Below are 142,358 nucleotides of genomic sequence, written 5' to 3'. Positions count from 1 at the left end.
CTATTTTAGTGGGGAGGGGAAGCCACACCAAAATGCTACCAGTAGTTCTTTGTGAGGCCATGAGGGACTAAACATTTTTTCCTACTATTTAGTGTTTTCCAAATTATCTTTAATGAGCACATATTAATTTGGGTAATGAAGGAAAAACTTATTTTCCCTAAAAGATGCCTGGGTTGTAATTCCATATTTTACTAAACTACATCAAATAAGCAAATCCTGCATGACTATGGACACAAACTTTGCCTCTCTGGGGCTCAAGCCTTTCATCTGTCAATTGTTTCCCTCCTCTCCCAGGGTTGTTCCAGGATCAACCCCCTAATAGCTGTGAAAGTACTATACTTTGAAGAGTCTGATATCCATATGATTTAGGATCAATAATTTATTTTGTCTACAGGTTCTCTCCAATCTTATCCATATTCCTGATTTCCTGCCTGGGATCAATCCCTCACCCTTGGCAAAATAATAATTTCTAATCTTGGTTCAACGGCACTGCTCTCCACTCAGTAATCCAAGTGGTATGGGTGCCTTCCTTGAGCTCTTGATTTGGCCTAATCGTCTCCCATTTGATCTCCCTGTTGGGTTTCTCTTCCTCCACTCCTTTGCTTATACTACTGCCTGCCAGAGTGATCATTCTAAAATGCAAAGTTGGTCAAGCCCTTCCCCAGCTCAGAATACTGCAATGGCTCCCACTGCCTAATGGGATTAAGTTCAAACTCTTAGATAGATAAATTTCATCTTTCTAAAACATTGCTTTTTAAGCAATCAAAATACTCACCTGTTCCTACTCAGGCTTTCTAACTTCTAGTTTCTCTGCAAAGTTCCTGGGGATTTGTTAAGGCTTTCCTTTGAGATCCTGAAGGCAGGAAGGTGGCTGTAAAAGGCTATGGTCAAGGGTACAGTCAGCTATTTCTGAATTTTCCCACCTCTTCAATTCTTAGGACACATACTTGGGGCAGGACTGGGCTGTGGAAACACACACACACACACACACACACACACACACACATGTTTTTTAAAAATGTATGAGCTCAGTGGATAGAGCGTCGGCCTGAGGACTGGAGGGTCCCAGGTTCGATTCTGGCCAAGGGCACATGCCTGGGTTGCGGGCTCAATCCCCAGTGGGGGGTGTGCAGGAGGCAGCCGATCAATAATTCTCTCTCATCATTGATGTTTCTATCTCTCTCTCCCTCTTCCTTCTTCTCTGAAATCAATAAAGAAATATATTTTAAAAATAAATAAATAAAATAAATAAAAAATATATGAGTTTGTGGCTTTTCCCCCCTCAATTCATAGCTTCACTTTAGAAAGTTTGTCACATATTGAAAAAGCACAAAGAAAAGACGCATTGTCCATATTTTGTTTCTATCATTTTAGGTGTTTTTTTTATACATATAGCATTTAAAAATAAATTGATCTTATATTCTACTTAAACACTTGTTTTTTAAAAGACATTATATTATGAATACTTCCCCATGTTCTTAATAATTTTCCCAAATGAAATTGTATTCATGTCTGTATATCATCACATATTATAGTATAATACATACCATTGTATATTGTACTATATGCATTTGCTACCTCATTGGTGTAATTTAAGTTGGACCAATTTCTCACCAATAAAAAGGCACTGTGGGATGACCTGGCCAGTGGTGGCTCAGTTCATTGGAGCGTCGTCCTGTACACTAAGGGGTGACAGGTTTGACTCCTGGTCAGGGCACATATCCGAGTTGCAGGTTTGATCCCCAGCTGGGGTGCATATGGGAGGCACATTGCTCATATCTCTCTCTCACTCTCCTTCCCTCTCTCTTCCTCTCTCTAAAATCAATAAAAAACTATATTTTAAAAACTAAAACTTATGTTCTTCAAATAAAATGACAAGTCACAAGTTGGAAGAAAATACTCACAATACATATATCTGACAAAGATCTTGTATCCAGAATATACAAATAATTCTTTACAATCTATAAGATAAATAACCCAATTTTAAAGTGGGGCAAAAGGTTGGAACAGACAGAAGAATATACAGGAATAGCCAATAAGCACATGAAAAGATATTCAGTATTATTAGTTATTAAAGAAATGCAAATTAAAACCACGAAGGGAAACCACTTTACACCCACTAGAATGACTAGTTTAAAAGAATAATACCAGAGATTGGCAAGGATACAAAGCAACTGGAACTCCCATGTACTGTACTGTGGGAAACAGTTTAGTAATTTTTATATAGTTAAACATACACCCATCCTGTGATGCAGAAATGCCACTTCCATGTATTTACCCAAGAGAAATAAAAACATATGTCCACACAAAGATCCTATATGAATATTTATATTAGCCAAAACTGGAAAAAATGTCCATGAATGGATAAATAGATTAAACAAATTGTGGCATATTTACCCAATAAATACCACTCAGCAACAAAAAGGGATGAACATGCAAGAGCATGGATGAAGCTTTACAGACATTATGTTGAACAAAAGAAGTCAGACAGGAAAGAGAACACACTGTATGATTACATTTATACCATTTCTAAAACAGGCAACACTAATTTATGGTGACAAAAATCAGGATAGTGAATAGTAGTTGCCTCTGACATTGGGGGAGATTGAGAAAGGGACATGAGGGAATTCCCTAGGTAATGAAAATATATATCTTGAGAGTGGTATGGGTTTCACAGGTGTATGAGTTTGTCAAAACTCATCCAATTGTACTTAAAAGTCTATGCATTTTACTGTATGTAAATGAAACCTCAATATAGTTGATATAAATATACATGTGGAATTCCCTCATGGTCTGTGGCCTGTGTAAGAGTTTAGGAAGGGGAACCCCCTCCCTGAGTAAACTCAGAATAGAACCAGCCATAGACTATGACCTGCCACCTGCAGGCAAGACATCAGCACACCCAGTTGGTGTGCTGGCAGCTCCAATCTGGCTCCTTCGATGTGACCTCAGGGCCTTGCTTATGGAATGCTCATCCTGTTAGTCTTCATTGACCAGAGGGAGCTTGGACCTTAGAGGGCCCCTCTGAGATATAAAGTGGCCAGCTTTGCAGTCAGAGATCTGGGGTGCCAATCCCAACAGCCAGCTTCCTTCAGAAGTAGGTGACTTTGGTGAAATCACTTTGTCTCTCTGAAGCTCAGTGCTATGGAGGGGCAAGGAGCATTCGTCTTTGTATCTCCAGTGCCTGGAACATACATGTCTACTGAATGAGCAGCACAGTGCTGAGACAGGAAGGCTAGTCTACATACTTGTAAAGTAAAAGTTTTAGCCCTAGCTGGTTTGGCTCAGTGGATAGAGCATCAGCCTGCAGACTGAAGGGTCCCAGGTTCCATTCTGGTCAAGAGCATATGCCCGGGATTGTGGGGTCGATCCCCAGTAGGAGGCACGCAGGAGGCAGATGATCAATGATTCTCTCTCATCATTGATGTTTCTATCTCTCTCTCCCTTCCTCTCTGAAATCAATAAAAATATATTTTAAAAAACAAAAATAGCCCAGCCAGCATGGCTCAGTGGTTGAGCATTGACCTATGAACCAGGAGATCAAGGTTCGATTCCCTGTCAGGGCACATGCCTGGGTTGTGGGCTTGATCCCCAGTAGGGGGTGTGCAGGAGGCATCTGATCAATGATTCTCTCTCATCATTGATGTTTCTATCTCTCTCTTCCTCTTTGAAATCAATAAAAATGTATTTTTTTAAAAAAAAGAATATGATGAAAACTTTATAACCTCTATTTCCAGAAAAATACACATATACCAGTATACACCATTTTACATCCCTAAGGCTGGAGGGATCCCATGTTAAGATCCCCTGGTTCTGGAGGCCTTACTCAGCTCTGAAGGTTCTGCCAAGCATTCTTGCAACTCAGCTACTATTTGTTCTGCACCTAATCTCTGCTAGAGCCTTTGCTCTCATAACCCCCTGAGGATGGTTTGCAGATGAGGAATATGAAGCTCAGAGAGGCCAAGTGACTTGCCCAAGATCTCACAGCTGGTCATGGCTAGTATTGAGATTTGGCTTCAATCTCATGCCTCTGATTCCAACCCTCTAACTTATTCCTTCACGTGAGAATTTAATTCCCTTCAGGTACTTTTGGAATCCTATGCAAAGGGGCTGGGAACTATAAAGCTCTATAGTGACAGCAGGAATGACTGCCCAAATCCAGCCTGGTAAGAACATTCTGCAATGGGTGAGTGACTCCAGGCTCATCCAGGAACAGGCCTCATGCCCAGCTCAAACATGTGTCATCTACCCCTCGATTTCTCAATTCAGCCCACAGCTTGGGGGGTGGGGGTGGAGCAGAAGAGGGAAGAGAAACGGAGGAAATTACTTATAAAAAGAAGTTTCAGATTGAGTCATGAACATGACTTATAACTCAGAAAAAGGCTCTGGAGTAGGAGGGGGAAAAAGAAGGTCCTTGTGAGAGGGCTCCCTCCTTTCTCCACGGGGTGAAGATGCTCAGGTGAATTAAGCATCTCTTCAGGCTCTCGAGGGGGCTCCCTCTATTATTAAACAGGAGAGAGAGAGAGAGAGAGAGAGAGAGAGAGAGAGAGAGAGAGAGAGAGAGAGAAACTGTGCTCTGATGCATTACCTTGTTTTACCTTCACCAAAGAGTAGATAATACTATTAAGCCCATTTTAAAAATGGAGAAATTGAGGCAGTGAGGTTAAATGGTTTGCCCAAGGTCACATGGGCAAATGGTCAAAATTGGATTCTAACCCAGGACTGCTTATACTTCAAGAAAAAAGTTAAACAATAAAACCAGGACAGCCTAACCCCAGAGTCTGCAGTTAACCACAACTCTAAATAGCTTCCTACATCCTGGTTGCTGTTTGCTTATAACTGAGCAGCTCTATAGAAGCTTCACCCACCCTCTCCTTTAATGCTCACAGTAGCCCTGTTTGACAGTTGAGAAAACCTCAAAGCAGTGAAATGACTTGCCCAAAGTCACCCAGAAGGTCAGCGTTGGGGTTGGGATGCCTGACTCCACATCCAGCGCTGTTCCCACTACCCACTCACTGTTGCCTTCCCAGGCAAGCTGGGCAGGAGTTGAGGCCGGAAGAAATAGTGGGGGCCACCTGAAGGTTTCTGGGGAAAACGGATGGCCCAAGAGGCCCTCCTGCTCCCTTGTCAGCATAGCCTTAGCACCTTTGCCTGCCTGCCAGTACCTCCACAGGGGTGGTGGGGGGATTAGAGTGCTGGTGGGAGTGCTCATTTAGGTTTCCCTCCTGTTACTGTTGAGTCATTTCTCTGTTGAGTTCTTTGGAGTTAGTGGGAACCCCCCAAGAAATGGAAGCTACTCAGAAGACCTCAGTTCAAAGCAGAGGAACTTTCCAACCGTGCGGGGGACTGCTTTGTGATGTGGTGGAGTCTCCGTTGCAGGCAGTACTTGAGCAGAAACCGGATAACCATCTATGGGAGATTCCTGTACTGGGTGGAGATCCGCCTTTAGGGCTGATCTTCTGACTGTGAGGTTTTATGAGTCACTGTGGGATAACGGTGATATAGTATGAGCTTTGGGGCCAGATAGATTCGGGTTCAAAACTTAGCTCAGCCACGTCCTTGCTGGGAGACTGTAGGCAAGATTCTTCTCTTAGCCTCAATTTCCTTGTATAAGATGGAAATTATAGGATCTACCTATAGATTGCTTTGAGCATTGGGGATGATGTATATATTGTGCCCAATGTAAAGCAGGAACTCAATAAAGCATGCCTACTACTATAGGCATTAAATGAATGGTGGCCTTTTATTACAGGTCTGTGTGAGAGAATTAAATCCATGTGCTAACCAAAAAACAAATGTTTACATACTTAACATATGTAGGAAACCCGCTTTTCTCTGAGAGTGCCTGTCTCAGAAATCATCTTGGAAAACACAATACATAAATGGGTAAAATGCAAGGAACGCTGAGGGGCTTTAATGCCTGTGCTGACAACTGAGAATCTGAGTCTTTGACAAGGCCATCTAAACAATCCCAGACGGGGAATAGGAATCTCCAAGACTTGACAAATCTCTTTAGTTCTCTGCGTGTGTAGCCCAGGTGATGGGGAACTCACTACCTTCTGAGACTGTCCATAGGAAACTCCCCAGTTTCCCCAGCTTATTCTCCACTGTTTGCCATCTGGGAAATGTAACTTTCTAACAATGTAACCCCTAAATGAGACCAGACCCCAGTGTTATAGGAACATTTATGACCACATGGCTGGCTGAGGGGAAGAGTGATAACCAGCCAGGTGTGTGGAACACTGAAGTAGACCTTGGGCATTCTCAGAAGCAGAGAGGTGGGGCAGCACCCTGGTTAAGAGTGAGTTTCAGAATCACACAGGTATCGTTCTGAGTTCTGTTCTGCCATTTAGCAGTGTCCTTGGGCAAAACACGTAATCTCCAAGCCTCACATAAGGACCAAATGAAATAAGCACAGAAAACACTCGGTGTCTAGCATCTCCACATAGTATTTGTGTAATAGACGCGCCAATATTCCTTGGGAAGGGGCATCCTCGGGGGCTGGGGGAGCTCAGGGATGATTATTTGAGCATTAAAGGGAACAGTGACCCTGGAACTTGGGGCTATCTGAATTGGCAATTTGTTTCCCTAAGCTGGCTTACTGCTATTGGTGGGTTTTGCCCAGGGAGTTGGTCCACAGAGAGGAAAGTTCCCGTCTGACATGCTGGCTGCTGGGGACTGTTTCTGGAGTCTATTGAGTTCTTGAGCGACTGCCCCGACCTTGTGAAAATTAGAACAAGCTTAACTATACAAGTAGCACTTAGTTTCCGAAACTTGTTCATTTGATTTTCACTGGGAGATGACACTAGGAGATGGGTGTGGGTTATGATCCCAGTTAGCAAATGGGGAAACTGAGGCTCAGAGAAGGTAGGTATTTGGGTTTTGAGGTTGAGTTGCTAAGAAAGCACCTGTGGACTCCCACTCCACCCATCACTGTTTCCTGGTTCTTGAGTCCTCCCTCTGGTGCCTGGGCCAAGACACTAACTGCTCTGGGCCTCAGAGCGCCAGGTTCCCTTCCTACTCTGAGGTGTAGTGTCTATGCTTCCCACAGCACCATCAAGTCCATGGGTCCTGCATTCTCTCTTCCCCATTCAACAAGCACTAGCTGAGGATCAAAATATTGTGTGCCAGGCCCGGTGCTAGGTGCTGGGGTTCCAGAAATGAACGAAACACAGCCTCCAGTTCACAGACTGGTGGGGAGAAAACACATCCTCAGCTGTTTCTAAAACAGTGTGATGTACAAAGAGATGGAGACTGAGAGTGAGTGCCTGGGACTCCAAAGGAGGGCTGCCAAACCCTGTGGGGGGTGTCCTGGTTGGCTTCCTAAGATGTCATTTGAACTTTTCTAAAGGATGAGTAGAAGTTAGCCAGGACATGCAGCAGCAGAATCCAGTGCAGGGAGGAGCATGGCAAGTTCAGGTCTGTGAGCAGTTTGGAGACAAGCTATGAGAGCTGATACTGGGGCTCAGCAGGGGCCAGATCACACGGGACACTGATTGTCAGGCTAGGATGGTTGGGCTCTGTCTGATAGACAATGAGGAGCCACTGCAGGCAGATGTTGGGTCAGACTTGATTCTAAATGGAGGACGTTGGGGACCCAAAAGATGAGGGAGTCAGAAGGCTGTGGCAAAAAACACAACTATGACAAGGAGGAAGGAGAGGAGGGGACGAGTGCCAAACATATTTAGGAGACAAAAATTGACGGGGCCAGGATGCAGAATGAATGTGGGAAGTACCGGAAAGAGTTCAGGATGACGCTCAGGATTCCAGCTGGGGTCCAGAGTAGACAACCTTGGGTGGTGGGTGGGACAGGAAATGTTGGTTTCACTGCACAGAGGGGTAAACTGAGCCTCAAAGAAGTATAATACACCCAAGTCAGGGGCTCAGTACTGTGTATATCAGTGGGTGTTCAGCACCTGGGGATACAATACAGCTTTCCCTGACCCCATGGGGGTCACTGGCACACAATCTTCACACCTATGTAGCTCTGAAGTTGAGCTGCTAGTGTCAGGATCTCCTTCCCTTATAACAGGACAGATTTACCTCTCAGGCCCTGGCTTTCTAAGCTGCACAGGAGAGTCTGAGAAATAACAGGAGCAAAGAACCTGGGCCTTAAGATTTTGAATCTTCCCAGATTGGTTCCCCACTCTCACAGCGCAGTCTCCTGCTAGCTCTCCTTCCTGGAGTGCTGTCTTTATTTTTGTATTTTTAATATTGATTTTGGAAGAATGGAGAGACAGAGACACAGAGAGGGAGCGATAAGCCTGGATTTGTTGTTTCATTTATCTATGCATTCATTAGTTGAGTCTTATATGTGCCCTAACTGGGGATCGAACCTGCAACATTGGAGTATAGGGATGATGCGCCAACCAACTGAGCTACCTGGCCAGGGCCCCTGGGGTGCTGTCTTCTTTGTTGTTAATCCTCACTGGAGGATATTTTTTCCCTTTGGTTCTTAGAGAATGGGAGGGAGGGGGAGAGGGAGAGAGAGAAGCATTGATATTAGAGCGACACATTGATTGGTTGCCTTCCATATGCGCCACGACCAGGGCCAGGGATCAAATCTGCAACCGAGATACATGCCCTTGACCAAGAATTGAACCCAAGACCTTTCAGTGCATGGGGCAATGCTCTAACCACTGAGCCACCAGCCAGGGCTGGGGTACTGCCTTTAAATGCTAATATGCTCCAGGACTCAACCACTGTTCCCTTTTCTTCTCTGTTCTCAGTCCCTACAATAGCACTTCTCAACTTTCATGTACACACAAATGCAGATTTTGTTAAAATATAGATTCTACCTATAGTCGGATCTGAGAATGGGCCTGAGATTCTGCATTCTAATAAGCTCCCAGATAACAGTAATGCTGCTGGCCCTCTGACCACACTTTGAAAAGCACAGCCTCTTGTTTCTCCAAACTAATGATTCCTAAATTTACCCTTCCAATCCAGCTTTCTCTCCAGAACTCCAACTTCTCATTACTCTTAGTTGGAAGCTCTATTTAGATTTTTAAAAGCATCTCCCGTCCTGGCCAGTGTTGTTCAATGGTTAGAGCGCCAGCCCTTGCACTGAAGGGTCACAGGTTCGATTCCCAGTGAAGGGCATGTACCTGGGTTGCAGGTTCTGTCCCCACCCTGGTCAGGGTGCGTGCAGGATGCAACCAATTGATGTGTCTCCCTCACATTGATGTTTCTCTCCTCTGTCTCCCCCCGCCCCCTCCTTTCCACTATCTCTGAAAAGCAATGGAAAAAGTATCCTTGGGTGAGGATTAACAAAAAATAAGAAGACATCTCCCACAGAGTTTTCAAACCTGCTTTCCCCAACTTCTCCCTCAGTACTTACCTGCTCAAGCCCAAAATCTAGAAGTTAAAAAAAAAAATCTAGAATATATCCATTAACCTCCTTTTTCTCTTAGCCTCTAAACCAGTGGTTCTCAACCTTCTGGCCCTTTAAATACAGTTCTTCATGTTGTGACCCAACCATAAAATTATTTTCGTTGCTACTTCATAACTGTAATATTGCTACTGTTATGAATCGTAATGTAAATATCTGATATGCAGGATGGTCTTAAGCGACCCCTGTGAACGGGTCGTTCAACCGCCAAAGGGGTCGCGACCACAGGTTGAGAATCGCTGCTCTAAAACCAAACTGCCAGCAAGTGCTCTCTGCTGGACTTCCAAACACTGTCTGAGCTACTGCAGTAGCCACCGACCTGGTCTTCCTGCCCACCGCCTTCATCCCCATCAATTCTCTACACATTAGTTAGAGCGATCTTTTAAAAATGTAAATCAAATCATGTCACTCTCCTGCTTACTTAAGTTCTTTTAGGCCTTGCATCTCAATTAGAATTAAACCCTACCTCCTTACCCTGGTCTGAGAAGCCTAGAATGACTGCCCTCCTTCCTAACTTCGTCTTGTGCAATCTCCTGAACCTGACATCACAGCCACATCAGCTCCTCTGTTTCCTGAGCAAGCCCAGCCTGTTTCCCCTGGGAGCCTTTGTCCTGACTCGGCCCTCTGCCTTGTGGTCTTGGCTGGCCTCTTCTCATCATTCAGATCTTAGCTTCTGGGTCATGTCCTCCGAGAGGCCTTCCCTGATCACCCCAATTTAACTCTACCTAACTGCAGGGGACCCACTGGGGGGGCTGATGTGGATGCTGGTGCCTGGAACTGGGCGCCACGGGGCCTTGGTCCTCTCCTCTAGCAGGAAGTGGTTCCAGACTCCCCGGCAGAACATATGTCTTACCAGTAGTTGACCTTGGTTTATTAATTGTCCATTTTTCACTAATAGGTTTCCTCACCAGAGGTAAGACCCATAAAAACAATGACCTTGCCGGACCAGTTTGGCTCAGTGGATAGAGCGTCGGCCTTTGGACTGAAGGGTCCCAGGTTCGATTCTGGTCAAGGGCATGTACCTTGGTTGTGGGCACGTCCCCAGTGGGGGGCGTGCAGGAGGCAGCTGATCGATCTCTCTCATCGATGTTTCTGGCTATCACTCTCCCTTTTTCTCTGTAAAAAATCAATAAAATATTTTAAAAAACCAAAGAAACAATGACCTTGTTTTCTACTTGGTTCACCAGCACCTGAAGCAGGGCAGAGAGATCCTCAGAAAAAGTTTATCATGCAAGGCAATGTCATTCCCTCTCTGAGCCTCAGATTTTCCATCTATAAACAGGGATAAAAATAGCATCTACCTCACAGGGTTAAGATTAAATGAGATATAGCCCTAGCTGGTTTGGCTCAGCAGATAGCGTGTCAGCCTGCGGACTGAAGTGTCCCAAGTTCAATTCCAGTCAAGGGCACATGCCCGGGGTTGTGGGCTCAGTCCTCAGTATGGGGCGTACAGAAGGCAGCTAATCAATGATTCTCATTATTGATGTTTCTATCGCTCTCTCCCTCTCTCTTCCTCTCTGAAATCAATAAAAACATTTAATTTTAAAAAAAGATTAAATGAGATATACATGTAAGACCCAGGCACAGTGCCTGGCACTTGGCCACCAACCCATGGCTAATAATTCCATTACTGTTATCAATAGCATAATGGAATCCCCCTGGCAGGAATGTGAGGGCAGGGCCGGCAGGACTCCCACATGCTCTCCAAATGACCTGAGCTCCAACTAGCTGGGCTAATCAGCCCTAGTCCATTACTCGTCCGTCACTGCCAAAGTCCTCACCTCCTGACAGCAGAGAGGGGGCAAATTCAGGGATGAAAAGTGGAGGCAAGCATGCTTCAACTCAACTGTAAGTTTATTAGAAAGGCCATGGACAGATGAACCCTGAGTTACCAGCTGAGGAAGAAATGAAAAAAAGCCCCTGCCCGCCTGGCCCGCCCCACAGGCCTCCTGTGTGCTCTGTCCTGTGGCAGATGCCAACAGAAGTCAGTCAAAAGTGCATTCCGGATCCTCCTCGGAGAGCGGCCACCCTAACTGCAGGGGACCCACTGGTGGGGCTGATGTGGATGCTGGTGCCTGGAACTGGGCGCCACGGGGCCTTGGTCCTCTCCTCTAGCAGGAAGTGGTTCCAGACTCCCCGGCAGAACATATGGAAAAGGAGCTGACTGGGGATAGAGCAAGTTCTGCTAAACAGCCAAGGGCTCTGGAAGTTGCTGCCTGGGAGGTGGGTGCAGATGGCTGCAGAAGGCCAATCGTGGGGTCCCCAGGGTAGGACTGCAAAACTGCTCTAAGGAGTCTCAGCCACAGAGAGCCCTAGTGTGACTCAGTGCCCCTCCTGGGGCTGCACGGGGCTATTTCTGCTCCCAGAAAGGCAAATGAATCTCGTAAAAATCCATGGTGGCTGATGTCATTTTTCCTTAAAAAAAAGATAAGAGTTTGTACAGTGAATCGATTTCAACCAGCAGAGCCTGAGCCGAGAAGAGTCCGTCCTCAGGAAGGAGAAGGCACTTCTCACACCCTCACTGGGGTGATCTGGGCTGGCTGCTTCCGGGGCCCCTCGGGGCTCTGCTGCCTCTGGCCCTGTGGCTCAGGCCCGCTCTCTCCGGGAAAGAGGCGCCTCCATCGAGCTAGCACTGCCCTGCAGCCTGGATGCCCTGGCCCCTCACAGGGTGGTGGACGGCAGCTTCCTCACCCGCCGCTGCGCCAGGATAGATGACTCGATGGGCTTCAACTGAGGGGTGGGCTTGGAGCTGTTGAGTGCAGAGTATGTAGCTGCCATGGCTCCCTGGGAGAGAAGGTAGTAGGTTAGTTCACGATGATGGGGAGGTACAGGCGGGAGGAGGGACATGTGCTCCAGGGTCAGGCCAGCTCCTCCCAGTGTTCCACAGCCCGCCCAGCCCCGTTAATCCAGCCTTGGTCAGTAGTCCTGCCTCCTGCCTCAGATGTAAGGGGCTGTGACCCCCGGAGGCCTGGGATGTACTGTTGACACCTCTGCATGTTAGACCTGGGCTCCAGGACAGACAGACATGGCATCTCCTGACCCTGCCACCCCAAGTCCTTGCCCAGGAAAACTTGCCTTGGGCCCCTGGATGCCCAGTAGCTGGGATGGCCATACCTTCACAAGTTGCAAGTCCTGATGGGATAGCTGGCTCTGAGGAAGCTTGTCCTTCTGGGTGATCCATGGGTGCTGCAGGACCTGCTTAGCTGTGAGGCGCTGGTGGGGGTCCACGTGTAGCATTTTAGACACCAAGTCCTGGGGACAGAGTGGGCAAGGGGGTTGGTGGGAGGGGCCGGCAGGGGCACATACAGCTGTGTCCCACTGATGGGGAATGGGCAAGGCAACCATTTCCCACCCTCTGCTGCCAAAACCCTGCAGTAGCCCCTCCCTGCGATCCATTCCCCACACTGCTCCAGGGCCCCAATGAGCACAGGCCCTTCTTTGGGACTTCTTCCCTTTCCTTTCTCTTTCATCTTCTAGAAGCCACGCAGGAAGGTGGGAAGAACCTAAGGTTGGGGTTGAGCAGATTCAGGTTCAAAATGTAACTCTTCTGCTCGAGTATCCTGGGCGATTTACTTCAACTCTCTGAGCCTCAGTGTCCCCTCTGAGAAACAGGAATTACAACAATACCTGCCTCATAAGGCTGATGTGAGGTGTACAGCTCATTAAGGGCTCAACCCAGTGTCCAGCACACAGGTGCCATAACTGCAAACTTGCTCACATTGAAAGCCCAAACGTTCCCTCCTCTGAGAAGGCCTCTCTGCTTGGCATGGTCAGTAGCTCTGCTCCGTGCCTCCACGGCCTGTACCCCTGGCCAGGAAGACCCACTTCTCTCCACTGCCTGGCATCTCTGTTCCTTATACGCAAGCCTGTATCTCCCCCCACAGCAAGTTCCCATAAGGCATCATCACAGCTCTCTGTCCCCTGTGGGTCCAGAACACGGGAAGAGCCACTGAATGATTACCCAGTTAACCAAACAAGGTGTGTGTGTGTGTGTGTAGGCAGGCTGCCTCTGTGTGTGTGTGTGTGTGTGTGTGTATGTGTAGGCAGGCTGCCTCTGTGTGTGTGTGTGTGTGTGTGTATGTGTAGGCAGGCTGCCTGTGTGTGTGTGTGTGTGTGTGTGTGTAGGCAGGCTGCCTCTGTGTGTGTGTGTGTGTGTGTGTGTGTGTAGGCAGGCTGCCTGGGAATCTTCCACTTGGAAAACCGAGGCTTCAGGTCACCTGCTCGTGACCTGCTGAAAAGCCCTGGGACGGTCCCTGCCTCCCCACCCCAAATAGGCTGGGTCCAGCCTCAGACTCACCTTGGCTGTCTCTGATACTGTGTCCCAGTTTCCCCCACTGAGGGTGAACTTCCCACTGCCGATCCGGGTCAGAATTTCCTCGGGTGTGTCACTGGGTCCATTGGCGAATGGAGTGTATCTGGAGAAAAGCCCACCCAGTCTGTGTATTGCCTCTGGACTCCATCCTGGGGTTCAGGGTGGAGGGCTGTGTCTCCCCCTTCTGACTGGGTATCCCCAAGAGCAGCATCTTTCTCCTCAAGGTGAAGCGTCCAAAGCTAGGGCCATGTCCCTATCTTCAGACCTTCCTGAGGCAGGGCTGAGTTTCGCCCCTCAGACAAGCACCACCCCAGCCTGTACTCTAGGGCTGGGTAGTGGGAGGGGGCCAGGCCAACGGTGCACTCACCCCGCCAGCATGGTGTACAGCAGAATGCCCAGGCTCCAGATGTCACAGCCTTCATCGTAGCCCTGGCGCTTCAGCACCTGGCAGGAAGGAGGGCAGGGGAGTGTGGTCAGTCTGAGGGGCAGTGACAAGTGCTTGCCTGCTACTCCCCAAAGGGGAGGTTCCCATGGCTGGACCCTCCCTTGGTCCTAGGTCAGTGATGGCGAACCTTTTGAGCTCGGCGTGTCAGCATTTTGAAAAACCCTAACTCAACTCTGGTGCCGTGTCACATATAGAAATTTTTTGATATTTGCAACCATAGTAAAACAAAGACTTATACTTTTGATATTTATTTTATCTACTTAAATGCCATTTAACAAAGAAAAGTCAACCAAAAAAATGAGTTCGCGTGTCACCTCTGACACACGTGTAGTTTTGCCATCACTGTCCTAGGCCAAGGCCACAGAGACTGCGTCCTCACTGGCAGCTGAGGAGGTCAGCCACTCACCTCAGGTGCCACGAAGTTGGCAGTGTAGCAAGGTGTCATGAGGAGCCCATTCTCAGCCCGCAGCTGCTTGGCGAAGCCAAAGTCACAGATGCGCAGGCACTCGGGGTTCCCAGACTCGTCTACGTAGAGGATGTTGCTGGGCTTGAGGTCCCTATGCACAACCTGGGGGCAGAGGGCGGTCAGTTCTCAGTGTGGGCAGGTGGCTGTGGCTCAGATCCACTGCTGGGGAGGGAGAGTTCGGAAGATGGGCCCCGAGAGAGGGACTGACTGAGGGAAGCAGAATCTGAAAGGAGGGGAAGGGGCTGAAATGAGGCCTTTCATGCTGCTGGTACTGCCCACCTGGAATCTCTATGTCCATGATTACAGGGCAGCTCTGATGTCACCTATCCACACTCAACTCCCCTTTTCTCCCCTCAATTCTGCCCTTCACATAATCTTACCTAATGGCCACTCCATCTTTCCAATTGCTTGGGTCAAAATCTGAAGAGGCATTCTCATTTTCTCATATGCCTCAATCAATCCTTCGCAAGCTCCATTGGCTCTACCATTGAAATATACCCAGAGCCCAACCACTTCTCAGCCCCTCTACCAGGAGCTCTGCTTCCAGCCACCGTCATGCCACTGCTGGATTACAGCAACCACCTTGTAACTGGCCTTCCTGAGTCACCCTCACCTCCTACAGTCTGTTCTAAACACAGCAGCCAGGGGAATACTGTTAAATGTACGTCAGATCATGTCATCCCAGCCAGAAACCTTTGAAGGCTTCCCCTCTCAAGAGGAAAGTCCTTACAATGGCCTACGTGGCCCCACCTGATGTCTCCCCTCCCCGTCACCCACATCCCTTGCACTCTCTGGTCTTCTAGCCACACCAGCTTCTTTGCTCTTCCTTCCACATGCCAAGCACACTCCTGCCTCCGGGCATCTGCCTGGCTCATTCTCTTTTTCTTTTAGGTCTCAGCTCAGATGTCACTGTATCAGTGAGGCCTGGACGACTCCATATAAAATAGCCATCACCGAGAAGTGCTCCTGGTTTCCCTCTTCTGCTTTACTTTCATCCAGAGCATTTACTACCATTTGACATATTTACTTAGTTGTTTTCGGAATCCACCTACAGGAATGTAAGCTCCAATAGTATTTTGCTCACTGCTATATCCCAGACTTTTAAAAAGTTCTAACACATAGTAGGTATTCAATAAATATCTGTTGAATGAATGGATGAATAACACTTATTACTGAGACCTTACGCAAATGACTTTCCTCTGGTCCCCATTGGCTCATTTGTAACCTGAGAGGGCTGAGCCACTCCACTTTTCATCTTCCCCACCCCTCTACATGGTTCTACTCTGTCACTCCTTTATCACCTAATTACTGACAACTCAGATCTCTGATCCTAGCCCGGAACTTTCCTGAGTGCAAGTCTTATAGCTGTTTACCAGGTGGCAACCACTGAATACTCCACAGACCCTCACACCCAACACAATCCAGATTAAGCTCATTCTCACCCTCCTGCTCCTCCTCGCATGAGCTAATGGTACCTCCCTAGGCATTGTCAAACAACTTCAATGGCTCTTTGCTACCTGCAAGATAAAGCTAAAGTCCTCATCCTGTTCCAGGCTCATCATCCACTGCATCCCTCAAGCACCCTGAGCTCGGGCCAGTGGGGCTCCTTTGGTCACAAACAGCTCTGTCTGTCAGTGCAACGCCTGCTCACCTCGAGCACCCAGCACAGGGCCTAGCACAGACCAAATGCTAAATGAATTCTATTCCATGAATGAACAAATCTTACCTCTGAAACATGTAAGACCTTTCGGGTTAGATCCACTGCATCTCATTGATTAGCTGCCTTTATGAGATGGTCCTTTTATAGTCCCAGTTGAGCCCTGAACCCTCTAGCAGGTGCCACGAGGTGGGCAGGTTGGAGGGTAGACATGACCCAGGCTAGTCCAGCTCCACAGGGGGAAGTGTCAGATAGATGAGGAGGAAAGGGCTACACTGGCAGAGTGGTCCCAGCTACACTATGAATTGCATCCAGGCCATGGGGAAGCCTCTTCCTGGGCAGTCTCTGCCCAGCCCCTGGGGCCCTCTCCTTCCTAACACTATCATAGGGATAAGCCCAGGCCCTCAGAATGTAGGCTCTTCTCTTCTCCCTGCAGAGAGCCCTGCTGAGCTTCCCAGATGTCAGGGATGCACAGCTTGGTTGCGGACACCAACTCTGCCGGACAAGTGATCTTCCTGGTTTACAAAGTACTTTCCCAGCCATGCTCTCCGTGGGGCCCACTGTACTTGGTAAGTGTGCAGGGCAGGGACCGTAGGCTCATTTTACAGAGAAGGAAACCAAGGCAATGAGAGGAGAATCGACTTGCTCGTCTAAGTAAGAAGCAGAGATAAGACTTGATCCCAGTTCTGACCTTAATTCCAGTTTTTCTAGTTTAGTGTAGCACCGATGACACTTTTGGGAAACAGGGATATGGAAGTTTTTAATCTTTATTCCCTAATACAACATAGAGAAACAACAAACTCCTACAGGGAACTGGCTCGCCATGGCAGGTAGTCCCATAAGTAATTACGATACCTGTCCCCAGGTCCTATGTGGGGAGAGGGGGGAGCATAGGCTCACATCTCACTATATTGAAAAGCACAATAGGCTGGACAAGCAATGAGCGAAGCCAGGCTGAGTGGGAGCCATGTCAACCAGTCTAAGGGGCATCTGCTACTTACTCCAGCCGACAGTCACCGCGTAACAACTCAGGCCCTGGCTCCAAAAGCAGCCAAATTACCAAACCAAAGCAAACCCCAAACAAAAAAACATCCCACATCTTGTAGGCCAAACTAAATGTCTGTAAGCCAAATGTAGCCACTGAGTCAATAGGCAGAGTTGTGGTTTCAGTCAAGAGTCAGGCAGGCCGTGGTGAGAATCCTGGCTTTACCAGAGGTGATCTTGGGATGTCACTTAACCTCTCTAGCGCTTGGTTTTCTCACTTGTAAAATGGGGCTGGTAATAATGCCGAGCCCTCAGGGCTCCAAGAAGGAGCATTTGAGTTGTTTACCAGGAATACTCAGCACAGAACTTGAGAAATGGCAGCTGCTGTCATAGTCACCCCAGCACTCCCTGGGGCTGAGCCCTACCATCATGCTTGATGTTAAGATACAGTGACTGCTTGCCAAGTACACTTAAAAATTAGGGGACAATCCTGGCCAGAGTGGCTCAGTTGGTTGAATGTTGTCCTGGGCAATGGAAGGTTGCTGGTTTGATTCCTGCTCGGGGCACATACCTGGGTTGTGGGTTCGATCCCTGGTTGGGACGTGTATGGAAGGCAGCTGATGGATGTTTCTCACATCAAGGTTTCTCTCTTTCCCTCTGTCTTCCTCTATCTCTATTTCTCCAATCAATAAAAATATATTTATTTTGAAAATTACAGGACAAGAAGGACAGAACAATTAAAAGACAGGTGCCATTCACAGCAGCATTTGATCCACACAGACAGGAGCAGAAACTCTGGAGCCAGATTAGCTATGAGACTTTTACTTAAGCTCCCAGAGCCTCAGGACCCTCGCTTATCAAATGGACGTAATGATAATACCTGCTTCATAGGTCCATGGGAACACTTAAATGAGTTTGTATGTAAGTGCTTAGAACTCTGTCTGGCCTGTGGCAAGTGCTATGTAGTGGCAGCTGTCATTAGCAGCAATAGCATCTCTGTTATCATCAGCATCCCTGGAGGATGTTCAGTTAGGTGCCCGTGACTAGCCAGAAAATAAAAAGTGGCATTCTTTTATGTAAATTATCTGTTACACAGAGAAGCCAAAGTGTGACTTTCTACTAAGTTCTCAAACAGGCTGTCCCTGGCACGCTGGGGCCCTTACAGAAACAATATAAGGGAAGCTAGAGACTTAAAAGGGATTCATGTATTAAACAAAGAACTCTTGCAAAAGAGGATAAAAAAGGCAGACAACCCAATTTTTAAAGGTGAACAAAAAATTTAGCCCTAACCAGTTTGGCTCAGTGGATAGAGCGACGGCCTGCGGACTGAAGGGTCCCGGGTTCGATTCCAGTCAAGGGCATGTACCTTGGTTGCGGGCACATCCCCAGTGGGAGGTGTGCAGGAGGCAGCTTATCGATGTTTCTCTCTCATCGATGTTTCTAACTCTCTATCCCTCTCCCTTCCTCTCTGTAAAAAATCAATAAAATATATTTTTTTAGAGAAACCAAGATGGTGGCATAGGTAAACACCGGAGATTACTGCCTCGAACAACCACTTCAAAAATACAACTAAAAGACGGAACGGACATCATCCAGAACCACAGGAAGGCTGGCTGAGTGGAAATTCTACAACTAGAAGGAAAGAGAAAAACATACCGAGACTCAGAGGAGGCGCAGTGTGGAGGTGAAATACTAAGGTGCGGAGGTGCGTGCGGAGCGGGCTGGCGGCTGAGGGTACGGTTGTCGTTTTCAATCGGGAGGGAGTCTCAGGCTCTGAGCTCTAGTTCCGGGCGAGTCTCTAGGGACCCAGACTCATACTGTCTGGCATCGGTCAGAACCCGAGGGCAGCTTTCTCTCCAAGGGGCTTGCAGCGATTAATGGGACACTGAGAAGCAGAGTCTCTGAGGGCAAGACTGAGAGCAGCCATAATTGCTAACCCCACCCTGTTGATCCGTGGGACCCACCCTGCCCAAACCCCCGCAGGGAGACTTTCGCTGGATAGCCTCAGGCAAAGGCTAGATTAGCACCTCCCTAGAGATCCAGGAGCCAGGAAGCCCAGAGGTCAGAGTGGGACCATCCAGTTTGCAGCTCCCTGGAAACATAAAGGACACACTCAGGGGGCAGATTCAGTGAGCACCAAAGCCCTATTGAAGCAAGTCTTGCCCCAGAGGGGTGTCTCCAGCACAGAAGTTCTCCCACTGCAGACACAGCTGATTCTCACAGCCAAATGGCCTGGAGGTCAATTCCTCCCAGTGATAACTACAACAATCAAGGCTTAACTACAAGACTGTGCACAAAGCCCACAAGGGGGTGCACCAAGAGTGTCTACCTCAGGTAATTGGGACACTTAGCACAGAAAGGCACTCTATCGACACAGCGAAGCATAAAAAATGCCGAGACAAAGAAACAGGACACAAACGACAGAATTGGAGGAAAACAAACTGCTGGATATAGAGTTCAAAACCACACTTTTAAGGTCTTTAAAGAACTGTCTAGAAGCCGCCGATAAATGTAGTGAGATCTTCAAGAAGACTGGTGAGACCGCCGATAAATGTAGTGAGGTCTTCAAGAAGACTGGTGAGACTGCCGATAAAGATAGTGAGATCTACAAGAAGACTGGTGAAACCCTCGATGTGATAAAGAACCAACTAGAAATTAAGCATACACTGACTGAAATAAAGAATATTATACAGACTCCCAACAGCAGACTAGAGGATCGCAAGAATCAAGTCAAAGATTTGAAATACGAAGAAGCAAAAAACACCCAACCGGGAAAGCAAAATGAAAAAAGAATCCGAAAATACGAAGATAGTGTAAGGAGCCTCTGGGACAGCTTCAAGCATACCAACATCCGAATTATAGGGGTGCCAGAAGAAGAGAGAGAGCAAGATATTGAAAACCTGTTTGAAGAAATAATGACAGAAAACTTGCCCTACCTGGTGAAAGAAATAGACTTCCAAGTCCAGGAAGCACATAGAACCCCAAACAAAAGGAATCCAAAGAGGACCACACCAAGACACATCATAATTAAAATGCCAAGAGCAAAAGACAAAGAGAGAATCCTAAAAGCAGCAAGAGAAAGAAAATCAGTTACCTACAAGAGAGTACCCATACGACTGTCAGCTGATTTCTCAACAGAAACTTTGCAGGCCAGAAGGGAGTGGCAAGAAATATTCAAAGTGATGAATACCAAGAACCTACAACCAAGACTACTTTATCCAGCAAAGCTATCATTCAGAAGTGAAGGCCAGATAAAGAGCTTCACAGATAAGAAAAAGCTAAAGGAGTTCATTACCACCAAACCAGTATTATATGAAATGCTGAAAGGTATCCTTTAAGAAAAGGAAGATGAAGAAAAAGGTAAAGATACAAATTATGAACAACAAATACACATCTATCAACAAGTGAATCTAAAAATCAAGTGAATAAATAATTTGATGAACAGTATGAACTGGTGATTGTAATAGAATCAGGGACATAGAATGGGAATGGACTGACTATTCTTGCGGGGGAGGGGAAAGGGATGTGGGAGGTGAGGGAAGAGATTGGACAATAATCGTGATCCTATGGATTAGGACAGTGGGTGGGGAGTGAGGGCGGTGGGTGGGGTGGGAACTGGGTGGAGGGGAGTTATGGTGGGGAAAAAAGAGTAACTAATGTAATAATCTGAACAATAAAGATTTAATTAAAAAAAGATTTGAACAGGCATCTCATAAAACGCAATAAACACATGAAGAAGTGCTCAATTTCACTAGTTATCAGGGAAATGCACATTAAAACCACTATGAGATACCACCCCACACCTACCAGAATGGCTATGATTAAAAAGATGGTTACCAAAAGACAAGTACTAGAATGTCACAGCAACAGTATTTGTCACAGTCAAAAACTGGAAAGATAACAACCCCATGGCCACTAACAGACTGCACAATTAAATCGTGGTCTGTTCACACAGTAGAAACTACACATGAGTAAACTGCAGCCACACAACAATGTGGATGAATCTCAGACAGACTGTTGAGTGGCAGAAGCCAGAAAGATATAAAAGAGCATGTTTGTCTAAAATTCCAAAGACGGGCAAAACTAATCAAAGCTCCTATAAGTTAGCTTAGAATGCTTATCTTTGGAGAGGGGGCAGCGACTGGAAGGGGAACCGGTTACAAGGATGTATTCACTTTTTGAAGAAAATGTACTGACTAGTACATAATGTGTGTTTATGTGATATTTCAATAAAGATGTAAGAGATCCCAGTGGACCCTGCTCCCGGTTACTCCCTTCCCATCCTTCCGTTCGTATGAGATTCCCAGCTTCTAGACCACAGATGCTGCCAATATGTAATCAGCCAAGAGAATCTCCCTCCATATTTAGACTCAACAAGAACTTCCCATTTCCTTAGCATCTGCCCTGGTTTTCGGAAAGGGCCAGAAGCTTTGGAGACACACCCAGCCAAGTGGTGGTCTGTACTTGGAGCCCGTGGAGAGGCTCACTACTTTGAAAACAGCTCTCCCTCTGAAAGACCTTCCTTATTCTGGCCCCACTGGAAACTCACTGCTTCGGCCCTGTCTTCTAAATCTTCTTGAGGGTAACTTTAACAAAGTAGGAAAAGGAAACACATTTACTGTCTGACCTGACATATTTAAATATTAGTCTGTGGAAACTGGCCATTTCAAAAACCAAAACCTGCCCTAACTGGTTTGGCTCAGTGGATAGAACGTCGGCCTGCAGACTGAAGGGTCCCAGGTTCGATTCCGGTCAAGGGCATGTACCTTGGTTGCGGGCACATCCCCAGTGGGGAGTGTGCAGGAGGCAACTGAATCGATGTTTCTCTCTCATCGATGTTTCTAACTCTCTATCCCTCCCCCTTCCTCTCTGTAAAAAATCAATAAAAAATATATTTTTAAAAAAATAAAAAATCAATAAAATATATTTAAAAAAACAAAAAAAAACCCACTTCGAACATGACCATAACACAGTGGTTCTCAACCTTGGCTGCACATTAGAATCACCTGGGAATCTTTTTAAAATCTTAATTTCTGGGCCTCATCCTCCGGAAATTCTGTTTCTTTGTTATGGGGTGGAGCCACAACATTAGTAACAAAGAAAGAGAATTTCTGGAGGATGAGGCCCAGAAATCAGGATTTTATTTTATTTTATTTTTTTCCCCCACCCCCTCTACCTCCAGGAATCAGGATTTTAAAAAGATTCCCAGGTGATTCTAATGTGCAGCCAAGGTTGAGAACCACTGCCATAACAGTACATGTGGTAACTAAACTGAAGCTCTGGTTACGAGGTAAAGTTCTTTTTTTACAAAATAACCCGCCCTAATACATTAGACAGAACCAGACATTGCCTTTTTTGCAAACCCTAATCACTGATTCAGGCAGAGGTCCTGAAAGGACGGAACCATTCTGGGAGAGGTTGCTGAGGATCTTTATCGTCAGCCCCACCCACTGCCGCCACCTGTCCACCATTCCTAGGCTGTTACCACCTGACATGATTAATGACTAATGGGGGCAACATGACATGCTGCTCAGGAAGTGATGCCACACTACACCTCCCATGAAGTGTGTTTTAGCTCCTTGCTCCCAAAAAGAAGCTGGAGCTGAATCTAAGTAAGATATTTGAGCACTTGAAATTTATAGAAAATGCAGACAACAGAGAAACAGTTAAAACGATGCCATGAGGAAGCAAATAGGCACATTCCACATAAGAATGACCTCTTCAACAAGACAGTGGCATAAGCAAGGGGGTTTTTATTGTGGAGGTTATATGGATGCCTACATTTAACAAAACTCATCAAATTGTAGACTTAAGATCTACTGTGTGCAGGCCCTGGCCGGGTAGCTCAGTTGGCTGAGTGTCACCCCAATACACCAAGTTGTGGATTCAATCCCCAGTCAGGGCACATACAAGAATAAACCAATGATTGCATAAATAAGTGGAACAACAAATTGGTATTTCTCTCTCTCTCTCTCAAATCAATAAATAAAAAAAATAAAAGATCTACTGTGTGCAAATTTTATTGTAGTTTTAGAAAAGAGACTTTAGGGATATAATAAGTGAATAAAAAGTGTGGATCTTGCAGAGACTGATTCCAATAAACCAATCACAAACAGATATATTTAGAAGGACAATCAATAGGGAACACATATCTATTGATGGGGTACTATGTGAGAACAAGTAACCAACCATTCATTTTATTAGCTGTTGTGAAAGAAAATATTTGCCTTTTTTAGAGTTATAGATACATAACAAAGATGATGTGATATGCTTTATTTTTATCTTATTTTTTAAAATCCTCAACCAAGGATATGTGTGTGTTTTTTCATTGATTCTACAGAGAGAATAGGGAGAGGGAGAGAGAGAGAGAGGGAGAAACATCAATCAGTTGCCTCCCCTACGCACCCTGATGGGATCAAATTTGCGACCCTTTCGTGCATGGGACAACACTCATGCACAGAATACTTTAATTACAGGTATTTATGGGTTAAGTGTCATAAAGTTGGCAACTTCCTTTCAAATGCACTCTTCAAAAAAAAATGCATTTATATAGAGAGATAGAGACAGAGACAGAGAGAAAGAAAATGTAGCAAACTGTTAAGATCTGGTGAAGCCAAAACCGGTTTGGCTCAGTGGATAGAGCGTCGGCCTGCGGACTGAAAGGTCCCAGGTTCGATTCCGGTCAAGGGCATGTACCTGGGTTGCGGGCACATCCCCAGTGGGAGATGTGCAGGAGGCAGCTGATCGATGTTTCTCTCTCATCGATGTTTCTAACTCTCTATCTCTCTCCCTTCCTCTCTGTAAAAAATCAATAAAATATATTTAAAAAAAAAAAATCAATAAAATATATTAAAAAGAAAAGATCTGGTGAAACTAGAAGGGAAATGGTTTTCATTATGCTATTTTTTAAATTTTTCTATAGGTTTGAGCTTTTTCCTCAATAAGAGTTGGGAAAAATACATCAGTAACAACAAAAAAGAAAGGAAGAACAAAAGAAAGAAAAGGGAGAGAAGGAAGGGAGGAAAGGAGATAGGAAGGAAGGGAAGGAGGCGAGAAAAATCTTGATAATTCTTGAATCTGGATGATGGGTATCTGGGGTTCATGATCTATTCTTCTAGTTTTGTATAGCCTTGGGATAGCCTTGAAAACTTCTATAATAAAAAGTTAATTTTAAAAAAGGCATAGCAACGATCTGGTCCTATTTCCCTCTAATGTTTATGTGGCCTCTTCCACTAGCCTGCACTGGACCATGGTACTTTGAGTGCAGTGCACTTCACGTCACCTGCACCCTGTGGGGTGGATGTCTTGTTATTGGAAGTTTGCAGCTGAGAGGTGAGAGAGGATCAGAGAGGTGAGACTTTCCCAACCTCACACACAGGACTTGAACACAGCCAGTTGGATTCCAGAGCCTGCATTCTTTTTTGTTGTTGTTAATCCTTACCCGAGGATATTTTTCCACTGATTTTTAGAGAGAGTGGAAGAGAGAGGTTAAGACACAGAGAGAGAAACATCAATGTGGTTAAGACACAGAGAAACATTGATGTGAGATATCACATGAGGTGGTTGCCTCCTGCAGGAGCCCTGACCTATTTAGGGCCCAGGCTGGGGAGGAGCCTGCAACCAAGGTACATGCCCTTGACCAGAATCGAACCCAGGACCCTTTGGTCCGCAGGCCAATGCTCTATCCACTGAGCCAAACCGGCTAGAGCCAGAGCCTGCATTCTTAACCCCCACACTGTCTGACTGGAAGCACCTAAAACATCATCTCCTCCAGAAACTCATGCTAACTCTGTTTTGACTTCAATATACTACAGGAACTTTTCTATCTTCGCCTTGTGCAGTGATAAAGGCCAAGTTCTACTATTTGGACATCCACCTCTTCAGTAGCTCCTGCTGTGTTTCCAGTAGCATTTCCTCCTGCATCCACTTCCTCTGTCCTAGCAGCCGAAACCACAGCCAGATACACCTCCCTGAAGCCTTGAGTGCCCCCATAGTGACCCTGCTGCTTCCTAACTCAAAAAACCATTCCCTGTCTGCAACTCCCCATCCAAATTCTTCCGCCAGACATACTAGCTCCATTCTTCCCTGGCTGTATGACCTTAGGCAAGTAAGTTCACATCTTTGAGCCTAAGTCTTTTTACCTGTAAAGTGGACCAATAACAGCACCATAGGGTTTTGTGAAAATCAAAAGGAAAGAGCATAGTGGGTACTGAATAAATGTTCCTTTTCACAATTTGGCCTTGTCTCTCCCTCCCTCCCTCCCTCCCTTCCTTCCTTTCATCCATCCACTCACCCACCACATCTGTCTGGCTGTTGAAGACTGCCATTGCCTGGGCCAAGTCCATAGGTCATGTACTCTGCTGATGGTATGCCCCCCGACTCGGTGCTCCCTACCACAGACTTACCCCCTGGGAGTGCAGATACTCCACGGTTTTGCTAATGGTGTGCAGGACGAAGCTGGCCTCCCGCTCGGAGAAGAATTTCTGCCGTAGGATCTTGTCCAGCAGCTCCCCACCCCGCATCAGCTCTGTCACCAGGTACACATGTTTGCCATCATCGTACACCTGCCAAAAACTGTGCCATCAGGCCCCTCCCCTCAATGCCAGGACTGGACCCCTTGGTCACCGTTCACCAGGCCAGGAAAGAACTACATGAGCGGGGGCATGTGTTCTGCTCAGGGCCTTCAGATATTTGGGCCTCTGTTCTCCCTGGACAAGAAGATGCTGGTACTTGTCTCCTGATGGACAGGAAACTCTCAAACAATGCCCAAGTCTGAAGTGAAGGGTTCCTGGGGTGCAGGCAGACCAGAGGAACCAAGGGTCCCCCCTCTCCCATGAACAGAGGAGGATCAGAAGTCAAAGGAATGGCAGACCTGAGACATCCTAGAGTCGAGTGCCTCAGTCCTCACCCATTTCAAGGACCCCCACTCACATCTTTTAGAGTGATGATATTGGGGTGCTGCCCATACCGCAGAAGAATCTCAATCTCTTCCGAGGGATCCCGCTTGCTCTTGTCGATGACCTGAGGAAAAAGGGTGCATGTAGCAGCATTTCCTCCTGCATCCACTGCAGGGCCTAGCGTCCAGCCGCACACCTTTCCCCCATCCAGAGCCCCAGGCACCAACCCTCCTTGCTAAAGGGCAAAGGCTACATTGGCCTCCGCACCACTCCCCGCCCCCACCCTCACCCCCGCCCAGATACATGGTTGGAGGCCCACCTTGACAGCATACTCCATGTTGGTGGCCTTGTGGACACAGCGCTTGCACACGGAGTAGGAGCCCACGCCAATCGTCTCCTTTACCATGTAGCCATCGCTGAAAACCAGGTTCTTCCCATGCAGCTGCTGTAGGAGACCAAGAGATGGGCTGGCCTTCTGCTTTAGAATGCAGGGGAGGTTTCCCAGCACCCGAGGTCCGGGCTCTGTGGAGATGGCACCAGGCAGCAGCCAGAACTGGGGTAGAGTGCTGGATATGTGACCCTGGGCAAGAATTTGCCCCTCCCTGGACCTATATGATGGGCACACTCGCTGGCTCCCACGCTGCTGTCAGAGAGTAGTGAAGTGGGTAGGCTTGAAAGGCACGCAGGAGCCCTGAGCTGGGTCCCAGCTCTGCCACTTCCGTGGCCTTGGGCGAGTTGCCTTCCCTTTCTGGGGTGTCACAGCCCACCTCATAAGGTATCCCAAGGTTCCAAGACATTAATAATAGCAAATGCTTCGATAATGCTTAGCGTGTGGCAGATACCATTCTAGGCACTTTCTATCCGGTGACCACACGGCCCATGGACAGCCCTGGTTTATGCCTGCTGTTCTCACATCCAGTCTGGTTTAACATTCGTCTTGGACAAAGATGTCAAGTTGGATAATAAATTACATAGTCATGTTAACTTTACACATATCAACTTATATAATCCTCACAACCCTATGGAAAGTTTTTTATCATCATCCTCATTTACAGATGAGGAAACTGAGGCATCAGGAGGGTAAGTGTCTCAATCAAGTCCCTCACCTTGGAAGTTCTCAACCCAGACAATGAGTTCCAGGGTCTACATTCTTGCCTCTCAATTCTAAATTTTCCACGGAGCCGGGAAAGTGTACAAATGGGGAACAAGTAAGAGGAGACAGGAGCCCCCTGCGACCCATCCCTGTTGGGGACTTCACAGCCACCTCCCAGCACCACCAGCCTGGGCACCCCCTTGCACTTATTCAGGTTCTACAATGTCCCTGGCTGTGCCAGAAAATTTATATCCATGTTGTCATCCTTGTTTTTACAAATGGGGAAACTGAGGCACAAGGAGTTTTGGAAGCTCAATGACTACACAGTGGCAATCGGGGTTTGAACCCAGGCCTGTCCAACTCCAGAGCCTGTGTTCTCGGTCATTTTGCCTGTGGCTTTGAGGTGGAAAAGAACAACTGGGCAACAGCCTCCTGGCCCCTCACCTGTACCACTGAGTGCAGTGGTGTCTGTGTGGCCCAAGTCTTGCCGTCATCCTCCATCAGGCCGGTGGCCACGAAGCTGAAGCCACGGAACAGCTGATGGGCGCCAGCGCTGGGGGGGATGCCAGGGGAGTCTACAGGGGTAGGAAGGGAATGTGAGCCTGAGGAGGTGCCCTTGATCCCAAGGCAGACCAGCAAAGGGTGACTACGGGGCTCCCAGGCTTGCCTCAGCAGCTGGCCATGGATGGTGGGAGCTTGGGCAGGACAGAACTCCTTATCCCAGCCCCTAGCCAGCCATCTGTTCATGTGCGTTTAGACCAGCCCAGCCCTGATACACAAGGATGAAAGACCCCCCACATCCAGTGTCCAGTGCAGGCCAAGACCCTTCACCCTTCCTGGATGCCTCCTCTGGCCTCCCTGCTCCCTGTGCAGCAGCCAGAAAGATGGTTCCGACCACAAATCCATCCCTGTACCCTTCCCTTCAAACGTTCCCCTCTGCCCGCAAGAAAAAGTCCAACTCCTCAGGTTCTTGTGATCTTAGCCTCCTCTCCCTCACTCCTCAGCTCAGCAGGTCAGACTTCTCAGATCCTTAAAGGAGACTCTGAGCCACTGCACATGCTGTTCCCTCTCACTACATAATTCACTCTTTGTCTATCCTTCGAGGCTCAGCTCATCCACTCTCTCCTCGGAAAAGCCTTGCTTGAGGTTGATCCTCTAGCCCTTCACCCCTATTAAGCTGCACTTGTCACACTGCCCAGTAGCTGTTTTCACGTCTCTCCCCCCTGATGGGCCATATAAAGGCAGGGCCTGAATCTGTCTTGTTCACCATCAATACCCCCGTGGCTGGCACACAGTAGAGACTAGGTACATATTTGTCAAATAAATGAAGAAAGAGGGACGAAATGCTCAGAGAAATGCTAAGCTCCCTATCATCAGAGATGTACAAGCACAGTGAGAAAAGCACCCCTTCTGCTAAAACCGCCTTCCAGAACATTCCCCCCGCCCCAATAACTGGACAAAATGTTAGGGTTTACCAAACTTCCTCCCAGAAGCCCTTGGCTTCTTACAAGGAAAGACGGGACTCAATGGACCTATGGCTAAACCCATGTTCCAGATGAATACACTGAGGCCTGGCGGTCAGAGTAGCCAAAGCAGATTCCCACATTTGCCCCTGACCTGTGGGCGCTGTCACCTCTGCTCTGCCAGACCATCTCCACCTTGTTTTTATTGGGTCAGATTCTTTACCCCTGACGTGAGTGTGAGCCTGATGTGTTTGGTCTTCCCAGTGGGCTGGCAGATGCCCGGGGCAGGGGTCCTGACTTTTCTATTGTGGCCTTAACCACCCACTCTCCCCCACCCCCTCGCCCAGACACAAAGAGCCCACAGAGCCCTGGAGTGGGAGAGTCAGGCAGAACAAGACGGGGACAGAGAGTCAGAGACCCACCCGCCGGTCCGCCCACACACCTGCGCCTGCCAGAGTCCTACCACCCCCGCCTCCCTCCTGTACCAGTCCAAGACAAATCAGGCAAGGGACGCACCCTTGGGTGTGCGGGATGTGAACTCAGTGTCAAAGTAAAAGGTGTCATCAGGTTGGGCCACGGCCGGCTTGAAGGGTGGCTTGATCTCACGACGGTACAGCTTCTGAAAAGTGGGGTGGGCATTCTGGTCACCATAACACCCCCACAGCCTGCTGGGAGCCCCATGCAGGAGGTGATAGGCCCAGAGCACAGGCTATGCAGTCAGGGGCACAATTGCTTGCCCTTGGAAGGCCAGCCCTTGCCACCCAGTCCATGCTGTCACCCCTGCTCCACATTTAAGGCCTTTATCAGTAGAAGCTCCTCCCCCCAACAGTTGAAGCCCTGATGGGGTGAAAGACACACTCACATTCCAGTCAATGGTGGAGTAGAAGACATGTCGCTTGATTTCCTCTGCCCCATCAGGGCCGGAGCCTGAAAGAGCCCAGATGAGGGGTCTGCAGGTGGTTCAACCTCCAGACACCACCAAGTAGCCTCACTGGTCTGGAACCAGCAGCTGGAGCAGTCCACTGGCAGCATTGGGAAGAATGGGCTCACCCTGCCCCAAATCTACCCAGCCATCACAAGGCCTATTGCCTGCTCAGCATTTTCCACTTTCTGGGGCCCCTTATGATCAAGCTCTAATGTGACTGCTAAAAGAAGGAAGGCCCAGAGAAGTTAAGCAACTTGCCCAAGGCCACACAGGACAGAGGCTGGACTTGTTCCAAGATCTGCAGAGGGCCTCTACCTCCCTCCCACGCCAGGCATCATCTCTGTTGTTCTAATCCCATTGTCCTTGTCAGTTACCAGACAGGCTCTCGTTCCACTCAATCCCAAGGACCTGGTTCATGGTTCAGGTGAACCCAAAAGCCAAGATATATTGAGCAACTAGCACACAACAGACACGTTCATGTGACTTCATTTAATCAACAGAGCTTGAGGTCACCCTCAATCGAAAGATGAGGACCTGGGGCACTGGGAGGTGAAGTCAACTACCTTGGTCACATAGCTCATAAATGGCACTCATTTGTTCACAACAAATATTTATGGAGGGACCACTGCACACCAGGCAGTGGGGACGTGGCATGGGGCTGGGATTGGGACCTGAGCCTTCTGATGCCTGAGCTCATGTTCTTTCTCTTGTGCCAGCAGCCTTGGCGAGGAGCTGTGTGGGGGCCTCTGTCCTTGTCCCAGGGGGAGTGGGGATGACTCAGTTCCTGCCTTCCCCTACACACAGGTCACCCCGCTGCCCCGAATACCACACATGGAGCCAAAAAGGAGGGTGGCCAGCAGCATTGTCTGCCTACACAAAGGACAACGGTCCCTTTCAGCACCAGATATGGCCCCGTGGCCTAGGCCGCAGCTGTACCCGCTCCCCTCCCCTGAGCTGGGGCTGCTTACCGAGCCGGTTGGCAGGATTCCGCTTGAACAGCGCCCGCAGGAGGCTCTGGGCTTCCGTGCTCAGAAACTGGGGCATGCCTAGCTTCGCCCTGAAACAGCCCCCGGGTCTCATCAGGGCTGAGCCCCACCCCAGAGGCCCCATCTCCCCTCCCACTTTTGTCCAGGTCTAGTTTCCAGCTCATGCCAGACAAGCCATCCACTAGCTCACCTCCCAGAGAATTCTGGGATTCGCCTCCCACAGGCCCTGGTGGATGAACAAGAGGCCCTGGAAAGCACAATGCTTCACCCAGAGGAGTGTCTCTTTAATGGGGAAATCTGAGGCAGGTTTAGGGTATTATTCTGGCCCCAAAACTGGGGCCAGGCGTGAGGAGACCCTGAGGGGTCAGGAAGGAGCTGGTGCTTACTTCAGAATCAGTGTCATGGTCTCCTTCCGGTCCTTCCCCTGGAAGGGCAGGGAGCCCGTCAGCATCTCAAACTGCAGAAGACAAGGGTCCATTCAGGTTCTGGTCCCCATCTCTCATGCCCCCCACCTCCTTCCACGCAAGCCACTCAGCTCCATTCCCAGGATTCTTGCTGGCTTGCTGGAGGTTCACCAGGATCAAAACTGTGTCTGTCCCTCTCCCCTCTGTCAGTCAGAACACCAAGAGCAGTATTAGGGACCCGAAGTTGGGGAGAGGCCCAGCCCGGGCTGGGGCACCCAGGTGAGGACAAACCTGGAATCCTTCCAAGGATTCTGCAGCTGGGTGAAGGGCAAGGCCAGTTTGGCTATGAGGACAGAAGAGCCTTAAAGACCATCAATCCCCTGACTGTACAGATGAGGAAACTGAGGCCTGAGGCCTGGGTTGGATACTTTACCACGGCCTGGTACTCACCATCAACACCCCATAGGACCACCAATCTGCACTGTGGGTGTGACCCTGGCGGTTGACGACCTCGGGGGCCATGTACTCCACCGTCCCACAGAAGGAATAGGCCTTCTTCTCATGGTCAATGGCTTCCTTGCTCAGGCCGAAGTCTGTGGCAAGGAGGGCAAGAGGACACATCTTCAGGGCACCCTGCCTTCTTCGCCATCACCCCCTGCACCCCCTGCACCCCCAATGTCCCTGACCAGAGGCCTTAGGACATCACCCTCAGGACATTCAAGAATAAGCTGAGGGCCCTGGTCGGGGTGGTTACAGGAGGAAAGCAATTGATGTTTCTCTCTCTCTCTCCCCCTCTCCCTTCTCTCTCTAAAATCAATAAAAATTTATTTTTTAAAAAAGAGTAAGCTAAGTCCCAGAGAGGATGGGAGACTTGCACAATGTTGCACAGTGGGGAGCTACGGTTCAAACCCAGGCCATTCCAAGTCTGGGACCTGGGCTTCTAACCACATCTTGGTGCCTCTGGTCACATAGGAAGAACAGATCCTCAGCACTCAGCCCAAGCCCAGTAAGAGCCCATCCTGCCCTCCCCTGGGACCTGAGGAGGCAGGTGCCCTCCACTCACCGGTGAGTTTGATGTGGCCCTCCTCATCCAGAAGGATGCTGTAATGAAGAGAGAAGAGTCAGGGCCCCTCAGCTGTGGCTCCTTATGGTTCTGATGACACCACGGGGGCTGTCGGGGTTGGCCCAGAGATGATCCACCCAGATGCATCTGAGGAATGGGTGGGTGGGGCGGGTGCTGGCAGTGCTATGCAGGTGCGTTGCCTACCTTCTTTGCTAACCCTTGAAACACTGTGTGAGGTAGGTACTATTACTGCCCCATTTTAACAAAGGGGAGACTAAGGCCTAAGGAGGCTAAGGAACTCCCCATGGTCACAGAACGTGGTGGAGACAAGGTTTGAATGTGGGTCTGACTAACTCTAAAGCCAGAGCTCATTCCACCTTAGCACCTGCTCCTGGCTCCCAAGTTACCATTCGAGGATATTTATATGTTAAGGAAAATTCTAGAGAAGCCATATCGAGGAATGACCTTTAATGGTAGCATCTTAGATGTCACACTGGATTAGAAAAAAGACAGGCAACGTACTTTCATGGAGGTGCCTGGCCCTTGGTAACGGCAACACTAGTGATTAGACAGCCCCCCAAGGTAAGCCTGCTGCCACTACCACTCCACTCTACCCACCCATTCACGGAACAGCTCGTGGGACAGGAACTTCCTTGGGGAGAGTCACACCCACGCCCATTGGGGTGGCCCTGTCCTAGGAGAGGCCCCAGGGCCTGCCTCGGCACTCCCCAGGGAGGCCAAGGTGAGGCTGGAGCTGCACTCACTTCTCAGGCTTGAGGTCTCGGTAAATGATGCCCAGGCTATGCAGGTGGTCCAGGCCCAAAGCCAGCTCAGCCAGATAAAACTTCACATCCTCCTCCGTGAACATAACCTGCAACAGGAGGGAGGGGATTTCAGCTGGGATCGCCTTTTCTTCAGGAGCTGGGGCACTGGTCAGCAGCTTCCTGGTCCTGAGGGTCCACCTTGAGGAGGACCCTTAAGAGACCCCAATACCATCCACCCTGCTCTTTCTAAAGGGGTTCGAGGTGTGAAATTACTAACATATATGTCACTCATGTGGCATTGCTTGGAAATAGCAAAAGGTTGGAAACAGCCCAAGGGTCAAGCAGTAGACGGGAGTGATGCCTCTCCCTGCAGATCCAGTGCTGTGCAGCCATGAACTACAAAAAGAAGCTTCCCCATGTTTTAATACAGATCAATCTCTCAGATATACTGTCTTGAATAAAAGCAAGGTACAGAACAGTATCACAGAATAGTTCCTTTTTTTTTTTTAATCCTCGTTGAGGATATGTTTATTGATTTTAGAGAGAAGAAGGGAAAGGGAGAGAGAGAAACATCGATCGGTTGTCTCTCGTACGCATCCTAACCGGGGACCAAACCCACAACCTAGGTATGTACCCTGACTGGGAATCTAACCTGTGACTTTCGGTGTACTGGATGACACTCCAACCAACTGAACCACACCAGCCAGGGCCAGAATAGTACTTTTTATGTAAAAATGTGGGGGTTGGGATTCAGAACATATATCAGAATGGTGTGTATTTCCAAAGAGACATGGAAAGCTTAAACAAGAAACCAATAAAAATGTTTACTTATTGCCCTAGCTGGTTTGGCTCAGTGGATAGAGCGTCAGCCTGCGGACTGAAGGGTCCCAGGTTCGATTCCGGTCAAGGGCACATGCCTGGGTTGCAGGCTTGATCCCCACTAGGGGGCGTGCAGGAGGCAGCCATCAATGATTCTCTCTCATCATTGATGTTTCTATCTCTCCATCCTTCTTCCTTCCTCTCTAAAATCAATAAAAAAATATATATATATTTTTAAAAAGTTTACCTATGTGGGGTGAAAAGGGGTGGGATGGGCTGAAGATTTCTCAATATTTTTTCTTTTCAATCATATAAATGTATCATCTATTCAAACATTAAAACAACATTTAAAAAATTAAGTCAGCTTCACAGATAAGGAAAAGCTAAAGGAGTTCATCACCACCAAACCAGTATTATATGAAATGCTGAAAGGTATCCTTTAAGAAGAGGAAGAAGAAGAAAAAGGTAAAGATACAAATTATGAACAACAAATACGCATCTATCAACAAGTGAATCTAAGAATCAAGTGAATAAATAATCTGATGAACAGAATGAACTGGTGATTATAATAGAATCAGGGACATAGAAAGGGAATGGACTGACTGTGCTTGCGGGGGGAAGGGGTGTGGGAAATGCGGGAAGAGACTGGACAAAAATCATGCACCTATGGATGAGGACAGTGGGTGGGGAGTGAGGGCGGAGGGTGGGGTGGGAACTGGGAGGAGGGGAGTTATGGGGGGGAAAAAGAGGAACAAATGTAATAATCTGAACAATAAAGATTTAATTATTAAAAAAATAAAATAAAATAAAATAAAAAATTAAGTCTGGCCCTAACTGGTTTGGCTCAGTGGATAAAGCGTCGGCCTGCGGACTCAAGGGTCCCAGGTTCGATTCGGGTCAAGGGCATGTACCTTGGTTTTGGGCACATCCCCAGTAGGGAGTGTGCAGGAGGCAGCTGATCGATGTTTCTCTCTCATCGATGTTTCTAACTCTCTATCCCTCTCCCTTCCTCTCTAAAAACTCAATAAAATATATTTTTTTAAAAAAATTAAGTCTGGTTCTCTTCTACAGTTTGAATTGTACTAATGGCCATTTTTTTTCCTGGCTACAATTGTTTTAGGTCAGTTAAAAATCCTTTTGATTGACACGTGGTATGTAACATTACAGTATCTAGCTTTCTGGGTGAATTTGGGCTTCTCCCGTTCTCAATGCCCAGCCCAAGGCAGCCCTGGAAGAATGAAGGGGAACAGATGATAGCCACACTGAGCTCCCCAGCATCGCGGTGACATCAGATCCAAGGCCTGACCCTCCTCAACCCACCAAAACTCTCAGAGGCTTTGAGAGTGTGAACTCTATCCCAGGGTAGGTTCCTGGGTCAGAGACTGCTACACAGGCCTGGGTGGTCCCAGGTTCAGGCCACACAGAGCCCTGGGATGGGAGGCCTTGTTGTACCTCCAAACCCATCCTGGGGCCCTCTAGTAGTGGGGTGCAAGCTCACCTCTTTGGAGAGCCGTGTGAAGAGGTCCCCGCCACGCAGGAAGTCCAGAATAAGATAGAGCTTGCCCTCAGTCTGGAAGGCTGGGGAGAGGGGAAAAGGTCATGGTGGAGCCAGCTGGGCCCGGCTGCTCTGCCCCCTGCGCCCTTGGCCTGCCAGGTGGCAGGTTGGCAATGTACAGGGAAGACAGCAGCCCATAGGCCAGGGCAAAGGCGGGCAGGTAGGGTGGCACTCAGGAAGGTCTGCAGTCTCACCATAGTGCAGCTTCACCACAAATGGGTGGTTCACATCGGCCAGGATGTCTCTCTCCATCTTGGTCCGAACACGGTCACGCACTGGCCAGAGGAGAAAGGAGGTCATCAAGTCTAGCCACTCCCAGCCCCTGGCAAAGAAGGGCTCTCTTTTCCTCCTGTTCCTCACATTTCATGGCAGTGCCCAGGGCTGGGCCCTTGGTGCCCTGCCCAACACTCTGGCCCCATCTCCAACCATGCTCCATCAGGGCGAGTCAACCCAGCCAGTCTGAGCAACCCGTTCCTCTGTGTGCCCTCCGCCTTTGCCCCTAGGGCTCCGCCAGGGTATCTTCGCTAGCCCCCTCTCTGCATAAAAATCCCCAATTCCAGTCCAGGGGCTGGTGAGAATAGTCACTTAGGGAGCTACTTATAAAGGCAGATTCCTGGGGCCTCAAATTCAGACTCATGGGTCTGAGCAGACAGCCCCCACATACTTTTTTTTTTTATGACTAAATGTTCCGCCCGGCTGGTGTGGTTCAGTGGTTGAGCGTTGACCTATGAACCAGGTCACAGTTCAATTCCTGGTCAGGGCATATGCCCAGGTTGCGGGCTCAATCCCTGGTGTGGGGTGTGCAGAAGGCAGCCAATGATTCTCTCTCATCATTGATGTTTCTATCTCTCTCTCCCTCTCTCTTCCTCTCTGAAAGCAATAAAAATATATTTTTTAAAAAGTCCCTAGGCAATTCTGATCAACAGTTTCTTCTTTGACTCATTTTAGGCCTCACCTCCTCCAGGAAGTCTTCCTGAACTTGCCTCACTGAGTTAGCAGTGCTCTGCTTCCCCCTCAGAGCACCTCTCACCCTCTGTTTTAATGTTTTTGTTTCCCTCACCAGACATGACAGGTACCATGCTGGACTAAACTATTCCAGTCACCGTTTCCCAAATACGCCTTACATTTTCAAACCGCCCCTACAATTTAGCTCTGGCAAACAGTTCCTCTTTCCTGGGGTCCCATTCCTTTCCCATTTTCAGTCTGGAGAACTCCCAACTCATCCTGCAAGGCACAGTTCAAATGGCTACTCTTTATGTGAGCTTACCCCCGCCCCCAGGAGGCTGCAACCCCCATTCCCTGAGATCCCCGGTCACAGCAATGAGTGCACCCCACTGCAGGGGCTGCTCAGCCTCTCCAGCCCCTTCAAAGCAGGAACCAAGTCTTGTCATCTTTCTCTTCCCATGTGGCCCCCACCATCCCTCCTGGGGAATGACTCCCACCCGAGCAGGCTGGCCTTGGGGCACCAAAACTACATCACCCCATAGACAGCCCTTCATGGGCCACAAGACCCCTAATGTCCCCAAGGCTAACATTTCCAAACCCCCTCCCCCCCATATCCCAGGCCCACTCCATCTGGTCGGTGGCTACACTGGCTCCCAGGCTGGTCAAAGAGTCACTGCCCAGCCCAAAGCCCGTACCAACTGTCCTCGTGCCCTTCCTAAGTTCTGGAATTCTAGCCCTGCCTCAGGCTCCCTTCTGAACCTCTCTGCCATCCATCTCTATGCCATTCTTTGACTCAGCCTATCCTATCCACTAGCAGCTTCACACCCTTCTCCACCCGAGAGGTCTCCCTCAGACTCTCCTAACACCATGAAGTAACTATGCGGGCAGAAGGGCTCTGCCCAAGCAACCTGACGCGGATATCTGAAGGCCCCCACCACAGATGCACTGCACACCCCACCTGCCTCCTTCCAGACATTCGCCTTCAGTTACGGTCATTGGCACTTGGTGTGGGGCATGGGGGTGGGGATGCAGTTAACCCCAGAAGTCCTTTCTTTTGAATGGACCCTGTCTTTTCCATAAGGTGTGGTGTTAGGTAAGGAGTGGCTGACCTCCTCCATCGGACGCAAGGCCCTGGAGAGCTGGTCTGTCTCCCTTGATCCTGTGCCCAGGCTGGATAAATAATTTTTATTTATTAATTTGAGAGAGAGAGGAAGGGAGGGGGGAGAAACATCGATCAGATGCTCCACCATTCACGCACCCTCTGACTCCCACATGCGCCTTGACCAGGGATGGAACCCGCAACCCTGGCACATCAGGATGATGCTCCAACCGAGCTCCCCGGCCAGGCCCTCCACTCACCTTTCAGTGTTGCCTTCTTTAGTACCTTCATGGCATACAGGTGTCCACTGTCAGGCCGGGTGATCTTCCGCACCAGGAAGACCTGAGACGGCAGTTGTGGGAAAAGCAGAGGAGCAGCTGGGGGTGGCCCAGCCCCCATCCTCCAGGTCCCAGGCTGACTTCTCATTTCCCTGAGCCCCATGTTGACCTTTTGCCCTCCCTGGGTCCTAAGGTGACCTCTCGTCCTCCCTCAGACCCATCCACCCTTGCCCTCTGGTCCTCAGAGCCCCAAGGTGAGCTCTCATCCCCACCCCTGACATGACCAGTGCTGCCCTCCCAGGTGTGGGCTCAGGACTCACTTTGCCAAAGGATCCCTGGCCCAGAACCTTGAGCAGCTCGAAATGGGACGGGTCAGCCTTCTCAGAGCCAGCCTTGACGTGGTGCGTGATGGAGATCTCTTTGAGGACGCCCTCATCCTGACGGAGGGATAGAGTTGGTGGGCACGGTGGGCCCCATCTGGGCAAGCACAGGGCATGGCCCCCTTCCAAGTCCACTCCCAGCAGACAGAGCTCTGCAGGCCCAGACAGACAACCGCCCCGACGAGACCAGCCTCCAGACTCATCAATACCAAAGGGCTTCAAAGGCCACGGAGGGTCAAACTCTCAAGGTGCAGGTCAGATGAGGCACTGCTCCTACTGCTCCTGATGCTCAGGCCCAAACGGATGCCCAGGCATGGCCACGCTGAGCCAATCCCCGGTTCTGGCTGAGGCCCAGAGACCTGCCTCAGGTCCTCCCCTCCCCCTGCCGTAAAGGTTTTGGTTTTGCCACAATAGGAAGTAGGGTTTGTTCTCTTATTGGGTTGGCAGAACTGGGTTTTTGTTCCTAGACAGGAGGGATGACAGGATTCCACTGGCCGGAGGGACAAGGCTGAGATACATAGGGACCCACAAGTCACCAGAGACCAACCCAGTAAATGCCCATTTGGGTGGGCAGGAGCTAAGGCCAGAGACTCCATGCCCCACCCTCCCCAAGCTCCTTCATACAAATCTACCAGAAACCCCTCGCCAGGCGGCAGTTGTTCTAGGACCCTCTGCCGTCCCTCCAATCTTCCGGTGTCACCCTGGAGCCCTGAAGTGCCTCCTCACTTCCCCAGGAAGCAAGTCTGGGCAGAGTCCAGTCACCCAGCAGGGCCAGGCCTGGGCTAGGAGAGCTCAGCTGAGGCCAAACTGGCTGCCTGGGCACCTGCTCCAAGGGCCTCAGCCAGGACAACTCATCCGGCCACACTCACCGAGTCCCGCCTGGGGCCAGAGCCAGGGCCAGGGGCAGGCAGAGAGGTCTGGCTGATCCTGGGCCGCTGCTTCCTGGGCATCCAGGGGAGCAGGGCCCAGAGCCGCAGACGGGGCGGCTTGGGATCCTGCTCCATCCGCCCAGCAGGGCCAAGGCACCATGGCAGGAGCAGGCAGCCTCCGGGGCTGCCTCGGAGGTGGCCAGGCCCAAGGCGGATGTGCTGGGTGAGGGCGGGGGCTGGGGCTGGGCCTGGGCCGCCAATCACTCAGGGCCTGTGGTTTCCTAGTTCCAGGCCTACACCCTCCACCGAGTTCCCTTCCTCTCTCTCCCCCACTGCCTGAGGGCTGCCCTCTGGCCCTCCACCCTATTCTCCCTGTGGGCCTGCAAAGGGAAAGCCCCAGGCCAACCCAATTACTGAGGAGCAGATAGGTACCCAACAGGCAGAGCCAGATAAAGAAGGACACCCAACCAGCGGAGGCAGGCACCCAACATGCAGAGGCAGATAAAGAGGGGCACCCGGCAGGCAGAGACCGGCACCCAACAGGTGAAGATGAATGAATGTGGGCATCCAACAGGCAGAGACCAGAGGGCACACATGCCCAGCAGGCAGGGATGGATAGGCAGAGGTAGGAAGAACACATATCCAACAGGCAGAGGCAGGAGGGGACTCACACCTAACAGACAGAGGTGGACAGAGACTCATACCTCACAGGCGGAGGTGGTCAGAGATTCACACTAACAGGTGGAGGCAGGTGGGGACCCATCCAAGAGGCAAAGATGGATGGGGACATGAACCCAACAGGCAGAGACAGATGGGGACCCAATAGGCAGAGACAGATGGGGACGTACAGCCAACAGGTGGAGACAGATGGGGACACGTACTCAACAGGCAGAAACAGAAGAGGACCTGATCCAACAGTCATCTAACACGTGACATGTGCCCAACAGGTAAAGCCAGGCCCCCGCCAAGCAGTGACAGAGACAGGAGCCCAACAACAGAGGCAAGTGGGCAGCAGACAGAGACAGCCCGTCAGTGAGGCCCAAGTAGACAGAGAGGTACCCAGGGCAGACATAGAGGCAGCAAAGACACCCAGGCACTCAGAACGTCAGACCCTGGACTCAAAAGGCAGAGCTCTGGTTCTTGCTGGTCTGCCTGGGGGAGGATGTCACCTGCAAACCCCTAGCACTTGGGAGGACAGTCCAGTATTTGTGGCAGACCCATCTCTGAGGTCCTCCACGTCTGAGGGGGGACCAGGACTAAGACGGTGGGCTGAGAGGAGCCTCTGAGTGCAATCTGATGACTTTGATTCTGATCCAAATATCCCAAAAGCTGTTCTGCCCATTTAGGAACAGGAAACTGAGGCCTAGAGGACAGTGACTCACCCAGGCTCAAAGTGAAGTGGTGGCAGAACCCAAGTCCTTCCCCTGGTTACTGCTGCGCCTGCGGTTGGCAGGCCCCAAGTGCCAGGAAAGGGTGGGTAGGTAAGTCACCCAGAGCCATGTCCTCTCATCCAAGCCCGCCCCTCCCTCCGTACTAGGGTCAGTCCGGGAACTTCCCATTCCAGGTCTTGACCCTCAGAGGCCAGCCCCATGGTCATGGTGCACTGAACAGTCACAAAAAGCCGCAAGCTAATCAGGTCCGCGTATAGCCCTGGGTGGGACAGGCAGAGCCACACAGCAAACCCTGCCCACCCCACCCTGAGCCTCCACTTCTGTCTGTGACTGAGAACACTCCCTGAAGGCAGAGGCAGTCACCCGGAAACCCCAGGGGACAGAGCTACCCCGAGCCCATTCCCTGCCCAGAGCTATGGTGACAGACACTGCTGGAGGAAGGCCAACCCTCTGCTCACCTTTCTGGGACAGGAGAGTGAGTCTCTCTCAACTCTGGAGAAATCTGCCGGGGTCTGCATGGTGGGGCTCACGCTGGTAGCCAGAGGGCCCCATTACTCCCCTTACTTCTGCTTTTTCAGCCTTCCTAGTGCAGAAGGCAGGGTCCCTGACCCCCTCCTTCTCACTTCCCCCTCTGCAGGGAGGAGGGACAGAAGATGGGTCAGACTCCCTTGCTGAGGAGGTAACACTGTAGACCCCAAGCCCATGACTATGGGGAGAGGGGGCAGGGACACACCCCTACTTGTCTCCTCTAATCCTAAAGAGGGGAGACTGGAACACAGAGTCACAGGTGATAAGGCACCGACACAGTGGGCATCTAGGACCCACAAACATTCCTTGAGAGAATGAGGGGCAAAAGTCAGCAAGCCATGGGCTCTAACTGCCCCAGCTTACAGCACAGACACCCCTTCCCCCATAGTGACCGTTCCATGGCTAGGCCCACCCAAAATGACAGCCCACAGAGCAGGCACCACCATACTCAGCCCGGCCCTAAAGAGCCTGACAGTCCAGGGCCCTGGGATGGGCAAGGGGGCCGAAGGCCCTGGCAAGGACCCACAGAGGTCTGAGAAGAGGAGCAGGTAGCCTGGGGCAGAGGTTGACCAGCCCAGCCCCCTTCCACGTGTCCCTGCCACATCACTCACCCCAGTACACCCACAGGAACTGACACACACACACAAATACACACAGGCCGATGATCGGAAACCATTTCCACAGACATCCCCTATGTGGAAACACCCCCACGTACACACCGACTTCCCCTTCCAGTCCTCACAGGGCCTCCAATAAAGCAATCTGATGATGCCTGCTGGGCTTGTGAAAGATACCTCCTAGAGCAGTGGTTCTCAACCTTCTGGCCCTTTAAATACAGTTCCTCATGCTGTGACCCCAATCATAAAATTATTTTCGTTGCTACTTCATAACTGTAATGTTGCTACTGTTATGAATCGTCATGTAAATACCTGATATGCAGGATGGTCTTAGGCGACCCCTGTGAAAAGGTCGTTCGACCGCCAAAGGGGTCGCGACCCACAGGTTGAGAACCGCTGTCCTAGAGGCTTCTCACTGCACCCAGCTTCTTCAGGCAGTTTAGAGGTTCGGACAGCCCTCAGCCACCCCAACCCTTGAGTCCCTGAGAAGCAAAGGAAGATGATCTGTGGCGAGCAGTGTACAAGAAGGGGCAACAGGAAGGAAACAGTCTCAGAAGTGCCTTTGCCGAAGGCTATGTGCAGGGCCCGTGAGGCCTCGGGATGGCAGAAGGGGTAGGACAGGCACCAGACCACATCCCTTGGTTCCTGCCCCATTCCCCCCTATAGATATTTCCTCTTATTTACTTCCTCCCACAAGGCAGCTGGGAGAGAAGACCAGAGACCCTGCCTGATCCCTGGTTCCTAGGGTCCTCACCCTGGGCCTCCCTCCACCAGCTACAGCCCAAGCCTACCTGCCAACCCCTGGCTCTAACGCATATCAACAGCACCTTCCCCAGTGGGCAGCATCAGCAGGGCTTCCCAGGCACTGCCCCTCCTGTAGGACAGATGTCCCCCGACTTGTCTCCCAGCATGCCTCTGGGCAGGTGAGGAGGGTTCCACAGTTTCCAGGCATCCTTGATGGGGGAGCTGGCCTCGGGTACTAGGCCAGGACTGGCATGGAGTGACAATGAGAACTGTGCCTCCAATAATTTACTGGAGTAAGACTGTTCTTTCCTTCAGTCATTGCGGTGTGGATTCTGCCACGCCCTGCATCTCAGTCTCATTTCAGAGATGAGGAAACTAAACTCAGAAAGTGACTTGGCCAAGGCCACACGGTTAGAAAGGGGGAGAGCTAACAGCAAAATCAAAGCCTACACTCCTCAGCATTTCATCACTGCCCTCCCTGCAAGGCCGGCCAGCGGCCTCCCATGTGGACATCACCCACAGCTCCATCACCCTGGCCCCCTGCTCCATCCCCATGTGAGGAGCCACACACGAGGAAGCAGACAGATGGAGGCAGATGCGCGCCTTGATCTCAGGTAGCTCCAAAAAATAAATACATGATAACAAAACACAACTGCCGGCGACAGAGCTACAGTTAGGTGCTGTGGATGCCCAGAGGCGGTGACTATCTGCCTAGGGCAGTAATGGCGAACCTTTTAGCTCGGCGTGTCAGCATTTTGAAAAACCCTAACTTAACCCTGGTGCCGTGTCACATATAGAAATGTTTTGATATTTGCAACCATAGTAAAACAAAGATTTATATTTTTTATATTTATGTTATATATTTAAATGCCATTTAACAAAGAAAAATCAACCAAAAAAAATGAGTTCGCGTGTCACCTCTGACACGCGTGTCAGAGGTTCGCCATCACTGGCCTAGGGTGAGGTCTGAAAACCGTCCGGAGTGGGGGCAGTCCAGCAGGACCCTGAGGAGGAACAGGAGTTGGCCAGACAGGAAGGAGGGAAAAAAGGCACGTCATGTAGAGAGACCGGGGCGAAAAGAGGCTTGAGGCCAGGAGTGCAGGGAGGAAAGTTAAGAACTGCTCACTCACTAGCTGAGCGCCCCCAGGCAAACTCTCTCTCTAGCTGAGCCTCAGTTTCCTCCTCTGTAAAACAGAGGTTAAAATTAGATGTTGTTTCTAGAAGCAAAATGGGCCACAGAGGCAGAGGAACACAGTCAACAGAACTTCTGCCTGGATTACAGGGCAGTCTTCCTGCTGCAGTGTCTCCTCTGGGCAGGTAGAAGGGACAGAGCCCCGCCACAGGGTCCCAGGTGCTGGGAGGGTGGGCTACCTGCCCTAGCCAATCTAAGGGAAGTTTCCCCCAACACCTGAGGCTCCCCAGGCTCCCCGAAGTCCACAGTCACATCCTGCCTGAGCTCCAGCCAGGGGCGCCAGAGGGATCCGGAGGGATCAGGGTTTCATAAACAGGAAGAGAGGAGGGGAGGGGGGAGATGCTCAGCTCTCAAAATAGACCCACAGGCACTTCAAAGGGGTCCAGCTCCGGAGATAGCCAGGGGAGGGGGCCTGGGGTGCCCAGTCTACCCCCAGGAAGGAAGGGAGGGTGAATGGAACCCCAGTGTGCCTGAGGACACCAGGTGCACCCTGGGTACTGAAAAGATCCAGGGAGCTCTCACCCTAGATTTTTGTCTACACTATGGCTGCTAAACCCCAAATCTCCCTTTCTGCTCAAAACTAATAAAATAAAACAAGTATTGAACACCAACATTGTGCCTCACACTTTGTTAGATTTTTTTAACATATACACATCCCATGCCCTCCTCTGGATAGCCTTGTACAGGAAAAGCATCTGCGCCTCAGAGGAGCAAACCCCTCACCCAAGGTTATGAGGCAAACAGGAAAGAGGGGCAGGATTCTGAACTCAGAATGCCTGACTCCCAAGTCCCCCTCCCACCTCTTCTCCAGCTGGAAGACCCAGTTTTCTCTCCAAGTGCCCACATCCTGCCTTTTGAGGCCCAGCCAAATGCCAGCTCTACAGGGAAGATGGCCTGGTCCTCTACAGCCCACCCAGTGTTTCTTCCTCTGCCATCCCTGGCCGTGATTGTCCATCTGGTCCATGCTCAGTCCTAAGCTCAGATGCCACTGACATGCTCACATCACCCTGCCACTGAGAGAAATGTGGGCACTGGGAGGTGGTGCATCGCTCTGCCCATTATGGGGCCTGGCACAGAATGGAAGTTCTGCATGCCTACAATCGTGTTCTTCCCCATCACAGTGCCCATCACACAGCTTTGCTGTCTCCACCTGCCCCCCTGAGAGCTCCCTGAGGGTGAGGATGTTGATTTCATTTTGGGTTTCCCCCAGGGGCACAGCAGGGTGCCCTGAAAGTCTGATGAAGCAAATGATACACCAGCTCTTTGCCAGCTCATTCCATTACACAAAGTGATGAGGTCCTGAACACAGACTCAGCGCCCCTTGGTGTTTGAGCCCAGAAGTGGGCACTGGGGGTACTGTGACGTTCTGGGGCAACAGAGAAGATGGGTGAGGAGGTTGCTAGGAATAATGGAACTTGGGGGTCATGGGGGACCCAATGTTCTTCCTCTACAGCACCGAGTGTTCCCTGCGCTGGGAGGAGTGTGGTCAAGCAAGATCTGACTACATTGCCCACCACCTATGTGACCTTGGGCCTCAATTTTCTGATCTGTAAAATGGGAATAGTAACAATATCTACCTCCAGGGCTGTTGTGAAAACTAAAGGGAACGTTCCTAGTGTGTTGCCAGGTGTGTATTAAGCTCTTTCTCTTCCTTAAAGTGGCATTCGAGGCTCTCCCCACCCTCTCCATCTCCAGCCTCATCATCCCACCCCAGAATTTACTTCTCTAGAGCAGGAGTCATAGGCTTGGGATTAAATGTAGGTTACCTGACTGGGTAAGCGTCTGTCCTCTCCCTACCAGTCACTCTAGCTCTTGGGATGAGAAGCTGTATTTACCACCAACATCCCCAAAGATGCAACCCCAGAATCTTAGCTCCAAGATATGTACATCCTGGTTCTTCACTGGGCAGCTACTTTGTGGGAGGAGACTGTGCAGACATGGCGCTGAGCAAACCAAGGAGCCCAGTCCACACAACCTGCTTGGCTTCTGGTGGCCCAAGGTTGCCATAGTAACCACCAGACGAGGAGGTAAGAGCCTATTTCTCTCACCCAGCCCTACCTCAAGCAGCTCAGCAACCTTATCTTAGGAGGCTGAGTCAAGACAAACATGGGGACCAGCCCTGGGTGTATCTCAAAGGTCGAGCCTATGGCAGGTCTGGTGCCCAGGCAGACCCAGGCTGGAGGGTGTGGCCACTAGTAACAAGTGGACTGAGCAAGGCATTGGGGCATTCATACTGCTGGTGCTGAAGTCACTGTGTCCCAGGTAGTTACTATCTCATGTTCTTCACATCACACCTATGGGTAGGCACTGTTATCCCCAGTTTACAATGAGGAAATTGAGACTCAGAAGGGAGAAGAAGAGCCCTGGCCAGGGTGGCTCAGTTGATTGAGTGCTATCCCATGCACCAAAGGGTCGCCAGTTCGATTCCTGGTCAGAGCACATGCCCAGGTTGTGGGATCGATCCGCAGAGGGGGGCGTGCAGGAGGCAGCCGATCAATATTTCTCTCTCTCCCTTTCCCTTCCTCTCTCTCTAAAATAAGTAAAAACATTAAGGAAAAATGGGGAGGGGGCCCCTCGGCTGGCATAGCTCAGTGGTTGAGCGTTGTCCTATGAACCAGGAGGTTACGGTTTGATTCCCAGTCAGGATATATGCCTGGGTTTTGGACTCAATCCCCAGTGTGGGGCGTGCAGGAGGCAGCCAATCAGTGATTCTCTCTGATCACTGATGTTTCTATTATCTCTCTCTCTCTCTCCCTCTCCCTTCCTCTTTAAAATCAATAAAATATATATAAAAAGGGGGAGAACACAGCTCTGTGACCCCGCACAATTGGGTATGGGAGGACCCAGGGGAAGCAGAGACAGCAGGGGTGAGGGAACAGCCTCATGCTGGGAGTTGGGAGCCCTGAGAAATGGTCTGTGTGCCCATTTCTCGAGCATCACATGCCCAGATGATTCCAGGCCCTTGTCAGGCCTACCTGACCTGAGCCTCTCCCCACACCCCTTCAGCCCTCTCATCAGTCAGCCCAGATGCCAAGAGTAAATAAACTAAGGAAGTGCCCTAGCCTGGGTGATGGGTAACCAGAGTTCTAGCATGGATTCTGCTCTGGCCCTGTCTGGGCCACTGTCCTCTCACCTAAGAAACAGGAAGGTTGGAGCAACTGATCTCCATGCACAGGCTTGCCTCGAGGATTAACTGGGACCAGAGAAGAAAGGCTGAGCTGGGAAAGAGGGGAGAGGCCAGGACTCTCACACCCAGGTGGGATGCGGGCAGGCCTCCCTCCCTCCTCCTCCAGGGCCAGGCACACAGTGGACCCCTCACAGAACTTGGCCCAGGGTGCTAGCCCTGGCCCTCACCTTGGATGACTGAAGGCCAGCTTCTTCCCCAGGTGCCTGTCCATTCTGGAAAAGAGAAGAGAGATTACGGAACATTGTCAGGGTTTACCAGCGTGGGACAGAGCAAAGATAGACCCGTGGGTCCCCCATCCTTGGCTGTATCCAATAGCTAGGGAGGACTTGGAGGTGGGGCAGGAGTTCTGAATGGGTCTCCCAACTCCACTTGCACGGTGAGAGCACAGGTGCCAAGCCCTCCTGCAACAGCCTCTCACCATCCAGGTAATGCATTTCTCGAAACTCCCTCCCTCAACTCTCTGCCCAGCCAACATCTATCTTTGAAGGCCCAGATTAGATGTCATCTCCTCCCAATGCCAGTTCTGCCAGAGACAAACTGTATAACTTTGTACCAATTGCAAGCAGCCTTGGTTTCCTGATCTGTAACATGGGGGTAGTTATAGCCATTTCCCAGAGGTGCTGCAAGGTAGAAAGAAACGAAGTCTGGGAAATATCCAGCCCAGAGACAGCGGCTACCCTGGCCTTGCTCCCTCTGAGACCCCTGCCAGGCAGAACCACTACTGGCCTACTCTGCCCCCGCATTCCTTCATTGTACCACTTGTCACATTGCAAAAACTATTTTTAAAAAAATATTGTTATTGATTTCAAAGAGGAAGGGAGAGGGAGAAAGAGATAGACACATCAGTGATGACAGAGAATCATCGATCGACTGCCTCCTGCATGCCCCCCACTGGGGACGGGGCCCACAACCCAGGCATGTGCCCTGACGGGGAATCGAAGCATGGCCTCATGGTTCAGAGGTTGATGCTCAACTACTGAGCCACACCAGCTGGGCTGCAAAGACTATTTACACACAGGCCTGCCCTTCCGAATAAATGGGAGTGCCAGGAGGGCAGCGATTAGGGCTCCGTGCTAACAGCTGCTCTCTTCCGAGCCCCTCCCACATGTCAGGCACTGGGCTCAGTGCCTCACACCTGTGGCATCATTAAATCCTCATGACCTGGGAGGGAAGCCCTAGCCCCATTTGGCAGAGGAAAAAACTGAGGCCAAGGGGCCTAGTAATGACACCTAAGGTCACACAACTCGTAAGTGGGGATTCAAATTCTGGTCTCTGACACCCAGGAGATGCTCAAAAGAGGTCTATTAAAGAGCAGCCCACATCCCAGGCAGGGAACTTCCTGCAGAGGGGTGGACACTGGAGTCAATCTCTGAGCAGTCCTGCCTGCTTTTTCCAGTCCCCAGACTTCACACTCAGGTGGGCATTATTCACCCTAGGGCAAGCATGTCAAACTCGTGGCCAACGGGCTGCATGCCTCGTTTATTTAAATAAACGAGTTTGACATGCTTGCCAGGCCTAGAGTATACCAAACCCAGCCCAGTCCTGTGATACAAGGTGATTACTTTTATCTGGAATTTGGGGAGCTGAATGGAGCTGTCCCCACTCTTCCTTGCACAGCAAGAGTGTGGTGAGGCAGACAGAGGCTCCTAATAGCTAGGAAGACCCAGCCGAGGGCAGGTCAGGACTTTGGAGCCAGTGGCTGGGTCCACAGGGCAGCTGTGGCTTTGCTTGGCAGCAGCAGGCACAGCTGTGTTCTGCCCATTACATAATCTCCCTGCCCCTGGAACAGCTTCCCTCCGCCGCTTCCAGGACATCCTGCCCCCTGAGCCCCTTTAATGCCCCTAATCCTCCCCAGGGCCAGTGTTCTGCAGGCCCCTCCACACGCACATACACATACATGCTGTCATCTCTCAGCAGCCTGGGGAGAAAGGCCAGGTTGATCAGGGCCCAGAGGGAGGCAGGATGCATCTGTAGCTTGAGCTCCACTTCACCCAACAGTCTAGACCAGTGATGGCGAACCTATGACACACGTGTCAGAAGTGACAAGCGAACTCATTTTTTTGGTTGATTTTTCTTTGTTAAATGGCATTTAAATATATAAAATAAATATCAAAAATATAAATCTTTGTTTTACTATGGTTGCAAATACCAAAAAATTTCTATATGTGACACGGCACCAGAGTTAAGTTAGGGTTTTTCAAAATGCTGACATGCCGACCTCAAAAGGTTCGCCATCACTGGTCTAGACTCTTGATAGAATTCCCACAGATGTCTCAACAGCCTACACACAGCTCCTTGCCCAACCTTCCCCCATTCAAACCTTCAACCTTCCTAAAACTCAGCTGTGATCACTGCACTTGAGTCATTAATTTCCTCGGGCACTCACTCACTACTTATCGAGAACCTGCTATGTATCAGGCCCCAAACCCTTCCATGTCTTCCCACTGCCGGGAGAATACAGTCCCAGCTCCCTGGCACAGCTTTCGAGGCTATCATTTCCAACTACCCAACACAAGTGATTAAAAACATGGGTTCAGGCCTGGCCAGCGTGGCTCAGTGGTTGAGTGTCGACCTATGAACCAGGAGGTCACGGTTCGATTCCCGGTCAGGGCACATGCCTGGGTTGTGGGCTCGATCCCCAGTGTGGGGCATGCAGGAGGCAGCCAATCAATGATTCTCTCTCATCATTGATGTTTCTCCCTCTCTCTTCCTCTCTGAAACCAACAAAAAATATATTTAGAAAAAAATGAAAAAGAACATGGGCTCTGGAACCTAACCTTGTGGGTTCAAATTCTGTATTCCGTACCACCTACATCACCCTGAGGTTACTTCATTTCCTAGGGCTTCAGGCCTCATCTGTGAAATGGGGACAAGAGTAATGTGCCACATCGGTGGCTGTAAGAAGCAAGCAAAATAGTCTATAAATATCTCTCCCTGGCAGGCATGTACTGGGTCCATAAATAATAGTCATCATTATTCTGAAGCTAAACTGAACGACCCGAGACCCTGGGCCGGCCAGCTTATGTCATACTGCTGAGCACTCGCATGATGGCTCACTTCTTCTACCAACAAAACCTTTCCTGCCTTGTCACTCTGGCTAATTCCCAGGCTTCTCCCAGGACTCACTTCAAATGCCATCTCTTCTGTCCACACAGCCTCGAGGGCTTTCCTCACTCCTCTGCATCCCACAGCACTGAGGAAGTTGCAGGTTAACTCAGGAAGGAGCCCTGGCTTGTCTGTCATCATATCCTTGACACCCAGCTCAAGATGCAGCACGTAATACGTCAGATCAAAGCTCAACCCAGCAGAGAGAGCAGGGAGCCCAGAATAGGCTCTATTACTCCCATTTTCCAGACAAGGCTCAGGGAGTGAAGGGACCCACTGAGGTCCCTCGGTGAGCAGGCAACGGACATGGGGCCATAACCCAAAGTCCTCTCCCAAATGAGGGAGAGGGGGAGGCAGTGGGTGTACCCAGAGGTGTGGGCTTACTGAGCAGTGACCTGGGTGCTTCAGGGGACCCACAGGCCCTGTGTGGCTGCCTCCAGTCCCAGGGTCTCTGGCCTGGGTGCATCCTCATGGAACCCCACATCTGTAAGAGCGGATACATAAAGTCTCTAGAAGGGAACGGCAGCCCTGGAGAAAAGACTAGGAGTACAAAAAAGACCACAGGTGAGCTTCCCCCTCAGAGCCAGGGTCCACACAGGGAAGACAGGGTTCATTTGTCCTGACCTGACTGCTGCATGGATGGCAGAAAGAACACAGCTCGGCAGCCACAAAGATACAGCTGCTAATCCCAGCTCTGCCAGCCACTCACTCCAACCTTGGGTCTGTCACATCATTTCTCTGGGCCTCCGTTCCTTCATCTATACCAGTGGCAGGCAAACTGCAGCTCGTGAGCCACATGCAGCTCTTTGGCCCCTTGAGTGTGGCTCTTCCACAAAATACCACGTGCGGGTGCGCACGTACAGTGCGATTGAAACTTCGTGGCCCATGCGCCGAAGTCGGTATTTTGTGGAAGAGCCACACGCAAGGGGCCAAAGAGCCGCGTGTGGCTCGCAAGATGCAGTTTGCCGACCACTGATCTATACCATGAAAGCAGGTCTGTCTTATACACAGCTGCATCCTGTTGCTTGGAATAGTACTTGTCACATGATAAGTGCTCAATAAATATTTGCTGAATGAATGAATGAATGAATGGAAGGAGACAATGATGCTGACCTTACAGAATACTGAATGAAGGACCTTGTCTAAAAGGTTTGGTACAGCTGCCCTGGCCAGGAGGCTCAGTTGGTTTAGGAGCATCGTCCTGTACATCAAAAGGTTGCGGGTTTGATTCCCGGTCAGGGCACATACCTAGGTTGTAGGTTCAGTCCCTGGTCGGGATGCATATGGGGTGGGGAAGGGGCGAGGGCAGCCAATTGATGTTTCTCTCTCACAATGATGTTTCTTTCTCTCTCTCTCAAATCAATAAAAATATATTCTTGGCCTAGCCGGTTTGGCTCAGTGGATAGAGCGTCGGCCTGCAGACTGAAGGGTCCTGGGTTCGAACCCGGTGAAGGGCACATGCCTGGGTTGTGGGCTCGATCCCCAGTGTGGGGCGTGCAGGAGGCAGCTGATTAATGATTCTCTCTCATCATTGATGTTTCTATCTCTCTCTCCTTCTCCCTTCCTCTATGAAATTAATAAAAATATATTTAAAAAATAAAAATAAAAACATATTCTGGGGTGAAGATTTTTAAAAAAAATCTGATACAGGAAGGGCCCTTCAGCTTCTTAAGAGGATGGAGATCCACCCTCCTCCCTCTTTCTCAAAGAGCACTGTTCATGGGGACAGTTGCCCAGGTCCCCCAACCGTTGTACCCCTTCCCAAGAAGTCAGAGATAGGCTCTAACAGGCAATCTTCCTTCCCACTCAAGCAGCTCTGTTTTGGGAAGAAGGGCCCAGGGCAGCGTCTGGAGAAGCCAGGCAGCAGATGGACAAAGACAGCACGTGCCCCGCAGGCAGGAAGCAGCCCCAGGAGCTGGGTTCAGAGCCCAGCATTGGCAGCTCTGCCCGATGCTGGAGGCTGGGGGCCAGATGCCAGGGCTGGCTGGCACAATACATCCTCGGCAAAGGCTGGACAGGGGCTTTTCAGGATGAGGAGAGTCTGCCAACATCCGGAGCCTCTCTCGGAGTACCTTCCACCTGAGCCAGTTTGATCCCAACCAACCCTTCCCCATCCTTGAGCCTCCCCAAACTTGAGAGACCTGGGTTCCAGTACTAACTCTGACATTAATTCATAGGCCAGTTCTTTCTGAGTTCAGTTGTCTCATATGAAAATGGGGGTAATAATCCCGACCTTGAGAAGTTGTTATGAGAATTATTTAAATATGAGAATTAATTATGAAGCAGGGTGGGCGGCACACAGTAAAGCTCTGTAGATGGCAAGGCTGGGCCCGGGGACAAGGTTACTTCTTTCGGCAAAGTCAGGGAAGGCCCAGGCAGAATCCTCCCCACACTTCCAATGAGTTTGCTCCACCTGGGCCACACCCTGAGCCAGGCCCTGCCTCCCAGCAGCCCATTTTCAGCAGCGTCATTGGGAGGGCAGGGCAGTCCAGATCCCAGGCCTCTACCAAATGCTCCCACCAGCCCCTTGTCTATCTCCTGCCCGGCCAGGAGCCAGAGGCAGTGCCTATACCTGCAGGTCAGGCTGCTGTATCGCTTACATGTCACCTGGGCTAAGAACAGGGAGGCCCTGTTCTCCGGTGAGAACAGCCCAACCCATGCCCTGGCTGCCCCATGGCTCCTGTTACCCAAACAATAACATCCATTTGCCTGGCACCTCCATGGAGCAGGGGAGGGGGAGAATGGGCAGCAGTACCCAGGGCTCTGCACCCAGGAAGCAGAAGCAAACACCCAGCCCTGGCCACTGAAGAAACAGGAGGCCCAGAGAGGCTAAGGACTGACTAAGGGTCACACAGCATTTCCAAGGTAAAGCTCCTGGAGAAATCATTTCCCCACCCCCCACCCACTTCCTGCCCCAATCCCAGGAACTAAGCCAGTTTTCTCCTTCCACAGAGTTCACATGCAGTAGGTACTCAAAACTGAGTTGAGTTTCCTATTAAAAACCTGGCCCCCTGATTAAGCTGGCCCCTGCCCCAGGATTCCCTAAGGGAAGCAGGAAGTTTGTGCCCTGGACTGCGAATCGGGCTCCTAGGTGTCTGCCCTCCCTATCTCCAAGGTAAGTCCTCGGGTTAAGTTCCTCCCTGGCCTCTCCCAATCTACCACCTCTAGAGAGGCCGAGGTTACAGGGGGGTGGAATCCACCTCAGAGCGCCCTCCCCAGACCCTAGTGACCCAGTCCTGGGGTAGGGGGGAAGGAGTAATAGGGGATGCAGAGGGCAGTGTAAGGTGAGTCAGCGAGAGAGAACTTCCAAGAGCATGCAGGGCCTGTAAAAACCCTGTGGCAGGGATCCCAGAGCAATTTACTCCAAATTGCGCCTTCAGGTTGCTTACCTAATCCTGCCTCACCCACCCTCCAACAGCCAGTGTCAGCCATGACCATCCCTTTAAAGGGGCAGCACACCTTGGATGCTAGGGACCAAGGGTTCTCACTCTATCTCAACCTGTGACCCTGAGAGACAGGGCCCTTGGCGGCTGCCCCAGGTAAGAGAGGGCAGGGAAGGGAACCTAGGCAGGGGGAATCGCCTCGGCTCCCGGGCTCAGTGAGGTCTTCTCACCCTCCCTTCACATCCCCCCACCTCCTTCCGAAAGGAAGTATCACCAGCCTCTCAACTTGAGGCTGCAGAGAAAATTTCCTTGACCTGTTGGTTCAGGGGCTTGACCTTGACCCTAGGGTCAAAGGGCACAGGAAGAGCTGGCCTCCTGCATGCTTAGGGCCTGGCACCACAGAATCCTCAGAGCAGGGCAGGAGCTGCTTCTGGGAGAGGCTAGGCTGGCAGAGGCCAAACTCTCCACGGGCCCAGGGGCCCAGGGACCCTGCCCATGGGAGGGGGCACCAGAGGGCAGCAGGCACCAAGGTCCTCCCCTCTCCAGGAATAATCTTCACAAGGTCGAAGAGCTTTTTCCACTCTCTTCTCCACAATCTGGGGCAGGGGACGCGGGTGTCCTCTGGCCCTAGCCTCGGGGCAAAGAAAACCAAGAGTTTCAGTCCCAGACCAGCGGTGTCACCTCACATCCCATAACTGCCAAGGGTCAAGAGGGACAATCCTGCTAGGGTCCGCAGCGGAGAAGCGGGGAGGGGGAGGGCGCTGGGAGACGTCAAGGAGAAGTGGGGGGCGGAGGGGGCCATGATCCTTGTCTCATAGAATCCCAGACATCAGGCACCCCGGCCCTGCCCGTCTGCGCTAATGGAGGAAGCCCCGACAGCTCCCGGCATGGGTCCTAGGTGTGCGGTGCGAGGGAGGCCAGGGCTCAGCGCCCCACCGGATCCCCTCTCTGGCGCTTGGCGGAACTGTCCTTCTCTTGCACACACCCGAGGCAGAGGGGGGTGGAGCCGAAGAAGGGGCAAGGGATCGGAGGGCACTCGCGCCCTCGCGGGCACCCGCCACACTGCAGAGGCGCCGCGAGCTGCCCCGCCTCTGCGGGGACCCGGGATCGTCGGCCGCCAGCGCCGGTTCCCCACCCGGCTCACTCACCTCCGGGTCCAGCGGCACCAGCTCCATGAGCGGCCAGGGCTCGTTGAGCTGAGCGAGCGGCATCGCGCCGCCGCCAGGCCGCTCGCGCTCCTCCGGCGGCCCTGGCCACGCCGCCTCCGGGGTCCGGGGTCCCCGACTCTGAGCCCCTGCGCCCCCGCCCCGAGACCCTCGCGCTCCGGCAGGGCCGTCCGCGCCGCCGCCGCCGCCGCGGCACTCGCACTTCGGCTCCCTCCGTCACCCGGCGCCGCCGCGTCCATTGGCTACCTGCGCGAGGGGCGGGGCCGGAGAAGCCCCGCCCCCGCGGGCGGCATTCCCGGCGCGGACCCCCGCCCCGGCCGTGCGGGGCGCGCTGGCCCCGCCTCCACTGCGAGCCCCTGCCTGGCGTTCCGCTCCGCCTGGAAGAAGCCTCCAGGCTCCTCCCTCCCAAACCTCGTCCCACCCCCCTAACCCCCAACAAGCCTCCCTCCCGCACCCGCTCTGGCCCCGCCAGGTCCACGGCTGTCTCCCCGACTCACCTTGTTCAGAATCTCTAGATGTTCCTTCGCCTTACAGGGGGATTCCCTCCTGTTTCCCACCCCCACCGCTCCCCACGCACACGCACACAGAAAGCCCGGGGCCTGACCCTGGCAGAAGCTGGAAAGGAGCCTGGGCCCAAGTCCCATGAGCACCCCCACCCCCCTCAGGAGGCCCTAGGGATTCCCCCTCCGGAAGTCAACATTGGATCCCCTGGGGATCTCAGCGATCCAACTCCAGGTAAGTTCCAACACCATCACCACCATCAGAACCCACAGTGCCCCAGAGTGATTTCTTAATACACATTTTTTGCAATCTGTACTGGAGGGGTGAGGGGTTCATTTCAAGCCCAGTCTCCCTAGAATCTCTCCAGTTGTAGGCCCAGATCTGGGCTGGTTTGAAGTCGCTCCCGCTCTGAGGACACGGACCAGGCTTCCACAATGGACCTAGACCGACACTTGGGCTGCACTTGGACTAAAAGGCCAGGAAGGATTCCTCCAGGCGAGATTCAGCCTCCATCTAAAGAAGTGTTAGGGGCCCAGGTGTGGTGAGAATTACTCACATGCAGGCTAGTGGAGGGATGAGCTTGCAGGTTCATGGGTCAGGGAAGAATGGCTATTTACTTGCAAAACTGTTCTAAGGGAATGGAAAAGATTGTTTATCAAAAGCTTCTGTGGCCCTGGCTGGTGTGGCTCTGTTGGTTGGGCAACCATCATACTGTACACCAAAAGGTTTCAGGTTCTATTCAGATCAGGGCACATGCCTGGGTTGCCAGCAGCCAATTGATGTTTTGCTCTCACACTGATGTTTCTCTCTCTCTCTTCTTCTCCCCATCACCCTCTCCCTCACTCTCTAAAAATCAACTTAAAAAATCTTTTTTAAAAAGCCTTCTAAAAAAAAAAAAACTTTCTATGAACTAGCCTCCACCAAACTGTGATTTCCTTGAATCCTCTCCACCACCTAGTTGACAGCCTCAGAAAGATGAAATGACTTGCCCAAAGTTACACAGCAAGTCAAGAACAGAGTAAGATTTTCAAAAATCAAAGTGGATGAGAATTTCTCCCAAATCCAGAGCTCTCCTTATTCCTTGTTCCCAGGGTAGCACCTCAGCTACTGAAGTGAATTGAGTTTTTAGCAAAAAAGCTTTAGGAACCCAACAAATCTGAATTTGAATCCCAGGTCTGCTACCTCCTTAACATTGGGAAACTTGTCTTATGTCTCTAAACCTCAGTTTCCTTATCTGTAAAAGGGAAATTATAATCCCAAACGTTCAGGAATATGCTAAGGGCTAAATTCATTTTAATTCAATAAAGATTAATGGCTACATATTACATGCCAGGCCCTCTTCCTGAGCAGGTATTGTAAATCAGGCCCACTTCTAGATGCTGACGATATAGCAATAAACAAAACAAAGCCCCTGCACTCATGGAGTTTACATTCAGTCTGGTGTGATTAAATAATTACAGCTAACACTAACATAGCATTTACTATGGACTAGTCACTGTTCTAAGCACTTAACCTGTATAACCTCACTTAATCGTCACATCATTATGAGGTTGGTCCTGTTATTATCTCCAGTGTACAGAAGAAGAAACAGAGAAGTCAATCATCTCATTCTCTGGGGATCTTCGAGGTTACACAGCTGGAAAATGGCAGAGCTGAAAGACAATCCTGGGCCCAAACTTTGTTCTCTAGTTCACTCACTCTACACCTCTCTGATGAGAAAAGCAAGATCTAAACTGGAGGCAGCCAGGACTAGAGTTGGCAGCCATTATTACCATTGGTGTTGGTACCACCCAGTTCATTGATACCCCTGAAGTTCAAATTTAACTGGGTGTTCTGTTTCGATTCACTGAATCTAGTAGTCCTACTCAGGGCTCAGAACAGATTGCAGACAGATGCCAAATATCTGGCTGCAAGCCAGATTGAAATTAGATTTAGGAAAAGACACAGAGACACAGAGATTGAGGGCAAATGACTCTCCTAGGGAGATAGGATGGATGAGTGGGAGTGGAGGAAGTGAGGGGCAAGCAGGAGTGATTTTGCCTTTAGTCTGGCCCTTTCCTGGGGCCCCTCACCCTCTCTTTCCCTTCTCACAGGAAAGGATTTTCTACCATCTCAACTTAAGGACTGAGTAGTGATAGTGCTTTCCTATGCATGTTTTACTTCCTGTATCCCCTTTCCCAAGGGCATTGGAAAGACAGTGGGTCATGCTGGAAAAGGAGGTTCAGAGCACACCTGGGGAGCTTGGGCAGGTCAGCTTGCCCATAAGTGTTGCAGGGAGAGCAGTCACTCAATAGAGAGCTGTAGAAACCAAACCACAGTTTGCAATGTGCTGATCCTGAAGTCTGAACTCACAGTTTTCTCTATTTCTTTCTAGGCTACAACCACAGGACCTTTGCACATGCTGTTCCTTATACTTGAAACTATCTTCCCTCTTCCTCAGGCCAGTTTATCTCCACAATCACTTCCCCTACCTCCCTGTTATACACATTCATAGCAATGGATACTTCTCTTTAGCATTTCTTAAGATTGTACTTTTATGTGTTTTTATGTGATTTGATTAACATCTGGCTCTTTAATTAGACAGTAAGCTCTCAGAGGGCAGCAGTCATGTTTTCTTGACTCTTCATTGTTTTCCAGACACCTGGCACATTGTAGGAACTCAAAAAAGCTAAGTGAAATGTCCAACATCACCTAGCTATGAAATTGCAAATCTAGGACTGAGACCCAGGCATTTTAACCCCATGCTCTGAAATACTACCCTGAGTAGTTGATAAATTCTAGCTATTATTTTTTTTTAATTTTTTATTTTTATTTTATTGATTTCAGAGAGGAAGGGAGAAGGAGAGAGATAGAAACATCAGTGATGAGAGAAATCATTGATTGGCTGCCTCCTGCACACCCCACACTGGGGATTGAGGCCACAACCTGGGCATGTGCCCCTGGCCAGAATCGAACTGGGGACCCTTCAGTCCAAAGGCTGACACTGTACCCACTGAGCCAAACCGGCTAGGGCCTTGGTCGGCAAACTGCGGCTCGCGAGCCACATGCAGCTCTTTGGCCCCTTGAGTGTGGCTCTTCCTAAGCCTTAGGAGTACCTTAATTAAGTTAATAACAATGTACCTACCTATATAGTTTAAGTTTTAAAAATTTGGCTCTCAAAAGAAATTTCAATCGTTGTACTGTTGATATTTGGCTCTGTTGACTAATGAGTTTGCCGACCACTGGGCTAGGGCAACTATTATTATCTATACTAATAAAAGGGTAATATGCTAATTAGACTGGACGTCCTTCCAGACAAGGCCATGGTGGCGGGGCCAAGGCAGAGGCAGTTAGGGGTGATCAGGGCGGCAGGGGAGAGCAGTTAGGGTGATCAGGCTGGCAGGGGAGAGCAGTTAGGGGTGATCAGGCCAGAAGTGGGGGGGGCAGTTGGGGGCAATCAGGCCAGCAAGCAGAGTGGTTAGGGGCGATCAGGCAGGCAGGCAGGTGAGTGGTTAGGAGCCAGCTGTCCGGGATTGCGAGAGGGTGCAGGCCAGGCTGAGGGACACCATCCCCCCAACCCCGATGCACGAATTTCGTGCATCGGGCCACTAGTTATTAATAATGGGGTTAGAATGGGCTCTTCTGGGCAGTCACTTGAGGTGTTTGTTAAATGAGTGACTCATGAGTGTAAAAGGGCTTTGCTGGACACAAATGAGATTATTATTCTGTATCCTGTTGAAGACATCCTGGCACAGAGCAGGGGGATGTACTGACAGTGGCTAAGGGCTGGGCTTTGGGTCCCTCTACTGCAGTCTGAGCATGTGCTTACAATAATGTTCAAGCGCACATGTTCCTGGGGAAAAGGTCTGACATTATTATTATTTTAAAATATTTTTTATTGATTTCAGAGAGGGAGAGAGAGATAGAAACATCAATGATGAGAGGGAATCATTGATCGGCTGCCTCCTGCATGCCCCCTCCTGGGGATCAAGCCCGCAACCCTGGCATATGCCCTTGACCGGAGTCAAACCCGGGACCCTTCAGTCTGCAGGCCAGTGCTCTATCCACTGAGCCAAACCGGCTACTCTTTCTTGATCTTTCATGTAGAGGAGGGTCTTGGCACATGTGTCTCCTGCAGCAGGTGGAACAAGATGAGGGGAATAATCATAATGGTAGTTACCTTTCACAAGTAATTTGGCTAAGTACTTAAATAATAATCATCATCACTAACTATGAGGGCTTATTGAGAGAGAACTATGTGACCTGCCTGGGGCTGAGTGTTTTACAAGCAAGAGCTCAGCAAATCATCCCAACAATATCATGAGACAAATTACTGTTCCCATTTTCCAGATGAGAAAACTGAGGCTCCAAGATGGGTGGGATTGCCTATGATCAGACAGCTAGTAAGTATTGCAGCTGGGATGAAAACCCAGTTCTCTCAGACTCAATCACTTCACTACAAGGGGAGCCCAGAAGGGGGTGCAGGGGTACTCAGTTTACAGACAGTGGGTAGTGGTAAATAGGTGAGGGGGTGGAGTCTCTTGTTTGCCTCATCCAGGTCTGAGGGATGGAGGTGACAGCACTCCCTTGCTTAAAACCCTCCTGTGGCTCCCCCATCACACTTCAAACAAAAGCCAAAGACTTTGCCAGCCTGCAAAGCCCCACAGGACCTGGTCCCCTGCTCCTTCTGGCATCTCCTCTCCTACCACTCACTCAGTGCCCTGGGCAACCAGGCATTCTTGCTGCTCATTGACATGCCAGGTACCTCTCACCTCAGGCTTCTGCTCCTGCTGTGCCCTCCACCTGGAACATTCTTTTTTCCAACTCTCATGAGAGCTCACTTTCTCACTTCATTCACTTCTCAAATTCACACCTCTTGAGAAAGGACCGACCCTATCTAAAATAGTTCCCCATTAATGGTATTACTTACGTCATCTTCTTTTCACGGCAAGCCTCTTTACCAGCAGTCATACCATATATTTACCTGTTTATTGTTTGTTCCTCCCACTAGAACAAAGTTCCATGAAGCAGGACTTAACATATTTTGTTTACGGCTGTATTCTTGGATACATCTGACATATTTCAAGCCCACAATATATACACTAGTACTTGTGAATGGAGCCACACCAGCCTGGGCTCTCATTCTGGCTCTGCCACTCCCTAGCTGTGTGACTCTGAGCATTTTTGTTAGTCTCTCCGAGAATCTGTAAAATAGGGATGGTTATGGGCACAGTCATTTCTTAGTATCTGCAGAGGATTGGTTCTGGGACCCCCACAGATACCCAAACCTGCAGCTTCTCAAGTCCCTTAGACAAAATAGGGTAGTTTTCGCATATACCTTACTATATAAATATATAAAGTATACTCCTGTATACTTTAACTAATTTCTAGATTACTTATAATACCTAATAAAATATAAATAGTTGTCATACTGTATTGTTTAGGAATTCAGTACAGATGCAACCATTGGTAGGCCTAACTACATGGTACACTCAGCAACAATGTAACATCCCCCCCCCCCAAATATTTCTTTTTTGTTTGTTTGTTTTTGTTAAGCCTCACCCAAGGATATTTTTTCTGTTGATTTTTTTAAAAATATATTTTATTGATTTTTTTACAGAGAGGAAGGGAGAGGGATAGAGAGTTAGAAATATCGATGAGAGCCGAAACCGGTTTGGCTCAGTGGATGGAGCGTCGGCCTGCGGACTGAAGGGTCCCAGGTTCGATTCCGGTCAAGGGCATGTACCTTGGTTGCGGGCACATCCCCAGTGGGAGATGTGCAGGAGGCAGCTGGTCGATGTTTCTCTCTCATCGATGTTTCTAACTCTCTAGCTCTCTCCCTTCCTCTCTGTAAAAAAATCAATAAAATATATAAAAAAAGAAATTTAAAAAAAAGAAAAAAAAAAGAAATATCGATGAGAGAGAAACATCAATCAGCTGCCTCCTGCACACCCCCCACTGACGCTCTATCCACTGAGCCAAACCAGTCAGGCTCTGTTGATTTTTAGAGAGAGTGGAAAGGAGGGGGAGAGACAGAGAGAGAGAAACATGACCAAGGCTGTGGATTGAGCCTGCAACCGAGGTATGTGCCCTTGACCAGAATTGAACCCACAACCCTTCAATACTCAGGCTGACACTCTAACCACTGAGCAAAGCTGGCTAGGACCCTCCCCTCCCCAAATTTTTTTGATTCACAGTTGGTTGAGTCCACTGATACAGAACTCATGGATATGGAGGACCGACTGCATTAAGTGAGATTGGGCAATAAAATATCTGTGTGGTGCCCTAGCCGGTTTGGCTCAGTGGATAGAGAGTTGGCCTGCGGATGAAATAGTCCCAGGTTCGATTCTGGCCAAGGGCACGTGCCTGGGTTGCGGGCATGATCCCCCCACCCCAAGTAGGGGGCGTGCAGGAGACAGCCAATCAATGATTCTCTCATCATTGATGTTTCTCTCTCTCTCTCTCTCTCTCTCTCTCTCCCTTCCTCTCTATAAAAAATCAATAAAATATATATATTTTTAAATGAAACCAATAAAAAAAATATCTGTGTGGTATCTGGCACATGGTAGGTGCTCAATAGAAATGGTAGGTAACAATCATAGGCTCTCTCCCTTCCCTCCAAATTCTTCCCTCGGCAAAGGATGGGGAGGGCTGCAGACTGGAGCTTGGAGAGTTCACTGGGAAGGGTCTCCATTGTTGGGGGATGACGATGTGAGAAGGAACTCCCATGACTGTGGTCACAAGGCTGGTAAAGAATGAGCCAAAGATGAAGCAGTGAGGAGGAACGGGAGCACACAGGTGGGACAGTCCCAGGCCTGCTGGAGAACTGACCAGCGGGCTGCTCCACTGACCTGGAGCCTGGGGGTGAGGCAGAAGCTTGTTGCTACTGGTTAGAGAGGATGGGAGGTGGCCATAGAGGTGGGTACAGTAGCAGCAAGAGAAGGGAATGGAATTGCAGGTAGAGGGACAGAAGAGGAAGCAGTTGGTCATCAATAGACACTGGCTATGTGCCAGGCACTATTCTGGGCACTGGGGATACAGCAGGGGAGTAGACAGAGAGGGTTTCTGTTCTCTAGGATGGCGGGGGGGAGGGCAGGGGGGGTGTGAACTGTGGCCTGTGGGCCAAATCTGGGCTATTATTTTTGTACGCCTGTGAGTTAAGAATGGTTTTTACATCTTTAAATGACTGGGGGCGGGGGGGATCAAAAGAAGACTATTTCATGATGTGCAAATTATATGAAATTCAAATTTCAGTATCCATAAATAAAGTTTTATTGGAACACAGCCATGCTCCGCTTACGTATGGTCTAGGGCTGCTTTCACACTCCAACAGCCGAGTTGAGTAGTAGCAACAGAGACCATATGGTCTGGAAAGCCTAAAGTGTTTACTAGCTGGCTTTTTAGAAAAAAAACTTGTCAACCCCTGCTCTAGGAACTTACATTCTCTTTGGGGAGACAGTAAACAAGCAGATAAGTGAATTTCAGGGTGCTTCTGAGGACAAGTGCCAGGTGGCACCAGCATTTCCTCACACCCTGCTTCTGCCTGAGCCACCTTCCCTTAGAAAGGAAGTGCTCCATCCAGGTGGGTAAAGTACAGCAGCAGAGGAGCTGGGGGCATTGTGATCAGCCCCCTGCCTCCGAATCAAGAGGATCTAGCCTTTTTCGTAGAAGGAAAAAGTCACACTTAGTGACTTACAAATCCAGCACCCACTGGATTCCCCTTCCCTCTCCCAGATCCTTGACCCAGGAATGACTTCTGTATGCTGTTCAGAGGAATATTATCATCACCTTTTGTCATCAAGGCCTGTCACCTGCTTAGCTGCCACCTGTGTGGCTCCTTTATAAAAAGTTTTCTTCCATGCTACCTCCTGGAGCTCTTAAAGGGGTAAGGCATGGGTTGGGTTTGTTGTTCCCATTTCACAGATAAGGAAACTGAGACTTAGAGAAATGACCTGATTTATCCAGAATCCCACACCTTGAAATATCTTGCATAGCCAAGACTAGAAAGTAATGTAATGTCAGCTTTGGAAAGGCCTTTGGGACTTTCTTAGCCAGAGATGGAAGAAAACTGGTGACTTGAGGCAGAGTTGAATCAGATAAGAGTGGCAAATCCTCCATGTGCAAGAAATAAGGCGTGCATTGTCAGTAGATAATTTAAAACATTAATGAAACTGGGTGGGTCTGCTTTTTATTTTCACCATGCTCTGGTAATTCTAAACAAGGTGGGTGATAAAATGCTCTTAAAGAGATCTTTTGTTGGTCTAACTTCTAAATAATTGCTGGGATTATTGTGAGTTTTATGAATATAATATACTAGAGGCCCAGTGCACGAAAATTTGTGCACTCGGGGGTTCCTCAGCCCCACCTGCGCCCTCTCGCAGTCTGGGACCCCTCGGGGGATGTCCACCTGCCAATGTAGGCCCACTGGTTGTTCTGGCAGGTCATTCTGTAAGGTCAGAAGGTCATTCTGCCATCCAGTCTAATTAGCATGTTAGCTCTTTATTATATAGGACTAGAGGCCGATGCATGAAATTTGTGCAAGAGTAGGCCTTCCTCCCCACAGATGCCGGCACCTGCTTCCCTCGCAGCCCCGGCTTCATCTGGAAGGATGTCTGGTCTAATTAGCATATTACACTTTTATTATTATAGATTATATAGGATATGTAAGATTCAAATGAGGACATTTTTATCACCTAACCTTTAATAAATAATATATTCTAAATGGAAGCTAATTTGGAGAACCTGCAGTCACACAATTGGCCCTAATATATGCCTTCAGTTGGAGAGTTCACAGCAGGTCAGAATCATTACGCTCACTTGGGGAGTGTTCATGTCCCCATATTCCTGCAGTTACATAGCAAATCTGAAATCAACAGTGATAGCCCAGTGATTGTAAAAACAAAGGAACAAAACTTGAGTTACTGCAGTTCTGCTGTTCTCTGTGCAAATCATTCTCTGGACCTTGTCAAGTTGCTTCTTTTGGAAATGTTTCTTAGTGTGAGTGAGTGTGTGTGTGTGTGTGTGTGTGTGTGTGAGTGTTCCTTTTTGTAAAAAAAAATATATATAAAAAGTATTAGTCTATTTTTTCCCCCTTTGTACTCTAATTTTTATTTTACTTAAAATATTTTGTTGGAGCCCTAGTCGGGTAGCTCAGTTGGTTAGAGTGTCATCCCAACGTTGTGGGCTCAATTCCCAGTCAGGGCACATACGCCAACAAGCAATGAGTGCATAAATAAGTGGAGCAACACATTGATCTTTCTCTCTAAAAATCAATAAATAGCCCTGGCCAGCTCGGCTCAGTGGATAGAGTGTCAGCCTGCGGACTGAGGGTCGTTTCTGGTTTGTTTCTGGTCAAGGGCACATGCCTGGGTTGTGGGCTTGATCCCCAGTAGGGGGCGTGCAGGAGGCAGCCAATCAATGATTCTCTCTCATCATTGATGTTTCTCTCTCTCCCTCTCCCTTCCTCTCTGTAATCAATAAATATATATATATATATTTAATATATTTTATTGATTTTTTACAGAGAGGAAGGGAGAGGGATAGAGAGTTAGAAACATCAATGTTTGATGAGAGAGAAATATCGATCAGCTGCCTCCTGCACACCTCCCACTGGGGATGTGCCCGCAACCAAGGTACATGCCCTTGACCGGAATCGAACCTGGGACCCTTCAGTCCGCAGGCTGGCTGACTATCCACTGAGCCAAACCGGTCAGGACAATAAAAATATATTTTTAAAAATTTATTTTAGAGAGGGAGGAAGGGAAGGAGGAACATTGATGTAAGAAAGAAACATTGATCGGTTCCCTCTTATATGCATCAAAAGCTGGGATCAAACCTGTAATCTTTAGGTATACAGGACAATACTCCAATCAACTAAGCCACCTGGCCAGGGCCATTATTTTTATTTTGTTTTATTTCATGATTATTATTGAAGATAAGTCTGTCATGTTGGGATTAAAAAATGATCTGTTCTGTGTGTCAAATACACTAGGTTTACCATTGGCCCAAAGACAGAATAGGACCCAATGACATCATCTTCTCACTCATAATTATTGTTATTGTATTGAGCACCTACTTGTTGTCAGGCACTGTTCTAAGGTTCAGCATGTTTCCTCTCTCTCTCTCTCTCTCTCTCTCTTTTTCTTCATTCAACAAATATTAAGATCCCACCATGTGTGAGGCACCATTGTAGGTGCTGGGGATATGGCAGTGAACAAAGTCAAATGCTTTCTCTCTCTTACCCTTGAACCTCCGAGCCTGGAGGTGGGATGGGGTTCTCCTTGTGTATCATCTCATTTTAAAATATAGACAGAATTCCACAGGGCCAGGACTAGCGTGAAGGTATTAGGCCAGGTCAGTGTAAGGTCAGATTTTGTCTTTCTTCAGAATGTTGATATTTTTTGTTCATTGTGTATATTTCTTATGCATAACTTTTTTTTTCAAATTATAAGAGAAAGTTTATTTAGAAAGGTATGGAGGTAGTAGAAGTTAGCCAACTGGGCTGCATAGGCTCAGGAAACAGGTTACAGAAGCAAAAGAAGGGCCCTTGGAGCTTAGAGAGAAAGGCGAAGGTAATGTGTGGGATGGGGAGGTGCGGGGAGGGGAGAAGGGGAAGGTAAGGCTCCCAGGAGAAAGAACCACCTTTTTTGCATTACTTTTCACTATTTAAAATATTACATGAAAAAATAAAATAAAATATTACATGAAAGTGTTAATCATCTTGAATGTTGAGAATTTTTTGGTGCCCTCTTAAGTTTTGCACCCAAATGCACCCTCATTAACCTCACTCTATTAACCTCTCACCCTAGTCCCATCCTTGCTTATTTAATCCTCACAACAATCCTGTGAAGTAGGCACAATAATTATTCCCATTTTACAGATAAGAAAAGTGAGGTAAGAGAGGCCAAGTGATTTGTTCCAGGACACACAGTTATTAAGTGGTAGAGCTGGCACATGAACTCCTGCTTTAGTGCACATGCTCTTAGCCCTGCTTTACATTTATTTTGTTTGGTCCGTAACAGGTCACTAAATATTTCATATAACTTGCCATTACACCTGGGCTCCTGTTTTGCAATGGAGTGGCAGCCTCTCTTAGATAAGGCATGCTCACCATATCCCCACCACCCCTACTGTCTCAACTCCTCACCCATTTCACTCACTTGTTACCTGCTTGCTCCTGAGGGCATTTGGATTTGGACCCCTAATCTGACCTTTTTCCAGATGGAGGAATCCAAGTCTCAGGGAGGAAGAGGCTTACCCAACTCAATAGCACTTTTAGGACAAAGCTGGGTTCGAAGCCAGGCCTCAGACAGCCCGTAAGTGACAGGAGACAATTGTAAGTGACTTTACATCTGATGGGAGCTCAGAAAGTGAATTCTCACTCAGATCAAGCGAACTCCCATTTCCTGAGCACCTCCCTTGGGCTGTCACTGAGGTGGGCATTTCTAGATCCACATCTCACGCCGTCCTCCCAGCAACTCCATGTGATCCTCCCAACAACTCCATGTGATCCTCCCAACAACTCCATGTGGTCCTCCCAACAACTCCATGTGGTCCTCCCAACAACTCTGGCAGCTTAGTCTTGTTGTTGTTGTTAATCCTTACCTGAGGATATTTTCCATTGAATTTTAGAGAGTAGAAAGAAGGAGGAGAGAAAGAGAGAGAAATATTGATGTGAGAGAAATACATTGATTGGTTGCCTCCCGCAGGTGCCCCAACCGGGGCCCAGGATCAAGCCTGAAACCAAGGTACATGCCCTTGACCAGAATTGAACCCGGGACCCCAATGGTCTATCCACGGAGCCACGCCAGCTAGGGCTGGCAGGTTAGTCTTGACACCCTCCATCTTGCAGGTGAGAAACTGTAGCTCGGGAGATTAGGTGACTTTCCCAGGATCTCACTGCAAGTTTGTGGCAGGTCTGTCTGCAGTTCATAAGCTCTTGACATGAGACCAGAGGAATCCACCTCCTGTTCCCTCCCTCGCGCTCCCTCTCATTCTTCCTAGGGTTTTCTTGGACTGAGGCTGGAGTCATCTTGGCGAAATCTGCACTCCTCCAGGAGGATGCTGACATAGGGCAGCCTGCGAGCCAAACGGGAATTATCAAAAACACCTACAGTCCTAGCCAGTTTGCTCAGTGGTTGGAGCGCAGCCAAGGACTGAAGGGTCCCGGGTTTGATTCTGGTCAAAGGCACATACCTTAGTTGTAGGCTTGATGCTGGGCCTTGGTCGGGGTATGTGCGGGAGGCAACCAATAGATATATCTCCCATTGATGTTTCTGTCTCTCCCCCTCCCTTCCACTCTCTCTAAAAATCAATTGAAAAAATATCCTCGGGTGAGGATTAACAACAAAAAAAAACACCTACTATATGCCAGGCATGTGCTAGGTGCTTTTTACAAGGCGTAAAGTCCCTTTATTGTGTTATTTGCATCCTTTAAATTTCCCACAATGGCCCTAACCGGTTTGGCTCAGTGGATAGAATGTTGGCCTGCGGACTGAAGAGTCCCAGGTTCGATTCTGGTCAAGGGCATGTACCTTGGTTGTGGCACATCCCCAGTAGGGGGTGTACAGGAGGCAGCTGATGGATGTTTCTCTCTCATCGATGTTTCTAACTCTCTGTCCCTCTCCCTTCCTCTCTGTAAAAAATCAATGAAACATATTTAAAATTAAATAAATAAATAAATTTCCCACAATGAATACATTTTACTTCCTGTATAAGGAACTGCTTGATCTTGGCCTGGAAATGATTCTACTCAACTTCTTGGCAAGTTGGGGGTCAGTTTCCCCAATTTGCAATGAAAGAAACTGAGGCCCAGAAGGATTGTCCAGGATCTCACAAGTAATAAGTGATGGAGTCAGGATTCTGTCTGAATCCAGGACCTGTGCTCTTTCCATTCTACTGCTCTGCCTGCCCCCCCTCTTTAACACCTTGTTTCACAAAGGAGCTCAGGCAAATTATAAAAATATGTGAGAGGAATCAAGTATTTATCCTGTCTTTCTCATATAAACTATTTCAGAAAAATCAAATAACAAATGAGGAAAAGTTCTTTTTTATAGAATTCCAACGAATGCATGCAAAAAGTGACAGAAATTAGAAAATTACCATTTTTGTAACACCTACTGAAATAATGGATCATTAGTGGGTGCTAAAAACCAATAAAAAGTTGATGGGGAATTTTATAATGAAGAGAAGCTGGCTAAGAGCCCTGAACCCTTGGATCAATCAGTAAAAACATTTCAATGAAATATTATATGCCTCCAGATGTAATGTAATAATAAGTACATAGCACCACCTCCAGTTCTTGCCAAAAATATTACCCCTGAGTCTAACCAAGCCTCTAGGTCTAACTTTCAGTATGCTGGAAATACAAGGGACAGAGAACAAGTAAACGACCCCATCAGGAAGCCATCAGCCCAACCTCCTGGTATGTGGGAACCTTTACAGGACAAGTGCTTTGATTTCTTTTACAAATAAATAGCCTTCATAAAGAAGGAAAAATGGAACTGTCACAAATTAAAAGGCACTTGAAGACATATCAACTGAATGAACTGTGTAAACCTTATTTGAATCCTGGTTGGAACAAACCAAATTATTAAAGAAATTTGAACATAAACTAGGTATTAAATGACTTTTGGGAACTCTATTAATTTTGTTGGGTATGATAGTTATGTTGGAAAAAGCCCTGTTAAAGATATATGATGAAATAATTTGGGTGAAATGATAAAATGTTTGGGATTAGCATTATGATACTCCAGACAGAGGGAAAATTGGGGAGGTAGATGAAACAAGATTGGCAGATGTTGATACTTATTGAAGATGGGTGACAGGTACAGGGCAATGGATTACATTCACTCTACTTTTATGTATGTTTGGAATTTTCCATAATAAAACATTTTCTAAGGGTAAAGGGAATTACTTATGAAAATTGGAGGAGAAAAATAGAGATCAAGAAATGGAAAAGTTCAAAGCTTTTTAGTATGCAATGCAAAGAGGGAAACAAGAATCATGCTAGAAGGCAGTTTCATATCTACAGTCCTTTGACACACACACCCCCCCCCCCCCCCACACACACACACACACACTCTGCTGCATAGGAGTGGGCCCTGGGCCTGTAACACTTCCTAACCAAAAGACAAGAGTCCATACAACCTGTGCTAGACTCTTTGTGTGGGAATATCTTTTCTTGTTTTTTAGGTGCAATGGGTAGTCTTTTGTTTCTGCTTAAAGCATGTGCATCAGTCATACAGTATCTGGCCAACCCCAATGCTCTATTTATTCTCTGGGAGACGACAAGGTTGGTCCTTCCACTGTGGCAGGAAAAAGGTGAGCATAGGCAAATTGCTCTGTGTTAGCCACTAGGAGAGATCTGCTGGCCATGAGGGACCAATGCTCAAGAAGCTAATCTTATATATATTATTGATTTCAGAGAGGATGGGAGAGGAAGACAGGGCTAGAAACCTTAATGATGACAGAGAATCACCGATCAGCTGCCTCCTGCTTGCTCCAATTAGAAATAAAACTGTGACCTCCTGGTTCATAGGTCGATGCTCAACCACTGAGCACACTGGCTGGACCTGAAGCTGATCTTGCTCTGTCTCTTCTCTGTGAGTAAAGCAGCGATTTTCAGCCAGTGTGCTATGTCAGGCAAACTAGTGCGCTCCAAGAATTTTTAAAACATGCAAGACCTGACTATTTAGTCATAGGCACTGACCTCTTTTCCCTTAGATTGTCAAATTAAAGAATGACAACAGCCAACACAACAATAGCCATCTGGTATGAATGAATCAAAATTATACCTTTCGTTTTTTGTCAGATCTGCAAAGAATATATTTTTTGGTATGCCGCAGAATTTTAGTAATTAAGTTTTGTGTGCCATGAAATGAAAAAGGTTGAAAATAGCTGGAGTATTGTTCCATCCAGTGCTTGACTACCTGTGTTTTCCTTGGCGACTCAGATAACAAGATGTAATGGGTTAGAAGGTTTTAGAGACCTCCCCTGGGATTGGTAACTGGTGCACAGTCCTCAGCTTGACACCAAGAGATTTAGAAAACCAACAAACCAGAAGAGTTTCTTGTAATCAAAGAGATTCTGGTGATAACAAAATTGCCTCTTAATATGGCCTACCAGATCACCAGTAGAGAGGCCAATCACATGTCCTAATTTGGGCTATACTTGCAAAGACCTCGGGCCAATAGGAGGGGTAAGAGGTGGAGCTGAGAGGAAGGAGGAAATAGAGAAAGACTGGGGAAAGGCAGGTCGTCTTAGGTGGAAGGTTCCCAGTGAGCAAGGGCAGAGAGGCTGTCATTTTCGTAAAAGTAAAAATATTATACAAAATGTATGTGAACCTGAATAAAGGTGGTCTTATTTTTGCTCCCTCTTCCCCCCGAAAAAAGTCGATCTAACTCCAAAAAGCACTGACAGGAAACGAAGGTCTCTGGAGGACACAGCGAAGGGATTTCACACAGCATACCTCACAGCAAGACATCCTTTCAAAATCCTCCTGAATCTTCTTTCTTCCTCAAAGGTCCACGCTATCAGAGTAGCTCCCGAAACTCCTTTTCCCCCAATTCCTGACCACCCAGACTCCGTCAGCTCGCTCCCCTCCCTTCTGTAGGCATTAGCTTTTCCTGAGTGGGGCTGGGAGGAAATTCCTCCAGCACTCCACTCTTTTGCTTAGGTTTATTCCTCTCCCTCTGCTCTCCTTACAAACTCCTTAGCTAAGTCTGGGAAGCAGGAAAAGCCATGAATATTTACATGTGAGTATTTGTGTCCTGTTGCATAGAAAAAAAGATGGGAAGGAAATACACCTCAATGTTAACAGCAAGCAGCCAGCAGAGCTTTGAATCAGATAAAGTTGGTCTCAGCTCCTGGCTCTGCCACTTTCTAGTTGTGTGACCTTGGGCAAGCCTCATTGGAGATATTTCTCCAAACCTGATTGCTGTTCCGTGAATGACTGAGCCTGGTACTTGACATATACTAAGTGTTCCATAAAGTATAACTGACAAAATAAAGGGGTTATCTCAGTTGATAGGAATATGGTGAATTTTATTTTGTCTTTATCAATATTTTTGCCTTTATCAAGATTTTAACAAATGTTTCCAAATAAGCACATATTTTTAATTTAAAATAAAATACCATAAAGATTATTATAAACACAGGCACAAACTATCAGTAGAGGACTAAATGAATTCTGGGGTACCTATATTCTGGAATATTATAAACTTGTTAAAAATAAGGTATTTCAATAAATAATGACATGGAAAATGTCCACAGTAGAGCAAGTTGCAAAATGAAATGTATAGTGTGACCCTTTTATATGTATATTTAAGTGTTAAGTATATAAATAAACTAAAAATGTGCTGGAAGGATACTCAACACCTTAGCTACCTCAGCAGTGAAGATGAGGGTTTTTCATTTTTTAAATCTATTTTTTAAGGCTTCACTTTTTAAGTAAGACGCATGAACTACTTTTAGGTAAAAGGAAAAATTTGAAGGGGGGACAGCAGGCAGGGAGGGTTTCCCAGGTCCCGTCAGCAGAACAAGCACGGCAGGCGGCCTAGGACTCCAAGCCTCTCCGAACCTCAGTCTATCTCTGCAGTCTGAGCTCCAGCCAGCTATTGGGTTGGGAGGGAGGGGTTAGCCGCACCCCGTCTTCAGCCCTCAAGGTCGTGTCCTCTCTTGCAAAGACTGCAACAGAAAGGAGCCCGCTGAGGTTGCTCCCTCCCCCTTCCCTGCGGTGACCCCTCTAATGTCTCCGCTAAGGAGTAAGGTTTGCTGGAGCCACGATGGCAGGGGCTAGAAAAGGCACAGGAGCCTGTAGATTTTTCTAGACGAAGCTGGTGGCCCCGGAGACTCTCCCCTCCTCCAATCTTGTTGAAACTGAAGATGAGGGAGGGCTCTGGACCGACAGCGGGGCCCTGCGGGGCTCTCGGGGTGGGACCCGCCCTGCGGTCCTCGCACTGGGGGACAAGCCTGAGCAGCTCCTGGAATGTGGGGAATATGAGCGCGATGACACACAGGGCCCTACCAGCCGTCTCTATCCAAACCATGGCCTCCAGATCTAGTCCCCAGATTAAGTCCCAGTATTTCCTGGCGGATTCCAAGAACCCTGCCCAGAAAGGGGGCGGGTCCTGCCTCCCCGCTCCCCACTCACTCCCCCGGCCCTTCTCTCATTTGGGCCCCAAACCCTAGTCCAACCCAGGGCCTAGCCCATCCAGTTCCCAGGTCCAGTTGGCCCCTCTTCCTGAACCCCCGTCCCGGTGCCCGCCCCACCCCCGGCAGGCCTCGGTCCTGCTCCCTGGCCTGCGCCTCCCCAGCCCGATTTCCGCACAGTTCCCGCTCCCAGCACCCCGCGCGCGCCTCCCCTACCTCCTCGGCCCGCGGTAACCCGAGCCCAGGGCCCCGCCCCTGCACGTGCCCGCGCGTGCTCCGTCCACCTCTGGGGTCTGCGGGGCTACCCACATGCCATCCTGGCCCTAATCACCCTCCCCCGGCCCGCGTTAGAAAGGCGTGGGGGCGGCGAGGGTCGTGGCGTCCAGAGAAGTTAGGGAAGGTGCAGCCGTAGGAGGCAGCGGAGGATGCATAGCTCACGCCCACCGCCTTTCTCCCCCGCTGGCGCACTTGGGAGCGGGACGGGCCCCCGCCTGTCTTGGCCCGGAGGGCTCGGAGCCGGAGTCTGAGCAGGGGCAGGCCGGGTACTCGCCAGGTACGCGGCTGGCAGCTGGGCGGGGCGCCCCCAGGAGCGGTCGTAGGGTGGAGAGCGTCACGTGATCTGGGAACGTCCGACCTAGAATAGGGAATGCAGGGCCCAGCTGGGGTGAGCTCAGACCCAGCAGTTTTCTCGGCCTGGATGCAGGTGACCTGGCCTGGCAGGGGTGGGGAGCAGGGCCCAGGAGGCCCAACAGAGCTGGGGCGTGGAGCCCAGCTCTTTGCCGCCACCATGTGGCGGGAAGGAGCAGTGCCTGCCTGGCCCGCGTAGCTCCTCGGCCTGGGGGAACCAGGGCCTGGAGACCAAGGGGTGGACCGCCCTCGGCAAGTCCCGCTTTTCGAGACCGTGGCTATCCAACCCGGGTCCAGGACTGGGGTTGAGGTTGCTAAGGCGACGATGGAACAGTCCCCACACTATCCTCTGGCCCTGTGAATCCTGCTCAGGACCGCGTGGGACCGTGTGGATTCCCAGCATCCGCCCCCAACCAGCTCACCGTGGTGTGGATGAGAATGATCCCTCTCAAAGGCAGCAAGGCCTCCAACAACCAAAAAGCTTTAAGTACCTACAAAATGAATAAACAAGTAGGGAAAGTCCTCTCATATTCTTGCCTCCCCGTTGTGAAAATAACAAGTAACGTTTAAGGAGGGCTTACTGTATGCTAGGCATTTACTGAGAATTAATTTTTTAGAGAGAGAGGAAAGGAGAGGCAGAGAGACAGACACACATCGATGTTACAGGGAAACATTGATAGGCTGCTTTTTGCACCACCCCTACTGGGGATCGGGGATCAAGCCTGCAACCTGGGAATGTGCCCTGACCTGGAATCAAACCTCCTGCTTCATAGGTCAACTCTCAACCACTGAGCCACAGCGGTCAGGCCGGTTCTTGTTTTTTTTTTAATAGACTTTATTTTATGAACAGAAGGTGAAGAGAGTTTTCTTATACCCACTTGCCCACCATCAACATCCCACACAAGAGTAGTGCACTTGTTACAGTTAATGAACTTACACTGACACCTCATTATCACCCAGAGTCTAAACTTTAATCTCATATAAGTGTTGGCTTTTAACCACTATGCCAGTCTCCTGCTTTAATTGAAGGCCACTTTCCTGGTATAGAATTTTGGAGGATATAGAATTTCTATAGCAGGGGGAGTGAAAGGTATTCTAGGCAGGAAAGTTGTATATACAAAAAAAGGCATGGAGGAATTTTCAAGGTAATTGGTGAGTTTGACTTGAGAAGAGGCCCCCAATTGTTAGCTAATAAATCGATTATCAACCTCTGCCGGGGTCTTTTCCCCATCTACAAGGGTTCAGAAATCTGGAGAAGGGGCTGTGCATAAATGGATTAAAGAGACTAGAGAATAAATATGAATTTAGAAGGCATGGGGGAGCCAGATGGAAACTTAGTTCTAGTGACTAAGCTCCCTGAATCTCCGGATCCCCTGGCTTTTTATTCCCACATTTTGCCCTATGCAGCCCCTTGAGTGTGGCTCTTCCACAAAATACCACGTGCGGGGGGCGGGGGGGGGGGGCGCGTGTACAGTGCGATTGAAACTTCGTGGCCACACTCAAGGGGCCAAAGAGCCGCATGTGGCTCGCCAGCCGCAGTTTGCCAACCACTGCCCTATAGCAAAGCAGATATACATCTCAAAGGTAAGGCTTGGTAAACAATAAAGGATTATTAGGTTGGGAGAACTGCCCTCAGCTGTCTGGCCGCAGGCAATAATAAGCCCTGCTGAAGCTGTCTGTCAGCCTTCTGATGAACTTCTCGTATTTATTATGTTAACTACTGGAATTTGCTTCCAGCAAACTTCATTAAGTTTGCCCTAAATAGTAAAGCCATGAAATAATGGGTTTAATGTGCAAGTTTTATTTTTTGAAATAAATACGTACTACTTTAAAATATCTGGTCATATACCACTAAAACCATCACTGGAGACCCCAGTGGTGGTCCTACCCCATTGTGGAAAAGACTGCCAGACGGAATTAGTGAATGTGCCCTGGGCAGGTAGGATGAGGTCACTGTTGAGCCAGGTTCATCTATGTCCCAAGTAAAGGGCTTGCTGCTTTTCATAATTCTTTCTGACCCCTCAGACCTACCAGTGTATCAAATCTTATCTTTTCTGTTGGGCAATGCTTTGGTGGCTCCCCTTCTGTTCTGGATGAAGAGTGAATGCCTTAATATGGCTTGCAAAGTCCTTTGGGACCCTAGGATTGGCCCACCATGGCCCAATCAGATTGGTGAAGAAAGGAAGGTGGGAGACAGGATTTCCTGGAGGAAGTGACATTTGAGCTGAAATCCAACAGATTTATGACAGAGAGCCAGATGATGGTGGTGAAGAGCTTTTCAGGTAGAAGAAACAGATATGCAAAATTCCTGAGGCAGGAACACTGTACATGTGAGCACCTGAGAGAGACATGAGGCAGAGGCAGGGAGAGGAGCTTGTAGAGGCCAGTTCCTGCCTGTAGTCCCTGGAGGCCTCACAAGGTCTTAATTGCTTGCTGTGCCCTATGGGGAGCCATTTAGAGTTTCAAGTATAGGAATGACTTTTAGTTAGTTACTCAAATAACAAGTACTCTTTGAGCACCTACTCTGTGCAGAAGGCTGGGAATTTTACAGTAATAAGACTCCTCGTCCCTGCCATCAGGAAGTTTATAGTCTTCTTTTATAAACAAAGTTAAATATACACAGTTTAAAGAAATAACAAGTATAAGGTTTTCTGTGAAAACAAGGCAGTCCACGACCCTCTTCCCCCATTTCCATTTTCCCAGAAACATTTTCAACTCTCTTAGCTGACTATATAGTTATTTCCATTATCTCTAAGTAACATGTTTTGCCATTTTTGATGTTTCTATTTTAAGCACTACCTCTTGATTTTCTACTATGGGAGAAAAAATTTTAACTCTCTTTCCCCATCACCTGTCCCACCATTCACATAATCCCCACCTCCCCAAACTGCCAACGTAATTTTGGTTAGTTCAGTAGTCATTGTTGACATGACTATATGTAAGACACAATTATTTTCCTTTCCTATACAACTTCTTTACAACTTCTTGTTTCCTCAGAGTTAATAATTGTCCTGTTTTGTCACTTGCTTAATTTTTATGTACTCCACTCTCCACCAGTTATCTAAATCTCTTCTCAAGAAGTTCATACAAATCGGGTGTCTCTGGAAGTGGACATGGAGATAAAGATGTTTATTAGGGATCAACACCTGTGAAAGGAATGGGTGAAAGCAGGACTGGGCAAAGGGAGAAGTCCAACTGCAATGAGGCCTGCCAAAGCCTCTGCCAACCTGGCAGAGAGCTCTGGAGCAAGCCTTGCCCATCAGAATGTCCTGAGCCCAGCCGACATGGCTAGACCCTCAGATTCTGCCTGACTCAGTCACCCAGTGTAGGCTGCCCCAGGGGAGGGTGTGATATTGGGGGAGGGTGTGATGTTGGGGAGGCAGCTTTCTGCATCTGAGGCTATCCCTGAAGGAGCTGACAGCTGGAGGAGGCGGGTCTGCTGTCCAAACTCCCCAAGTGGGAGGGTTTTTTTTTAGTATATTTTTATTGATTTCAGAGAGGAAGGGAGAGGGAGAGAGAGATAGAAACATCAATGATGAGAGAGAATCATTGATTGGCTGCCTCCTGCACGCTCCCAACTGGGGATCGAGCCCTCAACCCAGGCATGTGCCCTTGACCAGAATCGAACCTGGAATCTTTCAGTCCCCAGGCCGACGCTCTATCCACTGAGCCAAACCAGCCACAGCAGCAGTCCTTTCTAATGGGGGCTCTCCATGACTACCACTTCATGTATTCTGTCAATTTCATTTTCTTGAAAAAACTTTTCTTGGAGTTTTCCCTCTGCTCTAGGCTGGAATGTTTGCTCTTTATTCTGGACAGGGAAACATCCAGATTTTGTTGGGTTTAAAGTTTGTACAAGTTGGGGGCCCTTAAAAAAATACAAAATTAGGTATAATTTATTTAGATTGATAAAGCAATAAATTCCTGGAGCTTCAGAGCCTTTGGAGTCTCAGGGCCTTTTTTTCTGAGATCTCAGTAGGTAATCTGGCAGAAATGCTTTCTGGTTGACTTCTCCTACCCGCCAAGAACCACCTACAATCCCCAGCCCTCACAGGGGCGGGGCAAGTGCCGTAACCTGAAGTTGAGGCTGTAGGAGCTTCTCAGAAAGCCTGCCTCTGACCGTGGGGTCTTCTTCACAATCATCCTAGGGATTCCCCTCGCCTCACTCCTATGTTGAATTGCCTTTTTCTTGATTTACTCCATCCTTTTGGTGGAGAATCTACTCTAATAGTTTCCTGGGGAAAAGGGTTGGGAAGGTGACTTTTTCTGTTTCTAGAGGAAAGGTGCGGGCATGCTCCTGGGAGGGAGAGCACGCCTTTGAGACTTTGCATGCCAGCAAATGTTCCCTTTTGGGATGGTTTCTTTTGCTGTTTATTTTGATGTAGTCCCATTTATTTACTTTCTCCTTAGTTTCCTTTGCTCTAGGTCCTAGAGTCTAGTGGTCGGCAAACTGCGGCTCGTGAGCCACATGCGGCTCTTTGGCCCCTTGAGTGTGGCTCTTCCTAAGCCTTAGGAGTACCCTAATTAAGTTAATAACAATGTACCTACCTATATAGTTTAAGTTTAAAAAATTTGGCTCTCAAAAGAAATTTCAATCGTTGTACTGTTGATATTTAGCTCTGTTGACTAATGAGTTTGCTGACCACTGGTCTAGGAGATGTATCTGTAAGCAAATCGCTAGGAGAGATGTTTGAGATTTTGCAGCCTATGGTTTCTTTTTGAATTTTTATGTTTTCATGACTTACATTTACATCTTTTATACATTTTAAGTTTATTCTTGTGTATGGTATAAGTTGGTGGTCTAGTTTCATTTTTTTTTTTTTTGCATGTATCTGTCCAATTTTCCCAACACTTTTTTTTTAATGTAAAGGTTCAACATTGCAATCTTTTTTTTTTTTAATCCTCATCCTACGACATTTTTCCATTGATTTTTAGAGAGAGTGGAAGAGAGGGGGAAAGAGAGAAATATGGGTGAGAGAAACAAATCAATTGGTTGCCTCCTGACCAGGGCCCAGGCCGGGGAGGAGCCTGCAACCAAGGTACATGCCCTTGACCAGATTCAAACCTAGAACCCTTTAGTCCAGCGGTCACCAACCTTTCAGACCTCACAGACTACCAGTGGTCTGCGGACCACCAGCTGGCAATCACTGCTCCAAAGGTTTCCTTAAATCAGAGGTCACCAACCTTTTGGACCTCATGGACCACCAGTTGACAACCGCTGCTTTAGTCTGCAAGCTGATGCTCTATCGACTGAGCAAACTGGCTAGGGCTCAACACCATTTATTGAAGGGACTGTCTTGACTCCACTGAATGCTCTTGCCTCCTTTGTCAAATATTGAGTGTAATGGCTTGGGTCAATTTCTGGGCCTTCTGTTCTGTTCCATTGATCTATATGCCTGTTCTTGTGCCAGTACCAAGGCTGTTTTGATTACAGTGGCTTTGTAGTATAACTTTGATATCTGGTTTTGTGATCCTTCCAACTTTGTTCTTTCTTAAGGTTGCTGCAGCTATTTGGGGTCTTTTTTGGTTCCATATACATTTTTGGAGTGTTTGTTCTAGATCTGTGAAATATGCTGTTGGTATTTCAATAGGGATTGCATTGAACCTGTAGATTATTTTGGGTAATATGGACATTTTAATGATGTTAATTCTACCAATCCATGAACACGGTATATTCTTCCACTTGTTTATATCTTCCCCTCTCTCACTTTCTTAGTATTTTTTAATTGACTTCAGAGAGGAAGGAAGAGGGAGAGAGAGAAACATCGATGATGACAGAGAATCACTGATTGGCTGCCTCCTGCACACCCCACACTGGGGATGTGCCTGCAACCAAGGTACATGCCCTTGACCAGAATTGAACCTGGGACCCTTGAGTCCGCAGGCCGACACTCTATCCACTGAGCCAAACCAGTTAGGGCTAAATATATTTTATTGATTTTTTTACAGAGAAGAAGGGAGAGGATGAGGGATAGAGAGTTAGAAACATCAATGAGAGAGAAACATCGATTTAGCTGCCTCCTGCACACTACCTACTGGGGATGTGCCCGCACACAAGGTACATGCCCTTGACCGGAATCGAACCTGGGACCCTTCAGTCTGCAGGCCAACGCTCTATCCACTGAGCCAAACCTGTTAGGGCAACATTAAAAATTTTTAATAGCCGAAACCGGTTTGGCTCAGTGGATGGAGCGTCGACCTGCGGACTGAAAGGTCCCAGGTTCGATTCTGGTCAAGGGCATGTACCTGGGTTGCGGGCACATCCCCAGTAGGAGATGTGCAGGAGGCAGCTGATCGATGTTTCTCTCTCATCCATGTTTCTAACTCTCTATCTCTCTCCCTTCCTCTCTGTAAAAAATCAATAAAATATATTTAAAAAAAATAAAATAAAATAAAAATTTTTAATAAAAAAACCCCCACCTAGTCCTAGCTGATTTGGTTCAGTGAATAGAGTGTCAGTCCGAGGACTGAAGGGTCCTAGTTTCAATTCCAGTCAAGGGCACATACCTCGGTTGCAGGCTCTATCCCTGGCCCTGGTCAGGGCACATGTGGGAGGCAACCAATTGATGTGTCTCTCTCACATCAATGTTTCTGTCTCTCCCCCTCCATTCCACTCTTTTTTTTTTTTTTCTTGAAATATATTTTATTGATTTTTTACAGAGAGGAAGGGAGAGAGATAGAGAGTTAGAAACATCGATCAGCTGCCTCCTGCACATCTCCCACCGGGGACGCGCCCACAACCCAGGTACATGCCCCTGACTGGAATCGAACCTGGGACCCCTCAGCCCGCAGGCCGACACTCTATCCACTGAGCCAAACCGGTTTCGGCTCCATTCCACTCTTAAAAAAAAATTAGTATGATGGAGTCAACGTCAAACAGATTTATCATTTTATGCTGCTGTAAAAGGATTGAGGAATCTCTATAACAAATTTCCAAAATATATTGTTAAATAAATAAACAAGGTAGAGAAATGTATAGTATTCTACCTTTATATAATAAAGATATATAAAGATGTAACATTTATCTGTTTAAATTAAAAAAAAAAAAGGAAAAAAAAAGGAAAAGATTAAATAAAATAAAAAAGGTTACTGCCCTGGCCAGTGTGGCTCCATTGGTCAAGCGTCCTCCAGTGCACTGAAGGGTTGCTAGTTCAATTCTGGGTTGGGGCACATGCCCAGGTTTCGTGGCCAATCCCTGGTCAGGGTGTATGTGAGAGGCAGCCGATTGATGTTTCTCTTTCTCTCACCTCCCTCTCTCTATAATCAATAAAACATATTTTTTTTTAAAAAAGGTCACTAACTGGGGAGAGAACAAGTCAAAGGATAGGAATAGATTTATTTGACTATATCTTGTTTTGTAGATTAGACTTGGAAATATGTCCATATTTTACATGATTAAAATTAAACAAGCCCAGCTGATGTGGCTCCATGATTGAGCATTGACCTATGAACCAGGAGGTCACGATTCAATTCCAGGTCAGGGCACATGTCTGGGCTGTGGGCTCCATCCCCAGTGCGGGGCATGCAGGAGGCAGTCGGTCAATGATTCTCTCTCATCATGGATGTTCTATCTTTCTCTCCTTCTCCCTTCCTCTCTGAAATAAAAAGTAAAAAATTAAACCAGCGCAAGAAATTCTTAAAAATGGAAGAATAACACAGGTTAAATTGCCCTGGCCAGTGTGGCTCAATGGTTGGAGTGTTGGCTCAAGCACCAAAGGGTCTCAGGCTCTATTCCGGTCAAGGGCATGTATGTGGGTTGCAGGTTCAATCCTCAGACCCGGTCGGGGTATGTGTGGGAGGGAACTGAGCCATGTGTCTCTCAAGCATTGATGTTTCTCTCTCCCTCTCTCATCCCCTCTCTTCTTCCCTTCCATTCACTCTCTCTAAAATCAATGGAAAAATATCCTTGGGTGAGGACAAACAACAAACCCCACCAAAAAAACAGGTTAACATAAATGTGTACCCAGTTAGTAGCAAGTCACACAGAGAGGAGCCATACTAAGTAAGTTTAAGTCACAGTACATTGAGCATACAGGCCCAGTAGGAAATATTGTACTCCCAAGAACAAAAAGAACGGCAAACAAAACTTTAACCTGCCTTTTGTTATTCTGATACTGTTGTGTAACATGGGATAAAACAATGGAGTACCTTTGATGTTCTAATATTATAATTCAGGATACATATGAGAACTGGGATTCTTAGCATTGAGGAAAATATACAGATGTGAGAAGAGTTCAGAAAAATTTTTGAAGCCTTGAATTTGAATAGAAAATATCAATGTGTTTTATGTTTAAAAAGATGTTTTATCTTAAAAAACATATCCTACCTCTGTGCACCAAAAAGGCTATAAACATGACCAACACAGCAGCAATGGGCATTCTAAATCCTAGATTTTGGTATCCCAATGCCATTCCCGACTAAAAGAAACCAGGGTCCCCCCCCTCCCCCCCTCCCAAAATAGTCGACTCCAGATCTGGAGCAGGAAGTGTACAAGGTAAGTAAGGAACATCCTATCATACCTGATAGCAAGGAAGTTACCAAATACAAAAGGGTTGTATCAAAAGGACTCAGAAGCCAACTTGAAGAGGCCTCCACTGGACAAAAATAAGGACAACTTGAGCATCATTAAGTTTTATGACTACAATGAACTAAAAAACAGGATAAAGTTAATTCAGTGATCATGATACTAACACACTAAAAACCCATCCACAGGTCACTTTGGAGGATGCTAGTAAATCAACTCATTACTTTGAAAACTGGCCAAAGACGTGGGCATTTATCTTTCCCAGTAAACTGTAACTCTGGATACCAAATAACAGATGAGTGCAAGTTTCTCTTTTATACGTATTTCAGGTATTATATGAAGAAGGAATGGAATATTTAAAAGATCACATTTTGAAACCTTTGATAAATTAATGGATCTAGGCATTTAGCTTCAAAGGCTGCAACATATAAAGAGACAGACATGATGTGACTCCTGATGAAAACATACAATACTATAAAGTTTTGCCACTAAATCTGAATGCAATTACATCTATCTTCCTAATGAACAGAAATACAAAGGATAGAGAAACCTGTTAAATGACACTGTAGAGATACAACAGCAAAATCCAGACTGGGAAACAGAGATGAAGCTCAAAGAGATTCCAAGAAACATGCCAACCACTTGCATTATTACTATTTCTTAATTTTTACTGAACTTATTGGGGTGACAATGGTGACTAGCATTTGTATTATTTAGAGCCTGTTTGAATTAAACTTGAGTATTTCATATTAAGGAATATTAATTTTTGGGGTATGCTAATGCTATTGTAATTGTTTTTTGATTTTATATCATGATACTAACACACTAAAAACTGTAACTCTGGATACCAAATAACTGTAACTCTGGATACCTTTCAGAGAGGAAGGGAGAGGGAGAGAGAGATAGAAACATCAATGATGAGAATCATTGATCGGCTGCCTCCTGCACGCCTCCACTGGGGATCGAGCCCACAACCTGGGCATGTGCCCTTGGCGGATTTGAACCTGGGACCTTTGTCTGCAGGCCGATGCTCTATCCACTGAGCCAAACCAGCTAGGGCTGTAATTGTTTTCTAAAAGTCCATATATAGTCCTGGCCAGGTAGCTCAGTTGGTTAGAGCATTGTCCCAATACACCAAGCTTGTGGGTTCAATCTCTGGTTGGGGCACATCTAAGAGGCAACCAATGAATGCATACATAAGTGGAACAAATTGATGCTTCTCTCTCTCAAATCAATAAAAAACAAAAAAGTCAATATATATATAAACATTTATGGATGAAATATGGAAGGTTAAAGGTTTGCCTGGCCTATGTGGCTCAGTGGTTGAGTGTCCACCTATAAATCAGGAGGTCAGGGTTTGATTTTTTTTATTGATTTCAGAGAGGCAGAGAAACATCAGTGATGACAGAGAATCATTGATAGGCTGCCTCCTGCATGCCCCCTGGAATCAAACCCACAGGCAACCCGGCACGTGCCCTTGACCGGAATCAAACCTGGGACCCTTCAGTCCGCAGCCCGACGCTTTATCCACTGAGCCAAACCAGCTGGGGTATTACAAATATTCTTAAAAATTTAAACAAAGTTGGCCATGAGTTGATAATTGCTGAGGCTGTGATACATGGAGGTTCATGATATTCTTTTCATTTTTCCCCCCCTAAGTCAGCATGATTTAGGCATTCACTAGAGATGTGTGATCATGAAAAACAAGGTCTCTGGGGTAACTTTCAGGTTTCTTGCTTGAGGGATGGAATGATGCCGAGGACTGAGGATATTTTTTCCATTGATTTTTGGGAGTGAAAGGGAGGGGGGAAGAGAGAGAGAAACATTGACATTAGAAAGACACATTGATTGGTTGCCTCCTGCTTGCACCCCGACCAGGGTTGGGGAATTGAACCTGCAACTGAGGTATGGGCCCTTGACCAGAAATCAAACACGGGACCCTTCCCTCTGCATGCTGATCCTCTAACCACTGTGAACTGACTAGGGCAGTAGTGGTGCTTTTCACTGGATCTAGGAAAAGCAGGGAGGCAGGTTTGTGAACAAGATGGGTTCCATTTTGGTCATGTTAAATCTGGGTGCTGAGGCACATCTGCATGGGACTGCACAGGTTGGTAGAAATACTGAACTCAAGCTGTGGGCAGATGAAAATGTGTCAATGAGTGACATTACAGGGAGAAACTGTGGAGAAGGGGGTCTCAAAGGGATTTGAGGAAGGATCACAGAGCCTAGAACTAGACAAATGATGTCTTAGAAAGTGGAAGGCCCAGTAAACAGTCTAGAACAGTTTTTTAAAAAATGCTTTTTATTTATTTTTATTGATTTCAGAGACGAAGGGAGAGGGAGATAGAAACATCCATGATGAGAATCATTGATCGGCTGCCTCCTGCACGCCCCCTGCTGGGGATCAAGCCCACAACCCGGGCATGTGCCCTTGACTGGAATCAAACCCAGAACCCTTCAGTCTGCAGGCTGATGCTCTATCCACTGAGCCAAACCGACTATGACTAGAACAGGTTCTAACAGGAGGAAATGCTTGGGCTCCTACTGCATACCACATAAAAAAAAAACTAATTCAAAATGGTTCAAAGACTTAAATTTAAAAGCTAGTTATTTAAAAATCTTAGAAGACATAGGTGTAAATTGTTATGACCCTGGGATAGGCAATGGATTTAGATATGACACCAAAGCACAAGCAACAAAAAATTAAATAAACTGGATTTCATCAAAATTAAAAATTGGCCTGGCCGGTGTGGCTCAGTTGTTGGGTGTTGACCCATGCACCATGAGGTCACTGGTTCGATTCCCAGTTCGGGTACAGGCCTGGGTTGGGGGATTGATCCTCAGTAGGAGGGAATGCAGGAGGCAACTAATCGATGTATCTCTTCTCTTATTGATGTTTTAACTCCCCTTCTCCCTTCCTCTCTCTGAAATCAATAAAATCATATAAAAAATTAAGAATTGTTGAGTCAAAGGACACTATCAAATTAAGTGAAGAAAACTCACAGAATGGGTGAAAACACTTGAAAATCATATATTTGATAAGGAACTAGTATCCAGAACATATAAAGAACTCCTGTACCTCAACAATAACAATAAATAACCCAATTTAAACATGAGCAAGGAATTTGATAGTTCTAAAAAAAAAAAAAAGATATACAAATGGTCAATAAGCATATGAAAAGTTGCCCAACATCCAAGTCATTAAGGAAATACAAATCAATACCACAATGAAATATTACTTCATATCCACTGAGATGACTAATAAAGAAACAGGGAGAAAATATGTCTCTATGACAGGAAGAAATTAGAACCCTCGTACATCGCTGGTGGGAATGTAAAATGGTGTGGAAAAATGGCCTGGCAGCTTCTCAGAATTTACACACAGAAGTACTCTATTACCCAGCAACTCCACTCCGAGGTCTATGACCACAAGAATTGAAAATATGTCCACATGAAAATTATATGTAATACTCATAGTATTTATAAATGTCCCAAAAAGTAGAAATGACTCAAATATCCATCAGCTGATCTATGAGTAAATGAAATATGTATTATCCATATTACCAGACATTTGGCAATAAAAGGAATACATGGTATGACGTGGATGAGAAAACATTATGCTAAATCAGAGAAGCCACTTACAAGACTACATTATTGTATTTAGATGAAATGTCTAGAAAAGGCCAGTCTATAATAGAAAGATTTAGTGGCCTAGGATTGGGGGGAGGAAGGACAAAAGTGACTTTTTAAAAAAAAATTAAAAAGTATGTATTTTTATTGACTTCAGAGAAGGCACATGTGATTTCAGAGAACCAAAACCCGGGCATGTGCCCTGACCAGGAATTGAACCTGGGACCCTTCAATCCAACACTCTATCCAGTGAGCCAAAGCGGCTAGGGCGACTTTCTTTTTGTATAGGATTTTGGAGTGATGACAATATCCTGGAATTAGTGGTGATACTAAAAACCACTCAACTGTTTGCTTTAAAATAGTGAATTTTATGGTGTGAATTATAGCTCAATTTTAAAAAAGGGTGGGGCTTGTGCTCAGCAGTGCTAAATGCTGCAGTGAAGCCGAACAAGGTGAGGCCTGGAGAGAGCATGGGATCCCAGCATGGCAGGAAGATTGTCCACTCAGTTAGGGTTAAGATAGCCCTTTCCCTCTGGTCCATCATCTGTCCCTCCTTTATTTAATTCCAATAGTCTGAACCCTAAACAGACTCCCTGCTTTCATCCCTTTGGCCATGATTGATTTGGGAGTACACAGGCAACTCAGTTCTGCCCAGTGAAACTTGGGTGGCTGAGGGGCTTCTGGGAAATAATAATTTTTTGTAAGATTTTTTAAATTGCTTTTTAGGGGAGGGAGGGAGGGAGAGAAACATTGATGGGCTGTGGGGCATGTGCCCTGAAGGGGAACTAAACCAGCAGCCTTTCAATGCAGGATGACACCCAATGGAGCCACACCAGGCAGGGTTCATTATTCTTGAGAAAAAAAAGTGGAAGTCTTCTTTCTGCCTCTGGAGGTTTTTGTCAAGCTGAGGCCTGAAGCAGCGGACTTGGTGAGGTGGTTGGACATATTGAGGGTAGCAGAGGACACAGGTTGTAAAGACCCTTAGAATAACCCTACCTCAGAATTTGTCTTCAGATAAACCCTCATTAAGTCTCCGCCCCCCCCCCCCCCCCCCGCCCCCAAGCATCCTAATGTAGGTTACTGGTGACTCTTCCTGAGATGGGTAAGAATGGGCTTGAGACAGGGCTCAGGGGAAGGGAGTCCACTTTTACATTTTTCTCTCTATGACCAGACTTAATTCAGGTCAGGGCTAGCACTGAGCATACTATTATGGCTATCTTAAATGTCCTTACCATATTTTCATGTCTGGTTTCTTGGTTTTTAAGCCTAGGTACTCTTGTGATCGACAGCCAGTCAAATCAGTAAACATTTTCCAGGAAGTGAAAACAAAAAATTAAGCTCAGCCCAGCTGGCGTGGGTCAGTGGTTGAGTGTCAACCTATGAACCAGGTCACGGTTCGATTCCCGGTCAGGACACATGCCTGGGTTGTGGGCTCGATCCCACGTGGAGTGTGCAGGAGGCAGCTGATCAATGATTCTCTCTCATCGTTGATGTTTCTCTCTCCCTTCCTCTCTGAAATTAATAAAAATATATATAAAAAAAATTAAGCTCACCCTACCTAATTTCTAGGTAACAGAAAGAGGGTTACTAATGAGTTTAACCTCAGCCAATTATGAGTCTGGTTCTTAATTATAAAATGAGAATAATCTACAAAGGACTGACCTAAACATTAAATGAGCACATAGCAGCTTCTAAAATAGTCCACAGGCTCACCACGTTTTACTGAATCTGAACTCATACAAATATTGATAAAGTAACCCCCATTTCCTCAAATTCTGCAACTTCTGCTCAAATACCAAGCTATTGAACCCCCTACTCCTAACAGCTGTAATGGAAAATAACCCCCCCACCAAATAAAAATTAATCATTACAACCTGGAACTATTTCAAGAATGAAGGCAAATGGCTAAAAATTACTTAAGTGGACAAATTATACTTTATACAAAAGGGGCCTCCCAAGTAGAAGTCAGAAATTTTTGACACAATTGGGGGTTTGAATCCTGACTACTCATGAGATGTACACATAACGGCTACTCTTTAGATGTACACATAACCTTGAACAAGTTTCTTCATCCGAGCCTGTTTCCTCATCCATAAAAATGGTGTTAACTTACATTACACAATTGTCCCAAGACTGAAGATCAGATAGAAAACCTACCAAGGAAGAGCTGAACTGGTATGACAGTTTGACTAAGCAGATAAAAAACAACAACTCAGCAATGTCAAGGTATTCCCCCCCCGCCCCCCCCGCCCCGTAATGTCCAATTTACTTAATTCCCTCAAAAAAAGAGGCGATTTGTGATGAATTTATTACAAGCTCTATTTCCTAACAGATTAACTTCCTATTTCCCTGGAGGAAAGGGTTCTCTGCAGAATCTTCAAACTAAAGCAATCAGTCTCCATTAACGGCTTCATTTTTGGAGCTACAATTCACCAGTAAGGACAAGAGTTTAATCAATTCACAGAAGACCTGAAGGTCTGCTTGAAAGCAGACTGCCATCTGCCTTAATCTTATGGTCAAGTGTATACAGACACAGAAGCACTTTCTCCTGACACGACTATAATTGGATCTATTAACGTTAATTTTACAGAAATTTTACATGTGAACTATAGAGGCTATTTTGCTGTTAACTATCAGGCTGAAATCTTAGATCTACCAAGAAAGTACACTGCAGATAATGCTGCACAACCAAGTACAAAAACCACACCTGGGCTCCCAGCCTTGCACTACTTGTCTACTTACTGCTTCTGGGATCTTCCTAACTCCACCTCAAACTGTATTCTGTCAACAGGACAGAACTGTTCACTATTATAGATTGACTGTACATGGAACCTTTACACCTCACACCAGAATGGTCCTGTCCTTAGACTTGGAGAAACCAGGCTCCCCCACTAATGGGAAAAGATTAGAGGCAGCATTCCAAGCCAAACTGTATCCAGCTTTATTAAAGATACTTTTCATAAACAATCATGGTATTTCAGGCAGGACATGGTCAGACAATCGTTAACAGTATACAACAACTTCAAACTCCCTTCTTCAATGAACTACCCAAATCAGAAAGCCACTATAAAACCCAATGAAGTCTTCATCTGATGCTCTGAACAGGGAAAGTTTAGAGTGAGGGTTGACATTTCACATTAAGCATGTTGTTTAACAACTTTTCACAAGCCGACCCTGACTTTCAGGAAATGAAATGAAAATGGCAGAGAATATCAATCTGTAGATCCACAATCTGAAAAGGAACTGCTGCTCTTTTGAGGGATGCCATCTCAATAGTGACACTGGAAAGTCCAGATTGCCCAACATACTGGAAATCAATTTTTTTGGGTCAGGTCCCAAAAGGTCTCTGGGCTTAAGAGAGCCAAAGTCTATGCTTAAAGTGGAGAGGGAGAAAAGGACATAAAAACGAATTTTAGTTTTCCCACACGACAAGGTGTTTGTGCCACAATGGCTAATGTGTGTCAACATCAAGAGATCCCTCCTCCCAGGAACCAAGAGGAAGTTTCTCAAAACTAGAAGGGAAAGGTATTTCCCCCCCATGTCAGTCCAGCTTTGGAGACATTCTATTAGTACTATATGTCCTTCCCCCCAAAAATAACAATGAAGTGTTCTGTGTGCTAACAACATAGCTTAAAAAAAAAAAAAAGTAAAACAAAATTCTGCATTTTTATAAAACTTGATAAAAAATAGTATTTCAAACTGTACAGTCACCAGAAATACACAGTTATCAAAAATGCACACACTTCACTTGGCATCTCCAGCACCTTCAGCTTTCTGTGCCTAAAAGAAAAATAGACAGATTAGTATAACACGTAAGAGTTTGAGACTATCTTCACCCATATCCCATATATAACATTATTTTGCTCCTGGGCCAGCCAAAGCTCAGGTTTTAGATACTCTGAAACTGAGACTTAGTATTTCTTTTGAGAATGGCTTGGTAGGAAACTTTGCTAAAATCAGGGTAGGGAACAAATCAGCATTAGAAGATCTGAGGTTATTCTCAGCTTCAAAACTCTTTAACAGTGATGGCGAACCTATGACACGTGTGTCAGAGGTGACATGCAAACTCATTTTTTGGGGTTGATTTTTCTTTGTTAAATGGCATTTAAATATATAAAATAAATATCAAAAATATGTCTTTGTTTTACTATGGTTACAAATATCAAATGAGGTAGCAGTTGTACCTGGTCTGTTTTGGCATCTCCATTTTCTGCAGGATTATTCCCATCTTTGCCAGCATCAGCTTTCCCCTTTTTCCCTTTCGGTACCTTCTCTCCCTTCTAGAAGACGGTAGAAAGAAAAAAGCTGTTTCTCCTAATTTCTTATTACCAATGTGTGGCCTACAAAGTTCTGTACAAGGCAGGATTGTTTATAAAAGATAACATACAAACTATAAACCCTCTCCCACTGATAAACAACTGATCAAAACTAGGCCAAATGATCTATAATATTCTGTGGCCCTAAATATATAGAATTTTTTATCTGAGTATAAATAATAGGATAGCATAAGATAGCTTAAAACTTGGGAGGTTAAATACTGAAGAAGTGCAATATTTCTAAACTAATGATAGTTCTTGATATACAAATCTCAGGAATAAGTCAAGCTATCAAAACAATTCAGAATATCCATTAATGGAGTAACCATTATTATGCTGCATTAAGATACTGAAGGACAGTTCTCATTTTTGTGAAAGTGAACAATTAGGGCATAATTATAAGGCCCAGTCCTGTTAACTTTGTCATATATCTCAACTTTGTGCCAACAGATGAAGTTATTATATAGCAGATCTCCCGTAAACATGAAATCCTGCTCTAGAAACACCTTGTCCCCAGTCCCACTCACCTTTGCAGGGGCCTTTTTAGGCTTGGGCTCTGGCTTTGGAGGAGCAGGTTTCTTTTATTTGGAGGAGAGAGGGGAAGACAACATTAGTATGATGAGCCAAAGAAAACAAACTACAACCAAATCACAGTACCAGCAAATTTTCCATACTTCATAAAGATTTTGTGGCTGACTTCCCATTAAAATGTCCAATCTTGCCGAAACCGGTTTGGCTCAGTGGATAGAGCATCAGCCTTCGGACTGAGAGGTCCCGGGTTCGATTCCGGTCAAGGGCATGTACCTGGGTTGCGGGCACATCCCGGGTGGGGGATGTGCAAGAGGCAGCTGGTCGATGTGATGTTTCTCTCTCATCGATGTTTCTAACTCTCTCTATCTCTCTCCCTTCCTCTCTGTGAAAAATCAATAAAATATATTAAAAAAAATAAAATGTCCAATCTTCAGAAACCCACTCAAGTAATAATCAGGAGTGTTCCACTTTGACTATAAGCCATGAAAATTTCCCAACCAGTGAATCTCAAATGGGTGAGAGTCCACAGTGTAGCAGCAGCTCATTAAAACCAGCCACCGACCATCACTCATGGGAAGCTAGTTTCAGGAATAAAGATGAAAATTTACAAGCAGACATACTTACAGCTGATAACCTGGCGGATCTTCTCTGTGGCTATTTTAAAAAATAGAAAAATGAGAAAGTTAGAAATAAAATAGTCCAACCACTTAAGAAAAACAAGAGTCTTAGTGCCAATCTTTTCTGGACTATAGGATGTGAAGAGAGCTTACTTAGGCAAATTCAGTAATAAGGGTATGGTGAATTACCACCAGAGAAGCCCAAAGCTTCGTAAGACTCCAAGAGAATAAACAAGACTTACTTCGTCCTTCACCTTGGCTTTATCTCCTTTAGCATCCCCTTCAGCCTATAAAAAACAAAACAGAAACTCAGAAACCTGCAGCCTCCGAGGTAATTTTTAATGACTCACTAAGCTTAACAGTCCAAAGGAAAAAAATTAAAAGTAGTCTTGCACACAACTTCCGTAGGATACACAAATCGTCAGTGTTTAGCACCCGCGCCTCCTATGCAAATACCCGAAGTGCTTAGGAACTGTGGGCGTGCTTATTTGTGTACACATCATGCCAAATCCAGCCCAAAACTCGCAGGGTGTCGGAACCTCAGCCTTCCCAGAGTCTCGGCCAAGTGGCCCCAGGGAAACGCGCTGAGCTGGAGCGCGGAGTGCAGCGCAGGGCCGAGCTGCCTGCGCCACCGCACCAGGCAGAAGCAGATGCAACAGCTGCAGCGGGTGCAAACAAACCCGTCCGGAGGCGGGGCCCGAGCGCCGTTGCCATGGCAGCCGTCGAGGGCGGGAGACGTGAGGCTCGCGCGCAGCCCGGGGAATTCGTGGGCGGCAGCGTAGCGAGTCCCGTGCGCCCGGGCCCTGGGAGGGGGCGGGGCTACACCGCGAAGCCCCGCCTCCTCTCGGCGGCGGTTTTTTTTGGCGGCAGCGCGTTACCCCGCCCGCCAACCCCAAGCACCGCCTTCCCGCCTTTTCGGGTTTGAATTGCCCGCCCGCGGGGAGGGGGGGGTGCCGATGGGGGAGGGGGCGCGGGGCGGGCACGTCTAGCCCGAGGGGAGCGGGGGTAAACAGCCACCAACATGGCTCCTCCCGCCGCGGCCGCCGCTCCTCCAATATGGCCTCTGGCGCCCGCGGGCAGCCGAGACGCGCAGGGTTACCCGGGGGCCACCTGACACCGTCTCGAGTGCCGGCGGTGGGGGCAGAGCCTGCTCCAGCCCAGCGCCGAACCTCGCGCCCCAAAGCCGGGCTAGCGGCGGCGGCGACAGCGGTGAAGGCGGCGGTAGTGGCAGTCCGGCGCCTGGGGCCCTCGCGCCACGTACCTTTCTCTTGGGCATGATGGCGATGGTGGCGGGACGTCCGAGCGGGACGCGGGGATGCAGCAGCGCGCGGGCCTTGCTCGGTCCGGGGGTCGATCTCGTCTCCTCACACTGCTAGGGCTCCGGGGGGTTTATAAAGTTTTTATAGCGCTGGGAGCCCCGGACCGGTTAGAACCGGATTTCACCTCCCGCCGCCGCTCATTGGCCCAGCTGGGGTCACGTGGGCGGGGTTTAAACTCACCTCCTCTGGAGGGAGTGAGGAGGGGGGTATAGGGGGAGGGCGCGCGAGACGGTGGCGCGCTTTGGGGGTGGGGGCGCAGTGGGGGAGGCGCGCGCCGAAGGCAGTAAATGGGGGGGGGGGGTGCGAGCCCGCGGGTTCTGGATTTCGGTATCTCAAGAGCCGGCGTTTACAAACTACCAAGTTCCTTCCACCTTATGCAACCGAGCTACCCACTTCTCCAAGCTGTGCGCCACTTAGAGCCATCTCAGCCGCTTTCCTTCCTGTTCCCGCTGGGGGCCCCAGAAGAAGGGTTTTCAAGGCCTGGCCGCACCGCCCGTCTCCGCCGGAGGCGGGAGAAAGCGCGCGGCTGGGAGGCACAGGCTGCAGTTCCAAGGCCAAAGCTAACGCCGAAGTGGGAAAGAGCGGGGAAGCCAGCTTGGCGCAGCCGTACGTGCATCGTTCCAAGCTGCCACTCGGAGGAAGCTTTCCGTGCATCTCACCTGGAAGGCAGCCCACCAACAGGGGACTGGAGGTGGAGCGGGAGTTCGTAGGGAGACTACACCGAGAGGTTACTTTCGGGTGCAGTGGGAGCTGTCCTTTCAGCACCCGTTGTCCTGCAACCTCCCCAAATATCAACGAAGCCCCCCGCCAAAGCCTCAGGTAGCTCCTAGAGGTTCCAGGATTCGCGACCTCAGGACCCTGTCACTGAGTGATGGAGATCCGCCGCCAGCCTACCAGCACTCCCCTCCCCCTACGCTCCACCCGCTTCGGAGACAGCAAGCTCAGCTGCCCCCACCCGACGCGGCCACCAAGCCTGGGCGCTGCAAACGCAGCTGGCGAAATCCCTCCTTCCACACTGGCAGGCTGGCTTCCTTTCACTTGCGCGAGGAAAGGAGGGTGGAGGAAAGCGTCCGGGGATTAGGAAACAAGTAGAGGAACAGGTGGTGTGATGGCAAAAGGGTTCTTCCATTGGCTCCCCTACCCCACACACCCCCAAAGCTAGGGATCCTGGAGGTAGCCAGGTGCACCTGAGGAAGGTAGACAATTGTAGCAGCAAAACAAGTTGTTCTGTCGCACTGTTAGCAAACAAATTTTACATCTAAGAGTTCTTAAATTCCTATGTGACACCCAGGGGAACACAAGAACACGATCAATATCCTCAAGTGGGGGCTTGGCTCACGGGTGGGAGGATATCTAAGTAGGTCCCACCTAATTTATTGAGGCAAGGCTTGAAGCTGGTTGGTACAAATATCTGTAGAAAGCCACCACAATGCGGCCAAAGCAACTATCTGCATCCCCTGCTCCTGGGCAGCAGAGGCCCCTGACTCTTCTTCCCACCTCTACAGTGCTCCTGGGGCACCCTGTCCATCCCACTCTGTGTACCTTTCCCAGAATACAGGACCTCAGGCCAGAGAGAGATACCAGCCCCATTAATCACTTCTGCACCCCAATCATATTAGGGGAAACCCAGAAGAGACAAGACTCAGCCATGCTCACAGGGGGCAGATTCCGCTTGCTGCCTCCAGTCCCATTCCCTTAATTGTAGGGCTCTGCGTTATAGCCCCACAATTCATGCCTCCCTAATTAAGGCTGTCAACTGCCCCATCGTAAAGATGCAAAATGCACAGCACCTGCTCTCTGGGAACCCTGTGCCAGGTGTGAGGGAGGCTTGCCAAAGGGTGCATCAAACCACTTCTCAATTGCAGTGTCTGCCATTCAAACTTGATTCTCTTGTACCAGGTATTTAGGCAGAGGAAGGCAGGGAGACTAAAGTATAGGAAAGTCAGGGGTTAAAGAGTATACTGGCAGCACGGCTTGCAAGACCCCATCCCTCCCCTAGAGGGAGGTGCTGGAGAAACAGTTTGCAGAAAGTAAAATGGGAAGACTGAAGAGTAGCCATTGGTTGGTATTACTGGCTGGTGCTTGCTGCTCTGGGCACCTGAAGCAGAGTTGCCCCCTTCAAAGGCACGAATCCTCTCAGCATCTCTGCAGTGAGGCCTGGCAGGAGAGGTAAGGGAAAGGACACAGCTCTTGACTCAACCCTCTTCTTCCTTATGGGCAGCCATGGCCCTCACAAGCTGACACTCCGACATGCTAAGAACAGTGGTCTCAGGGCCTACTTAGGAAGCCAGGCCTCAAAAGCCTGAGGAGGTGGGAAACGGAGTCTGAGATGGTGAGGGCAGGAGACAGTCGGTTGGGAAGTGGTTCTTTTGGTGTTTTTGGTTCTGATGTGTTTCAGGGAAGAAGCCTGTGCTGGACTAGATTCACCAGTGCCTATAAGGCCCTTCTTTTACCCTGGAGCCTGGCCGGAGCCCTGCAGGAGGAGGAGGAAAGCTTGTGTGGGCTGAGTCGACAATAGGTAATTGGATTGTAATCACCCGCCAGGCTTCTGTGCCATTGGGGGCGCTGAGCCTTTCAGTGAGCAATCAGCACTGCGTGGTGGGAGGGGGTAGAGATTCAATAGCAAATCCCAGGTGGAGAGCCAAGGGGGAGGACCAGCAGATGGGCAAATTTTCTTTCCATCTCTCCTTCTTCCTTGCCCAAATGACGCTGGCTGCCTATTAGCTATTTACCAGCAGATCTGAGGTGGAGCCAAATCTTTTGTGAAAGTCGGATGGAAAGCTAAGATGGATGGGTAAAGGGTGAGGGTTTGGGGAGACCTCTTCCCCACAATTGGGTGTTGAAGGATGTGCTGGGGGGTAGGGGGGAGGTGAAGTACATCTAGAAGCACAAGTAGAGGTGGCAAAGGCGGAAGGAGCAGGCAGCAGAAGACCTGGGGCTCCCTGCTTTCCAAACCTATTGGTGGAGCTACATTTAGTGTATTTGTTGGAGACACCCTCAACACTCCCAAGGGGCCACTGTCCCAGGCAACACAAAGGTATCTATGGCCACCATAAACTGGGCTCCCTGCCAAGCAAAAGGAACACAATTCATCAGGAGGGAGGTACCCTTCAAGAAAGAAAGGGGAGTGGGGCCCTAGAGGTGGAGGGCAGGGCAAAGTAGCAGGAGGCCAGCCTCACTCAGGCTGATGCAGTGCCCAGACGTGCCAGCCAATCAGCCCGCTTGAGTTCCAAGGCCTGCAGGAAACCTTGGACTCGCTCTTCCCGTCTGGCTGAGAGTTTGTGCAAGCGTGTCCGTCGGAGCTGGGCGTCCCCACTGGCCTGGAGCCCCTCTTGCAGCAGCTGCTCTGTCACTGCAGCCTGGTCCCTCTCCAGCTGCTGCCTCTTCCGCTCCTCTGCATACATGTCTCGGGCCTTCTGCTAAAGAAAAGTGGGAGTTGGGGGAGATCACTGGAGATCATTTTTAGGTGTGGGTGGGGCACAGGGCAGGCCAACTTAAGTAGAACAGTGGGGAAATTGTACGGGATTTGGAAAGGTCGGGCAGTAGGTGTGGGATGGGTGGTGCCCATGTTGTACAGGGAGGGCAGTGGAAGTTCTGGGTCCATCTTGGTTTGTTTTGGGTGGAAGCATCTGTATTTCTTAAAATTCTCAGGTTTGCACTTAGGGAACCAGCAAGTATGGATGGATCTGATTTCTGGTTTCCCCATCTAGCCTTGTGGCTTTGAGTAAATCCTCTCCTAACCTCATTTCTTCATCTGTAAAGTGGGGGTTGTGCCTACCTTGAAGAGTGATTTTAAGGACTAGAGCTAATACATGCAAAACCCTCTCTAGCATATTAGCAGGCTTTCAAACAAACAGCAATTTTAATGTTATATTATCTACTGTAAGGAAGGTTCTATTTCCTGCTTGGGGCATATCCATGGCATCATTTCCTTTGGTTTCCCAGGTCACCCTAAGAGTGCCATTCTCCTAATTTTTTAAGCTATTTTTTCAGAGTTGGGCTCCAGGCTTGCCTACCTACCATATGGGGACCAGCTGATTCTTCCAGCTAATGACCTTTCTGTTCAGCACTCTTAAGCCACTTATTGATTTCTGCCTAGTAGAATAAGTCTTAATGTCCATAGTCCAAAATTTACTTTTCCTGTTAGAAAATAAGCCCTTGAAGGTTCCATTGAGCCCTCAGGGCTCCTGGAACTCGCTCTGACATCAGGTAGGAGATCATATGCCCAGCAGCATTTCTTATACCTGTGTGTGTGTGTCTCCAGACAAATAAATCATAAACTCTTAGAGGGCAGAAACTGTGGCTTTTCCTCTGGCACTTGGGGCATCCTGTATGTGTGAAATACTCAACTGACTGACCATGTGATCCCAGGAGGGCAGGGAGGATGCTCGTGGGGGGGGGGGGGGGGGGGGGGACGGGAATCCCTTTGGAGCAGAACCAAGGCCCTCTGTTCCTCACTGATGCACTCTGCTCCTGCCACTTTAACGGGCTGTACCTCGTGCCAAAGCCCAGTGAGAAACTGCTTTGCTGCCAACTTGGTATCCTATACTCTGGTGACCCTTACCACATAACTCCACCTTATATTACTGTCTTTTTGTATATGTCTTTGTTCTACTCAGCCTGTAAATCTCTGGATTGCTGTCTTCATCCTTTAGGAATACAGTTACACCTCAGTTCTCGAACATCTCCCATCTCAAATAATTTGTTCATGAAAGAAATGTCTTGGTTGTCGAACAAAACTTGGATTTCAACCTGACAGCCCTTTCATGCTGACACCTGTATGATCACTCACAGTTTTCTTATGTGACAAATAAAAGAGAGAATTCAAGAATACGAGTCAGTTTACCACTAAACCTCGTGTTGTTAACATCTTAGGAAATTGTGCTGGGGATATTTTTGTATCATTTTTTTGTTGCTGCTTATTATTATTAAATATATACAGTAAGTCACCATGGGTCCTAAGAAGTTTAGTGCTAGCAGCAATGTGAAAAAGAAAGTTGTGAGAACAACGATAGAGCTTAAAAAAGGAAGTAAGCCTGGTTAGTGTGGCTCAGTGGTTGAGTGTCGATCCATAAACCAAGAAGTCACTGGTTTGATTCCCCGTCAGGGCACATGCCCAGATTAGGGGATCGATCCCTGGTGGCGGGTGTACAGGAGGCAGCTGATCGATGTTGATGTTTCTCTCTCATGGATGTTTCTATCTTTCTCTTTCTCTTCCTTCCTCTCTCTCTAAAATCAATAAAAACATATTTAAAAAGAAAAGAAGTAATTGCAAAGTATGATAGAGGTATTCCCATGTCTAATCTGGCTACTGAGTTTGGCATGGCAAAATTGACAATTAGAACAATTTTAAAATATTAAGAGGCCATCAAGAGTGCTGATGTTGCTAAGGCAGTGAAAGTGCTCACAAAACAATGATCAAAAGCAACTGAGATAGGTTAAAATGGAATCATTTGAGGGACTAGAATGGATTATTTCAATTTACATTATTTCTAATGGGAACTATATTCAGTTTTCAAACAAACTGCTTCTTGAACAGCCTTCCGGATCGAATTAAGTTCAAGAACCAAGGTACCACTGTATCTTCCATGTGCACAAGCACCTGACCCTTGCATTTGACTCTTGCAACAAAGCTAGGAAGGTTCTTTCTGTTGGAGACAGACATGGAGGTTGAGAATAGGAAAGTGATTTGCTAAGGCCTCTCAGTTATAAAGGTTACTGCATAAATGAAAATTCTGGAATATTCTCCTCTAGGTATTCAAGGGTACTCTTCTGCTATGATAATGAACTCATACATGGAGCTATGAAGACTAAAACAGGCTTGAGAGTTGCCTTGGTCAGGAGAAACCGTGGGTCCTATGTACATGACCTTATGTGGGGACAGGGAGATGCTCAGGATACAGTCTAAGCAACCCATGTGCTTACAGGCTGATTAGGACACAGATCTCTACACAAAGTCCCATACTATAGGTAGGATGTAGTAAGGCCATCAAGGAGGCAAGAGAAAAGGCCATGCAGCCCAGAGGAGAGAAAAATTATGGCTATGAAGGTCAAGGAGCAGTGAAACCTGATGGACAGGCAATGTTTGAGCTGAGCTTTAACCAATGGGGAGGACTTGGATAAAGGTGGAGTGTGTATGGTTGGGGGAGAATATCAGGTAATGGAATAATGAGCAAAGACACACGAAATTGATTGAAGAGCTTGATCAGGTCAGAGTGAGTCCTCCTGGAGCTCTGGGATTCAAGAAGTTCCTATCCAAAGAACTCTCACCTCTCTAAGCCTAATTCTTTTATTTATTTATTTATTTATTTATCTTTTATATATTTTATTGGTTTTTTTACAGAGAGGAAGGGAGAGGGATAGAGAGTTAGAAACATCGATCAGCTGCCTCCTGCACACTCCCTACTGGGAATGTGCCCGCAACCAAGATACAAGCTCTTGACTGGAATGGAACCTGGGACCCTTGAGTCCGCAGGCCGATGCTCTGTCCATTGAGCCAAACTGGTTAGGGCTCTAATTCTTTTTATTTTTTTAATTTTTAAAATATATTTCTTTATTGATTTCAGAGAGGAAGGGAGGAGAGAGATAGAAACATCAATGATGAGAGAGAATCATTGATTGGCTGCCTCCTGCACACCCCACACTGGAGATGGAGCCCGCAACCCAGGCATGTGCCCTTGGCCGGAATCGAACCTGGGACCCTTCAGTCCGCAGGCCGATGCTCTATCCACTGAGCCAAGCCAGCTAGGGCTAATTCTTTTTTTTTTTTTTTTTAATATATTTTATTGATTTTTTACAGAGAGGAAGGGAGAGGGACAGAGAGTTAGAAACATCGATGAGAGAGAAACATTGATCAGCTGCCTCCTGCACACCTCCTACTGGGGATGTGCCCACAACCAAGGTACATGCCCTTGACCGGAATCGAACTTGGGACCTTTCAGTCTGCAGGCCGATGCTCCATCCACTGAGCCAAACAAGTTAGGGCAGGGCTAATTCTTTTTATAAAAAATATTTTCATGAGTTTTATCTGAGCCAAATGCTTCAGTCTAAGCCTAATTCTTTTTTTTAAAAAATATATTTTATTGATTTTTTAGAGAGGAAGGGAGAGGGACAGAGAGCTAGAAACATCAATGAGAGAGACATCGATCAGCTGCCTCCCGAACACCCACCACTGGGGATGTGCCCACAACCAAGGCACATGCCCCTGATCGGAATCGAACTCGGGACCCCCCCAGCCGCAGGCCAACACTCTATCCACTGAGCCAAACCAGTTAGGGCTAAGCCTAATTCTTAATCTACAAAATGGGGATGACAGTATCCACCTCACGGGGTGGTTTGAGGAAAAATGAGATAATATAGGTCCAACCTGGTGCCTGCTATTAATGTTTAGCTGTTCTTTGTCAGCACCACTTGGGGCTATGGCTAAATAAGCTATGTTCTGGCAGGACAGAAAGGATGTGGCCACCCAGCCACAGAGGGAAGGAATACAGAGCTGGTTAAAGTCGCTCTATGAAGCTCAGACTTCTTCCAAATAGCAGAGCAGCCCCAGACTGAGTGCTGGGCAGGGAGGCTCCAGCCAAGGCAAAGCCTGGCTCCTCTGTGCCAGGAACCGGCAAATCAATGTTAGGGTGATGGAGTCAGGGGAGATCCTAAAGGATCACTTTAGACAAGGACACTAAAGGCTGAAGGGACTGGGGCTAGGTCATACGGTGGCTTCTTGTGAAGGGTTAAATAAGAAAACTCACATGAAAACACCTAAGTAGACCTTCAATATGTTAGCTGCCACCACCACACACACTGCCATTATTACTGAGAATCCTAATCAGATGCAGGTGACTCGGCCTCCTAATGAAACCTGTTTCAAGATCTGGTGATCAAAGCTAATACCCTCAGGGAATAATGGCCTATCTCTCTGAGAAGTCTTTCCTGGGTTGCTGTAGTAAAGAGATTAAAGACTTGTAATTTGAATCTAAGTTCTATCTCTTATTGGTTGTGTTCTTAATAAAATAATTTTGATTTATACATGTGCACAAATGGGGCTAATAATACCTATCTCATTGGGTTCTTGGGAGTATTAAATGAAATAGTGCATATAAAATATTCAGAGTGCCTGACACATAGTAAATACACAGTAAGTAAAAGCTACTACCATCATTATTAACATACTTATTAGCAGGTGTGTGGTATATATCTAGTATATGGTCAATGCATGCTCACCTTTTCCTCCATCCCCTCCGTCAGGCCAGCTCTGAAGCATGCTTTGGTTCTTCTAGAACAGTGGTCAGCAAACTGCGGCTCGAGAGCCACATACGGCTCTTCGGCCCCTTGAGTGTGGCTCTTCCACAAAATACTGACTTCTGCGCATGGGCCACGAAGTTTCAATCGCACTGTACATGCGCGCCCGCACGTGGTATTTTGTGGAAGAGCCACACTCAAGGGGCCACAGAGCCGCATGTGGCTCGTGAGCTGCAGTTTGCCAACCACTGCTCTAGAACAGTGGTCGGCAAACTCATTAGTCAACAGAGCCAAATATCAACAGTACAATGACTGAAATTTCTTTTGAGAGCCAAATTTTTTAAACTTAAACTACATAGGTAGGTACATTGTTATTAATTTAATTAGGGTACTCCTAAGGCTTAGGAAGAGCCACACTCAAGGGGCCAAAGAGCCGCATGTGGCTCTCGAGCCGGTTTGCCGACCATGGCTCTAGAACAGTGGTTCTCAACCTTGGCTGCACATTAGAATCACCTGGGAATCTTTTTAAAATCCTGATTTCTGGGCCTCATCCTCCGGAAATTCTGTTTCTTTGTTATGGGGTGGGGCCACAACATTAGTAACAAAGAAAGAGAATTTCCGGAGGATGAGGCCCAGAAATCAGGATTTTAAAAAGATTCCCAAGTGATTCTAATGTGCAGCCAAGGTTGAGAACCACAGCTCTAGAACCATACCTGATGAATGCTATGGTTCACCTGGAACTAACCTGAAGCATGCTATGGTTCATCTGGAACTGCAGGATGGCTTCACAGAGGTTCCAAAACATGTATTCTGGCCACAGAACAGGCTGGAACACCAGGCAGGAGTGGGAGGTCTGGAAAAAGGGAGGAGGAAGATAATTTAGTTTAGTAACATGTTGCTGGACATATCCCTGGGCAGGGTTCCAAAGGAGGGGGAGGCTGAGCAGGACCCAGAAACCCAGAAATGATATCGCACAGGCATCCTGAGCTGCAGCTGCTGCCACCAGCCCTGCTTCACTCACTAATAGGGGGAGGAGTCATCTGAGGCAGTTAGATCACCTGCTTGTAGCAGGACTGAACTAAAATACTAGACCAACATTTTCACCAGGATTTTTCTAGGAGCCAAATTTAGGACTATGAAATAACATCTGGATTATGTTATTTTGGCTCTTGGCCCTTAGAGGTCATCTGGGAAACACACTGGCAAAGTCAGTGGTGAACAATTGGTAGCTGCCATTGTTATTTTTTTTTAATATTTATTTATTTGTTTGTTAATCCTCACCCAAGGATATTTTTCCATTGATTTTTAGAGAGAGTGGAAGGCAGGGGGGAGAGAGAGAGAAATGTCTATGTGAGAGAGGCATTGGTTGCCTCCTGCACGCGCCCCAACCAGGGCTGGGGATCAAGCCTGCAACTGAGCCCTTGACCGGAATTGAACCCAGGACCCTTTAGTCTGCAGGCCGACGTGCTATCCACTGAACCAAACCAGCTAGGGCTGCCATTGTTATTTTTAAGAAGCAGAATGTGGCACAGTGGTTAAGAGCATGAGCTCTGGGGCCAGACTACCTGGCTCTCCCATTTACCTTCTATTTTGACTTGAGGCAAGTTACTTAACCTCTTTGGGCCTCAGTTTTTTCAACTGTAAAACTGGGTAATAAAAATATCTGGTTTTTAAAGTACTATGAAAATTAAACAAGTGAATGTACAGAAAGCAGTCAGAGCACAGAGCTGGATGAACTTTAATAACCTCCACTGATGTGAGAGTCCCTTTGGAACATTCTTGACGGCCCCTGCAGGGGACGTTAGGGTACCCAGGAATTCAGTGCCTCAGGGGGATAACTTTAGTTGTCGGATAGCTTGTGATGCTAACCCAATGCCACCTTCCCTGGAACTTCTACCATGGTCTCAGATCTTTTCTCTGGAACAAGTTTGTTTCTTCTTCAAAGTGACATTCTTTCAAATATCTGAAGGCCAAGTTAGAGCGGCCTATTATCTGTTGCCAAGGTTGTAATGACTTGTTCACTTTGTTTTTGCCAACAAACTATACATTTTAGGACAGTAGGGATTATTTCTGACTTGGTCACTGTAACATTCCCAGCACAAAGCAGGAACTCAATATTTCTTTTCCCCAAGGGAAAAAACTGTCACCATGCTTCCCTTTTCCAGACCACTATCCTTCACTCATTCTTTATAAGATGTGAGTTCCAGATTCCTTGCCATCCAGGTTGACCTCTTCTGGTAAGTCCTCTAAGTTTACCAAGAAGTCTCTTCAAACTCAGTGTCCAGAAATAAACTTTCCAGACATGATCTGACCAGCAGAGTAGGCCACAGAACCATAAGTGGCACATTATACATCATTCAACATAGCCAAACACTGAAAGTATCTTCAGTAGCTAAATCTTGTTATTTCACTTTTAAGACTATGGTCCATTAGAATTTCTAGAATTTTATCATGTGAATTGCTTCCAAGCTGAGACTCTCCCTCCAACCTCTCCTTAAACAAAGACTTTCCCTGGGATGTGTACCTAGGGGCCAAGGTAACAGGTGATAGAGACTTTTGAGCAAAGACAAATTTATTTGACTCTGAGCTTTTGGGGAACTACCTACACTGGGGGAACTGGGCTGAGAGACAGTGGCCCCTAAGAAAGAGTTTGCATTTAGCTTATATCCCTTGTGGACTGTGCTTGAATAGATGCAGCCCTTTATTCTGATGAAGACAGACAAGTAACTGCAAAGCAAGGTTCTATCCCAGAGGAGCTGGGGTACCTGGTAGGTTACTAGGGCAGATTATGCTCAGGAACAAAAGTCAGAAGTCCAATTCCTTGAACATGGGCACAGGTGAAGTTTTCATCGCAGCTGACTAGCCTTGATTTTTGTCCTCTAGGAACATTAGAGAGTAAGAACCACACAGGTTCTCATAGCCAGGGATAGATAAGAAAGGGATAGCAAACACTGACATTTCTCCAGATTTTAGGTCTCCTCCCCGACAAGGTTCTCTGTGCCTGCATGGCCGGAAGTGGGGATGAGCCCCTCAAATCCAATCTGTGGGTGCAATGCAGTTTTCAGCTCACACAAACAGAACGGTGGTTAGAAACTACCTACCTGCCAGAGCAGGAAGTCGCTGAGCCTCACTTCCCCAGAAGTCCGTATCAAGATGTCGGGATTGGGAGAGTGGTTGGTATAGAGGCACTTATCAAGCAGAGACTCAGAGACATCGCTAAAGTGAGTGGAGAAGAGACAAAGGTAAGCACACATCTCTTTTTGGATTTTTCTCATGGTGACATAAGGCTTCCCAGATTACAGAATACCATCAAATATATTAGTCAATACTACCTAGTACACAGAGGCCCTCAAAACATGCTTAATAAATTAATTAAGGAACCTGAGACTCAAAGAAGATGATTAGTTTGCCCAAAGTCATTTTAGCCAAAGACCTAAACCAAATGCACCCACTAGAATGTGTTGTCTTCACTTAAAGCATCTTGTTTTTGCCTGGCCAGTGTGGCCCAGCGGTTTGAGCGTCGACCCAGGAACCAAGAGGTTGCCCGTTCAATTCCCAGTCAGGGCGCATGCCCGGGCTGTAGGCTCGATCCCCAGTAGGGGGTATGCAGGAGGCAGCTGATAGATGATGTTTCTCTCTCAATGATGTCTCTATATCTCTATCCCTCTCCCTTCCCCTCTCTCTAAAAATCAAGAAAAACATATTTTAGAAATACTTCATTTGTGATCCAGTAGAATAGTGATAATTGACAAAGTGTAGTAAGTACTTTCATTTTTTTTAAATCTTGTTGTTGTTTTTTATTTATTTAAAATACTAGAGGCCCGGTGCATGAAATTCGTGCAAGGAGGGGGGGGGGGGTATCCCTCAGCCCGGCCTGCACCCTCTCCAATCTGGGACCCCTTGGAGGATGTGTGACTGCCGGTTTAGGCCCGATCCCAGGGATCGGGCCTAAAGCGGCAGTTGGACATCCCTCTCACAATCAGGACTGCTGGCTCCTAGCTGCTCGCCTGCCTGATTGCCCCTAACCGCTTCTGCCTGCTGGCCTGATCGCCCCCTAACCACTCCCCTGGCCTGATTGACGCCTAACTGCTCCCCTGCTGGCCCGACTGCCCCCACCTGCCCTCCCCTGCCAGCCTGATCACTCCCAACTGCCCTGCCCTGCAGGCCAGATTGTCCACAACTGCCCTCCCCTGCTAGCCATCTTGTGGTGACCATCTTGTGACAACGTTGCACGACGCCACCTAGGCTTTTATTATATAGGATATTTTTATTGATTTCAGAGAGGAAGAGAGAGGGAGAGAAACATCAATGATGAGAAAGAATCATTGATTGGCTGTTTCCTGCTCGCCCCCCACCAGGGACTGCGCCCACAACCTGGGCATGTGTCCTAACTGGGAATTGAAACGGCAACCTCTTGGTTCCTGGGTCGACGCTCAACTGCTGAGCCACAGTGGCAGGGCGAAACATCTTGTTTTTTAAAATACACATAACAAAGAGGCAGCCAACCAAATGGGTGATGATATTTACAAACAGTAGCTCCAACAAAGGTTTAATTTCCAAAATATATTAAGAACTCATAAAACTCAACACCAAACAAAGAAACAAACAACCCAATCAAAAAATGGGCAGATGTGCCCAAGCTGGTTTGGCTTGGCTCAGTGGATAGAGTGTCGGCCTGTGGACTAAAGGGTCCCAGGTTCAATTCCGGCCAAGGGCACATGCCTGGGTTGCCAGCTCGATCCCCATTAGGGGGCATGTAGGAGGCAGCTGGTCAATGATTCTCTCTCATCATTGATGTTTCTCTCTCTAGTCCTCTCCCTTCCTTTCTGAAATCAATAAAAAACATTAAAAAAAAATGGACAGATGACCTGAACAGACACCTCTCCCAAGAAGACATATGAACAGCCAATAGATATATGAAAAGATGTTCAACCTCACTAGCAAGTAGAGAAAGGAAATCAAAATTAGAATGAGATACCACCTCACACCTGTTAGATGAGAGCACTGTTGATCGGTTGCCTCCTACATGCCCCACACTGGGGATCGAGCCCGCAACCCCGGCATGTGCCCTGATCTAGAATCAAATGAACTGTGACCTCCTGGTTCATAGATCGACACTCAACCACTGAGCCATGCTGGCTGGGCTGTTTTGTTTTTTTAATGTTCTTTTTAAAAAATATATTGGGGTGACATTGGTTAATATGATAAGTAATAACCAAGTAATAACAAGTGTTGTAGAGGTTGTGCAGAAAAGGGGACCCTCATTAACTGCTGGTGGGAATGTAGACTAGTACAATCACTATGGAAAACAGTCTGGTGATTCCTCAAAAAAGAATAGAGTTACCTTGCCGAAACCGGTTTGGCTCGGTGGATAGAGCGTCGGCCTGTGGACTGAAAGGTCCCAGGTTCGATTTCGGTCAAGGGCATGTACCTGGGTTGCAGGCACATCCCCAGTGGGAGATGTGCAGGAGGCAGCTAATCGATGTTTCTCTCTCATCGATGTTTCTAACTCTCTATCTCTCTCCCTTCCTCTCTGTAAGAAATCAATAAAAAAAATATTAAAAAAAAAAAAAAGAAGAAGAGTTACCATACCACCCAGCAACCCCTCTCCTGGGTATATACCGAAAAAACTTGAAAACATGTATTTTCAAAGATATATGCATCCCTATGTTCACTGCAGCATTATTCAAAGTAGCCAAGACATGGAAACAACCTAAGTATCCTGTGATAGAGGACTGGATAAGAAGATGTGGTACATACACACAATGGATACTACTCAGCCATAAGAAAGGATGAAATACTGCCATTTGCAATAACATGGATGGACCTTGAAAATATTATGCTAAGTGAAATAGGTCAGTCGGAAAAAGCTAAGAACCATCTGATTTCACTCATATGTGGGATATAAAACTGAAACTTGTGGACACAAACAGCAGTGTAGTGGTTGTCAAAGAGAAGGGGTGAGGGGTGAAGGGATCCTATTATATGGTGACGGGAGAAGATTTGACTTTTGGTGGTGGCCACATAATGCAATATACAGATCTTGTAACACAGAAACCCACACCTGAAACCTATATGATCATATTAACCAATGTCACCCCAATATATTTTTTAAAAAAGAATAAAACAAAACAGCCCAGCCAATGTGGCTCAGTGGTTGAGTGTTGACCTATGAACCAGGAGGATACAGCTCATTCAGTTCCCAGTCAGGGGACATGCCCAGTTGCAGACTCAATCCCCAGTGTGGGGCATGCAGGAGGCAGCTGATCTATGATTCTATCATCATTGATGTTTTTATCTGTCCCCGCCTTTCCCTTTCTCTGAAACGAACAAAAACATATTTAAAAAAACAAACACAACATAGACTTTGGAGGTAGATATACTTGACTGGAGTCCAGGCTGTTTCATTTAACAGCATACATTACTTTGGGTGGGTCAACTAACCTTTTTAAACCTTAGTTAATTGAACTTACAAAATGGGGCAAATAATAGCCACTACCTTATATGAAAATGAAATGAAAATATGTGTAATAAACTCTTAGTCTAGTACCTACCGCATAATAAGATCCAATAAATATTAGTTAGTAACTTTTATTTTTATACTGTATTTTTGTTCATGTCAACCTTCCTATAGATGGCACTCTAAGTATACCATCTATATATATAAAAGGCTAAGCGACCATCTGACCGTTCAACCAGTAGCTATGACGTGCACTGACCACCAGGGGGCAGACACTCAATGCAGGAGCTGCCGAGCTGCAGTGACTTGGCAGCGGGGGTTTGGAACCATAGAGGAGGGAGCCTGATTCTAGGGTGTGTCACTCGAGAACCGCCCTCTCACCATCTGGGACCCCTCGGGGGATGATGGAGAGCAGGTTTGGGCCTGATCCCTGCAGGCCAGGATGAGGGACCACACCGGTGCACCAGGCTTCTAGTAGTGAATGAAAGAACAAGGACCTGGAGCCAGGTTGAAATCCTGGCACCAAGCTTTGACAACTAGGTGGGCCTGAACAAGTTACTTAACTTCCTTGTGTCTCAATATTCTCATCTTAAAAATGGGGATAAGAACAGTATCTACCTCATAGTCTCTATGGGTTAAGTAAAATAAACATATATGGAGTACCTGGCAGATGCCTGGCAAAGAGTAAATGCTCAGTAAATGTTAGCAATTATTAGTATTATTAACACTATTGTTTTAAGAGAAACACAGAGACCTACAGTGGGTCAAGTGACCTGCTCAAGGTAACTCAGTGAAAAAGAGTTTATTAACTATCCTTTATGCTCAAACTAATCCCTTTCTGGAATTCCAGACTCAAAATCCAATCTAATATTAATATGTTTTAAAAAAATATACCTTGGAAGAAAGGAAAATGAGGAGTTGGATGATGGTAATGAGAATAGAAAAGTTATAGCTATTGGAAGGGTAGAACCTAATTGTAATTAATTCATTGACTCTGTTATAAATGCAGATTTGTCTAAATTTGAATAATGTAAAGAGCACTGCCTCAGGTCCTGATTAGACCAGTCTTAGCTGAACACCAAGCTTCCTGAGCTGGTGGGTGGAGACATCAGACTCCTTACAGTGGTGACCCTGCCCAACCTACACCATGTCTGCATGACTAACCCCACATAGGCAAGTTAGTAAACCATGCAGGGCAGAGAAAATGGGTATGGGAAAACTTGTTGGACAAGAAGCAGAAAGAAGATAAAGGTCAGTAGTTATTGGAATGTGGTATGAGTATAAAGTGCACTGAATTTAGGAGTCAAGATCAGAACACTAGTCCTAGGCATGAATGCATATTACAGCTGCTTGCTAAATAGCTTTCTTTCTAGCATAAACATTTGTCCCTTACTATTTTTTATACATCCTTTATTATTTTAAGTATATATATATTTTTTATTGATTTCAGAGAGGAAGGGAGAGATAGAAAAATCAGTGATGAGAGAGAATAATTGATTGGCTGCCTCCTGTACACCCCCTACTGGGGATTGAGCTCGAAACCCAGGCATGTGCCCTGACCAGGAATCGAACCATGACCTACTGGTTTATAGATTGACGCTCAACCATTGAGCCACACTGGCCATGTATCCCTTACTATTTTTAATATACAGTTGACAGACTCCACATATAAGTAGACCTGCATAGTTCAAACTTGTGTTGTTTAAGGGTCAATTGTATTTTCGAACCATGGTTAGGAATCCAAGGTTGCGGAGGGCTAACTGTAATTATATATGGATTTTCAACTATATGGGTGGTAGATGGCCCTAACCCCCCAACACATTGTTGAAAGATCAACTGTATTATTTCACTCACACAAAAGACTATATGAAACGTCAATTATAAAACACAATATTATAATGAATAATTATGAAATCACCCCCCACACCAAGAATTAGAAAATTACCAATAACTTGTTTCTACTTATATATTTCATCTTCCTGCCTGGTCCCAATCCTGACAACTTACTCACTATCTCAATTTTTCCCCCAATAGTTCATTTTAATTTCTTTTAAAAAAAATTTATTGATTGCCCTAACCGGTTTGGCTCAGTGGATAGAGCATCAGCCTGTGAACTCAAGGGTCCCAGGTTCAATTCTGGGCAAGGGCATGTACCTTGGTTGCGGGCACATCCCCAGTAGGGAGTGTGCAGGAGGCAGCTGATTGATGTTTCTATCTCATCGATGTTTTTAACTCTCTATTCCTCTCCCTTCTTCTCTGTAAAAAATCAATAAAATATATTTTTAAAAAAATTTATTGATTGATTTTAGGAGAGAGAGAAAGAGAGAGAAACATTGATTTGTTGTTCACTTATTTATGCATCATTGGTTGATTCTTATATGTGCCCTGACAGGGGATCAAATCTACAATCTTGGCATATTGGGATGATGCTGTAATCAACACCAATTGAACTACCCGGCCAGGCTAAGTAGTTAATTTTCAAACCACATGTTAACTGACTTCCTTACAGTATTTGACAGTTTTTCCCACCAGTGCCCAGGCCCCTCCTGACCCACACCTGACCCTCTTTTCTTGGCTTCTGCAATACTGATTGCCTGGCTTTTCTTTCTACCTTTCTCTCTCTCTAAAAATCAATGGAAACATATCTCGAATGAGGATTAACAAAAAAACAACAAAAAAGTCTCCTTTCCTTCTTATCTAAATCCATTCCCACTGAGCAACTTCTATATTTTTTATTTTGTTTCTCAGGTAAATTGAATTATACCTCAGAAGGGAATCAGAAAATTCCTCGGTCCCAAGATCCCATATAACAGAGGTAAAGGACAAGAACTCTGGAATCAGACAGCTTTAGATCTGAGTCCTGGCTCTGGCATTTATTAGCAGAATGACCTTGGGGAAATAATTTCAATGCTGAGCTCAGTTTTCTCATCTATTACATGGAGAAAAGACTCAAGTCTCTCACATATGAGATTAATGACTCAATAAAATACAAATAACAGATTGCCTGGGTTGTTTGTTGCTACCATTATTTTACTATTGCTCTTATTAGTTTAATAATATGAGAGGAACTGAGTAGCCAGGTAGCTTCTAAAGTCTCTCCGAGCTCTAATAATTAGGATTCTATGATGTTGCTAATGATGGGCAATTTTCTTTTTGAAAAATATCTGAATCTTGCATAAAACTGTAACACGAGAGACCCAAGAGATTATTCCCCCGACAAACTGCATTCCTGAAAAACAATTTTGAAAAAACACTGCCAAAGAGCCAGGAGGATATCATTTATCGAATACCACAGAGTTCTACCATTTTTCTGGAACTTCCTGGTGTGCAGTGAACACAGAGAAATTCTGAAGCAAGGAGACCCCCCCCCCCGTCCTGCCCCCCGCCCCGCCAATCTTTCCACATGATTGCCGGATTTGACTTCTGGCCCATGTACACGACTTAGGAGGGATTTCATGGTTTGGTGCATGACTGGTTTCCCTATCAATGACCATGCTAAACTAGAGATACCTGGGATCCAGCAGACCCTGCTCCACTCCCCAGGCCATCTCTCTCACAGCATTGCTGATCTCATGACGGGATGTGTATGCAAAGCAAACGTTCAGGAAACACCTAAGGAGGAAGAACAGAATAGTTTACCAAAACAGGACAGAGACTAAGGATTAGAACCACTTATTCCAGAGCACCCTTTCCCTGGAACAAAACACAACACCAAATGTTAACTGTAGACACCTCTGAAAGGTCAGATTATGAACTTAAAAATATATATATATATTTTATTGATTTCAGAGAGGAAGGGAAAGACAGAGAGAAACATCAATGATGAGAGAGAATCACTGATCAGCTGCCTCCTGCATGGCCCCGACTGCGGATCAAGCCCGCAATCCGGGCCTGTGCCTTTAATTGGAATTGAACCCAGGACCCTTCAGTCCACAAGCCAACGTTCTATCCACTGAGCCAAACCAGCTAGGGCAGATTATGAATTTTTTATCATTTAATTTATTGGGGTGACAATGGTTAACAAAATTATATAGGTTTAGGTGCACACATCCACAACATATCATCTGTACACTGTACTATGTGTTTACCACCCCAAGTCAAGTTTCCTTCTATCACCATTCATTCCCCCTACATCCTCCTCCCCCTCCTCCTCCCCTCCAAGATTATGAATTTTTCCCAAGTTTTCTTGAAATAAACATGTTACTAGCTTTGTAATAAAACAAGTATAAAATGACTCTTATTACCTTCTAATCCTCTCCCCCTTCTATTACCAACCAGCTTTCAGAGGAAGGGAATCCTTTGTGATATTAGCAGTCAAGGGCACGTACCACAAACAAGGAGATCAGAAAGGAAATTTGATGCAAAACAAATCCACTGCCAAGCATACACTATATTCCAAAGCCACACAAAATGAAGTTTGGATTCTTAAACTCTGTTCCCCTCTGCATCTGCACCACCTCCCAAGGTCATCCTATCCGTGGTTAAAGGAGTGGGACAAAAAAAGAATTTCTTGAAAGGAACTGTCTTCAGAGACAGAGATAAGGCTTGCTGCATTCCCACCCCATCCCTTGGAGGGGGCTGGGGGAAAGAGGTATATGAAATGAAGGAGGAAGATGGGAAAGGGTACGAGTTGGTATACACACATACAACACAGTACTGCAGAATCGTCTTTGGTCTGCCTTGGAGATGGAGGAGATCTCTAAGTACCCAAAACCACCCCCTCGTTGTCTCTGACCAAAGATGCCTCCCAATAGAGCAGTGGTTCTCAACCTTCCTAATGCCGCGACCCCTTAATACAGTTCCTCATGTTGTGGTGACCCCCAATTTCATTGTTACAAATTGAACATAATTAAAGCATAGTGATTAATCACAAAAACAATATGTAATTATATATGTGTTTTCTGATGGTCTTAGGCGACCCCTGTGAAAAGGTCGTTCGACCCCCAAAGGGGTCGCAACCCACAGGTTGAGAACCGCTACAGTAGAGGGAGTCAAAGACTAATTCAGGCCCCCAAGGGGAAATCCAAAAACTTACTGGTTGTAGTTCTTGGTGGCCTGCACAGCTTGTGCAATCAGCTCCTGGAGATCCAAGGGCAACAAATGCAGATCACCGAGGACCCGGATACATACTCCATGCTTCTGCAATTTCTCCCTGATTGGGGAAAAGGAGGCAGGGTTGGGACACAGCACCTGCTGAGCTGGAGAGCAGGGTGCTTAGATGACACTCAATTAGCAGTTTTTGAGTGCTTTCCTGCGTGTCAGGCACTGTCCTATATGTATTATTTCACTGCATCCTCCCCACCCCCCCCAAAGAACTCTGAAAGGAGTTCGCCACATTCCCCATGCTACAGAGGGAAACCCACGCTCAGATAGGATAGTCAGACAGAGACTGCCCAAGATCATACAGACATCAGTGTTGTGTCAAAATTGAAACCCAGGTCTGTTTGATTTGAAAATCCAAACTCTTTTTAAAAAAATAAATGTCTGTTTGTTTTTTAATTGATTTCAGAGATGGGAAGAGATAGAGAGAGAGACATCAATGATGAGAAAGAATCATCCATCGGCTGCCTTCTGCATGCCAGCTACTAGGGATTGGACCCAAAACCCAGGCATGTGCCCTGACTGGGAATCTAACCATGACCTCCTGATTCATGGATCCACGCTCAACCATTGAGCCACACCAACCAGCCCAAAATACCAACTCTTTACCACACAGGACATCGCCTCATGTGTCCTTGTTGGTAAGTTGCATTTGACATATTCTGAGCTATGTTTGTCCCATTTTTTAAAAAAATATATTTTTATTGATTTCAGGGAGTGGAAAGGAGAGGGAGAGAGAGATTGAAACATCAATGATGAAGAGAATCATTAATTGGCTGCCTCCTGCACACCCCCTCCTGGGGATTGAGCCCGAAACCTGGGCATGTGCCCCTGACCGGAATCGAACCCGGGACTCTTCAGTCTGCAAGCCGATGCTCTATCCACTGAGCCAAACCAGCTAGGGCTGTTTGGAAATTTTGAAAACTAAATAAACTCCTCAAGGGCAGGAGCTGTACTATTGGTTACTTTTGTATCTTCTGGCAAAATATAATAATCGTGACATCTAAAATACTTATATGTTTACTAAATGCCAGTCAATGGTCTAACCGCTTTTCAGACATCTGCACGTTCCTTCCACCTTACACCAACCTAGGAGGCAGATATCATTATCTTTCCCTTTTACAGATGATGACACTAAGGCACAGGGAGGTTGGGTGATTTGCTCAAAGTTAGAAGCTGGTGAGTGGAAAGCCAGAATTTGAACTGAGGGAGTCTGGTTCCAGAGCCTGTCCTCCTCATCTTGACATCACACTGCCTCTATACAGCAACTCCCAAAAGGCAGTGAGCACGAACTCACTGTCACCCAACCAGCTTCCCTACCGGGAAGGCTATGGAGAAACTGAACAACTAATGTTTGGGAAATGGACGCTAATAACAAGACGTCTAGTGTAGAGTGGGGGTTTCCGGAAGGTCCTGGAGAACTGATCCAGAGCTGAAGGCCACATCCACAGCCAATGCACCCTTTAACCCTCAACCACATTCCTTTAACGGTGAAACAAGATCTACTCACCTATTTTTGAGAACCCACTGGAGCTACAGTAGACAAATGTATGCACAATCAAAGCAAAACATAAATAAGAATACCTAGCCCTAGCTGGTTTGGCTCAGTGGATAGAGTGTCGGACTGTGGACCAAAGGGTCCCGGGTTCAATTCCGGTCAAGGGCACATGCCTGGGTTTCAGGCTCGATCCCCAGTTGGGAGGTGTGCAGGAGGCAGCCAATCAATGATTCTCTCTCATCATTGATGTTTCTATCTCTCTCTCCTTCTCCCTTCCTCTCTGAAATCAAATATATATATAAAAAGAATACCTAGATTTAAGTCTTAGTGCCAATACTTATTAGCGACCTTGCATAACCACTTAGCCTCTCTGAGTCCAAGTTTCCCTCACCCTGTAAACTGGGGTAACCATTCCTGCCATAGTCTCAGCATTGGCTTGTGTTAAGAGGTGCATGACTTGAGCGAGGTCTATAAAGTAGAGGTTACTGCAGTCTGGCCAAAGTGATTCAGTTGGTTGAGCATCGTCCGGTGCACAGAAAGGTTGCTGATTCGATTCTAGGTCAGGGCACATACCTGGGTTGTGGGTTCAATCCCTGATTGGGGCACACACAGAAGGCAACCGATGGATGTTTCTCTCTCACATCAATGTCTGTCTGTCTATTTCTCTCTCTCTCTTCCTCTAAGCATGTCCTTGTGTGAGGATTTAAAAAAATAATAATAATAAAGTAGAGATTATTGCAAAGCCCTGGTGAGGAACCTGGAGACCTGGGTTCCCAATCTGGCTCTACCACTAGCTTGCTGTGTGACCATGGCAAGCCTTTCTCTTCTCTTCACTAGGGTTTAGCTTTCCAACTGATGAAGCAGAACCAGGCCAGTGGTGTTCCAACCTTCTTTTAGCCAAGGGGTGAGGAGCCTTTTTTCTGCCAACGGCCATTTAGACATTTATAACACCACTAGAGGCCCAGTGCACAACATTTGTGCACTGGGGTGGGGGTGGGGCCCTCAGCCCAGCCTGCCCCTTTAGCAGTCCGGGAGCCCTCAGGGGATGTCCAACTGACGGCTTAGGCCCACTTCCCCGGGGAGTGGGCCTAAGCCCCAGTCGGACATCCTTAGCGCTGCCGCGGAGGCAGGAGCTGCCACTGCCGCTGCGCTCACCAGCCATCAGCCTGGCTTGTGGCTGAGTGGGGGAGTGCACTGACCACCAGGGGGCAGCTCCTGCGTTGAGCGTCTGCCTCCTGATGGTCAGTGCACATCACAGCGACTGGTCATTCTGCTATTCGGTCAATTTGCATACTAGTCTTTTATTATATAGAATTTGCTTACTATAATTCACTTAATATAAATTTATGTTGAAAAAAGCTCCTAGATTTATTGAATTTCGAGTCTGACCTGTGGTTGCCTTGGCAGGGCCAGACCAAACGATTTCATGAGTCTTATACAACCTGTAGGCCGACATTCCCCACCCCTATTTTAGCCAAAGTACTCTTTCTTCAAATCAAATCATAAACAGAACCAAACCAGCACCCATACCCCATTTTCTCTGGGTTCGTTGCACACCCACTCCTAGAATTCTGGGGTTCTATCTCACATAGTTGGAAAGCCACCACTAGGGTTTCTTCTTGCTCTGTCCAGGATTTCATAACCTAAGACTGTTTGTTGTACTACTGACTGAATAGAGTAATCTCAGTAGCACCTCTACTGCCATGCATTTGATCTTTCAGGACTATAAGATTGCCTCCTAACTCTCAGGCTACAGAGTTGTAGACAACAGCTCAGAGCTGGAGTCAGAAAGATCCTGTCTTGGCTCTGCCTGTCCGATAGCCGTGTGACTCAGGATACACACCTAAACTTCTCCAGTCTTTACTTCCCTCCTCTTTACAACTGGGGTGTTATCTTTCTCACAGGGTAATGTGAATATTAAATGAGAATACATGCTAGGTTCAAGGCCTTATCCTATATAATAAAAGCCTAATATGCTAAGTGTCCGGTCAGCCATTCAACCAATCAAAGCATAATATGCTAATGATATGCTAAGGCAGCTCAACCACTCACTATGATGTGCACTGACCACCAGGGGGCAGAGGCTCTGACTGGTAGGTTAGCTTGCTGCTGGGGTCTGGCCAATTGAGACTGAGACAGGCTGGACATGCCCTGAAGCCCTCTCGAGGTCCCTCCCCAGCTGGCCAACCTCCTGCATCCCTCCCCGGCCCGACTGTGCACCGGGCTGAGGGACCCTCCCACCCAATACACGAATTTCGTGCACCAGGCCTCTAGTGAGTACTTCAAAAAGCTAAGATTTAGTGTGTAGTACAGAAAAATCTGAACACCTAGAATATGCCCTCATGTCTCCATCCCCAGCCCCGTGAGTGTGAACTCTGAGCCACAGGGACTCTGCTGAGAAGCAGGGAGCAACATCTGTGGCCCAGCGTCTCACCAACCCAAAATGGACAGAGAGAAGCCTGGCTTCTCTCCCCAGCACACTGACTCGTAGGAACAGAAAAGACAGAAGTGTTCTAGGCCCAGCTCCACTGGAGCTCTAGGCTCTCTGTTCTCTCACCGTCCTGGACTGGTATGGGAAGGAGCTGGGCAGAGAATGATTATAATGAAGTCTTCTGGGCAGTCTGGCTGGAAAGGGCTCCATACTTTAAAGCAAACAAACTCTCTCAATCTTCTGTTTCTCTTTCTGGCTTTGCTCCCTAAGCTTAAACTTAATGACAGCTAACAGTGGTAGCGAAGCTTCTCCATAAAGACCTCTATGGATCATTCCAGGCCTCGCAAGAGAATATAGTAACTTTTTGGAGATGACTGCACAGCAGGAAATGACTTTTTCAATGTTTCTCTCACTCTACTCCCCTGGCCATAGCTTATTGGTCTTGAGGTGGAAATTTGATCTAAGGTGGGCTCATCAAAGGATCTAGTTCACTCTGGGCTATTCTGTGAAGCAGGGAAAGCAGGTCTGTAGAGAGAAGGAAATGTACAAAGAGGCGCTACCTAATGGATATCAATCCTGGTTTCAGTTTTGCTTAAGGCTGGTTTACTTGTCCTTGCATTCTGTGAAATACCTCTATATCCTCAAGTAAATGCTCACTTTGAAAAAAAGAAAAGAAAAACTAGCTTGTCATATTTGCCACTCTAGAGATCTGACTAACATTGAAAGGGCGCAAAGTTCCTTAAATAAGCTTCAGATAAGAGAGCTGAGGGATATTAGCATAATCAATGGACACAGATACTGGGGCGGTGGGGGTTTGTCCTGGGGGGTGACAGGAGCCTTGGGGGTCAATCGGGAAAAAGGAGACATCTGTAATACTTTAAACAAAAAACAAAAAAGAGAGAGAGAGAGAGCGAGAGAGAGTGCTGAGGGTTAGGCTGGAGATCCTGGAAGAATACCCTCCCCCTCTGACAGCATCTTACTGCTCTTCCAGCAAACGGCCGAACTTCTGCCGGGCCATCTCCATTAGCCCGTCCACTTCACTTTTGGAACGTTTGAAGTTCTCAATGCTGAACGCGTACACCGTCACCTCTCGGATGCCCAGGGCCAAACACCAGTGCAGAGTCTGAGAAGGGAGAAGACAAGGAGCTAGGGTGTAAGGAAGAGTAGGAAGGGAAATGAAGAAATGCCTCGGCCCAGACTCAGAAAAGCATGAAGCTAGGATAACACCAATGCTTCTGTCAGAATAATGAACTAAATATGCAGAAAGCCACCACTTGAGAACTGAAAAATGTGAACTTAGTGAGTACTAGGCTGATGCCACTGTGGTCTACTGGAAAGAACTCTCCACGGAGAGAGTAAAAAACCAGGTTCTAGTCCTTGGCTACAACATGCACTTATTATGTGACTATAGGCGAATCATTTAACCTCTCTGGGCCTAAGTCTCCTTGTCTGTAAAAAGAGCCCGGCTAGCCCTAGCTGGTTTGGCTCAGTGGATAGAGTGTCAGCCTGCGGACTGAAGGGTCCCAAGTTTGATTCCAGTTGAGGGCATATGCCCAGGTTTCGGGCTCCATCCCCAGTAGGGAGCATGCAAAAGGCAGCCAATCAATGATTCTCATCATTGATGTTTCTATCTCTCTCTCCCTTTCCCTTTCTCTCTGAATTCAATAAAAATGTATATATTAAAGAAAAAAAAAAAAAAAAAAAAGAACCCAGCTGGTGTGGCTCAGTGATTGAGCATCAACCTATGAATCAGGAGGTCACAGTTCGATTCCCAGTCAGGGTACATGCCCAGGTTGCAGGCTCGATACCCAGTATGGGGCGTGCAAGAGGCGGCCGATCAATTATTCTTTCTTATCATTGATGTTTCTATCTCTCCCTCTCCCTTCCTCTCTGAAATCAATAAAAATATATTAAAAAATAAAAATGCAAATAAAAAGAGATTACAATCCATCCCTCACAAAGTAGCTAATGAACAGTATAAAAACACAAGGTATTATTACTCACAACGTAACTTCATTATTCTGGTCGACAGAGAGGCCAACAGGTTATAAGAAAAAAAGCACCATTTGAGCCTGCATTTCACATATGCTATTTCAACTGATTCTTCAAACAACCCCTTGAGACTGGCATTATTGTTTTCATACCTACTGTAAAGATGATGAAACTGAGGCTCAGAGAGTTGAAGAAATGTGTCAAAAAGTCCACAATGAATCCATTATATGAAGTGCTAAAACACAAAAACTAATGTATAGTGATACCTCTTCAGCTTTGTTTCTCTAGTTCTGTTTAAATGTCTTCAACCCCCTACCTTTAACCTCAAAGTTCCCTGTCTTAACACTAATCCCTTCATAGACATACCCACAAACCAACTGTTATTACCTTAGGAAGATTACCAGTGAGAGCCCTGACACTTGAATAGGGTCAAGCTATAGACCTTACAGGGTCTTCGCTGGTACACCTGGTTGGTATCCACCACTGACCCCACTCAAAATAGATGCCTGTAGAGTAGCCACTGTCTCAGCGCTTCACTAATAAACTCTCTTTCACTTAAAAAAAAAAAAAAAAGCAAAAAAGATGCCAATAGCAACAGCTTCCATTTTTTGAGCACCTCCCTGATGCCGTTCGGTGCCATCTTTTCATTTTACCGTCTTGTTTAATCCTCACATAATCTCCTGACGTAGAGGTTGTTGCTATCCCCAGTTTGCAGATCAAGAAACCAGGGTAAGAAAAAGGGAACGACGTAACTCGCTGCAGGTCAGAGAGCCAGGAAGCTCCTAAGCAACAGGCAAAACTGTCTCTTAATTAGTCACAAAAGAGAAGCTGGGTTCAACAAATCTAAAGACCTCCACCCAGTATTAAAGAGAACCCCACAGCCACTTGCTCAAGGTAAAAAAATACCACTGCTCTAGCATCAGGCCATGTTCTTGTGCCAGGAAGCTAGAGGCCATGTTTCTACTCTTCTTAAAGTTAGTCTCACAAGAATTAACATATTCTGATCTCACTGTGAGACTTAATGTTTTCCAATCTGCAGCATATATTAAGAACCATAAAATATTCATGACCTTTGCTTAAAGTGATGTCCCAGTTTGGCACTTTTCCCAGTTTAAGCACTGAAAGAATTGTGTCCTGGGAAACCCTCAGACTCAGGCAAACTAGGAAGAGCAGTCACTTTACTATTGCTCCAGAAATGTCACTTCTTAGAATTTATTCTCAAATAGTACTATTTATCATGTCCAATAATAGTGGAGCAGCTAAACAAATTGTCAGCTCTTTATGATGATAAAAGGCTCTACAGTCATTAAAAATTGTAGTTAGAAAGTATATATATATCAACCCAGAAAAATACTTGCCAAAATGTCAAGTAAAAACAAGGTTATTGAAGCTATAGATGGAATTTTATAAATGTTAGGTCATGTTAGAACAAGTTACAAGGACTCGGATCAGGCACAGAAAAAATAAACTGTTGATGGGTTAAAGGTGGTGAGAGATGGCAATTTTGTTCTTATTTCTAATATTTTGTGATGTGTCTAGATGATTCAGTTTTTTATTAATGTTGATATAAGACCGATAGCTAGCAAGCAAGCAATAAAACAAACAGCTATACAAAACAATAAATAAAAAGAAAAAAAATACTCTCACACCACAGCAAACTCAGGTTTTCTAGCTATAATCCAATTTTCCACTGTTCACCTTGGGTTCTGCCACCCATACCTACCTCAGCCAGCTTGTTGAAGCCCTGTGAGTGGCCCTCATTATGCTCCACTTGGCACTTCTTGGCATAGCGACGGTTCCCATCCATTATAAATGCAACATGTTTGGGTATTGGGCCTGCCTGTCATGTGAGAAGACAAATGGTGAACACATCACATACTCTTCAAAGATAAAGGAAGACATTACAACCTGAGCTGAGAGGCCTGAGCTAGATGACAAAAGCCCTGAGGAAGGGAATTGGGTATTAAGCAATTTACTTATTATTTGTTTATTTGTTTAAAGATTGATTTTAGACAGGGAAGAGGGGGTCAATGAGAGAGAGAGAGAGAGAGAGAAAGAGAGAGAAAGAAAGAGAGAGAGAGGGAGAGAGAGAGAGAGAAACATTGATGTTAAGAGAAATACATGAATCAGTTGCCTCACGTATGCACCCAGACAGGGGATTGAACCCGCAAAGTAGGTAAGTTCCCTGACCAGGAATCAAACCCACAATCTTCCGGTGCACGGGACAATGTTCCAGCCAACTGTGCCACACTGAACAAGGCTACTTGTTATTTTTTTTAAATATATATTTTTATTAATTTTAGAGAGGGAGAGAGAGAAGGAAACATCAATGATGAGAGAATCATTGATCAGCTGCCGCCTGCCTGCCCCAGTAGCCCGCAACCTGGGCATGTTCTGACTGGGAATGGAATCGTGACCTCCTGGTTCACAGGTAGATGCTCAATCACTGAGCCACGCCAGCTGGACCAAGGTTACTTATTTTTATTTATGTGTTTATTAAGCACTTATTACATGCCAAGCACTATTCTAGGCTTTCTGTATCTCACCTTAGTCTTTTTATCATACAAATCTATAAAGTATAGAGTATCAGCTTCATTTTACAGGCGAAAAAACTGAGGCTCAGAGCGGTCAAGTAACTTGCACAAGTCACACAGCTAAAAGGCAAAGTGGGGATTTAAACTCAGGTTTTGTCTTTTAACCATGTTTTTAACCACCACTTTGATTTCATTAGTCTCCAACTGGAAGGCCCAGAAAGGACATTGACAGTGTGGTTGAATGGAGGGGGCATTCTCCACATAAAAGAGACATTCATTCACTCCTGAGCTCTATCGGATTGCTGACACACAGAAACGGGGCCTAATATTGTTGGATCTTCTAATTTTACAAAAGATGCCATACATCAGGAGTTTTATAAAAAACTAGAGGCCCAATGCACGAAATTCGTGCAAGGGGCTCAGCCCTCACAGCCCCACCTGCCTCAGCCGGCCCTTCACAGCCTCGGCCGGCCCTGGCAGCCCCAGCTTCATCTGGAAGGTCATCCATCTCAAACCTATCACATGCAGAGGATATAACATGCAGAGGATGTCTGGATGGTCATTCTGCTGTTCAGTCTAATTAGCATATTAGCTCTTTATTATATAGGATTAAATATCAGGAGTCACTTCAAAACAAACGACATTTTGGGGGCCGAAGAAAACTTGGTATCTGGTTCACAGCAGCCTTTTGTTGTCTACCACAGCAAAAAATCACTCCGTGGCTTATTTTCATCACAGGAAGGGCTCTTCACAAACTGCTTCCCCCACACCTCTCCGTCATTTTCTACTTTTGTCTCCACATGCAGCCCTTTTATTTATTTATTTATTTATTTATTTATTTTTCCTCAGTAACATTTTATTTTATTTATTTTTTTACTCTTGACTTTTTTTTAAATTTTGTTTTATTGCTTAAAGTATTACAAAGAGTATTACATATGTCTCCTTTCCCCAACCCCTCCCCCCTTTGACATTCCCCCGGCCTCCCCAGTGTCTTATGTCAATTGGTTATGCTTACATGCATGCATACAAGTCCTTCGGTTGATCTCTTACCCCCCTCCTCCCGCCCCTGCAGTCCTTTTAAAAAAAAAATGTTTTTATTGATATCAGAGAAAGGGAGAGAGATGGAAACATCAATGATGAGAAGGGATCATCAATAGGCTGCCTTCCGTTCGCCCCCTACTGGGGATCAAGCCCACAACCCAGGCATGTACCCCAACTGAGAATCAAACTGTGACCTCCTGATTCATGGGTCACACCAGTGAGCCACACCGGCTGGGATCCACACGCAGCCTTTAAAAGAAATGCCAATCATCTCTTGTTCTTCCCAACACATGACTGCAGTGGTGGCCTGAGGAGATATTTCCATATCTTGGCCTGCCTGAGTAACCTTGGTGTTTGTGTGCTAGTGTGTGAGTGGGTATAAGGCTTACTGACTCATAAATTCATTGCTACCCACTACTTGACGGTCTGTGGCTGAAAAACAAATCCAAGCTGACCAGCTTCCATCTCAAACCTATCACATGCAGAGGATAGAACATTGTTGTGGATCTTAAGAGAACAAGCTGAGGGAAGATTTAGGAAAGCAAGGGAGAGTATAGGAAACAGAGGGATTGCAGTCTTCAAATGGCTGAAAGTCGGCCCCTGTAATAGCAGTAATTAAGAGCTGCTATAGGCTCTCTCCCTCTCGGGAGCATGCCCACACCTTTCCATCCAAATCTTCCTCCCCCCCTTCTCTCTCCTAAGCTCCAAGGACCTGCGCTTTTGCCTCTATAACTTCTTTCCTGAGCCCATTTCTTCTACTGCTCACTTCTACCTCCGTGACTTTCCAAATAAACTTTCTTACAGTTTGAAAAAACACATGCAACTGCTAGACACGGAGTTTAAATGCTGTCTATGTATGCTTCACTTAATCCTAAAAAAAAACATGTAAAGTCACATGGTTCATAAAATGATAGACTAGGACTTCTGTTGTTTTGTCTGTCCCCAAAGCTAAAACACAATCATTACAAAGAAAGATTAGTTATTTTCTCTAAATCCAGAGGATAGCATTAGGAGTAATAGTTAAAAGTTTCAGGGAAATAAATTTCACTTCTCCATAAGGAAAACCTAATAGTCTATGCTGCCCAATGATATTAGGATGTGGATTTCCTGAAAATGGGAGTTAGGAGAATAATCTGGCAGAAATGCAGACCTAGAAGTTACCCTGCATTGCTAAACTCGACTCAGCATCGTGGATTACTCAATCTGAATAACAGGTTATGATACAAGATGACACAACTGACCAGGTCAACTGGTGCTGTGGGCGGGCTCACCTTTATGATGTTGGCACAGAACCGCTCCCACAGCGACAACTCTCCTTCTTTGATCCATGACATAGTTCTTGCCCGAGCGGAAGATAAGCCCAGAATAAGAAGGTATCAACTGGGCAACCTTGGATAAACAAGAAAGAGAAACAGAAGCCACAAGGCTGGCCAACAGCTACGGCTGACGTGCAGGGACTCACCGGGCAGTGGAGAGCAGCCAGCATTAGAGTCCAAAGACTGGCCAAGCCTCCCATCTTTCCACCCGGAGTCGACAAAGAAGCCAACGAATGGGACCTGCGGGGCTGCGGTCTTTCCCTGCTTCTCCTGGATGGGGGACCTTCTTCCCTTCCCCTTTCCTCGGCGTGAGCACTGGCTTTTCCCGAACCTCTAAGTCTGCTTCCTGCCGTATCAGTGCCTCCACTCCCACCCTTCCCCGCTTCTCCCTTCTCCATCTTCCCCCAGGCCGTTTCCCACTCCCGCTCCCGCTCCCACGTACGAACCCCTTCGACTGTCATCCTCGTTACCTCCTACCTCAGCGGTCTCCCAATTATTTATCCCCTCGCTAGTCTGTCCCCTCTCATTCCCGCGGCTGCCTCCCCGTCCAGTCACCTCTCCTCTCGTGAACCGCTAGGACACAGAACCTGCTCGGCTCTGCCGGCGCTTTCCAACTGCCCAGAGGACCCACGGGCACTTCCTCACGACGACGGCGCTGGAAGATGACGTCATCGCCGATCGCCGGGACACGCCCCTCGGTGGGCGTGGTCCTGCCCGGCGCCAACAAGCTCGGAGGCGGAGCTGCCCCAGCGGGCGGGCCGCAGTTCGCGCTCCGCCGGAGCCCAGAGGAATGCGCGCTCACGTGACCGCGTGGGGTGGGCGGCCGGGCTGCAGGCCGCGCGCCGGGGGAGGCGGGGTCGAGGCCCCGCGGGGAGCGGAGTGGTGGTTGGATCTACACTGGAGGCCGCCAGGGGGCTCCGCTCCACGGCCAGGATTCCGGGCTCCTCAGCTGCCGCTGGCCTTCGGGCCTGGGAAGTGGTGGCAGGCAGCGCCCTGCTCGCCGGGGGACCTTGGGAGGCCGCAGAACCGCGCGTTAGGGCCCCTCGTACGGGTCTTAGCGGGTGGCATCGTTCGGGAAGTTCCCAGCCCTAGTCAGCCGCACAGACGCTCTTTCTACCAGTGCGTTTGTGCTGAGGTGGGGCGCTGTTTCCAGGCTGTGCAGTCTCAGGACCTACACGAAGGAAAACAGTTTGGAAACCAGGGCTCTGCTATTAAATAACAGAACGGCCATCGGCTAACCCTAATAGAAAAATCAAGGGCATTCGCTCTGTACCAAACCTTTCCGGGAAACTGTCGCCGTAATTTGAGGCACTGCAATTCTCTCAATTAAAAAAGCAGCCAAAAGAAACCTTTGCAATTTTCAAAGAACCTTCTTGTAGTTTCTCTCACCAAGGAATCAAGGCAAGAAATACTGCGCTAGTAATCCCCGTTCACTGTGCCTTCCACTCTTTCTGATGAGTTACTTCTACCAGGTCCTCCAGATGAGTAACCCACCCGTGAACAGTAGTATTTTAAGTTGTTGTTAATCCTCACCCGACCATATATTTCCATTGATTTTTAAAGAAAGTGGGAAGAGGGAAAAATTGATGAAACACATCGATTGGCTGCCTCCTTCACGGCCAGACTAGGGTCGGGCCTGGGAGGAGCCTGAAACCGACGTAGGAACCGGGGACCAGCAGGCCAACGCCCTATCCATTGAGCCAAACCGGCTAGGGCAATAGTCGTATTTTACATCCTTCCTGCTTTGCTTCAGGCTAACTGTTTCAACAGCCTGCTTTAAGACTTTTGGTACAGCCCTGGCCGGTTTCCTCAGTGGTTAGAGCATCGGCCCACAGACCAAAGGGTCGCAGGTTCTATTCCCCGGTGAAGGGCATATACATTGGTTGCAGGTTCCCCAGTCCCCTTCCCCCCCGCCCCACCCCCCGTAGGAGTGGGTGTGGAGGCAACCAATTGAGGTTTCTCTCTCCCCCTCCCTTTCACTCTCTAGAAATCAATGGCAAAAATATCAAGTGAGGATTAACAAAAAAATAAGACTGTTGCTACAAGGTCCCTGGAGTGGATGTATAAAACTTCTTACCCTTGTTCTTGTTTCTGTGCACTTTCAGTAGTAGATGGTATGCCCTCAGTAAAATATCTCTTTTTAAATTCTCTTTCCGTTGGGGAAAGGCTAGATGTTTAAAAAGCATTGTTCATTAGCGAGCTAGCAAACTTGGGCTCAAATACAATGTTAACGTGTTTTCCTATGGCCTCAATTTCCCCAGTTCCACATTATTTGCCTCCCTGGGGTGCTTCAGGGGGTTAATTAATTAAGATTTGTAAAGGGATTTGAAGAGCAAGGGACAAGGTATTATTAGGGTCTCATGCCCCAAGGCATGGCCTCATCCTTTCATCCCAGCCAGTGGCATAGACAAACCCATTCTTGTGCATGCCAGGCTCCTAATCCCCTCTTGAATGTGGCCACTTCCAAGGAAAGGACAAGAGGCCTAACTAGAAACAAAAATCCACTGTAATGAGGTGCTAAGAGGACTGAACTTTCAAGATGCATTCCTATCAAAATGACTGAACAGAAAACTTAATGGTTCTTCTGTGACTTCTCAGTCCCAATCCAAGGAGGTGAGAATTATGGGAGAAAAGCACCTTAAATATCTTAACAAGGAGATGACAGTTTCAGTAGCAATAAGTCTTTATTCATTCATTTTATTTTCCCAGGGAAAAGAGGGGAAGGGAAAAAGTCAGCATGTGTTTTACAAAATGACAGCAAGTGGAAGTACCCGGCACAGCAAAATCAACCATCAAATAAAAATCCCCAGTGATGGAGGTCACCAAAGCCCAAGGGGGCTCAGTCCCCTGCAGTTTAGAAATGAGAAGGAATCAGGGAAAGAACAGACAGGTACATGCTTTCCTACCCTCCCTCCCACCCCATAAATTCAAGATTTCACACAAAGCTTTGGTTTCTAGCAGTAAACATGGAGTTACATTCGTCCGTCTCCTATTAAACAATCGTGTGGCTACTTTGACATAAGTTTTTTTTGCACCGGCATAAAAGTTCCTGAGTGATGTGGATATACATTCATCGTCCCTTTCTTGGTGTCCCAACCCCACTTTCAAAATGAAAGGCCCCCTCATTGCTGCTCTCTACCCTAGGATTAGAAATTAAAACATAGCAATCTGAATGTTTGGCATGAATCACCTATCAAGGAATGGTCTTCACTCAGGATATTGGGAAGAAAGGATGGAGTATTCTTAACTTCTTCAGGATTTTTGCACAAATCATTGAAGAGATGGGGTGACACCCCACACATTAAATGTGTATGCATGTGGGTAAATGGGCTTTTTGGGGTGCGGCTAGAAGAGGGCCCGAGTCAAATTTTAAGGACAGAAGATCTGGTCCAAAATAGGAAATAGGGGAAGAAAAAACAAAAGAAAGGATGGTTCAAGACCCCCACTTCAAGAAGAGGTGTTCCCAAGGTTATGTTTCAGATCCTTTATGCCTGGTGCAGAACATTTTGTCAAAGATGCTTTGGCTATTTTTCGCAATACAAAAAAGAAGTTTGTAAACAATAAAACCCCAAAGGAACATGGAGAAAGAACCAACACATTTACACAAACTAGGCCACCTAGCAATCACCAAATCAGCTACTGTGAAGTCCTACAAAGCCCAGACAAACACAATAACTAGAGGGGGCAGCAACTGGGGGGACAAGAACCCAGGATCAGACACACATCACCCAATGCATCCTATTGCATTTGCCCCGTTTCAACACAGTGAGGTAGGTTTTCAGTGATCTCACAGCATGTTAACGAAACCCGCTTTTCTCCTTTAGCTACTAAGACACTAATCGTTGCTGCAGCAGGGAGGGACACTGGCTGAGCACCACAAAGAAGCCATTGCTTATGGTCTCTCTGGAAGCCAAAGAGAAAAAGCAAAGAGTTTTTAAAGGTTAAGGAATTTAGTCGTTGCTTCATATATCCACCCCCGGGCAGCTCAAGATGGGTAGAGAGGTCGTGTTCTTAAAAGCTCTCTTTATCAACACACACATACACCTTGTTGTGCCTGGTAGGCCTAGCCCAATCCAGTTAGGGATGGATCTGGTATGTAATGTTAAGTCCCAAACCCCTGGGATTACAGGTATGGGACAGGAATCCTTGGTTACACATATATAGACAACCTGCATCTAATCTTGGCTTCCCCCCTGTGCCTTTCACCTAGGCCCAGCCTCTCCTAACCTTTGCACCAACCACTGATTCCTGTTCAGACCAATTTCCAATCTTCTAGTAAGAGATCAAGTAATGAGGCTACCCCATTAAAATCTAGTCTTCCACAAAACATTGAAGGTGGAGGGGTTTCAAGAGGGTACTATGGCAGAAAAGCCAGCTCTAATTGGCAAAAATGAGGTAGTTCAATAGACTATACACTCCAAATAGGTGTTCTCCCTGATGATAAAACAAAGTATTCCTGCTGTGCAGACCCGGAGCTCCTGCCCACTTATCCCTGAGATTGCTCATGTACCTGAGAACACAGTGCAGGAATGAGGGCTGTAGATTAAAATACACAAAAATACAAACCCAGAATATTTATATTACGAAAAGAAAAAAAAAGTCTAAATGCACAAGATACGTCATTCGCACACAGCTAGTGCAGCTGCATCCTGGAGAAAGTGGGACCAAGGTGCAGTTATCCAAGGGACCAAATAAATACAATGGTATTGGTCCAGAAATGGGGTGGGAGTGAGCTTAGGAGCTGCAGGTCTGCAGCTGTTCCCCAACCATCCCTTTTGCCTGTCGTCACCACCCATTGCTTGGGGACAGTTCTCAGCACCCTATCCCAAGAGTGGGTTACCGGGAGATAAGATGTGGAAACACCCTGCGTACCCCTGAGAGAGTCCCTCCCACAGAATGCAGTCGTTTGTGGTCTGGGTTCTGGTCTTACGTTAATCTTTTCACTTTGGCAGGGGAAGTATTATTACATGTCCTTCTTTAAAAGGAAAACAACTTCCCTATCCAGGCCACTTTCAAAAGCTGGAGATTCTGGGGGTGGAGACTCAAATAAAGCATGTAGGGAGGGAGTTCCCCCAAAGCCCTCACAGGCGTTTGGATCAAATGCGGTTGGAGTTCCTTTGCTTCACCCCTTCCTCCCTGCCAAGAGGGAAGAGGGGGTGATGCTGTGGAACCCGGCCAGAGATACACGGCAGTGCCTGCTGCCCCCACCCACCCTGTCCCCACTTTCTCCGATCTGCAGATTGATGCCTGCTCCTTGAAACTTTCTGATCACAAAAACATAGCCCCCGGCACCCACTGTGGCTCAATTCTGGGCATCTGGGAGCAGGGCAGGGCTATGGATCTCTTCTTCTTCATCCCGAAAGTAGGCTGGCTTTCCCTGTGAGCTGGGGGCCTGCTGGGCCTTCAGTGGACAGGAGGCCACCATGTGGCTGATGCTTTGGCAGAAGTGGCACTTCTTGGGCTGGGGTGGGAGCTTGCATTCCTTGGCGTGATGGTCTAGACCTCCACAGTTGTAGCACCTGGTAAAAAGCAGGATGGCAAAGTTGAGAAAGGAGTGAGAAGAGATCAGAAGCCTTTCTCTGAGTGAGGACACTTGGCTCTTCCCTTTTGGAGACCAATTTCTCCACTTCTAGAAGGAGAAATATGACTAGATACCTTTTTTAAAAAAAATAATCCTCAACGAGGATATTTTTCCATTGATTTTTAGAGAGATGAAGAGAGAGAGGAGGGAAAGACAGAGAGAAATATTTATGTAAGAGAAACACATCGATTGGTTGCTTCCTGCACGTGCCCAGACCAGGGCCTGGGCCGGGGAGGAGCCTACAACCGAGGTACATGCCCTTGACCAGAATCGAACCTGGGACCCTTCAGTCTGCAGGCCAACGTTCTATCCACTGAGCCAAACCAGCTTGAAATCCTTTCCAAACCTGTAATTTTTTAGATCAGCGGTTCTCAACCTGTGGGTCGCGACTCCTTTGGGGGTCAACTAAGACCATCGGAAAACACATATATAATTACATATTGTTTTTGTGATTAATCACTGTGCTTTAATTATGTTCAATTTGTAACAATGAAAATATATCCTGCATATCAGATATTTACATTATGATTCATAACAGTAGCAAAATTACAGTTATGAAGTAGCAACGACAATAATTTTATGATTGGGGGTTACCACAACATGAGGAACTGTATTAAAGGGTCGCAGCATTAGGAAGGTTGAGAACCATTGGTCTAGATGATCTTCAGATTCATGTCACCTTGAAAATACTGAAATACCAAGAATAGAAACCACAGACCCCAACTGAGCACTGCAATTTGGGTGATAGGTAAGACTCTAACATACCCTTAAAAAAACTAAGGAGTCAGATTACATGATCTGTTTGAGCACAAAGCTAAGATGAACGAGACCAGTCAAATGGAGACCTGGTGAAGAAGCAACAAGTACAGATGCATCTTCTTGTCCCCACAACTTTCACTTTCATATCAGTCTCCTTTAGTTCTAAAATAATCATGTGAGGCTAATATCACTATTCCCAGTTAGTAATTGAGGCTAGAGCTCAGAGCAAAATTACTTCTCAAATGCACTCCTCACATACTACTCTCTTCTCATCTTCCACATCTATAGCAGCTACCCCAACCATCTAGATAGGCTTCATTTTATTTTTAAAAGTAGATTTTTATTGATTCAGAGAGGAAGGGAAAGGCAGAGATAAATAGAAACACCCATGATAAAAGAGAACCATGGATCAGCTGCCTCCTGCACGCCCCCCACTGGGGATTGAGCTCAAAACCCAGGCATGTTCCCTAACTGGGTCACACCGGGACCCTGGTTTATGGGTTGATAGCAACCTGGCCCAAGAGATGAGACAAGATCGAGAGAGCTCTCCCCATCCTTAGCATGTCTCTACCAGTCCGCACAAGCCACCATCCAATCCATACCTGTCTCCCTTTGATCTGCGCTTCTGCATGTTCTTCCCTTTTGGCCGCCTCTCACTCCCAATACAGAATACCCCACCAGGGCCAGTGACTCGGATAGATTCCAGGCCCTTGGCGGACTTCTTAAAGGTGAACTCCACTGCCTCACCCTCCTTCAGGCTCCGGAAGCCCTCCATGTGCAGTTTACTCTGCGGAAGGGGAACACGGTAAATTTTAATGTTAGTCTCCATCATTACACACACCCTCAACAGTAATATACATGTAATCCCTACTAATGCAGGAACCAGTGTGATAACACTCCCATTTTATCAGTAAAGAAAGAGAGTCAACACAATTAAGAACAAGAAATCTACATAACATCAACAAAGAACAATTGTTATATAAACAGATGCCATTACATTTCATACGGCTATTCTCATTTTAATTTCTAAGTAAAATAGAAGGAAAAAAATTTAAACATAGCATTTAAGAAATCAACAAATATAAAAACCATAAAATAAAGCTTATATGAAAATTTTAGTATTCTTGCAACCTCTTTCCAAGTTTGAAATTATATCAAATAACTAAAAGTTGAAAGAAAAAGACAGTATGACCCAAACAGATGGATCAGAAGATTATAAAGGAAAGACCACTAGGAGAACCAAGCATATGTGGGGAAATCAATAGATGAGAAAAACAATTTAATAATACTGTTGAGAACATTAGCTCTCTATTTGGAAATGAAGCCAGAATTCTACCCTTTATATCATATGCATTCAAAATACATTCCAGAACTTATATATCTAAATGCTAAAAAAAGGGACCAAAACTATAAAATCAAGACAGATAATTAGACAGATAAAACTACAAAAAGCTACTAAAAATCAGAAAGAAAAAAACCCCACAGAACAAAATATAACTAGGCAATTTGAAGGACAGCATGACAATTTAATTGGTTTGAAAAACACAACACCCTGGCCGGTGTGCTCAGTGGTTAGAATGTCAGTACTGAAGAGTGGTGGGCTTGATTCCTGGTCAAGGTGGTCAAGGTCAACAGCGAGCACCTGGGCTACAGGTTTGATCCCCAGCCCTGGGGCGGGAGGGGGGGGTAGGGGCATGCAGGAGGCAACCAAATGATGTTTCTCTTCCTTTCTTTTTACTCCCTTCCCAACCATGCAGCCATTTAAAAGAATGTCGAGTCCCTGTCTTGTCCACTGCTGCATTTTGCACATAAATAATGCCTCACACATTTTTGCATTAATGAACAAGAAGTAGATTTTAATTATTTGACTTGGAAAAATGACCAAATATTTTTAAAGGAAAATTGATTTAGAATAACGTATGGAGCAATCCCATTAAGATACTGAATTTAAAAATATTGACACTTGCAAAGAACCTAGCAGCCTTCAAAAAAAAAAGAAAGAAAGTGGGAGTTATTCGCACAGCTAGTTGCAACACCCGGTGTCAGAAGAACCTAGGGCTCCTATTTGAAGCTCACAGCCCATTCCACCGTGCCACTTACTGCATAACAACAACACATTACTGGAGGTGACATCCCTCCCAGACCTTCCCAAGAATGGACTTCATTACACCTTCTTCCATTTACACTGACAAATGTCAACAAGGTGTAATCATCATAGAAAGCAAGGTTCAGAGAAGCAAAAGGAATCACTCTGCACCTTGTCCTGGGGCTGGAGGGAACACAGAGTCGTGTTTTATGCTGTTGGTGGTGGGGGTAGACTATTTCAAACTGGGTCTCAGGTGAAACGTGCTCTTTAGATAGATGAGATCCCCAGTCATCAGTTACTCACGTTTTTGTTTTAATCTACATGATATGGCTTAAGACGAAACTTCCATTGAAGTAATTTAGAAGTAAATTAAGAGCACAGGCTCAGGCCCCAGACACATCCTGGTTCATGAAATGCTGCTTCTACCAATATCTGGCAGAGTGACCGTGGTCAACCATTCACCTCTGGGCCTCAGATCCTCGGCATCTGCCAGAAGGCTCTACCGTTGCACAGTGACTACCCTGAATTTGAAGTTAGCTTTGACTTGTCTTTTGAGCTGGGACAAGCCAGAGTGAATCAGGAGGTACTGGAGGAGTTGAACCAAGAGCGTTCTTGGCCCAGGCATTACCAGCTTCTCCTAAGATATACACCCCCAGCTCGGGCTGTGATTCAGCAGATACGTGATTAAGAACATGTTTGGAGTCTGAGGCCCTGTTTCCTCCTTTCTAACCTACAAAATGGAAGTAAATACTAATTTGATGGTAGTGCTGTGAGGTTCTATGCATGAGAATTATTTAACACATAAATCTCCACTGAGTAGCAATTATCAACCTCTTCAAACTGGATCAGGGGAGGGTAACAGTGGGAACCGAGTGTCAAGAGACTGGGAATTTTAACTCTGGGTTTTTATCACTAACTAGCAGTGGAAATCCAGAAAACTATCTCCTCTGAGCTCAATTTACTGAGGACAACTCTCCTTATCTATGCCTCATAGGCTTAAGGACGTAACATAAATGGGGACTATATGAAATTGACTGGTTCTCTCGGGTCACCCACTCCATCACTGGAGGCTCTGAGGTCTATTTAAGACTTTGAAATAGTTAAAAACAACAGCAACAACAAAAAAAACCCTGCAGGCACCTCACCATAACCGGTCTTGGACTGGAGGTCTCTAGGGGTGGCTCCCTGCCCCCTCTGCCCCTTCCTAAAACACATACTTTGAATTCCTCTCTTATCAGATAGGTAATCAGCATGCAGCCCCACTGAGCCAGCCTCACAGGGCCTGCATCAGAAAGGAGCCAGAAATTCTTGCCACCACCCCCTCCCCGCCCCCAACCACACACAAAGCAGGGCCTGCCCCTCTCCCCAACCCCTCCAAAAAAAAAAGAAAAGGCTTGGGGGGAGGGGTAAGGCTGGAGCTCCCCCAATAGAGCCCAGCCCCAGGAAACAAAGAGTTGACACTGGTTGGTTCTGATGGTCAGATTCCTGGAGTTCCAGAGGCTGCAGATTCCACACATCACCCCCACCCCGACCCCCACGAGCCCCACCCACTACATTCATCGTTCCTTCCTTCCTCCTTCATGTAGGGGTTATGGTCACTGTGTGAGAAATGCATGTAGAGATACCTATCTTCCCCAGGCAAGCTTGCTGGGTCTGCCAGTCACCACCGGCAGCCATCTTTCCTTCTCTCCAACCTGCCACCCACTTCCAGGGATGGAAATAAACAGGATCTGACTCCCTTCTCTTCCCTCTTCTCCCTTCCCCTCCCATTCAGTGCCTTCAGTCAAATCCTTTACACAGGAACCACAATTAGAGTTACTTATTCAGATAAATTATTTTAAAAGTGATGGGGGAGGCAGATCTCCAATCTTCCTTTCCCAATTTAACGAGGTTCCTACCAGCTCTAACAAAGCCCTCTTTTTGTCACACCACTCCTTTCTTACTTTTATTAATTTTTTAAATTAAAAAAAAAATGGTTTTTTTAAATTGATTTCAGAGAGGAAGGGAGAGGGAGGGAGAGATAGAAACATCAATGATGAGAGAGAATCATTGATCGCTGCCTCCTGCACGCCGCACACTGGGGAATCCTGTGGGGCATTGAGCCTGCTAGCCAAGCCACGTGCCCTTGGACCGGAATCGAACCCAGGACCCTTCAGTCTGAGGCTGACACACTATCCACTGAGCCAAACCAGCTAGGGCACGCCACTCCTTTCTACCTCAGTGGCAGAGTCAGGATTTCAGGATACTAGCTTTGATCACAGGAATCAAAGCTGGGGTTCCCAGCTTTTCTGTAACACCCACGGCATATTCCAGCTCAAGACTATCTAGGTGCCCAGCAGTGCACACACACATTTGTGTAATACACGAAGTTCTACTATCCAAAATTACTAATATTTACTAAGCAGTGTTTTTTTAAATATATTTTATTGATTTTTTACAGAGAGGAAGGAAGAGAGATAGAGTTAGAAACATCCATGAGAGAGAAACATCGATCAGCTGCCTCCTGCACACTCCCTACTGGAGATGTGCCCGCATCCAAGGTACATGCCCTTGAACGGAATCGAACCTGGAACCTTTCAGTTCGCAGGCCGACGCTCTATCCACTGAGCCAAACCGGTTACGGCTACTAAGCAGTGTTTTAAGCACTTTACATGTTGTAGCACATGTAACTCATGCCGAGCCTGTGAGGTAGGCCTTACTATGACCCCCATTGAACAGCTGACATCATGAAGGCAGAGGGGTTAAGCACCTTGCCCAAATTCATAGTGAGGGGCACAGCTGGACTGACTGCAACTAGCCTGACTCTAGAACTAGTGCTATGCACTATAATGCAAGTCACATAGACATGTTAAAACTTTCTAATAGCCAGGTTTAAAAAGTAAAAAGCAGCCCGACCGGTGTGGCTCAGTGGTTGAGCATCAACCAACGAACCAGGAGGTCACAGTTTTGATTCCTGGTCAGTATTTTGGGCTCAGTCCCCAGTGGGGGGCATGCAGGAGGCAGTTGATCAAGGACTCTCTCATCCTTAATGTTTCTATCTCTCCTTCTCCCTTCCTCTCTGAAATCAATAAGTAAGAATATATTTTAAAAAACATTAAAAAAGTATAAAGCGCCCTGGCTGGTTTGGCTCAGTGGCTAGAGCATCGGCCTACGGACTGAAGGGTCCCAGGTTTGATTCCCAGTCAGGGCATATGCCTGGGTTGCGGGCTCGATCCCCAGTACGGGGCGTGCAGGAGGCAGCCGATCAATGATTCTCATTGTTGATGTTTCTATCTCTCTCCCTATCCCTTCCTCTCTGAAATCAATAAAAATATTAAAAACAAACAAACAAATAAATAAATAAATAAGTAAGTAAAAAGCAGGTGAATTAATTTTATGACTCAGTCCTGTGGTGTTCTCAGAATTGGCCCTGAGCTTCATTTCTGAAAGTAGAGGGTTTGGTGGGGCTAGAACAAACCAACTGGTTCTCTAGTTTATTTGTTAGGGAGGATGAGAAAAGATGTGTCCAGAACCCCCCCCCGCCCCCCGACGACCACCACCACACACACACACATCACTTCTGCTCAGACATAGTAGCCAGGACCACAGCTCCTGCCTGGAGTTCTCCACCAGATGGTGCTGCTCATCAGCCCATTGGTACAAAGGCAGCCAGAGGGAGACCAGCAGCAGGAAGGAGTTGCCTGTGAACGTAAGTGTTCGCCTAGATTTCTCTTCCCAGCGACTTTGGGTGCACATCTCTTCTGTCCTCAGGAAAAGGGAGTTTCAAGGAGACTGAACTCAGATGAGGACCTGTGCAGGGTTGAGTCCTGATTAGGCAGGTGCTTACTCCTCACCCTGCCTCCACCCTCCCACTCAGAGCACGGAAGAGAGATCTTGGAGTTTTAAGCCAGTAACCCTGCTCCTGTGCCATTTACAAAAGCCATTAACTTGGATTTCGGATTCCTATCTAAATTACATTAACTCCACGCTGAGATGATTTAAAATTAGTCTGTATTAATTATGTACTATTCTTTAAAGTTTTCTCTTCCTCCTCCACCACCTTCTTTGACCTCCCAAGACTTAACACATAGTAATTAAGCAATTACCGTTCATGCCTGCAGGAAGGAGGGGTAGAGGTTTTCCCTCCACCCCACCCCCAAATTTAACCCAGAAGGATGGGAATTCCAGAAGGATGGTGTTATGCTTTGATTAAGAATGTTCCAGAATCTATCTGCCCTGGAGAAAGTCACTGAAAATGACATACAGGGCAAGTAGTAATGTCACCAAATACAAGTTCTAAATTTGTCAGAGTGGAAGCTTTGCTCAGGATGGTGGTTCAGCCTTTATTGGGGACATTGTGTAGTAAGCATGTCTCCTCAGAAAGAAAAGGATCCAAGTAACCCAGGTACTTCTCTACCAACTTCCTTGAAAGTCAAAGTGATTCATTTTTTTTAAATGTTTTACCCTATTAAGATGGAAATAACTAACGAATGACCAGAGAGCAGCCAACAGTTAACATTCCCTCCCCATTTCCAGTCTTTTGCTCCTGAGGAAGACTTCTGCTGACAAGGCCCCCAAACTGTTTGTGTATCAGATTCCTCAGGAGTCCCATGCTTCTTCGCATTCATTCCTTCTGCTTACCAACTGTGAACTAGACAGCTAGCTGGTCCCTCTCTTTGAAGAGCTTACAGGTTAGGCGAGGGGGTAAGACAAGAACATCACTGACCTAGATATGAGGTGAGTAATCAGAGGCACCAGAAATGTTATAAACCAGGTGAAAGGTCTCTTTACACACACACTACCCCCCACCCCCAACCTAAACTCAGTCCCTAGGTCAAATTAGGGCTCTTCTTTTGCCTTCAAGTCTTCTAATAGAGCCCTTTAGCCAGAAAGCTACTTCTTAAATATTTGGGCCCTGGTCGGTGTGGCTCAGTTGGTTGGAGCATCATCCCATACACCAAAAGGTGGTGGGTTCGATCCCCAGTTGGGGCATGTGCAGGAGGCAGAATTCCAGATCCAAATATCTAGGGCTGATGAGAAATCTCTGCTTCATTTTTTTAAAGGCTAAGGCTGATTTTGTTTCTCACTCATTCATACCTGGGGGGCATAAAGTGAGAGGGAGCATAAGAAGAGTAGAGGTTAGGCACTAAATAGGCCCACTTGGAAAGGGAAAAGAAAATGTTAAATTGCTTTTCCCCCTTCCTCTCTCCTTAAAAAAGGGCTCCCAGACCACCTCCCCTGGCAGATGTTTCCTTAGAACAATTATATCCTTCTCACCACCTGCACCCCAACTCCAGGGTGCCCAGCAGCAGCAGCCAAAGAAGGGGTGGTTTACTTCTTAAAGAGAAATGTCTTACCCTTCTTCCACTTTCCTCCCTCAGGACAATATTTAGGGATCATCCTACAACGACTTAATTCCTCTATACTAGATTTCCAAAAAAAATAATTCAAATTTCTCAAGTGCAGGGACTGAAATCACTAGTCTAACTTACTGCTACGATAGGGTTTGAGGATTAATTCAAGCCCAGGCAGTGTGCTATCAAGACCTATCAAGTAAGGCTCAGTCACTGTCCCATGACTGTTGGTCATAAATTCTTGATTCCTTTTCCCAGCTCAACTCCCTCCAGATAACTTATTCAACTGTGGAATGTTCTTCCAAAACTCTGAAGTCCAGATCATCTCCTGGCTAACTCATCTGAAACGGATGGTGTGGGCTCCACTCCCCAAACCTGAAGGTTCCTGCTCTATGCCATCTAATATTCCCAGTTGCTTTCGATCCTAAGGTTAAGTGCCTTGAGGCATAGATCCATTTGCTCAGGAAAATCTTCCACGGGCTTTGATTATCACTGTGGGAGTTCAGAACTAGTCACACCAAGATGTGCCTCTGTGGTATGTGGATTGTTTTCAAGAGAGACTTCTGCCCCTACCTATAAGAACTTGGATTAGGGGCCTTGCCCATAGTAAGAGTTTATCAGAGATGACCTCATTGACCTATCTACAGAGCAGGACAAACTTCTATTTACTAAACATCTGCTCTTATTGTACTGCAATAACCCTTGAAGCCCCCAGGGCACCGTACCTCATCCCTAGCTCAGAATGTCTTACACACCCATGTTCCCTTTATATTTTTATAATGTGCATGTGGGGTCTCTGACTCTCCTATATGTGGGGTTCCCAAACATATATATTAAATTCAGTTATTCTCTCTTACTAATCTGTCTAATGTCTACTGGATTGGACCAGCCAAAAGAACCTTGAGGGTAGAGGAAAGTTTCTTGATGGCATTATATTTCCCTAAACCCCTCCCTATTTAGCAGCCTTAGGAATGAAAGCAAGAAAATGTTGGTTCTGACTCTTCCTCCAAGACTCCCAAAGTTGGGGCAGCTGTCTAGTCCATCTCCAGACCAGGAAGGATTATAATCTCTTTGTGATCCGATAAATGGCAGTGGGGGGGCAGGCACCCTGCTGAGGAGGGCCATTCAAAGCTGGTTCCTGTAATAAAGTGATTTAATAGATCTGAAGAGGCCAATTCCCTTCTTTCTCCCACAATTACTTCCTGTGGTTATCAAACACATATGTAAATGAGACAGGAAAGGTGGCCATATCACTAACTAGAACTAGTTGTCTAGTGATGTTCAAGCAGTCCAGTGACCCCAAGTCACCAGCATTAACTGGCAGGTCCCCAACTCCTTGCATCTTCTATCTCCCTTGTTGCCCTCAGTCTACATCCTCCATGAGGACTTCCAACCAGTCCATCCAGCATCTCCCTTCTCCACCCCTCCCCCTCCAGAATACCATCCCTCAGGCTCCAACCCTTAATCCCCACATCCTCCTTCCCCCTCCCCCATGGCTCCTAAAGCCAACCTTCCCCAAGTAACCCCTCCCTGCCCGGCCTCGGTGCCAACCTACTTGGCCTGGGGTTAGCAAATTTCTTTTTCTCAGGCCCAACCCTAAACCTCCAAAAGTGAAAGGGACACAGGCAGCAACTTCCTCTCCATGTTATGGGGAGCTGGTGCCCCAGGACCACCGGAAGGTATTTAGGAAGAGGTGAGAGGGAGGCCAGGAAGGAGGAATCCTGAAGTCCCTGGCTCCTTGTTTGAGGCTGGAGATGTTCGGACAGCATGAATGGCTGTCTGGGGCCATAAATGACAAGCTGAGAATAGGTCCAGCGGCTAGCCTCCCTCCACCCCATGCCCTGCGACCCTGAATTTCACCCCCACCGTGCTGCTTTGCTTTAACTGAGAACTTGGGGTTGCGACCTAACTCCCTCCCAGCCTGGCTCAGGAATCTAAGGCCTGGGCTCCTTAAGCTTCCCTTTCTGGTAGGAACTGGACAGCAAAAAGCCCGCTTGGTGAACTGTATGCCTGAGACTGGTCGTTGGAGAAGCTTTCAAGCTCCCAAATAGACCCTTTAAGGATCTGACAAACCCACCTAGGCCGCAGGGATTGAGTTTTAGGAGATCGGACGGACTTCGTAGCTTTACCCCCCCCTTGGATCCCAGAGAGGTTTCCCTCCCTCTCCCCGCGGGGAGCTCCACTCACAAGTTAGTGAAAAGCGCTGGGCGCTGAGGGCCCCGCTATGGCCGGGCATGTGCTTCCTTGGCCGGCCTGCTCGCCCTCCCCCCACCGGCAGGCACAATACAACCTTAGTTTCTGCCACATGGGGTCACCTCCTTGCCCCTGCCTCCTTCCCAGGGGAAAGAGGTAACAAACACGTGGTGAGCCAGAAGGGTTCCCGGAAGGGGGTGGGAGGTGCTGATAATGGGCTCGGCCGCTCGCTCTCGTCCTGTAGGAGTTACCAGGACTCAGGTCCGGGGCTCTACCGCACAGACCCGGACGCACAATGAGGGCCCTGGATCTCCCTCAACCCAGTGGCCCCGCGTGGCCGCCCACCCCTGAATATGCGCGCCCACATCCCCTTCCCGCTAAAGTTACCAGAACCGGTCTCACCTGGTGCACAAAGACATCCACGGGTGGGTCGAGCGCGACCCCCGCGCGGGCGGTCATGGACAGGAAGCCGAACCCCATGCGCACGTTGAACCACTTACAGATGCCGGCTCCGTGCAGCAGCTGCGGCTCCTCCGCCGCCCGGGCCGCGTCCTCCCGCGCCTCCTCCGGCGCCTTGGCGCAGCCACCTGGAAACGGGGAGGGCGCTCAGCTGGGGGGCCACGGAGTTGGAGGACCCCCTCAGAGTCCCGGCTGGGACCCCGGACGGTCCAGCCCGTGGGTGCACACCCCGGAGGCTGCAGCTACCAAGCAGCCGGCGGTTAAAGACCTGTCCCGGCTGCCTCCCGCGCTCCCCAAGCTTACACGGAGGCCAGCGGTGCCCCGAAAGTTTTGCTCCTTTTCCCACAACACGTTGCCCGGGACAGACCGCCGGACAGGCCCCTCCTCTTCTCTCCCGCTGCCCCCGCAGCCTGTGTGCACGCCTCGGGGACACCAGCGTTCTTTGCTCCAGGGATGGCCCCTGAAGCAGGAGGCCGCCCAGACTTGGGGTCCTTCGGCCAGCCCGGAGGACACTTTCCCACTTCCCTTTTAAGTGGTTGCTGGGCGCCCCAGCAGCCTAGGGTGTCCCCAGTAAGTACCAAGCTCGAACCTGCAAACTGCTGGTTTGACACGGAGCCCATGGTAGTCGGCTAGGCCCGCGGCCCGGGCCCCAGGTCGGGCGGCTGCTGGCCCCAGAGAAGTCCGGAGGCAAAGGGGAGGCTCTGAGAAGAGGCTGCTACATCTTCCCCAGCACAATAGCGGTGGGAGGGCCCACGGCTTTTCAAAGGCTCCCAAATTCTAAAAGACAATGACCCAACCCCCCGCGGGCAGCCCCCTCCCCTCTCCTCCCTCGTCTTTCCCCTCCCTCTCCCTCCGACTCCAGCTCCTGCCCTCCCCCACTCTGCGTCCTCTGACACCTCTGGGGTGTCCCTTCTCAGAACCTGGAGGTTTGACACCCCCTCCCCACACACATCTGGAAATAGGGGCCGTCAGACCTAGAAGTATTGAGTACTCGGAATTTGAAATCCTTCACTTTAAGGACTCATTGGGGTGGGGGTCCCCAAAGCAGCATACAGGTGAGGGTACTGTGTGTGTGTGTGTGTGTGTGTGTGCCTGTGTGTGTGTGGAGGGGGGGTAGTTTTAAAACCATGTGACTGCTCCCACACACACTCACACACCACCCCCACCCCCCGCGCAGATAATTATACATTCCAGAGAGTTGGGGGAGGGAGGTGTGAGCCTGGCAGCGCTGGCCAATCAGAGACACAAACCACCTGTCAAGGGAGAAATGGATGAGCCCTCCCCCTCCCCCAGCCCTCCAGCGCCCCTCCCCCTCCCTTCCCCTTCGGGCCTCGGAGCTGACCCGGCTGCTCGGCGCTGACCCGCTCTCACCCCCCACCCCCGTGTGCTTAGATAGACCTGGAGTTCACGATACGAGGAAGCCTGGGATGGGGAAGCCGGGGGGCGGGCGGGGGGGGAGGGAGGAGGCGGGCGGGAGGCTGGAGACCCCGAAGGACTGATCTCCAGTCCAGACCAGGCGCTGCCTCTCAAAGTCTGTTCGTCTCTGAGTGTCTCTGCTTCCCTGAGTTACCGACTGAGTTTTTCTGAGTGTCTCAGAGCGCTCCTAATTGATTCTGTGTAAAGAATCCTTGCTTCTTTCCTTCCAAATCTGTGTCTAAAGTTGACCCCACGTGGAGCTTTCTGACAGAGCAGGAGGAACCCAAAGAGGCTGGAAGCGTGTTCCTCTCTCCACCAGCGGCCCGCATGCTCCCCCGATCCCCATCCTCTCCCTAGCAGTTCCGGGAGAGGAACTAGGTGGGTACGTGGGTCCTGGCATTTCCTCCAGCCTCCGGACACTCAGGTTCCCAGACCATCCGCGTTTCAGTCCCACCCTAAAGCGTGCTCCCTCCCCACCGTGGGGTTGGTGGGAAAACTAGAGTTGGGGCTCTCCTGGTTTTAAGAAGCAGCCTCCGCTTGTAGGAGATAAAGCGGGTTGGCCAGGGGGGTGGCTATTGCCCTGGTCGGAGATGGACAATGGCCCGGGGCTCAGTGCACGGCCCTGGCCCTGCCCCTTCACTTCCGGTGCTCAGTTCAAACTGGACAATGCCAGCTCCGGCCAGTTCCCCTCCCCCACTGCTGCAACCCATTTAAAGGGACAGAGCCTGCTTTCGGGGGCTTCCGCTTGCTCTGAATTCAATTTTCTCCACCAAGTGTGCAAACACTCAACTGCTTTTCACCCTGCGCCCGCACGAATGCATTTGGGAAAGAGAAAGGAGATGAGTGGTGGTAGGGAAGGGGTAGGTGGCGAGGAGAGCAAGGGACTGTGGACAGATTATTTCTCTTTCCTACATGGAGTGCTGCCCAAGAGACTGAAACTTGAGTGTAAGAGGTGGGGGAAGGACTGGGTGGTAAAAACAACAACGGTGGCCCTTTGTTATTCAGCCTAAAAAATACAGACCATTAACCCCCCGCTCTCAGCTGACAATCCTAATTGAGATCTTGCAAGAGTTTTCTGAGAACATCAGCCAAAGTCTTTTTTATTTATTTACTCCTCCCCACCTAACAGTCTTATCTCCTCCGGTTACTAGCGCCCTTAAAAAATATGTTCTCTCCCTGTACCTCTGTTCCTAATACTCAGGAGTGATTGAGTTCGGGTAACTGAAGAGTGGCTGAAGAAAAGAGACTCAGAGCAGGGAGTTTCGTGTTCTGGTTTCCCTTGATCCGCTCTCACGTGAGATGCCTTCTCCCGGCAGTCGCCACTAGTTCCTCTGTCCAGGGTCCTGAAGACCCTGGAGCTCTGTCCACGGTGCTGAAGTAAGCCTCGCTCTGCGGGCTCCCAGCTTTGAGAATGCCTTCTTGAGTCTCCACCTCCAAGTCCTTCCCAGAAAACCTGATTCTTCTCATCCCCACCCCCACCCCCCCCACCCCCGGTGACCCTGATAGACTTGAGACGAATGAAGGGTTTCTCCTGAACGCTAAAGAGGACATTTCCATCCCGTGAGGGCAGTACAGGTATCTCAAGCTCCCCTCCAGAAAAATGGGTATAACTTTGAACATGGCCATGAGGGTGAGGAAAGAGGCGATATTTTCTGATTTAAAGTAAACTAGAGCATAAAAAACTAATCCTGTTTTCTAGTTATTTCCCTAGCTATTAGCACTTTTCATAGAGGCACAGGCATTGAAGTCATCTTGCCCATGTTAGTGATCAGCTTTACTATTTACAGCTCTGTGACATGGAGGAACTTCTTTGACTTCTATATGCCTCCATTTCCTCCTCTGTCCAATGGGGATAATAAAATATTTTACTCTCAGAATTATTATAAGGACAAAGATAGATTGTGTAGCCCAGCCGGTGTGGTTCAGTGGTTGAGCATCGACCCAGGAACCAAGAGGTCACCGGTTAATTCCAGGTCAGGGCATATGCCTATGTTTTGGACTCAAGCCCCGGTAGGAGGCACGCAGGAGGCAGCGATCTCTATCCCTCTCCTTTCCTCTCTCTTTAAAAATCAATTTTTTAAAAAAACAAATCTTGTAGATAAAGCTTTTAAAATAGTGCCTGACATATAGTTACATCTTTTAAAATATTTTTTATTGATTTTAGAGAGGGAGGGAGAGAGAGATAGAAACATCAATGACAAGAGAGAACCATTGATCAGCTGCCACCCACAAGTCTCACACCCAGGACCGAACCTGAAACCCACTGGTTCATTGGTTGATGCTCAACCACTGAGCCATGCCAACCAAGCTAATTACATCTTAATAATGTAAATAATTACTGTTATTATAGCTGTTGTGCACATACTTGTCTCTATGATCTAGGACCTGCTGGATCATTTGTTCCCTGAGGACTGGGACCATGCATGTGTTATGTCTTTCTGCATCATCTCCCACATCTTTACTGGTACCTAGTACAGTGCCTGGCCCACAGAAGGTACCTAAGAAGTGTTTCCTGAATAGGCTTTAATTGAAATAATAAACATTATTACAATAGTCATAATACTTATTTTTTTCTTAGGCTGCTTCTCATGAGTCTGAACAATACAAACCCAGCAGGGGGT

The 142,358-nt window shown here is 47.5% G+C and overlaps 4 protein-coding genes across 9 annotated transcripts; all 4 read right to left on the bottom strand.

Annotated features, from left to right (window-relative positions):
• Positions 1-11,224: 11,224 nt before the first annotated feature.
• RPS6KA1 (ribosomal protein S6 kinase A1) lies at positions 11,225-54,307 on the bottom strand. Of its 4 annotated transcripts, XM_070404441.1 has the most exons (22): positions 54,091-54,307; positions 46,622-46,666; positions 37,867-37,983; positions 37,529-37,610; positions 35,419-35,499; positions 35,168-35,247; positions 32,851-32,957; positions 32,087-32,124; positions 31,474-31,616; positions 31,006-31,076; positions 30,602-30,690; positions 29,571-29,635; positions 29,225-29,327; positions 27,690-27,820; positions 26,472-26,597; positions 26,187-26,276; positions 25,661-25,819; positions 14,555-14,716; positions 14,071-14,147; positions 13,689-13,806; positions 12,506-12,643; positions 11,225-12,175 (listed from the first exon to the last, which is right to left on the bottom strand). In XM_070404441.1, exons 1-22 carry the CDS (start codon positions 54,151-54,153, stop codon positions 12,053-12,055), a joined length of 2,208 nt encoding a protein of 735 aa, XP_070260542.1. In that variant the 5' UTR covers positions 54,154-54,307; the 3' UTR covers positions 11,225-12,052. The 4 variants fall into 4 exon arrangements, with proteins under 4 accessions (XP_070260542.1, XP_070260544.1, XP_070260541.1 ...); XM_070404443.1 differs by lacking the exon at positions 46,622-46,666 and having other exon boundaries at positions 54,091-54,306; XM_070404440.1 differs by lacking the exons at positions 46,622-46,666; positions 54,091-54,307 and adding an exon at positions 38,796-38,949.
• A 33,130-nt stretch (positions 54,308-87,437) lies between these two features.
• HMGN2 (high mobility group nucleosomal binding domain 2) lies at positions 87,438-91,453 on the bottom strand. The gene is made up of 6 exons (XM_070404439.1): positions 91,246-91,453; positions 90,227-90,271; positions 89,992-90,021; positions 89,364-89,414; positions 88,705-88,800; positions 87,438-88,300 (listed from the first exon to the last, which is right to left on the bottom strand). The coding sequence occupies exons 1-6, from the start codon at positions 91,258-91,260 to the stop codon at positions 88,265-88,267; spliced, it is 273 nt and encodes a 90-aa protein (XP_070260540.1). The 5' UTR covers positions 91,261-91,453; the 3' UTR covers positions 87,438-88,264.
• Positions 91,454-92,407: 954 nt separating this feature from the next.
• On the bottom strand, positions 92,408-122,553 carry DHDDS (dehydrodolichyl diphosphate synthase subunit). 3 transcript variants are annotated; one of them, XM_070404435.1, is made up of 9 exons: positions 122,466-122,553; positions 121,866-121,983; positions 118,743-118,859; positions 116,008-116,150; positions 111,034-111,150; positions 109,509-109,610; positions 102,640-102,754; positions 100,284-100,391; positions 92,408-94,722 (listed from the first exon to the last, which is right to left on the bottom strand). In XM_070404435.1, exons 2-9 carry the CDS (start codon positions 121,926-121,928, stop codon positions 94,483-94,485), a joined length of 1,005 nt encoding a protein of 334 aa, XP_070260536.1. In that variant the 5' UTR covers positions 121,929-121,983; positions 122,466-122,553; the 3' UTR covers positions 92,408-94,482. The 3 variants fall into 3 exon arrangements, with proteins under 3 accessions (XP_070260536.1, XP_070260539.1, XP_070260537.1); XM_070404438.1 differs by having other exon boundaries at positions 92,408-94,719; XM_070404436.1 differs by having other exon boundaries at positions 122,388-122,471.
• A 4,659-nt stretch (positions 122,554-127,212) lies between these two features.
• On the bottom strand, positions 127,213-138,941 carry LIN28A (lin-28 homolog A). Its single transcript, XM_070403187.1, has 4 exons — positions 138,911-138,941; positions 138,265-138,449; positions 128,853-129,037; positions 127,213-127,429 (listed from the first exon to the last, which is right to left on the bottom strand). The coding sequence occupies exons 1-4, from the start codon at positions 138,939-138,941 to the stop codon at positions 127,213-127,215; spliced, it is 618 nt and encodes a 205-aa protein (XP_070259288.1).
• Between the last annotated feature and the right edge of the window lie 3,417 nt (positions 138,942-142,358).

Source organism: Myotis yumanensis, unplaced genomic scaffold, assembly GCF_028538775.1.
Source record: "Myotis yumanensis isolate MYYU_CA2020_CCGP unplaced genomic scaffold, mMyoYum1.0.hap1 SCAF_2, whole genome shotgun sequence".
NCBI lineage: Eukaryota > Metazoa > Chordata > Mammalia > Chiroptera > Vespertilionidae > Myotis > Myotis yumanensis.
The sequence above is the reverse complement of the archived record's forward strand: the minus strand, read 5'-3'. Positions and strand labels throughout refer to the sequence as shown.

Excerpts from the sequence above, each read along its gene's own strand:
- RPS6KA1 (XM_070404440.1), bottom strand. The coding sequence starts at position 38,930 with ATGGAGCAGGATCCCAAGCCGCCCCGTCTGCGGCTCTGGGCCCTGCTC. Across the intron at positions 37,611-37,866 it reads GCCAGGGATCCTTTGGCAAA|GTCTTCCTGGTGCGGAAGAT; the intron begins GTGAGTCCTGAG and ends CTGCCGTCTCAG. Across the intron at positions 12,176-12,505 it reads AGGACTTGCAACTTGTGAAG|GGAGCCATGGCAGCTACATA; the intron begins GTATGGCCATCC and ends CTTCTCTCCCAG.
- HMGN2 (XM_070404439.1), bottom strand. Across the intron at positions 89,415-89,991 it reads GATCCGCCAGGTTATCAGCT|AAACCTGCTCCTCCAAAGCC; the intron begins GTAAGTATGTCT and ends TCCAAATAAAAG. Across the intron at positions 88,301-88,704 it reads GAGATGCCAAAACAGACCAG|GCACAGAAAGCTGAAGGTGC; the intron begins GTACAACTGCTA and ends TTTTTCTTTTAG.
- DHDDS (XM_070404435.1), bottom strand. The coding sequence starts at position 121,928 with ATGTCATGGATCAAAGAAGGAGAGTTGTCGCTGTGGGAGCGGTTCTGT. Across the intron at positions 116,151-118,742 it reads GCTTCAACAAGCTGGCTGAG|ACTCTGCACTGGTGTTTGGC; the intron begins GTAGGTATGGGT and ends CTCCCTTCTCAG. Across the intron at positions 94,723-100,283 it reads TGAACCATAGCATGCTTCAG|CAGAAGGCCCGAGACATGTA; the intron begins GTTAGTTCCAGG and ends ACTTTTCTTTAG.
- LIN28A (XM_070403187.1), bottom strand. The coding sequence starts at position 138,941 with ATGGGCTCCGTGTCAAACCAGCAGTTTGCAG. Across the intron at positions 129,038-138,264 it reads TGGATGTCTTTGTGCACCAG|AGTAAACTGCACATGGAGGG; the intron begins GTGAGACCGGTT and ends CCCCTTCCGCAG. Across the intron at positions 127,430-128,852 it reads CGCAGATCAAAGGGAGACAG|GTGCTACAACTGTGGAGGTC; the intron begins GTATGGATTGGA and ends GCTTTTTACCAG.